This window comes from Ambystoma mexicanum, chromosome 7p (assembly GCF_040938575.1).
Source record: "Ambystoma mexicanum isolate Mex_15411 chromosome 7p, UKY_AmexF1_1, whole genome shotgun sequence".
Lineage (NCBI taxonomy): Eukaryota > Metazoa > Chordata > Amphibia > Caudata > Ambystomatidae > Ambystoma > Ambystoma mexicanum.
In genome coordinates this window covers 317,214,351-317,358,529 of record NC_090939.1, presented here as the reverse complement: position 1 = coordinate 317,358,529, position 144,179 = coordinate 317,214,351, and the positions used below count along the sequence as shown (strand labels likewise).

The 144,179-nt window shown below is 43.8% G+C and overlaps 1 protein-coding gene across 1 annotated transcript; it reads right to left on the bottom strand.

The window, feature by feature from the left end:
- Positions 1-47,718: 47,718 nt before the first annotated feature.
- ADAMTS5 (ADAM metallopeptidase with thrombospondin type 1 motif 5) lies at positions 47,719-138,377 on the bottom strand. The gene is made up of 8 exons (XM_069636372.1): positions 136,472-138,377; positions 101,394-101,526; positions 81,457-81,624; positions 72,066-72,349; positions 65,698-65,881; positions 62,893-63,068; positions 56,376-56,551; positions 47,719-53,366 (listed from the first exon to the last, which is right to left on the bottom strand). The coding sequence occupies exons 1-8, from the start codon at positions 137,399-137,401 to the stop codon at positions 52,811-52,813; spliced, it is 2,607 nt and encodes an 868-aa protein (XP_069492473.1). The 5' UTR covers positions 137,402-138,377; the 3' UTR covers positions 47,719-52,810.
- Positions 138,378-144,179: the final 5,802 nt, after the last annotated feature.

Below are 144,179 nucleotides of genomic sequence, written 5' to 3'. Positions count from 1 at the left end.
ATATATAACTAATAGTCACGTGTACCAAACAGTAACATAAAGTGGTAACATGAGGTAATAATGTTACATTTTACCAGAGCCACAATTTAACATTAAGTGTGCCAATATTACAATTCTTATCTTCAAATCGCTTAAAATACTACCACATAGAATATAAAATGATTCAAATCTTCTGCAAATTAAAAACATAAAAAGACTGATTGAGCACAAGTTCAAGCCCTCAGAAGTCGGACTGTGGGCGGTGCTGGACCAGAGCAGGCAACTGATTCTATCTTATTATCCCCAACTGTGAAATCAGAGGCTCAAGAACAGTCCTGTGACCCCCAGAAAAATACATCAGCACCCGAGCCTCTGCGACTTAACTGTTAGCACTTCAGAATCAAGAGGTGAAGTGACACCTGTGGTGCTGATAAATCCCTGTGCCTAGCAAGGAAATAAAAAGATTGCAACTATCAATCCAACAAGGCAGTCAGGAGAGTCAACTATGGCTTCAGAGTGAGGCACGCTCGACTGCTGAGAGGGCCGCCATAGTCCGTATTCCTCCCCTCACTCCGAGCCATTTTGTGTGGCCCACTGTGTACGTCTTTCATTCACTGCTTTTCCTGAAATTACGTGTCCTTCACTGTAGAGGACTCCAGTTCGAACAGCGTATCCAGACCTCGGTTGGTTTCACGAGATTGCTTCCTAATAATTTGGAGCATAGCGGGGGCCCATGCGACCAGCAGTCAACACTTGGACACCAAACACCTTGCAGCGCACAACACCGTGCCCTTGGCCAGCACATGCTTCACCTGCTCGGCTTCCTGGGCTACATTTTATGAGCAGGGCCATGTAACCAGCACTCTGCAGCGTCCGCAGGTCCTGTGGCACAATACACCTTGTGCGCACAACACTGCAACCTTGGCCAGCACGGGCTAAATCTGTTGGGCTTCCTGGGCTATGTTTTATCAGAAGCGGGCCACCAATCCAGCACTCCACAGCGTCCTCAGGTCCTGGGGCACAGTAACCCTTGCGGCGCACACCACTATGACCTTGGACAGCACTGGTTTCTAAATCCTGTTTGTATGAATAACAATATCACTACAATAACTGAAAATGTAATGGACTCATTTATGTAACCTTCAACACTATTATGTGATATATTTCTATGTGCATTTTATGCAGCGAACAAAACAAGAAACGTGTCATGGGAATGTATGAGGTAATTCCTCTTAACTTTTGGTAATAATTGGTGCTTGAATAGTGTGGTGTGTGCAGATTGATTGGAGTAGAGCCAATGTTGTGAACAGTATGTGGGTAGGTTGCCAGTGAGAAAATACTTTGTGAATAGAAGTGAGTACGGCCATAGTATGTGAATGAAAGTGCGTAGGGGTGCAGGAGACCATGCTTTATTTGTACATTATGGTAATTGTTGCACTTTTTTCCTGCATAGCTCCATGGTGGTGCGCAGGTTGGCTAGGAGGGCTGGTGGCAGTGCTGTGCATGGGGATTGTCGTAGTTGGTGATATGGTGACATGTACGGTGGTATTACATTGCTGTGGGTTTGTGCAAGGCCTAGACTATTGGGTGGATGGCCGAAGGCCGTAGGCCGGAAGCCATGCACTCAAGAGACTAGGCATTCAGCTTACCCACTGCAGCAATGAATGTCTGACTCTGCATTCGTAGGCCATGCACTCAAGAGCCTAGGTCTTGAGCACAACCAAAGCAGTAATGCATTGTTGACTCTGCATCCATTAGAGGGTGGTGACTTTTACAGAATGGGTGTGGAGCATATTTCAGACGCAATGGAGCAGCAGAAGAGAGCTATCATGCATGTATGTTTGGTTTGCAGGTCAAGTGACTGTTAGAACGTGGTAAAGTTTTTGATGTGTGGTTGGAGATGCTGCAGTGAAAAGTCACGCAGTGTGGTGCGTATGTGCATAGTGCTACTTGGTGAAATGCTGGCATGAATGGTTGCATTTTGGTGCAGGAATGTGTGCATGGAGCACAGCCACTGCAGCAATGCAGGTTTGACAGTGCATTAGGCACAGGTTGCTGATGTTTGGAGAATGGGTGTGGAGCACATTGTAGATGTGCTACAGCAGCACAAGTGAGTTGCAAAGGGTGTATTGTGCATTCCATGGTTGTGGTGATAGTTGCAACATGCTACAGTATTTGGTGTACGCAGGAGATGAAGCAGTCAGAAGTTGTGTAGTGTGACCACAGGGTGCAATGTTTATGTAATGTGAGTATGGAAGGGGGTATGGTTGAAGAGCAGCTTATATGTCCTTGGTTACTGTGCAGTGTGCTGATTTTTTGCGGTGGGTGTTTTGAAGGGTTGCACTATTGGGTGCATATACGACAGGAGATGGTGCAGTGAGAAGTTGTGTACTGTGGCCACAAGGTGCAGTGTTTATGTAATGTGAGTATCGAAGAGGATATGGTTGAAGTGCAGCTTATATGTGCTTGATTATTGTGCTGTGTGCAGATTTATTTGTGGTCGGTGTGTTGAAGGATTAGACTATTGGGTGCATGACTGAAGGCCGAAGGCTGGAGCCCAAGCACTCAAGAGCCTAGGGCTTCAGCTCACCGACCGCAGCAATGCATGTCTGACTTTGCATGTGGTAGAGGGGGGTGCTTGCATAGTGTGGTGTGTGCAGATTGGTTAGAGTAGGGCCAATGTTGCAAACAGTATGTGGGTAGGTTGCCAGTGAGACAATACTTTGTGAATGGAAGTGAGTACGTCCGTAGTATGCAAATGAAAGAGCACAGGGATGCAGGAGACAGTGCTTTATTTGTACATTATGGTAATTGTTGCACTTTTTGCGTGCATAGCTCCATGGCAGTGTGCAGGTTGGGTAGGAGTGCTGGTTGCAGTGCTGTGTATGTGGATTGTCATAGTTGGTGACATGTATGGTGGTATTACATTGTGGTGGGTGTGTGCAAGGCCTAGGCTATTGGGTTCATGGGTGAAGGCCGTAGGCAATATGCCATGAACTCAAGAGCCTGGGCCTTGGGCTTACTCACTGCAACAATGCATGTCTGACTCTGCATTTGTAGGCCATGCACTCAAGAGCCTAGGTCTTGAACACAACCACAGCAGTAATGCATTGTTGACTCTGCATCCATTAGAGGGTAGTGACTTGTACAGAATGGGTGTGGAGCATGTTTCAGATGCAATTGAGCAGCAGAAGAGAGTTGCCATGCGTGTTTGTTTGGTTTGCAGGTGAGGTGACTGTTAGAACGTGGTAAAGTGGTTGATGTGTGGTTGGAGATGCTGCAGTGAAAAGTCACACATTGTGGTCAACGGGTGCAGTGTTTGCATATTGTTAGTATGGTAGAGGGTAAGGTTGAATGGCAGATTATATGTGCTTGGATAGTGTGCTGTGTGCAGATTGTTTGTAGTATGGCCAATGTTGTGAGGATTTTGTGGTTAGGTTGGCAGTGATACAAAACCTTCTGAGTGGAAGTGGGTAAGACAATAGTATGTGAATGAAAAGGAATAGGGGTGCCAGAGACAGTGTAATGTGTGTACATTATGGTAACTGTTGCATTTAATGCTGTGTATATACATTGCGGTATGGAGGTTGGGTAGGAGTGCTGGTGCCAGTGGTTACATTACAGTGCGGTAAATGTGTGCAAGGAGCACACCCGCTGCAGCAATGCAGGTTTGACAGTGCATTAAGCACAGGGTGGTGATGTTTGGTGAGTGGGTGTGGAGTACATTGTAGACATGCTAGAGCAGCACAAGTGAGTTGCAAAGCGTGTATTGTGGGTTCCATGGTTGTGGTGATAGTTGGAACATTCTACAGTATTTGGTGTACGGTAGATGTTGCAGTGAGAAGATGTGTAGTTTGGACACAGGATGCAGTGTTTATGTAATATGAGTATGGAAGAGGGGATGGTTGAAGTGCAGCTTATATGTGCCTTGTTACAGTGCTGTGTGCAGATTTATTGAAGTTGGCCCAATGTTGTGAAGCTGTTGTGCATAGGTTGCCAGTGACACAATAATTTGTGAACGGCAGTGAGTAGAGTTGGTGCAGGCTGTGGTATGTTTGTGGATTCTGCTAATTGTGACACTTTTTGGTGAATGGGTGTTTTATGGTGTGGGGGAGTTGGGTAGAAGTGGCGTTTGTTCATAATGTTAGGTGCCCACATGGTTGCATGCATGGATCCATAGTGTTGTGGTGGGTGTGGAAAGGGCTACACTGTTGTGTGCATGGTGAAAGGTGTGCTGGGTGCGCCTCAGGATCTTTGTGGATAGTGTAATCATGCATTTTTTTGCAGAAGTTTCTGGTGGAGGGGATTTGGAATCAAACGGAACATGTAATAAGAGTGTGTAACAGTAAATATGGAGTGGTGTACAGAAATTATAGTGTGCAATGCAGAGGTGTTGTATGTGCTTGCTGCATGCGTGTTTGAAAATATGACAACACCCAATGGGGGAGTGCTGCAAAAATGCTTGGGCAAAGGGAAGAAGTATTGTGTGTGCGTTACTGGGCTGTGGCCCTCAGTGCAGATGGGAAAGCGCACGTTCCATATTCTGCCATCATGACCATGGTGCACATGGGAATTGAATTGTGGCCAACAGGCAATTAGGTGTTTAGGGTGTGGTTGACAGGAAGGGGTGGTAACAATTCATCCCAATACTGTGTCGTGAGGTTTGTCAGATTGAGAGATGCACAGTGCTTATTGTCGGTGATACCTTTGTGCGCCATCTGCACAGGTGTTGTGTGCAAAGAGGAGTTTCTGGTAATGTCGTCTTGGAAGGAGTGAATGCTTTCTGGGGCTGTCAAGGTGACTGAACTTTTTGCAGGATGGTTAGCCTTTGCAGATATATGGCTTCCATCATGAACATTGACTTTGTTGTCGTGCACTATGGAAGTGTACATGTGGGTTACATGTCGTGTGGATGTTTAATAAGTCACCTGAAGAGGTTGCTGAATGCAGTGATGCAGATTTTTGCTACTGCCAAGGTCGTTTTCTCATGCATAACACGAAGAGGGGTATGGGCCCATGACAGTGTAATTTGTTCCCAGCCAGAAGTCGGAAGGCGTGTTATAAACAAAATTATGCGTGAATTTATGGAGACTGCTGACATGTTCTCCATCCACTATGAGATCATGAGGTTGCAACATATGCAGTGGTTCCATAGAAATTGCATTTATTTGAGCGCCATTGACAATGCCATTTTATTTTACACTGTGCAAAAAGCATTGACTAGAATGTGGTAAAAATCTGAGGAGAGCCAAACAGAAACGCATATAAAAAAAAACAATCAAAAACCTTTCTACATCTACAATGGAAGCCCCAATCCCTACCCAGCTTTTTATTGCTTACCCCGACCTCCCTCCCACCCTCACTATGAGGAAAAGGTTGCAGATTGTGCAGTAGTTTCAGGATTACACGTGCCACATCCTGGGTGGCGATGCGGCTGTATGTGGATGTCAAAATCGTGCATACATTTACTAAACTTTGTAGTGGAGGTGCTTTTGAATGGCACAACACTTTTATTGTAAATGTTAAATGGTACATTTGAAGTGTTGTACAGGAGTGCCAGTGTTGGATGATGGTGGTTTCAATTTAATTGGTAGATGTGTGTGTGCCTACTTATGCATAAGCCAATGAGCTAGTGCTGCAGAGAAGATAGTGCAAAGGGAAGAAGGACTGCTCCAGCTTGGGATGGGTGCGGCTCTTGGGGAACTTGGGGAAAGGCACGTGCCACATTCTGCGCTTCTTACCATACTGGCCAATGGGAATGGGACTATGGCCTTTGGCCAATCAGGTGCTCTGGGTGTGCGTCACAGGAAAGGGCGGCATTCACTTTTTCTATTACTTTGTGTACTGCGGCTGGCAAAAATGGCAAGACACAGTTTTCGTCGTGGGTGTAGCCTTTGTGGAAGATCTGTGCATCTATGCCCTCAAAGAAGACTTGTCTGGCAGTTTCAGTTTGGAGGGAGTGGAAGTTTTGTGGTGTAGTGTCGAAGCGTGCTGTTTCGGCGGACTGCTTGTAGAATGTCGACGCGTGGCATCTTTGGCAACTGTACATGTTGTGATCGTGCACTTTGGAGCCTTCTTTTTTAGGTTAAATGCCTTGTTCCTGTGTGTACCGTCAACTGAAGATTATGATGAAAGCAGTGTAGCGCATTTTTCCTACTACCAAGGTGGTTTTCTCATGAATACCCACAGAATAGTGTGGAAGTATTCCAATGATTCCAGTCGCCAGCCAGAGGTCTGAAGGGGTCTCATCAACAGAAGCATGTGTGACTTCTTGAGTGCTGCTGGGATGTTCTCCTGTGAGAATGAGAACATTGGTTCGTGATACATACACCTTTTCAAGGCAAATGGCATGTCTTTGTCGACCAGTGGCAATGAAATGTTGTTTCACAATCCACACGCTGCACTGAAGACCCTATTGTAAGAACGCGCGCTGACGTTGAAAACACACATTTACATATGAAAACTGCAAAAAAAGTGCTTATAGGGAAGTACCATAAAAAAAAAACACAAAGGCTCTTTTAAGAGCCACCACAACTAACGACGTCCGCTCCCCTGGTTGAAAATTATTCCCCCACTACCGCGCGCGCACAGCACAAAAGGTTTACGAAAATCGCAATAGTTGCGGGGTGGCACGTGTTACATATGCCCCTTTTGCAGATGACGGCCATAGAAATGGGCCTGCAGAGGCTATTGGATTGGGCAATAAAGTTTGTGGGTGTGGTGTGCACTGACAGATTGTGCTACACAATGTATTTGTCAACAGAAATACAGAGGTTACGGTTATGGCTGAGTGTTTCACAAGGCACAGCTTGCAGGTTTTAAGGGATTCCGACATACATTGACTGAAAGTGAATGGAAAACACTGTGCAGTGGCTACTCATTTTGCAATCTATCATGTGCATGTGTAGTGCTATGGAGTAGCTACAATGAAGTGACTGATTTTGGTTTCTCTGTGTGACACTTTAGTGACACACAATCCTGCTGATATTACTGTTGTTCATTGTGCAGGGAAAATTGTACAGCATGTTACACGAGTTTCGGTGCCGTTTGCGATAAAGGAGGCACTTTCCCAGTTCATGCACTTGGTTCGGATCTCTTGCATAAGTTTCTATCACAATATTCAGCCACCGATGTGGCAGCGTCATTTTCTATTTGGTCCATGAATGCAGACAGCACGGTACATTGCAAAGAAGTGTATTTGTGCCTTTGTTCGACATGTGCCAATGGCATACTTTGTCCATGGGAATATGACGTTTCACAGCACGAATACTTTTCTCCAGCTATAACGTTCATCGTACTATGCCAGCCATCCTGATTTGTGCACACCCCATCTAAATTGGCTTGGTGCCCTGCCTGAAAGTAGTGAAAATGTTTTGTAGTAAGTGCTGCACACTAACACTCTTGAAAACGCTCTGCAACATGTAAAGAAACCTCTTTGTACAGTGACCCCCTTTCTAACCGATTAAACTATAGTGTTTAGCACACTGCCACTCCTCCTGCTCTGCATGTGTGCATTGGTAATTCCGTTGTTGATCTGTGAAAGGTGCTTTCTTTATTTACCTTTTTTCCTTTCCCAGTTCATTTTCATTTATTATCGTGTTCTCATACACGCCACAGAAGGAATGGCAGGAAAGGTCCGGTATGGAAGGGGCAGCACCTGCATCGATACTATAGGGGACGTGCCGGGAGACAGAATTATTGGGTGACCCTCAACTACATAGCCCCCAGTCATTGTAATGCTCCCGCCAGGACCATTCCCACGCACTTCCAAGTACCTTTCCTCTGGACAGTAGTGCGTTGCCGTACATGCACAATACAATGCCCTTTGCCGGGTAAGGGTCTGTAGTGAGGCATATGGTTTGCAAAGGTTGTTTTTGAATCTACGCTGTCCTAAGGGAGTCCCCCTCTTGTTGCCCGCAGCAGATGTGGCAAATGCTGTACATGAAAGTACCCTACATAATTGTTGGAAGGGCGGTAGCCTGCCCACTGGTCGGATGTGCTTTAATTTCAGTTGTTGTCACATGCAGTACGAACACTTTATGCTACGCCATTAGTGTTAGGGGTAGCATTCACAGATATACATACATTGTGCAATACAAGAATGTTTACAAGAAAACAAAACACAGCTTCATTACGTGCAGCAGGAAGCCATTTATTCTGTGCGACCTATGCAGCAACAGCGCTTTTCTAACCACCACTAGGATTGTTTGCGCTCTGCATATTCTGCTATTTCCTTACTTGCCTTTATACGCACTAGTATGTGCGTGACCAAGGTGCACCAGTTTTGACAGTTTGCAGACTTACTACAAACTGTCCTAACTGCAGTTACATGTTTTCTTCAACTGTACAACCAGCAAGCGACCTCTTGATACTTTCCGTCACACTCCTGAGTGCAGACAAAATGTATCTGTTTCATTGGTCATGGAAAGACAAGCAGCAGATAAATCAAAGTAATGCGACATTTAACATACCCATGTGACACTGCAGGTTGCTGTTCCTTGTTTACCAGTGGCCGTTATACAGTTAGGAGTGCTTTACCCACATATTGGTAGGTTTGCAGAGCCACCCAGGAAGTCAGTGGAAAAACATTGTTACAGGGATGGTATGGTTAAAGGTAAAACCGAAAAAAAATGAAATTCGACATTTATCGTAAGCTAAGCAACCATAACTGTCACCAGTGTGCACTGCAAGGACTAACACTGATGACATCAAAGATGCCATCACAAATATCATTAAATATCACCCTGCACTTAATAATGTGGTACTCTCAGGAAAAATAAATGATGAGCATAACTTTGACATTTTCGAGGATGAAAAGTACTTTATTTTCAATTGATGTAACACCAATTGTAAATCATCTACATTATCCAGCACCAAATTAGAGATAAACAAAAATGTTTACAACAGGATAAACTAATAAATGTAGTTTTCTGGAGGTGACAAATGTTCACAGGTACACATACAACACTCTAGAAGAAATGAAGCAAGTTCTGTGTATCCCATACAGATCTGAATATCTTCTGGTAGGCAGCTCCAGAGCAGCATATGCAAATGTATGTCAGACCTGATTGTGCATTCCTGCTAGAAGTACTGGACGTTACTAGCAAATCTTCTATTTCACTATAGTGACGGTAGGGGTCTTAGGGTAAGGATCTTAATTGCAAAGCTGCTGTTGCAGTCACAGTAATAGTACACAATGTTCATAAATAAATAACAACACATATCAAGTGTGTGCTAAATAATAAGCATGCCAGTAGATAAGGACTCATATTTTAGGTCTCTGATCCACTAAATGTAGCTTGCATCTGCAATTTTTATCTGCCCACTTTCATCACTGAATTATACATTAAGTACATCCACTCAAAGAAAGGCTTGCGTGGTATTTGCTGGCCAACATACATAGACATAAACATTGATTTGTAATGGTTTATTGAGAAGCCACCCTCAACACAGGCAGTTCCTTCCCTCCCCACTCAATGTGTGATGCAACAAACTGTTCAATAGATTCTTTTATTCAGCCCTACTTAAGACACATATCATGCCCCTTGGGTCCTTTGCCTCCTGAGCTAACAATGAGCCAAGAACAAGGCCAGTGTACAGGAAATATATTTGTATTTACTTAAATTAAAAATAATAGAAATCACACTGAACTACACACGTCACCTTCTTTCTGGCTCACCATTAATTTCTTGTAACACATATCAATTACACAAATTACTTTACTTTCTACAAATTTCACTTCAAGAAATAATTAAACTGATCAATAACCAAAACACATATAAATGTAGTGCTGTGCAATTTAGATTTTCCTGCGTGCTTAACAGGCTAGCAGTAGGATTTCAAGATTGGTACAAATACATATGGCAATTATGATTTCACCCACACTTTTGGTTTAAGATAAACACAGGGTGATTTAGCGGTTTGTTTTTCAGGCACCCCCTACTCTGGTCTGGTTTGGGGAAGTCAGACAGAAATATTGGAATGAGTTGGGGTATTTGGGATTTTGGACCCCCTCAACTGAAAGGCCTGTATTAAGTGAACGATGGACAAAAAGTTTGGACTGATTTAAGAACAAAGACACCCCTCTTCCTTAAAAAAGTCATGGTTAACGGGACAAAAAGGATTACCAAATTAAATTATAGGCTCTAATTTTTCATCCCACACTGGGAAGAGAGCTTTGTTAATTTCGAATTTTAACAAAAATCACTCTATAGTGTACCGCCAAATGGGGAAATAATTAAATTATTGTTTTTAGTTAAGTAGGCTAAGGATCTATACAGTTCCCCCCGCAGCCCCACCCACTATAAAGGGGAAAGAAATTAAGGCAAGCATACTACCCATCTTTTGGTTTTTCGTGGCCTCAGTTCTACTTACATAGAAATCCTGTTTAAAGTTCAGGACAGCCAGCTGCATGTTAGGACCCTCTGGAAAGATAGGGCAGGGGTCCGGCCACTCCACTCTCAAGGGTGGCCTCCCGCTCTCCACCATACTACCTAGTCAGCTCTTATGCCTTCCTAGAAATTGAAATCTCCACCCAGATGTGCTCTCAGCAATCTCCTCTGGTGTTTCCTTGCAGCTGTCAGATATTACGTTTTATCAGTGCTCTTTGATGGTAAATTTCAGCAGCTCTGTCTCTTCCTCCAAGTGCAGTCCCCTGTATATAGCAGCAATGACACCACCAATTTTACAATCTTGGGGAAGTACCCTGCCAGAGTTCTCACAACTAGGATTGGACAGTTACCATTCTCTCTCCTCCCCACTCTAGCCCCTCTCTACGGATTTGTTTAAGAGTCTGGAGCGGACATATGGCAGCTTAATTTACAAGCCCCATTTGTTCTCATGTCAAATCTTTGACAAAAACTATGTGGCAATAGATCATAATTGTACTAATAACTGCCATATATACATATCTTCTCATTCAGATAATCATGTGGAATTAAATAAGATGACAGCCAGGTCTGCACCATGTTGCATGGCCATGTGGCCATTTTCTGCTGTTTCTGCAAAAAGCATAACAGTTATGAATATGTAATTTATTACCCATATTCCTAATTTTATCCTCCGCCTGTTCACCAACTCTCACATTTGGAGCATTTGCAGATCAGTTAGAAACCTATTTTAACTGGCCATTACAGTCCCCTAACTCGTAGGTGCTTTTATATCCCCGAAATCACCTGGAAATTACCTTATAAATTGTACATAAATGAAGAAAATCTGCCTTATGTTTGCTGGGAAAAAAAGCCTAAATGATAATTGTCCTTTTAAATTAATAGCAAATCTTCATGTGGGACAAATGGAAATTCTTCTGCCTTCAGGCCATATGGTCTCTCTGGGCTCACCTGTAACCAGAGTTTTTGGGCCTCATTACAGGGTAGGCGGTGGACCAAGGTGCTAATAGCACTTTGGTCCATGCCGGTAAAATACCGGCACCTCCTTGGGGGAAAGGGGAATTACTGCCCTATTCCAAGGTTGGCGGGGCAGTAATTCCCCCTTCCACCATTGCCCTTCCCCATTCCCATTTTTGCCTCATAGGGCATAATGGGAATGGGGAATGTGCTAATTACGGTACCGCAAATTTGCGGTGCCGTAATTAGCACCAAGGTCCCTTAGCGGGTTGGTCTTTGACGCCTGCTAAAAGCAGGCGTTAAAGTACCAACCCGCTAAGGGACCTCGTAGTAAGGCAGTAAGGGTTAACGGTCACCGGTACCATTGCTGGTGACCGTTAACCCTTGCCGCCTTCCGTGTAATGAGGCCCTTTGTCTTTATCAGTCTATTTGTGTTTGCAGCTTGCTCTTTAAAGTTGGTTGCCTGTTTGAAGTTGTAGCCCCAGCCTTCACACATTTTGGTCATGCTCCAACAAAGAGGAACTGTTCTGCTATCACTGCCTTCAGAGCCAGCAAGTCTAGTCTAGGAAAAACTAGGGTTTCCACACCTTTAGCAGGACACACTGTATTGCAGTTGCAATTAGATGGGAGATGTCATCCTTCTAGTGGGGATGTTTGTGGTGACATGTGGCCAACAGCCAGCAAAAGGGTTTGCCTCTGGTCTAGAGACACTTCTTCATGAAAACAAAAAGTGGCTTTTCCTTTCAAATGTTTACTTGTATTTTGCATGTGAAAGATACTGTACGTTTCTTTTTGTCAACACACACCATGTCTTTTCCCTGACATTTGTCTGTTAGCAGTGGTACATTTTCACATTTAAACTGCAAAGCTGTTTTTGTGTCAATGTTGAAAAATCCTGCTTTTGATGTGAAAGGGACTTTCAATTTGGGGCCTTTGTATGCACCTCACAGATTCATGTACTAAAATGTGTTCTCTCTTCATCACGTATCATCGTAAATCAATCTTGTCTGAGTCTCCCAAGACAGCAAATAATCAGTAATCTAGAACTTTATTACTTCATTTCTTGACTAATGATTGATTGACTAATTTGAGTGAAATAGCTATTGATTGTTGCCTAGTTTTCTAGTTTTCTTGAGCACATTTAATGTGCTATACATTCTCTGTGGATCAATGCTCAGTTCTGCAATGTTTGGTGCATGTGGTTATTTGCCTACATCACTGCTGTTTCTGAGTGAACATGCTGTTGCTGGATCAAGTACCCATGGATTGTTTCAGAATCTTATGGAAGCTGTGGCTGCAGCATGTATGAGCATTATACCATTGATCCATAAAATGCTTATGAGATAATGGGTGATGCAATAGAATCATTTCAAATGTGACAAGGAAAAGGTCACCAAATCTGTCACAAACAGCTTAGAAGTTTGATGTTTTTTAATGGTTTTTCCCACTGGGAAAGGGGGACAATTGGATGAACACCCTACAGCTATTTCTAAATCAGAGTATTGCTGTGCAGGAATGTATTCTGGCTACCCACAATTCAAGACTGTTATAGAGTACATTTTCTATCTTTGGTGAAAGAGGGATTTCTCCACTGTTTGCTAGTCTGTGGCACACAGACACTGAAGACTGGCACCCATTTTCAGAATGTGACTGCAAGCAAGGTGTTATATAAGGTGAAAGAAAAGGTTGAGATTGGCTTGTGTGAAACTAAGGAATACTCATGTAGGTGGCTTTTGCTAAGCTTGAGCCCTCAGGCTTAGTGTTTACTCTGATCTGCACAGAGTATGGTTGGGTTGATCTAGAACATGTTGTGTATGAAAGCAGACACTCAACCCACTGACCTAACGTATTGGTATCTATTTAATATTCTGTGTATTATTCAATGCGATGGAGTTTATCTAAAAAAAAAGGAATTTGACAGTGATTACTTATAGAGCAGTGGTTGCTAGATTTGCACATGGGAATGGAAAACGATCTACCAAATCAGCTCTGTGTTTAAGATGAAGGTGCTAGGGATTTTATAGCAAAAGGGAGGCCTAAGATAATGTATAGTTTTCAACGCCTTCTTCACAGAGTAAGGGAAATGATATGCACAGACTCTGTTATTTTATTAAAGATTTTGGCATCTTACTTGGTGTCATAAATTTAAAGGATGACCGTCAAACTGCATATTTATATTGCTTGTTGCCATATCTAGGAAGAGAGCCATTACAAAGGACTAAGAAAACTGTGCACACTTGAATTTTGTGAATGTGGTGAAAGTGGTTTTTGGACTGCCTTTATTTTTGACGCCGGACTTTACATGAATGCCACTGTGTAGATATATGTTTTCTTTGGGCCTTTTGACAATCCCAGGGAATGAACCATGTTACATTTGATGGATAGGTCCAGAACTGAAGGAATAATTCATCAAGGACTATAGCAGGCCAGAATATATTGAAGATATCATAATTAATGTGAAAAAATATATGTAGTTGCTTTGTAACTATATTGTAAACTTCTCAATAAATCAGGTAAAGATTTCGTTTTCAAAATTACAACTTTCTATTATGAATTATTTTGTAATTCATATCTTCATCATCAGAAGAAGTGCATAGAGATTTCTTAAACAGAATTCTGACCACTGCCTCGGTGAGTCCTTTTAATGGATCACAATGGTCCTTGACTGTCTTTAAGTGCAGCAACATCTTTCTTTTGGCCTTTCTGTATATGTATGGACATGTATACCCTGTTATTATGTTTCAGTGTATTTAATTGTGGCATTTTATTGTTATTATAATTATAATCATTTGAATGTAATACAATTTTAATTTGCAAGTGGTTGTAATACCACGCTGACCGCCATTCACCACGAGGAGGATCGTCAAAATGGCAGCCGTTATTTTATTTACCTCATTGCTAGGCAATGAACAACAATGCCGATAGGCTGCTCTGTTGCTCTTCCGTGACGCTGGGTCACCGGAAGGTGAGAACGGGCCTATCCTCTAAGGGCGAAAATCAAGGGTGCTGTATGTCTGCGTCCTCACAGTTCGTGTTCTATCAGGAGGGAAGGAGCCCCCTGCATCTGCTGCCGGAGTCTTGCCGAAGTCCTGAGCAATCTAATCGCCGACTGACATGCCCCCTGCTTGCCCTGTATTCCTGGGTAAGCGTGTGCTGGCATACCCCCTGCACCCACCTTTGCTGCCTCAGTGCCCATCCACCTATATTTTGTTTATATCACTGAATAAGTGGTTGTAATACCACTCTGTCGCCATTCCCCACAAGGAGAATCATCAAAATGGTAGCTGTGATTTTGTTCACCTCGTTGCTAGGCAACGGACAATGACACCGATAGGCTGCTCTGCTGCTCTTCCATGACGCAGGGTCACCCGAAAGTGAGAGCCGGCCAGTCCACTAAGGGCGACCACCAAGGGTGCTGCCTGTCTGCACCCTCACAGTTCATGTGCCATCAGGAGGGCAGGAGCCCCCTGCATCTGCTGCTGGAGTCTTGCCAAAGTCCTGAGCAATCTCATCGCCGACCGACGTGCCCCTTGCTTTCCCTGTATTCCTGGTTAAGCATGTGCTGGCATACCCCCTGGGCCCTCATTTGCTGCCTCAGTGCCCATCCACCTCTATTTTGTTTATTTCACTCAACAAGTGGTTGTGATACCACGCTGACCACCATTCCCCACGAGGAGACGACGATAGGTTGCTCTGCTGCTCTTCCATGACGCAGGGTCACCGGAAGGCGGGAGCCGGCTGATCCACTAAGGCTCCTGCCTGTCTGCACCTGTTGTGTGCCGGAGAGGGCCGAGGTCCCCTTTTTCATCGCTAGGATGTATGAAGCCATAACTGTCATGAAACCGGAACCTTAACTCGCTAATGGTGGCCATCGCTCATATATATACAGATGCTAAGTGAATACCTTGAGGAACGTGTCCCCTATTATTACCACATGGAACGTGACGTGCTGTCTACTGCTAAGAACCAAAAGGCTTCAGAAAGCAGCTGAACCACAGTCCTTGAACTTGATAATCGTATTGCCTAATGAACTGCAGTTGTCTAATTTGTATTGCATTGTCATTTCCGACTCTATTGCCTTGCCTTACTTAATCCCTGCTAATGAGACTGCGTCAGCCCACGCTATTATTTACCTGTAATGCGTGTACATCATGGCACTCCTTTTGTGAACTGTACTATTGACAACCTAACACGTTAATGCCAGTCATATATATATCTCTATCAATACGTAGGTGTTCAATACCATAATGCCACCATACTAATGTTAGTCTGCCCTGAGGGTGCAACTCTTTGTTTCCTAATTTACACATGTCTCTCATTGCCGACAGATGTTTCCAAAAGAAGCCCCACTACATTATGGCCTCATTCTAGCGCTACCTGTACACTGTTTACATGATGCTGACTATCTTAAGTATGTCAACCTTATATGTCTAAAAACGTATGATTTTACAGCCCTACTGATATATGCTTGCATGATTGATGTACAGATACGCTTGTACTGATAGAGGTACATTTATGTAAGATAGCCTTATTAGTGTTTGACCTATGCCGATTCACTGTCTAAACTCTACAACTCATGTTTAGCCAGTTTATTTTGCGTAACCTCTTTTTAGATGAAAAGCTGTAACAATTGTTCAAAGCTATCACAACTACCACTTGTACTAACTTTGGTCCTGTACCCTACCTATAATCCTTGATCTTATCTTACCAAATAGATTTTCTCCTCCTATAGGGACTGAGATATCCCTAAATATCATGTACGCCTTTGTACTAGCATTGGTAGGCGTATCCATTGCGCTTAACAAATACATCACCAATACTTATGTTACTTGGCCTGTGCATCACGGGTGCCTAACCTTGTTCCACTATACTAAGGAAATAAAGGCTACACCGTTCCTACCAGCGCTTAATTATAAATCTTTGGACTCAACTATCAGGTAAACATATTTTCTACCTAAGTTAAGCCTGGACTTTAACTATCACTCACGTACTGTGAATGGTGAGAACTTTCACATACCACTTCCACCTAATCTGCGTCTAAATGACTCAAATTTTAAACTCATGTCCACAAGTCACCCTTGCCAGCTGAGAGATAGAAATCTCAGACTCAGCACTAGACTCCAGATATCTCCAAACTCATATATTGGCAAGGGAGACCTAACTAAAATACTGCCATCCATTTACCCATGCCAGACCAGACACAGAAATCTAAAACTCGGCACTAGACTACCTAGCGCACATCATGCCTCTATGTTGCCAAACATTCCTTCAAATTATACCATACCTAGGAAAGCTTCAACAAATTACATAACAAATCAGAACAAATCTTCAAAACAGAACACTTATCTAGCTAAAGTCAATACAAAGACGTTTCAGGGTGCGCTAATCAATGCCAGATCGTTGGTAGCACATGCAACGGACGTGGCCGTCCTAATCACTGTGGATAACTTAGACTTCCTGGCCATTACAGAATCTTGGCTGCATGCAGCAGCAGGACCATCACTCTTACTTGCGGTTTCAGACAATTACAAAATAGTAAGAGTTGATAGAGCAGATGCTAGAGGTGGTGGTATCGCCATCATAGTTAAAACTAACCTACACATCAGATTAACTACTATGACCAAACTTTCATCCTGTGAATCACTCACAGCTAAAATACCTATCAACGCCTCTAGTACTTTAATCATCCAACTAATATACAGACCTCCGGGGCCCATAGGCACCTTCGAGGAAGACTTGTTACTACTTCTGATGGATAATATTTAAATATCCTCCCAAATGTTAGTATTGGGTGATTCTAATCTAGGTCTAAATGACCCGAATTATCATCAAGCAGGAGCTACTGCCAACATTGTCACATAACAAGGCTTCACCCTAAATTCACCCAACCTACCCACAACAAAGGCAGGACACTTGACTGGGTAGCCAACCTCAATTGCGACACTTAAATTACCGATATCATCCCCCAATCATGGACAGATCATCACTTACTGTCATTTACCCTCTCAGTAAATACCCAAAAAACTAAACAAAACCTCTTAGCACCAGCATGTCTCACTAGAAACAAACAAAATATCACAGTGGATGCCATCTTGCCACTTGTGCTCCCTACGTTGAACTCATTAGACGAAACCACTGACCCAAACAAGTTAGTCTAGAGCTATAATTCCTCCATTACTAAAGCACTAAAGCATTACTGGACATCATAGCTCCCCTAAAAATGCTCCCTTCCATTGAGAACAAAACCAACCTAATGAACCTATCTTCAAAATATAAGGACAAACTACTCTGCACCAAATGTGAATCAAATAATAACAGAATATACCAACCTAGCTCGAGTACAAAGGAGTTATTCGTGATCCTCAAAGAGATGGAGACGCCTATTACCCCAACCGACTTGTGCAACAAGTATAAACTTTGGTGCACAAATATTCAAAATGCTCTCAATAACAAAAGAGCCACACTGCAAACTAAAATTGCTGAAAAACTCCTAAACCTCCAAAATTCTGGGAACAACCACCACAATACCAAGCCTACTGTTAAACCCACCCCCCCACCCTTACAAGACTTTACATTTTCTAAAGTCTCAGCCCAGGAGGTACAGAAAATGATTGCGTCCTTTAAACCATCTAGGTGTCAAGGAGACAGCTGTCCAGCGCAAATAATAAAAGACGCTGCAAGAGACCTGGCACCATTCATATCTAAATTAATCAATGTGTCATTCACCTCACGCAAAGTACCCAATAACTTAAAAGAATCATGGGTGCTACCACACCTTTAAAAACAATCCTTGGACCCTAACATCCCCACTAATTATAGGCCGATTTCCACAGTCCCATTTCTACTGAAGATACTGAATAGGGTAGCCTACCTACAGATCCAGGAATACCTGGAGACTAACCACCTCCTAGAGATTCGCGAATCTGGATTTCGACCTCAACATGGGACAGAAACAGCGCTGATTGATCTAACAGCACAAATAGACGTACTTAAGGACAATGGTAAAATTGCCTTACTACTACTTTTGGATCTTTCAGCAGCGTTCGATCTAGTCGACCATAAAATACTATGGGCCTCATTACACGGAGGGCGGTAAGGGTTTACCGGTACCGTTAAGGTCACCGGTACCGGTAAACCCTTACCGCCTTACTACGAGGTCCCTTTGCGGGTAGGTACTTTAACGCCTGCTGTTTAGCAGGTGTTAAAAACCAACCTGCAAAAGGACCAGGGTGCTAATTACGGTACCGCAATTTGCGGCACCGTAATTAGCGCCTTCCCCATTCCCATAGAACCCTATGGGGCAAAAATGGGAATGGGGAAGGGCAATGGGGGAAGGGGGAATTACCGCCCCACCAAACTTGGAATAGGGCAGTAATTCCCCTTTCCACCAAGGCGGTGCTGGTATTTTACCGGCATGGACCAAGGTGCTAATAGCACCTTGGTCCTCCACCTACCGTGTAATGAGGCCCTATGTAACCAGACTTGAATCAGCAGCTAGTTTATCTCAAACTGCCGTCACCTTGATACAATCTTTCCTAAATAACAGGACTATGAGAGTCTTCTCTCCATCAGCAGCAGCTGAGCCTATCCTGATCACATATGGAGTACCCCAAGTCTGCCGTGTAGCTCCTACTATGTAAAACATTTTACGAAGCCTCTATTCAACAAATTGGGCTGTCTGGGTGTCACCTACACCAACTATGTGGATGACACCCAGATCCTCCTTCCTCAAATATGTATTTATGACAATGATGTACTACTGGTGAACAAAATGTATCTTATAATTCAGGCATGGATGGCCACTCATGACCTTTGCCTGAATGACCATAAAATGGAGCTACTAATTGTGGGCTCTACAGCTAGCCTGAACAAACTGACCACAGGTTATGCCTCCTTTAACATCGACGAGAATAAGATCCCAGTGACCAAAAAAGTAAAAACACTAGGATTTTACCTTGACGCCACACTGAACAGTGAACATGACGGCTTCTGCTACCGGGCCCACGGGTAAACTGATCAGGGCACGCAAACACCTGCTTTCCAAGGAGAGCTGCATCACACTCGCTAGAGCATTAATATTATCCAAGCTGGATTATTGTAATGGACTTTACCTGGGAGCAAGTAAATATGTCCTCAATAAAGTACAAATCTTGCAAAATAACGCCTTTAGGTCTGCGCTTAGTATCTCAAGGAGAGATCATATATCTGAAATCAGAAGACAACATAAATGGCTTCCAATTAAGGATAGGAACCAACTCAAAACTATGACTCTCACGCATAAAGCTTTGAACCAGGCTGCTCCACTGTACTTAACAGAAAGGTTTAAACACGGTTCTTCTACTACAGTCAATTGGTCATCCAACTTTAATAGCTTAATAGCCCCTAGGTACAAACTTCAAAAGTCAGGAGGATCAAGTTTCCCAGTCATGGCTGCGCAGCTATGGAACTCACTCCCTCTTTCCTTGAAAATGACAAAATCATTCTCTATTTTCAGAAGTAACGCTATCAAATGGATAACTAAGAAGGACTAGCTATCAAATATCAACTGCACTTGTCGTTTTGTTCTACTGTCCAGCTCATATTTGTATATGATCATCTGACCTGCATCCTCCATAGTGAACTATCAAGGGTACATAGGACTGTACACAGCCTGTATTATAACTTGATGTAACTTGTTGCTGGCATCACTATCTAACTGTATAAACTGTAAGTACTGTATTCATTGACAACTGCATGCCTGAAACATTTGTAACTTGTAAATGTGCCCACATACCTACGGGTTAAATAATATAAAACAAACAAACAAACAACCAAAGCATGTTGAGATTTTAAAGATTGACATTTTCAACCAAACCAAATTTAAAAAAATACAATTAATAAATAAATTAGTGATGTTCATAAAGAAGTTGTCAAAGCAGAAATGTTAGACGGCCTAGTGTCTTTTAGATCGCCATAACAATTAGAGGAAGACTGCATGATTGAAGGTGGATGCCTTTTTTGGACTTATAATAGGGGGATTCATACAGGTAGGTAATTTCATTTAATGTTGTTGATTATTGGCTTGATTTTCCTATTGCTTTCTATTGGCTATGGTAAAACTGGAGACCAAGTTGTTATTCTTTTAAATACATTTTGATTTTTGACTACCTCACTGTTTCTTCTGTTTGCTGAATTGTGAGAGTGGGTCTATGTAAAGGGGAGCATGAATTTGACATGTCATATCAGTGTGAGTCAATATCCAAAGATATAAATATCCCAACATAGGCAAGACAAGCCTCCTTGGATAGAGGTGAACTATGAAGACTCAGAAATACTTCTAGTGTTACTGTTTCAGAAAATAAGTTCCTAAAGGGCCTACTAGGCCTATGATCTACACACACAAGAGCTTTGAATTCTGAACGAGGATGGCCAGAATTTGTATTCAAACCAGTCCATCACTGGATTAAATAATGGTAATGACCCAATCAAAATACGTATCTGCAATTCACAATGAACCGGGGATCGATGGACGGGGGCGGGTGGGTTAGATGACCTTGGTTCAAATTTGTAAAAGAAATTCTGAATAAAGGAGGTCATCAAGAGGTCTGGTTAAAACCAGGAATCATAACAAAAACACTCACCAGCAAGAGCAACTAGCTTTGAGTACTATCTCAATGAATACATCCCACACATGTATGAATTATATTTATTACATTTAGGTTCAGTACCATGGACTGCTCCATACTCAGATAGGTGTCCTGCAAGCAGAAATGCTACAGAGTTAATTCAGTATTTTATGTTCCTGTGCCCTTTGTATAAAAGTGTATGTATATAGAATTTGAAAACATGCCTACATAACCATCACATGAGGACTTTAGCAGAGGCTGAAGCCATCTGTAAAAATATAATGAATCCGAGATGGTTTATGCTAAATCAAGCTACCTAAAAATAGCTTGGTGACGTAGGAATTAATTGGTTAAGATAGGGAATGCTCACTGTTATTTTAGATAACTAAAAATATACCAAATGTATGCTAGATTAAGTATTATTTATGTGATATGAGATTGTAATGATTATATTTAAATTATTCTTGTGTAGAAGGCATTCAGTGGTATCATTTGTTTTTGATTGTTAACCTACATGTAGGCTCAAGGCTGGACATGTATTTATGCAAACAGAATCACCATGAACACATTGGGCCTCATTATGGGTCGGGCCGTCTGGAATTAACAGTGGCGGTAAACCCGCCGCAACTGTTAAATCTCGGACCACCCGATCCCGAGTCCTGCAGGCGGGAAGTGATCTTCCCACCAGGTCTGACCTGGCGGGTTGAACACCTCCCGCCTGCAGGCGGACGTGGAAAAACCAGCACCATCACGAGATGCTGCCGGTGTTTCCACTTCCCCATTCCCATTGAGTCCTATGGGACTCAATGGGAATGGGAATTAACAACATTCCGCCTCCCTGACTCCCGGGACACCGGGGCTGTAAAGCCCTGGTAATTCTGGGAGTCACGGAGGTGGAAGGGTAATACGAGTCCAGCGGTAACCAGGCGGTTTTACTGCTGCTGTTACCGCCGGACTCATAATGAGGCCCATTGTATTACATTTGACATATTATACAATTAAAATGAAGTTGAATATTACAAAAGGGGCACATTTGTACATTCATGTAGTACTCTCCATTAAGTTGTTTTGTACTCTGATTTCCTATGATTACATCAAGCAACCATGGGTGGTTGTGTACAAAAAACGTGCATGTTTGTTTCAGTACTGATATGATGGGCAAAGACCAAATGCAAAAGTATTTTTACATTGTTTAGAATGACCTACTAACATTTGGGCATGCATTCATGATATATGAATGAGGAGTGTGGAGTGCGGAGTGCGGCGTGTGTCAAGTGTGTGGGGAATGCACAGGGACTCCTCATGTGTGTTATACAGACCTCGGCACAGCTGCTGTCATTATTTGATCTAGCAAGTCTTTCCTTCACTTGCAGAAGCATCCCCCCAGCATGTCTTTCTTCAGTGTTGCTTGCCTGCATATAAAACCTCCCCCTAAGGAGCGGACCGATGCATAGTGTGTCAAGTGTCTGGTTCACATTGGGCAGTGTAGTCGCTACGCATGGATGAGGGAAGAGACCCAGTCCTCATCCCTTATCTCACTGCCCACATCGAACAATGTGCCTCTTCTTCCCTTTTACTATTGTTTTCCACTGGCTTGTTAAATATGCTACAAGCTTGTGAGGGGAGCCATAGCCGTGAACTGCTAGGTGGGCTGTACTTTTCTTATAATGTAGCCCACCTTTTCGACAGACTGGATCGTATTGTCACATAATAGCTATGGTGGCGGTTCGGCCATTACATGGCTTGTGCATTTGAGTGGGGGTAGTAACATTAAGACAGGCGCACATCATGAGACCAAAACCCATGAAGAAAATGGGGTTTAAGGAGTGAAGTATGCTTGGAAGGCAAACTGCCTCGCAGCCCCTAGCAAACTACTAAATTTAAACGAGATGGCCCAAAAAGAAAAAAGGGCAAGAAAGAAGGGGGAATTGGAGGATTGGCTTCCACATATGCCCAACCTAGCATAATGGGGCTGTTTATGGGTGAAGGTACTAGGAAATTAGCCCCGGATTGGATGGCAATGGTGGATAATGACGTTTCAGAAATATGCACGACACTGAAATTGACGCAGAGCGGGGTTGCTAACGGAGAGGTTGAATCTGAAGGACATCACTCAGCCGCGGGCTTTTCATTAGACAATAATAGTTCCTTACTGGCCCTGTGTAATACTTCGAAAATAAACCCCACAGGGCTATGGCAGCAACATACAGATCAGACTATGCACTTTAGCAACCTATCCGAGTGCCTGAATTTGTAAGCCTTGGTTTTGCCAAGGGGGCCCATTGGACACTCAGGAGTTATAATGAGTGTGGAGAATCAACTAGTTGATCCAAGGCCCACTGTGGGGAACCTGTGCTTCTGGATCTATTGACTGCATTGGTGGACAAGGTGGACGCACAGTTTGAGCTATGCTCAGTGTTGGCAGCTGACCAGCAAATGCTACATCCCCTGGTTTCAACTTTTCTCAACCATAAAGCTGGTGCAACCAGAAATAAGGTGCAGGGGCCCCCGACCATAGTGCCATTGCTGCAAGAGGGGGAGCCAAGCCCAGACACCACTTGTTACTCTAAGTCTCAGAGTCCCCAGAGACTTAGCCGAGAGAGGTCCTGAAGATATAATAGCTCTTGAAGACACTGACACCTTGCAGAGATCTCAAGACTCCGTTAACATTGCAGCGGTATCTGAAGAAGAGGCAATCAACGCCTTGTGTGCTGAGATTTCTTTGATGGAGGCAGAGACCTTGGGATGCACACTTGGACATTTGCAAAGGGAGCAAAGACATTGGGTGTCTGAGGGGGATGAAGGCTTAGATAAGGGCCCCCCATCCGGTCCATCAAAACAGTGTGGGGGCTTTAATAAAGGCCAGAGGGCCAAGGCGCCCATTGTTGTAACTCGGACATTGAAGGATGGGGTAAGATGAACAGTGAGTTTGCAGGGCCCCCTGGACAAGAGGGTACATGCCCACCCATTCAATCCAGCAAAGCCCCTCACCACACAAGTAACCAGGGTGGCCTGCCCAGAGGGGTGTTCCCTATGAATACAGCAATCCATCAAAAACTGATTAGGCAAGCAGGCATACGATCCAAGAATTGGGTCGGCAATGCATTTTAGTAAACCTGGGGAAGATCCTTTGCCTAGTAATGTTCATAAGGCTCCCGGGTTGAAGTGTCAGTATCTGACTTTGAATATAGATTCATACCCTAAGAGGTCTGGGGCCGAGGCTCCTATAGGGCACCATAGGGCAATAACTGATATCCAGGCCCACTCAAGTACCTTAACACAGAATCAAGGAAACTATTTTCAGGCCCCCCTAAAACTTGGCCTGTCTGTGAAACTCGAGGAGCTACATACCTCGGATGCGAGTCCCTTTTTAAATCAATCTGCCCTCCTTAGGATATGGGCTACTATACCATTGCTGTCTACTATTACATCAGCTGATATAGTTCAGATCAAACTACCTAAATGGGGAACTGAGTCCAATTGGGCTCTAATACGATTTGCTTCACCAGTTGTGGTATCACTGATGTGGGAAATGCACATTTGTTGTATAATATATGGCTTAATCTTACAGTTTATAAAGCACAGCTGGTATACTATGGCCAGGATAGCTTTACAAGGGTGGAAGTTGATGACCAACCACTGGAGGCACTAAGCCATACTATCACCAGTGGAACAAAGAGATTAGGAGTAGGCAACATGGTTTATGAAGACATGCCTTTGTTTATGCCACAGGTGATGGAGGTAGGATCAGAGATCATATGGAAATCCTATTGACCTATCCGAATTGCAAGTTGGTATACCTGGAGCAATAGCCATTTACTATAGTCACATGCCGCGATGGAGCTCCTTAGGGATTTTGATATATTTATGCTACACGAGACAGGGTTAGACTGCCCAATGTATGTAGATGGTTACATATATACCAGTTTAGTGCCAATATGGGTAAAAGGGGGAGACCCTATTCTGGGTTGGGCATAGGTGTTAGTCAGAAGACGCTGTCACGACAGGTGAGTGATATGTCTGCTGAACCCAATGTGATTGCTGTAGAAGTCCAACAGAAAGATAGCACACAAAGTTGGAAGATATTGTTTATCATTGTGTATGTAACACCTAGTAAAGATGGGTGTGAATCAATATTCAACTGTATAGATGACACTTTGTTGGCAGCAGAATGAACCATGGGGCCATACCCCATATTGTTGGGAGGCGACCAAAATGCCTGATGCGTCAATGTGAAGTTATGAGTACCGTAGGGTAACTTGGAAAAGTGTCATGACGCAAAGGTGGGTAAAATAAGGGAGTTCAGTGGGTATTATATTTGGATCAATGGGACCTACGTATGTTGAATGGCAGGACAATGGGTGACATACCTGGCCAGTATACCTGGGAAGGTAATAAGAGCGTAGCCACCCTGGATTACCTGTTCTGCAATAACAAAGGTTTACTATTCGTGGAAGAACTAAAGGTGCTATCAACAAAATTTAGTGATCATAAGATCTTGGCACTGGTCGTCAATGCACAAGCCAAAGGGATAAAAAAGAGTGGTTGTATTGGTATTAAAGTTAATCATGCTGGTAACATTGTGAGATGGACAGCTAAACACCTATTAAAGATTAATAGGAAAATAATGCAAATCCAAGAATTTGACCTGGCCTCTATGAGTAACAAAAAAGGGGATGAGATTGAGGCCTGGATCAGGAACTAGCTTTTGACACTGGCTCTACTAAAGTGGGGCAGCAAGTTATATATGGTAAACCCATGCATCGGATTGATGTAAATATACGAGATGCAAAGCGGGCCATGAGGAAAGAGATTTGTTTGATACGAACACAGGGTCTTCCCATGGGGATGGTAGCCTTCCATATCAGGGCGATAATTAAATCTTATGCAGGCTGGCTTAAGTGAGGGAGTTGCTCCATCCAGAACATGAGTTGGCAACAGATGCTCATTGATTTGCAGAGCAACTGCCCCAAGATGATTTGGGGAAATGTGTCCAAAACCAAAGGGGATGTTGAAAATGTGACCCTGAACCCTATACAGGAATCAGAGTGGGTTAGGTATTTGGAAGAAAGGGGGAGTGTTAACATTCCCAGAATTATCCTGAGTTATTTGGTTGGGGAATGGCCTCTGGTAATACGGAAAGAGGAAATTGCGGACACTATTCGTAAATTAAAGAGCTCTAGGGCTCCCGGTCCTTATGGACTAGCAAATGTAGTGTTAAAACAGATGCTGGCCCAGTGGGCCAGGATATTGAAGGTACAATTTACTCAGGTATGCATGACCCAGACTATCCGCGAGTCGTGGCAACAGTCGATCCTGTTGCCGGTTTACAAGAAAGGCAACCAAATGAGCCCAGAGAACTATTGGCTATTGTCACTCTTAGATGTAAGTTGTACGTAATTTTCTAACCTGGTTCTGAAGGCATTGCAGGAATGGGTTAATTAAAAAGAGATCCTGCCATTTATGCAGACAGGTTTTCTGCCTGGAAGTAGCACAACACATAATTTGAGGGTACTCGGCTCCTTGATTAAAAGGACGCATGGGGAGGGTGGGCAGTCCCTGTATGTAGTATTTGTAGATTTTACTGCTGTATTTGATGGAGTGAACCGCTCAAGATTGTGGGGTAAATTACTGACATTGGGATGTCCTGTATGGATTATTAACATACTGAAAGGCCTACACCAGAACACCCAGGCACGGGTTTGCCTGACCAATGATGGGTTGATACTGCCCCCGTTAGGATCGGCAAAGGGTTTAAGCAGGGGTGTACACATGCACCCCTTCTGTACAACCTATAAATGGCCGACTTGCCAGGTCGACTAAAGACAAATATTGGGTGTTCCCAAAGAAGGGTGGGCGTACCATTCCCTGCATGTTATATGAAGATGATCTTGTTATGTTTAATTTTACATACTGTGGTGTTAAAGCCATGTTATCGGAACTATGTATCTATGCAACTGAAAACGATCTTAAAATGAATACGGGTAAAAGAAAATCATGGTTGTTACTAATAAAAAAGTGAAGTGCCCTAGCTTCCAAACTGCGGTGGGCAAGGTGGACTATGTTGAGTCATACCCATATTTGGGCTTAGACATGAGTTCCAAGAAATCATACAAAAATATAGTAGACATAAAGAGATGTAAAGAGAATGAGGGCCTTAAGGTTGATGCAGCTGATTTCTAACTTTGCAAGGAAGACTGTGTGTTTTTCCTTTGAGGAGATTATCATCTTATATAAACAGTGTTACTGCCCTATGGTGTTGTATGGGCTGGATGCCTTGGCCATGAGAGACCTGACATGGCTTGATGGTATTGATGGTGCCTTCTGGAAACAGATTTTGAGATTGGGTCCCTTTACATCAATTCAATACATCCGCTTAGAGTTGGGTCTGGTTTCCCTTAAAGGTGAATTGTTGATACAGCGAGGTTTGGTGCACATGAAAAACAAACTCCAACCCAAAATGTCAACTGTTAGGCACACTGGCCGAATGTAATAACCTGAGCCAATGTGGCAGGGGGGGGGGTGAGTTTATTAAGTTAGTGGCCTCACTGTATAGGGATATTGATTGAAGTCCTGATTATCATAGGGGAACCAGATATGATGTATTAAAACGTATCTTTATACGTAAAGTAAAAGAATAGGATTGGATACATAATTACACTTACCTTGTGACCTTGCCTAGTTCCAGTCAAGTGTCAGGAGTTGCATACCTACAACAGCAGAAATATCTACGACAGTGCCCCAACCCAGCAGTCATATATTTTAGATTAAGATTGCGTACTAATCATTTACCCGTATTGGCCCGTACAGGCATCCAGTTGGGGATATCATATAGGGACAGATGTTGTCAGATTTGTAAAGGCATCGGAATAGTGGAAACAGCTAAACATCTCCGTTGGAATGTGCCGCCCTGGGGGTACAATATATGACCATTTTGGGCAACTGTTTCCATTCTTATGCTAACATAAAGGATGATGCTTTTTGGACCTACTCTTTGAATACAGAGACCCATAGTTTGCATATAGCCATGTATCGACTGTGGTGTGCCATTAAAAAGCGATGAATATAGGGGAGTAGGAGGAATAGGGAACTTTTTATAGACTATTAATCCCTTTTAATAGAGGAGGAAGGCTTGTTGGCCACTAGAAACTTTAGTGTGTAGATCTCTGTATTCCTTGTATTGTATTTAGTGCAGAATGTGTATTTGAGTATTTGAGTATTGAGCATATTAACTCAGATTTTTTGAGTAATGTATAATTGTCTGTCTTCTAGCTGTCCGTTTGTTTGTAGACATGGTTTTTAAATATAGGTGTAGTAAAAATGTCAAATGTGAAATGTTAAATGTGTTTTTATATTCTGTAAACAGATGAACGTGGTTTTAGGATGTTTTAAGAATATTTCTTTTAGAACTAAACAATTAATAAAAAAAAAAAATAATATAATATATATTGCCTTTTGTTTTTGATTTAAAAATATTAAGGGCATACTAACGGTTAATATCATCCGTACATGCTACTATGTGAAGAGGTTCAGTAAGGAACTACTTAATGTAATGTGTTGCTTGCTACTCTGTGAAGAGGTTTAGAAAGGAACTACTTTATGTAATGCGTTATGTTTTCCCTCATTGATGAAACAATAAATCAGTTTGTAATGTTTAGATTCCAAACATGTTGAATGTTTTCTGATGTCACTGGGCCCCAAATATGAACTTCTTTTTTTTTTATTGGTTATGTATGGTTATACAAATTGACAACCTTTAACCACAGTCTTATTTCATTGAGAGTTAATGGATAGTAAAACATCAAAGCAATATCAAACAAAAAAAAAGATAAAAGGCCAATACTAAAAAAAAAACATAACTAAAACAGAGGACAGAAAGCTAACCCAGGGCAGAGATAATTTCCATACTTCAATCTGTTTTTTTTGCTATAGATGTCTTTTGAAAAATAATAATAAAAAGTTTGACCAAAGCCAATGTTATTGTCACTTGTTTGCCTGACAGCAAGATTTTTCAACACTGCTCTTTTGGTCTGTGACCAAATTTAGTGATCACTTCAGTGATTTACATTTTTCTTTGATGCTCTACTGCTGGGCAGTCCATTACCAGATGAAATGATTCCGTGGCTCCATTTCCATGGCACAATCTGCAGGCCTTCGAATCTTCATCTGATTTTTTCCACTTGAAAGTTTCTTTAGTGCAATATAAGTTCATATGGAATTTCAAAAAATGGTCTCTTTAAAACCAATTTGGGAAAGCCTGGAGATATTTTGGTATAGTATTTAACCTGCAACTTTCTTCTATTGGTCTCCCGTAATACTTAGACTTGAGTCTTTCGTCCTAGTGCAAATCCAACCTTGGATGTACAATTTTCTTTTGATTTTATCAGGGTTACTAATAAGGGTTTGTTGACATTCGCCCACGTTCCTCAGGACTGCTTTGTAATTTCTTTCCCATCTGTCAAGGCCGGCTCCATTTGATCCATTAGAGCTTTTTTCAGATACATGAAGCCACCTTTTGGGACCTCTTCAATAGATTTCCTCAAGAGTGATAAGGACTTCCATTTCACTATTGCCTTGAGGGAAGTAAGGCCCAATTCCATGCGCACCGCTTGTATAGGAGTTCTTTTTGGTATCCTCAATAATTTCTTCTGAAAGACACCCTCAATTACAGCCCAATTTTCAGTTTAGAAGTTAAGGGAGGTTTCTGCACTGCCAGCAATATCTCTTAATTAGTATTCTCCCCTCTCCAGCTAAATTACGTGCGTTCCTGATGAGAGAATCATAACTGGGTCTGTCGATAGAGCTAGTATTCAAACAGACTATGTAAGGGATTTTATTACTGGTATTTCTATGCCCAAGAGATGCCTTTTCATCAATTTTTTTCCATGTGCTCCTTTTGATGACCTAGTAGTAGTATACTTGATTTTTTTGCATTTATTTGTAAACCATTCACCTCAATGTAGGCTCGCAGGGCCTCCAGTTGCCTCTGAAGACCCACCAGAGTCTGGTCTATAAGGACCACATCATCATCATCTTCCGATGTTAACCATAACTTATACAGGGGGAAAGGATCTTATATCCATAAACGTCTGGTGCACGTCAGAGATAAAAAGATGGAAAAGTTCTGAAGCCAACGGGCAGCCTTGTTTTAAGCCCTTGTTTGCACACACTGCTTTAGTTAAGAGACCTGCTGTATTCAGTCTAACTTTCACTGATGTGTCTGCGTCTATATCTTGGATGGGAGCTAACAAGCTGTTTGGACAACCACACTGCTGTAACTTCTTCCACAACTTTGGGTGGGAAACCGTATTGAACGCCTGTGTCATATCAATAAACATAATATAAATCTTCTTATCCTTATTTCTTTTTTATATTATGTTGTGTTTATGAGAGTGCAAAGATATAAGTCTCTTCCTAACTGAAAACATTGTCTTAAAAGCATTGTAAGGTACAGGATAAAAATAAGAACTTGAAATCCAGGGAAAATAAACAGTTAAGAAGGTGTTACGTTGAATAGGTTCAGTGCAACAAACGCCTTGAAATTCAGTGAAAAAAACTTTAGTAGAACGGCTTTTAAGGTTCCAGTTGAACAGAATCCCCCTCCACCTGCCGTAATTTTCCAGTCACCAAAAGATATGCCAACTTCACTTTGAGATCCCTGCTGTGCATCCCATAAGCACATAGACGACTTCACAAATTATATCACTTATGACATCATCAGTGATGTGACTGGAAAGTTGAGCACACTGAGTGTTATGTTCCGCCCTGCGTCCCGCTACGCGGTGACGCAGGGCGTGCCTAATAAAAGCCCCGCCCCCGCGCTCGGGAGGCAGTTCCGGGGCAGACCATCCACACGTGTGCGTGTGATTCATTGAAGCTCCCGCTGGACTGCGCCACAGGCCGTGCGGCCTAGCCTAACCCCGCCAGCCCTCGCACGTGCACGCCGAGGGCTGGAACATAACAATGGCGACGAGGTGGAACGAGGACCAACACGCGGTCGGCGTTCACGGCGCCTAGATGGCCCGCAGCCATTGCGGCGAAATTTTTGGACACCCGGTGGGGGGGGGGGAACGCACACGTGACCCACCCCACTCCAAAAAAAAAAAAACATTTTTTTTTTCCTTCTCTCTTCTCATCATCACTCGCCCTCTAAGTGCCGGCCGGGCAGTGTGGAGCCATCTGACATCTGGCCTCCCACACTAGGGGCACCAACAAGAAGTGGCATCGGGACCACATTGAAAAACCAGCACCTGAATTTTCCGCCACAGCGGTTGGATACCACAGCAACTCCAGGGAAGGCCCAACTTCACCGCGCTAGTGGTTGCCCGCAGAGCTCACGCCAGCACTGACCAGGTACACGTCGACATGGCGGCCGGTACGTCCACCCCTGGGCCCACCACGCCACCCAGAATTGCGGCGAACCTATCGCTGACGTCCCCACAGCCTCGCACACAAGGAGGCTCATCGACACTGGTCCAGCCTTTTGACCCCTTTACCGACCCATCTTCGAGTGGACCCAGATGGCAGCTGTGGATCCAGAAATTCGAGATGGCGATGGAGTGCAAAGATGTGACGTCGGCCAGGAAGATGAAGGAGCACCTACTACTCAGTGTGGGTGACGAGGTACTGCGCATTTTCAACTCCTTGAATGTTGCCGATGGCCAGGATGCGTACCAAAGCGCAAAAGATGCCCTCACGGCTCACTTTCTCCCCCAACTGAACCCGGACTATGAGACTTTCATTTTCTGCACCACCATACAGGCAGCGGACGAGACCCTGAATGCCTACCACACTCGGTTAAGAAAATTGGCCATGTCCTGCGAGTTCACAAATGTTGAGAGGGAGATCAGGAGGCAGATCATTAACGGCATACAATCAGAAAAACTAAGGCGCCTAATACTCAGCGAGAGAGGCATCCCCCTGCAACGGATCCTTGAACTAGGACGACAAAGGGAACTAGCCCACACCAGAGCGGCCAACATGCAGGCCACACTGCACAGATTGCAACCTGCTCTCAACACAGCCATGGTGGCCCAGATCACCAACAAACAATCCTCGGGGGATGAATACAGTGGGGGCTATGGCCAGAACAGGTGGCAACCGCGCATTCCTGGGCCCACAGAGTGTGGCTGGTGTGGTGGCCCACGACATGGCCGCCGCAACTGTCCTGCACAAGGCACCACCTGCTGCGCTTGCGGCAGGAAGGATCATTATGCAAAGGTGTGCAGATCATCGGGCGCCTCCACGCAGCCCCCACAGAACCTTCCAGAAAAAAACGCGACCAAGAAAAAGAAGCAAGCCAGTGCAAGGAGGGTCGCAGTGGCCAACTCTTCCACGGAGGAAGAAGGGGATGATGTCTCAATAGGGCAGCAGGATCCCGGCAAGGACAACGAGAGGAAAGGAAGAAAGATATACCTGGTGTCCGCATTAAGCCAAGGTCAAGAAACACAAAGAAAATCTGTCCGAAGGCGCAAGTGCATGGTCACCGTCTAAGACCAGCGCATTCTCATGACCATTGACACCGGCGCTTCGGTGAATGTTATGCCCACAAGCATATTCCAGACTCTAAAGCCTCAACCAGTCCTGAAAAGCACAGACACGCTGTTGTATGCATACGGCAGCCGGAAGCCCCTACCAGTCATGGGCAGGTTCCGCACCACGCTGGAGCACGGCGAAAACAGACTATGGTCAAAAGTCTATGTCGTGAAGGCAGGAATTGAAAGCCTCCTGAGTGGGGACGCAGCAGAAGATCTGGGGGTGGTCAAATTCATCTGCCATATCGATGAGGCCGAAGAGGTGGAGAAAATGCTGAATCAATACCCCAAGCTGCAAGATGGAATAGGCTGCTTGAAGGGCAAAACCATCAGGCTGCACATTGACGAAACAGTACAGCCGAAAGCCGTACGGCATCGGAGTTCACCTTTCCACATGAGAGAACAAGTGGAGCAGGAATTCAAGGCTCTGGAGGAAGCTGGGATCATAGAGGTGGTTACAGGGCCCACACCATGGGTCTCCCTGGTGGTCGTCACGCGTAAGCCTAAACAGCCCGGAAAGGTCCGGATTTGCATTGATATGCGTCTACCTAACACTGCCATCAAACGAGAACGCCACATCACCCCAACGATCGACGAAATCGTGGCGGACCTCACAGGGTCTTGTGTATTCTCGAAAGTTGACTTGAAGGCGGGGTATCATCAACTCAAACTCCACAGAGACTCGCGCTACATCCCAACATTCTCGACGCATTTGGGGTTAAGGAGATACAAACGCCTGAGCTTCGGGATCTCGTCCGCTGCTGAGGTATTCCAGCAAACTATCCAGGAGGTCATCAGGGGCATCCATGGCGTCCTCAACGAGAGCGATGACATTCTGATTCACGCCCCCGACAAGAAGGAGCACCTCAAGAGGCTTCATACCCTACTGGGCAGACTACAAGAGGCTGGACTGACCATACACAGGGAGAAGTGCGAGTTCCTCAGATCGGAAATCACCTTCTTTGGTTACAAGTTTGGCAGCCCGGGCATCTCCCCTGATCCCCAGAAGGTCGCAGACATCCAGGCCGCAAGCCCACCGATGACCCCCACAGAAGTACGCAGTTTCCTAGGGATGGCAACCTACTGCGGGAGGTTCATTCGAAACCTGGCCACCCTATCTGAGCCACTACGGGAACTGACGAAAGCAAACGTCAAGTGGGACTGGGGGCAGAAGTGCCAAGACTCGTTTGAAAGTATTAACGAATCCCTGTCCGTCGACACCAAGATGGCGTATTACAACGCCGAGCTGCCCACAGAACTGTTCGTGGATGCAAGCCCCGTTGGGCTCGGTGCCATCCTAATGCAGGTGATGAGAGAAGGGGAGAAAAGACCGATAGCCTACGCCTCGAGAGCCCTCACGGAAACCGAACAGAGGTACTCCCACATTGAGAAAGAGGCCATCGCTGTGCTGTGGGGGTGGAGGCATTTTCATCTTTACCTATATGGGCGGCGGTTCACAGCAGTCACCGACCACAAACCCCTACTACCCATCTTCATGGGAACGTCGTCACACCCTCCGGCACGGATCACCAAATGGCTACTACATCTCCAGCAATACGACTTTGATCTCATCTACCAACCAGGCAGTGGAAACCCCGCGGACTTCCTCTCGAGGCATCCGCGAGCGGCAACACAACAAGAGATCCAAGTGGCCGAAGAGACAGAGGAACATATATGCCAAGTGGTTCGCTCAATGAGACCAAAGGCGGTGAGCATCGAAGACATCGAGGCAGAAACTAACAAGGATCCCTGTTGCAATCTAGTGAAAGATGCCATAATCTCAGGGGACTGGAAAACCTTCATGAGACACACACACAACAGAACAGCGGAAGCAAAAGGGTGTCTGTCCGGCATGTTTACCGTCCGGCAAGACTTGTCAATCACAGAAGGCGGATTGATACTAAGGGGTAACCGCATCGTAATCCCTCTCAGAATACAAGACAGGATAGTGGCCCTAGCGCATGAAGGACACCAAGGCCTGGCAAGGACAAAAGCCCGCATACGGCACAGGGTATGGTTTCCCCAGATCGAGGAACGGGTCGAGACACTCATCAGTACCTGCCTAGCCTGTCAGATAACGGGGGCCCCGCCAGAACTGGAACCAATTCTATCGGCGGCACGCGGCCGCTCTCAGTGGGAGGCCATCAGCATTGACTTCTACAAGCTACGGGAAGGCCTCCACCTTTTGGTAGCCGTTGATGACCACTCCCGATATCCGGAAGTTGAAATAGTCGAATCCACAGCAGCGGAAGTGGTCATTCCAGCCATAGAAAAAATGTTTGCAACTCACGGACTACCAACCTCCATCAAAAGTGACAATGGGCCACCGTTCACCGGGGAGGAATTCAAAAACTATCTGCAGGACCTTAATATAAAGTATCACCACATCATGCCGAGGTGGCCCCAGGCCAACGGGGACGCCAAACGCTTCATGAGAACCATTAACAAGGTGCTAAGGGTATCCAAGGCGAACGCCAGCCCATGGAAAGTCGACCTCTACCGGTTCCTCAGGAACTATCGGGTTACCCCACACAGCACATCCGGCATACCACCGGCGGATCTCATGTTCGGCACCGTCATCCGATCCTCGATTCCGCACCATCCAAGCAGGACCCCGGACGAGGTCAATGAAGGACGCACGTAAATGAGGAGAAGGAGTGCCAACGCCCATATGAGTGGCAAGAGGAGAGCGAGGCAGTCCGATCATCAGGTGGGGGACCAAGTCGTCATGCTACGAAACCCCACCAAATCAAAACTCGACACCAGATACGAGGAACTGCCATGGACCGTCAGCGATCGGCACGGAACCATGGTGACTGTGACCCAAGGACCCCGTCAAGGGACGAGGAACTCGTCGTGGTTCAAGGCGGTGCCTCGCAACCTGTGGACTGACAGTGAGTGCCACCTGGAAGACGAGGACGCTCAGCCCAGTGAAGACGAGCCTAGGTCCATCCCGGATGAGACAGGAGTGGTGGATGGAACCTGGGAACCGCTGGAGGCCCCCGGCCTCGAGGACCTGACCAGTGAAGGTGAGCCAGATCAGGAGCCGGGGGGGTACAGGCCCCGAGAAGGGCGGTACGGTCTGAGATCTGCCACGAGACCGCCGGCCAAGTTAAATGACTATGTGTGGTAGTGTAAGGTACCTGGACCACGGACACTAATGGCCGGGCAGTTATTGGTTAAGAGCGTGAACCGATGTTTGAACTCACAGTTGATGCAAGTTAGTGTTATGTTTGTTTGTTTTATAATAAAGGAGGAATGTTATGTTCCGCCCTGCGTCCCGCTACGCGGTGACGCAGGGCGTGCCTAATAAAAGCCCCGCCCCCGCACTCGGGAGGCAGTTCCGGGGCAGACCATCCACACGTGTGCGTGTGATTCATTGAAGCTCCCGCTGGAGCTGCGCCACAGGCCGTGCGGCCTAGCCTAACCCCGCCAGCCCTCGCACGCACGCCGAGGGCTGGAACATAACACTGAGTGTACCACTTATGATCTCATATATGGTGTAATCAGTTAGTGTCACTGGTGAAACATACTCATGCCTTATTTCAAGACATACCAACACAGATTCAATCTACCCTGCCATGTTCTTCGTTCGCACTTAATTTAAAGTAAAAACATCATTTCCAGCATTGTAAATAATGACTGAATAATTTCAGGAAATAGTTCATGCGTATCTGCACTTTCAGGTACATTAGAACAGCTAGCTGCAACTGTTGTCTCACATGAATCTTTGGACTAGAAGTTCCAATAGCACTAGCCAACATAATCAATGGTGAGGCACCATGGTCCCAAACATCCAGAGAGTGACATGCCTTAGTCCCCTGCACTCGAAATATTACAACAGTGTACAAAACAGTACTATTCACTCTTTACCTGATAGCCCTGTGCCCTCTAACTAGGTAACTGGAACTGTATTTCTGGTTGACTGACTTTTACAGGCACGTGCTATTATTGTTATCTTTTCACATGGTTAGTTTCTACACATTGCTTGGTTGAACTGGCAGTTTGTTGTGCTACGAAAAAGAAAGGGATTTAAGGGATGTTTACTCTTTTCCTTCTCATTTATGTTAGTTACCTTTCCCAGACTGCAGCAAAGTCATAGTTATACTACTCACAATGTATACTTTGTTGTTTACAATGCTCTAAAACCCCTTAATCCACTTTGTACGTGTGACAGCATTCATACAGAGCAACTTTCACCATATCCTAAAACCTCGAATTGCTACTTTAAGGAGACACAATACTAGATTGGGTGTCAAAGGGTATCGATTTAAGGAACAGCAGCGACTAAAGAAATGTACACACACCAACTGGTACCTGATTCCTTTTAAGCAGTCAATCCTTAAAAGACGCCATGCTGTTAAGCTGCACCTATAGTTCTGTGCCTGGCAATTATGTGATACATCAATGTGCAGAGTTTCCTTGTGCCAGTAAGGTAATGACAAACAGTATCTGGTGAGTTGTGGAATGATGTTCAGCAGTACAGGTGGTCACTTCACTGGTGGGCAGGCCTAACGGTGTCACTGGTACATATTCCAGTGTCCTGTCAGCTTCTTTGCCTCCGGTATGGTGTGTGCCCTCATATCTCTGAGCAAATATGTGGCAGTTGTTATTGTGTCTCTGCTATTGTCATTTGGTCCACTGGTGTACATGCATCTACCGGTGTGGCATTTGTCGTCTATATGCCACTCTGGTGCTACGCACATAAGCCACCATGCAACTGGAGAAGATTGTCGGTCAACACCTTGGTTAGTGGTCATCTGTTGGAAATCAGCCAAAATGACTGATACAAAATGACCAAATGAGTGATTTGGCAAAATTTCGGCCGTTCGAAAATTCCAAATGGCTGAAAAGTTCAACCAGATCACGCATTCGGTGCTGGGGGCTGCAGGGGTGTCGCCCGCACCCTTGCTCACTAAATTGTGAGCAGGGGTTGTGGGGGTGTCCTCTGTAAAAAATAAAAAGGAAAGGACCCTGCAGGGCTGGTTCCTGATCACGGAAGTGAAAGGGAACAGGTGTTGCAGGGACGCAGTGAGTCAGAAGCAAGGTAAGTAGGGGTGTGGGGGTGGGACTGTGTTGGGGGTATGTTGGGTGTGTGGGTGGGGGTGTGGGTCAAGTCAGAAATGTTCAGGGAAGAAAAGACCAAAAGTTATTTTGGAAAAATGTCTGGTCTGCAAGCTATCTCTCCTGGACTCTCCTGGGCTCTCTCTGACTGTGGCCACCATCTACAGGCCACCTGTCCAGGTTGCCCTCTTGCTCACAGAGTTGGCTGATCTCTCCTCTTCTCTTTGCCTCTACCTCCCAAATGTTCCTCCTCAGAGACCTCAACATCCACCTGAATGCTTCTAATCCCTCCTCTGGGCTCTTCCGCAACCTCTGCAACACTTTGTCTCTCTTCATTCTACCCCCTGGTCCAATACACTCTGCCAGACACACCATGGATGTTCTCATCTCCTCAGAAATCCCACATCTCTAACCCTCTCACCACTCCTCTCTCTTGGATTGGACTGACCATTTTGTTTCCCTCTCACCTGAAACTCTCTGTCCCCCAGGCAAAGCCCACCTCAGCACTGTCACCTACCTTCTTGGTCATTCAGCCCATGAGGCATGTGTCAGTGGATGCCTGTATCTCTGTGGTCTCTGCTCCTCCTACCCCTGAGGCATACTCACACTCTGACACAGCCCTCTCTAACCTGCATCTTTCTATCTCCAACACTCTGGACATCCTTGCCCCTGTCATGAGAATCCGTCTGAATGCTACCTCCAAGTGCAACTATTCGTATAACTATGACCTAAACGCAAGTGCAGGGTGGCTGATAGCAAGTAGAGGGCTTCATGTGCATCCTTTGACAAACTGGCCTGCCGCCTGCTCCAAAAGCAATACAGACTCTTTGTCCTGTCCAAGAAGAGAGTCCACATCCAAGCCTGTGTCTATGCGGCCTATAACAACACGGCCAAACTCTTTAAAATCTGCAAGGAGCTGGCCTGTACTCTTGCAGTCTCCCATGCCCTCTGTACGGCTCTGGCTTCTCACTTCACCATTAAAACTCAGGACATCCTGTCCTCCCCTTCCTCACCCTCTACCTCTCTTGGCCCCCCTCTGGCCGCCTCTCCCTCTCCTCCACCTTTCTCCTCTTTCTCTCTGACAACACCTGGCAATGTTTCTAGACAAGTTGTATATATGAAAGTGTTGTCCAAACAGGTGCTCTCCTGTTCCTCAAGAACCATCAAGGACAACATTGACACCCTCACTCCAGATGTGGCCAATTTCTGCAATTACTCTTTCACCACTGGATCTTTCCCCTCTCTCAAGCACTCCCTTGTGCACCCCTCCTTTAAAAGCCTTCTGCCGATCCTGCCTGTCCGGGAAACTATCACCCTTCCTCTATCACCCCTTTCCTGAGAAAACTCCAGGAAAAGCTGTCCATCGCCCAGCTTACTCTCCACACTGAATCTGTTGATTGCCTCCATGACAATCAGCCTGCTTCAGAGCAGTCAGAGGCACAGAAACTGCTCTCCTGAACACCCGTGAAGATCTGCTCTCTAATCTTGACTCTAGCCTTCCTTCTGTCCTCATCCTCCTTGACCCTTCCTCTGCTTTTGACATGGTCAATCACACCATCCTGACCCACCTGCAAGGCTAAGAACCTCAGGGTCATCTTTGACTCCACCCTTTCCTTCTCCGCCCACATCTCTGAGGTTTCTAAAAAGTCAAACTTCCTACTGCACCTCCTCAGAGGTACCCTGCCTTTCCTCTCCTTACCCCAGAAGCTCATGGTATCCCAAGCTCTGGTTTTCTCTAGGTTGGACTATTGTAACAGCCTCTTTCTAAATCTACCTGCCTCTACTCTCCGCCCTCTGCAACTAATCCAGAACAGGACTGCGAGACTTGTCCTTGACCTCAAGCCTTGGGATCGTATCTCTCAAGCTCTGAAATCTCTCCATTGGCTCCCAGTGGATGCAAGGATTAAATTCAAAACCCTCTGCATTGTCCACAAGGCTTTCTGGGGCCTGGATCCAACATACCTTCAGCTATCCCTCTGCAAATACCTCCCCTCTCAAGCTCTTTGCTTCTCTACTTCTAACTCCCTCAGGGTCAGTCGTTTTTCAAAGAAACGAGCTGCGGTTAAATCTCTGTCTTCGGCTGGGGCCTCCCTCTGGAACAGCCTCTCTGCCACTCTAAAACTTGAGGAGAACCATCTCTGGTTCCGGAAGCACCTCAAGACCTTCCTCTTTTCTTCTGCCTTCACTCCCCCTCTCCCCTGCTGATCTGTTCTCTTTTGGCACTGTGCACCTGGCCACCCTCTATCCTCCGGGCTCAGGTACCTGCTCACCCTGCCACCCTCCCGCACTGCCTCTGGGCCACCCCTTGCATTGGGGTTTGTATCTGTACCCATACAGCCCCACCTTTTTCTTCCTGCACTTATCAGACCTACCCTGTCTGCTGCCTTAAACCTAGCACTTGCAAATTGCTGGCTGCACTGCCACTGTTTGTTGCCTTTATTATTTATGTATTTATTATTATTCATCTGTTTCTCCTCTGCTTCACACTTTCCACTTCTCCCGCCTTCCATGCACTTTTCCCCTCCCACTCTCCCATGCGCTTGCACATTCTCAATGCCACTGGGCCTAGTAAGATCGCTGTTTTTTCTCCCCAGTTCTCCTCCCTTGCCTTGTCACGCTCTGAAACACTTGTGTACAAGCGCGATAGAAATAAAATATCAATAACAATATCAATCAACTCTGTGGGAACCTGGGTATCACAGATCAGGCCCTGGAGTGGCTGCACTCCATTCTCCTTCACCAACCCTGCCAGGTCCAACTTGTGTCCTTTCGCTCCACCACCTCTCTCTACATATGTGGTGCTACCCAGGGCTCTATCCTCTCACCATCAATGTCTACTTGGCCCCTTTGGCCCACCTAATCTCTACCTTCTCCTCTAACTTTCAGTGTTATGCAGATGTTACCCAGTTCTCTTTCAGGCTCTCATCATCCTCCTCTCCTCTCTCGCTCATTCATGATTGTCTATCTAGGATTCAAGAAAGTGCATCTTCTGCCTTAATGCCAGTAGAATGAAGATCCTTCTTATTGGGACCCGTTTTCCCACTTTTCCTCTCTCACTCTAGCCACCCTCCTTGGGCCCTCTTCCTTCGCCTTCCTGTGAGACAAAAAACCTTGGTGTCAGCTTCCACTCCACTCTCCTCTTTTCTCCTCACATCACAGACCTTGCCAAGAAGGCCCACTACCATCTGCACCTCCTCAGAGGAATTCTTCCTTTCCACACTTTCCCCCAGAAGCTTTCCTTCTCTGGAGCCCAGGTTCTTCTAAGCTGGACTATTACAACAGCCTCTTTCTCAATCTGCCTTCCTCTACTTTCTGCTCTCTGCAACTAATCCAGAACAGGACTCTTAGACTTATCCTTGGCCTCAAGCCCATGGACCATATCTCTTCAGCCCTGAAATCTCTGGTTGCAAGGATCAAGTTCAAGACCCTCTGCATCGTCCACAAAGTTTTCTGAGGCCGGGGTCCAGCATTAGATCCAACTCTCTCTTCCAAAATACCTTTCTTCTCGAGCCCTTCGCTGGGCTACGTCCAACGCTCTGAGGTTCAGACGCTTCTCCAGACAGAGAGTAGAGGGTGGATCTCTCTCTTCTCCAGGTGCCTCCCTCTGGAATGGCATCTCAAACTTGAGCCAGGACACCTAAAGTTCTGGAAGCAGCTCAAGACCTTCCCTTTTTCCTCTGCATTCTCTCTCCCTCCCCTGCTGACCTACCTGTCTGCTGTGCTGACTGGTTTCTTGGATACCCTCAGCGTCTCACTGGGTACCAGATTCCTCCATAATCATTCTCCCCTGTACTGCCTCTGGTCCACCACGCCCTTAGGGTATGTACTGTTCCCTCTACAGTCCCCTGCTTCCTTGCACTTACAAGAGCTGCGCTACCTTGACTGCACATACTCAGAGCAATGCTGCCCTGATTGCACTTGCCCCTTCCCTCTCCCTGGCACTTCCCCCTCTCCCTCACCCCTACACTTTGTGTTGTTGCACTTGCTTGCACAACCTGAATGACACATGGCCTACTAAGATCGTTTTTCTTGTCCTCCCTCTGTCTGCCCTCTCTTGTCTTGTTGCACCAAGGAACACTTGGGTACAGGCACGTTATACATTACATATATCATATCATATCACATGGCCACCCACTTTGTTTGACCTTTTGAGGACAACTGTGTTGTAATGATATTCAGCTCGCAAGGAGGAGATGATCTTTGGACTGTTGAACAGATTGCAGCTGGATCCCAGAGTTGTGCCCCTTCCAACCCTCGTTTTGCTTGCACATGTAACTGGAGACTGGGGGTCCAGAGGCTCAGCATGTGGGCTACACATGCCTGACTTCAGAGTGCCACACTGTTGGCAACTCTCCCAGTAAGCCACTCCTCTGAGGGCTAAAATAGAAATTTTGGGGAGAGTTGCATCTTGGCTGACTCTACACTAGAGATACAGGAATTATAGCCTAGTACTTACCCGAGGGATTCAACCCTGCACACATGAATCCAATCAGCCTCCCTGATGATTACTGAGGCATGAAAGCACACTAAGGAGAGAAGGCTTTAGACTGTTGAGCAGACTGCAGCTGGGACTCAGATTTGAGCCCCTGAAACTCCTCGTTTTGCTTGCATATGGCACTAGAATACTTGCTTGCATATGGCAGTAGCCACTAGAATACCCAACCGATTTAACCCTAGTAAACTTCCGCAACCAGACAGCCAAAACTAGAAAACTAGAGACAGTGACTGAACTACCCTAGGGATATCACCTGAATAGACCACCCCAACAGACATAGCCCAAGCGTGTATCGGACAATCCTCCACACCCAGTCCAACACCACAAGACAGCCGAACCATAAGCACAAAGATGAGGTCTGAAACAACAAACCGAAAAAAACCGACCAACAAATGCTCAAAACTCAAAATGCAGTGAAACGGGCTGGACCAAAGGAAAGACAAAGAGCAGGAAGAACAAACCCAACTGAACATAACCGAAGACTCACAACTGCAGAACACACTCCCACAAACAAGAACGATAACAGAACCAGCACCGAGAGAAGAGAGAAATCCCTATACCTAACTCCATACCTATCAAATAACCACCCATCGGAACAAACCAACCCAATGTGCAAATCAACAACAAACAACAACCGAACACAACCACGCAGAAGAAGAACGGACAAAGCTAGGGAAAACAAGAACATAATCAACGCCCTAACCCCTTACATCACCAAAATAAGAGGACCCTCCACTCGACAGCCACAAACCTTAGAAGAGGAGCCAGATGAAAACAAAAACTCAAGACTGAACTTAGAAGAGCTGTTTGGCGACACAGACACAACTGTACCAACACCTCAACTAGACACAGACTTGGAAGGAAACCTTAACACCAATCAGAAGACAAGGCCGATAATAAAGAACAAACTAAACTATACCTTTAAAATCCACTGCAACCTAATAAATGCAAGATCCATGTCAAAACACTCAACAGAGATCTTCGACCTCCTCTGTGACAACAGCATCGACATCCTATTCATTACAGAAACATGGCTGGGTGACAACTACAAAATCACACTCCAAAGCTGCCTCCCCACCAACTTCAAATGCCTTCAGTTAAACAGGAAAAACAAAAAAGGAGGAGGCCTCGCAATACCATTCAAGGAACACCTGAAAGACAAAAACAGATGAACCCCTTCACATCATGAAGAGCAAATCCATGGTGCTACAACGATCAGTGAATCAGAAAACAAACATTACATTCATGTAGGTATACAGACCTCCGACATACCATGCAACCTTCGTCGACAACTTAATAGAAGCCATCACCAATTTAGCCATTGATCACAAACACCTAATAATCCTGGGGGACTTCAACATTTGGTTTGAAGAAAAACAGGCTAACCCTCAAAACTCACTAATTGGACAGCTAACACCATGAAACTACAACAATTGGTCAAAGGGACAACATACTCGGCAGGACACACCCTTGACGCGATCTTCGCCAAGAAAAACCTTATAACCTCAGCACCACCGATACAAATGCTCTGGAGCGACCAAGTCATAATTCCATTTCTGATCACGCTACCAACTCAAGTCAGCGTACAGCCCCTCAAGATCCCAAACACCACAAAAAGAAACTGGAAAACTATCAAAATAAGCAACCCAATAGAACAACTGGAAACCACCAGACCTTCAACAGCAGAACTGGAGAAGGCAGGCCTAGACAGGAAAGCAGAGCTGCTCCACAAATGGATTGCTGAGACAATCGAAAACATCACCCCGGAAAAACCATTCACTCCCTCAAGAAAAGGAGCAATGGCAAAATGGTTCACCGTACTACCAAGCACCATGAAAAAGTACAACAAGAAGCTGGAATTGGAATGGAAGAAAGAATACAACCAAGATAAGAAAACCCAGTTCCAGAAATAAAATCTGATCATATAAGAAGGTAATTCAAAAGGCAAAGAGAAGGCATTATGATGACAGAATCACCAATGCCACCAACACACAAAAATAAATGTTCAACTTCCTAAAAGAAATAAGAAACACACTGGGTTGTGAAAACACTCCAATACCCTCACAGAAACCATGCAATGACTTGGCGGACCATTTCAAAAACAAAATCAACGACATCTGACAAATCATACAAAACAGACCACCAACCCTAACACTCAACCAACCAGACCTGACGAGGAGCCACAACACAAACACCAAAACTTCCCGAAATATCAGTAGAGAAATTCATCAAGCTGGTAAAACACAGCAAGAAAGCAGGATCACCCATGGATTGCTGTCCCCCTGACATCTACAAATAAATCCTTGCACAAGGAACGCCATCAGAATATTACAGAAACTTCTTAAATCTGTCGCTAACAACAGAGACAGTACCACGATCCTTCAAATCAGCATATATCAAATCACTTTTAAAAAACACAACTGAGATGTGGACAATCTCTCGAACTACTGACCGATTTCAAACATTTCCTACCCAGCAAAACTCCTAGAAACATACGTATACATATTAACCCAAGAAAATGTAGAAAAAACCCACTTGTTAGACCAAGCACAAGTCGGCTTCAGACCCGCGAGAGGAACAGAATCGGCACTACTATCCATGTGGGACGACCTAAAAACAAACGCAGACTCCAACACAACCTTGGCTCTAATTCTGCTCGACCTCTCCACAGCCTTCGACACAGTAAGCCATGACACCCTGATCAAAATATTGGAAGATATAGGTATAACTACTGGATTAAATCATTCCTAGCAGACAAAACAGAAACCGTATGGATAAAACATTTCAAATATACTCCTTGAGTTAACGACTGTGGAGTACCACAAGGATCCTCATTATCACCACTTTACTTCAACCTCTACCAGACTCCAGTAATCAGGATCATAGAAAATACAACATTACATGCTACAACTACGCAAATGACACTCAAATCATCTACAAAATTGAAAATTCTCAAGCTGATCACTCAACCCTGATAGAATGTCTAAAATAAAATCTTTGACTGGATGAATGCCAGCAACTTGAAAATCAACCCAGGAAAGACAGAAATCATGATTATATCCAAAAACCAAGAGAACAACTACATTCCCTGACCTACAGAAATGGGAACCGCGCCCAGACCAGCTAAGGTAGTAAAACACCTCTGAGTCCTAATGGACAATGCCCTAACCTTAGAACCACAATTAAATGCAATAACTAAGAAATGTTTCGTCCTTCTTCACACAAGACAAATCTTACCTTTCTTCTCCTTCACCTACAAAACACTGACAATCATCGCCCTCATCATGTAAAGAATCGACTACGCAAACAGCCTCTACCTCGGGATGCCGGAATACTTCCTGAAATAATTACAATGCATCCAAAATGCAGCAGCCAGACTCCTCCTCAAACCATCCAGAGGAGACCACATTACCCCAGCACTAAAAATACTACACTGGCTCCCAATTAAGCATCTTATCACATTCAAAACAATGTGCATAACACAGAGCGCAATCAGTGGACAGGCAGCAGAATTCCTACTAAAGAAAATAACAATCTAATAGCCAACGAGACTCCTCAGATCAAGCAATTAAATTGCCTGGAATCAAAACCATACGTCAAGAAAAGACTTGGGGGATCCTCTTTCTCACATCTAGCCACAAAATCCTGGAACATCCTCCCAAAAGAAATAAGAAACACCAAAGACCACCTAAAATTTTGAAAACTTCTAAAAAGCTGGCTCTTCAAAACTACGGAACAAAATTGAAACAACCAAAAACAATTAAACAGGAAACACAAAGAACAGACTAACAGAATATAAGATAGCACAAACTACACCCAGGACTGACTAAGGGAAATGCCTACAAGAACGAGAGATAACGCTAGGTGGAATAGAACACAAGCGACTACCCCATGAGGATAAAAATTAGCGTACATGTCCAACACTACCAACAACCTTACCCACTCAGAAAGGGCCTAGGGTATGGACGTAGCTCACAGGTAATAAATCCAAAACCAAGTTACAGGAAAGACAAACTGGGATAAAATTGCTGGCCTATCACAAAGATGGAAACACGAATGTAGCTAGCTTAGCATAACGACTGAGAGATGAGACAGCGTTACAATGCTGAAACTTAATTTCTGAAAGGAAACAACCTTCTTTAAATCATGAAGGAGACACAATAGAAATACGCATCTGTCCTAACAACAAGGATACTAACCAACACCAAAAAACTACTAAAAAGCTCACCAGTCCTCAAACACCTCTCACACTCCAACCAAACACAAACACACCTCTTAAAGCCGCAGCAAACCACACACACTTCACCACACCGCAACAACAACCACACCACACAGACCCCCAAACAACAGCACACGACGGACTCAGAACCGAATAACACAACAAAATGCTCGGTGAACAGTGTTAACCGAACTGAAGCTGCCAACAGTACTTCACAGCTCCCTTGCTCTTCTCCAAACGTTGTCCTGCTAACAAGCCTAACACCCGCCCCCTTTGTTTTCAGATCCGCCAGAGCGCCAGGGGACCACTCCGGCAGTGATAGTACATGGTACAAATATCCTTTAACATTAACATTAACATATATTCTGGTATGCTGAAATACATATGTATGGACATTCATTTTTCTTAAAATTAATAGACGATTTTAGATTATTATTTTTACAGGTGAAACATGTGGGATTACTCCTGAAGAAGGATCTATGATCCAAAATGCATAGAGGCCAAGGTTCTGATTTACAAAGCATTTTTCAATGGGATCGCACCACTGTAAAATAATTTTGTAAATCATGCCCTAAGTCTTAGGATTTTACATCTGATTAAAATTAGTTTTCCCAGGACAGCTGGATAGCTCTGTGGCAACGCGTGGGTCTTGGAAGCAAGACCACACTGAGCAAACTTCCCAGATCTGCTCTTGGAAAAAAAAGAATGAGCACATTATAAATAACCTGCCCTTCCTGAATGAAACTAGCACCTAGAGACCTATGGGTTATGATCGCTGCAAATAAATGCAAATACAAACATCATTCATTTTATAGGATACATTCCTTCATCTAATTGTATGTAACTAGGCATGATTTGTATGTAAACATGAAATATTATGTTATTTTTTAGATGTTACTTATGAATAAATGATTTACTTTGTATTACTGCTATGTTATGTTACTATCTGGTGAACAATAAATATGTACTGTCTTTTATGATCTATATGTGCTTAAAAATGTTTTCATAACTTTTTGTAAAATAATGTTTTTTTTGTTAATATACATTTTTGAGTAGTCCTACATATAAACACCACACCATAAGAGAGTGCAGAGGATATGGCATTGAAGACGTTTTTCCAAGGGGAGGCAACATGTACTGCACAATACAATTTATTCTACAATATTTAGGTATACACCATCAATGCAGAATCACTTTCACAGATAATCAATTCTGGGTTGTTTCAAAGACATACTTCTAGCGATTAAATTCTACATTTCTGAAATGGACTTTAGTAGCCTTGGTCTTGTAGTGTCTTTCAGACGGGGTGGAAAGGTGTTCGACTTTGCTCAATGCCATTCTTTTGCCATTACAGACCATGCATACCTTTGTCTCTGCAAGTATTAAACCAATCAATCTTGAACTCAAGATGCATGACAGTCTTAGCTGCCATTGGAACACCTTGACAAAAAAGCCCAAAACATATAAACCACAAGACTTTAATAAGGATATAATTTTTTTTTATTTCTTTCACTGAAACCACATAATCAAGTGCTTATGAATACAATTTGTAAATTATACATATGTGATAGATTTATGAAACAAAATATTGCTTTTAATGACTTCTGTTACAGTGATGTTACAGTACAGTTCTCCCTCAACTTCATTTCTAGTAGATCCAGTCCTGGTAACAGAATATTTAATTGCCTAAATTCTTGCATACATAAATACATTGGTAGGCATGTCAGTGCTCTAAGGTCGCCAGACCAAATCATTTATCTAAAACAGACATAACAAAAAAAAGTTTTGACTTCAATGTACATTGTACTCATTGGATTGTTTTTGCTGCAAAGTAGGCTGTCAACAATTTACAGACCTGTTTTGGAGTTAAGGGAAGGGTACAGGTAAATAGTGTTGAATGCATTTTTTACTAGTTAAATGGGGAACAATATTATCCATGTTTATATTTTCAGGTTATACACACATACATAAACAGCCTACATCCTCCCGCCCCCCCCGCACACACACACACCTTCTCTGCGTATAGCATTACTTTTCTGTTTCACATAGTTTTTTTTTAATTCTGGTAAATTCACCTAATGGAAGTAACAAGAGATGTCTCGTCATATCTCTGATGAGACTGACACTATATTTCAAAGATCATTGAACATTCCGGCTGCGTCATTTTTAACAAACGTTTATTGAACTCACAAACTCCTTTTGCTGTTACATTCAGCTATTGTACAGTATGTACACATTGTGATTAGGATGGTAACATTTAAAACGTTAATAATAATAAAATATATTGCTATACAGACAAAAACCATACAAGCTGCATTTGTATAGTATGAACAATAACAAGAGACAAGATTTTGTCCATAAAATTGTCAAATGAAGTGTAATATTGAGCAGCTGTGCCATATGGAACATTAAATGATCAGTAATGACAGCCCTTTCCTTAGTTTCCCATTCGGCTTTCTATTTTATCAATGTTGATTGGTCTCACGTATAATCCTGTTTAAATTTAGCTTCAGCTTGTGACAGTGGGCTGCAACAATAGACATTAATGGGCAGCGAAAGCAGAGTAGCCATACATGTAATACAAATGTTCGGCATTAAAATTAGAAGTACGTCATATCAGTCCTACTTACCAAGCTCTACAGGTAACATCACCACCTTCGCAATGTCTATTATTCATTTGCTCACAAAATGATTTACAAATGACAAGGTTATGTAAGAATTTAGACAAACTCACATTACACCGAATGCTTTGCTAGGTCTTATTCTTCTTGCAGCCTTTCTTCATCATTAGCCACTGTTACTTTAGTAATCAAGTTTAAGGTTTAGGGTGAAATCCATTCCCACCGTGAACTTTCATTGGAAATTGAACCAAATAATAACACGTTAAGATCATGACTGAATGCTGAAATCTCCCAGTGCTACAAATGAATGCAAGTAAATTAATATGCTATCACTTGCTCAGCCAAGTGTAATAACATTAGTAACAAACCGAATCTTGCATGGTATGGTACATTTGACAGAAGTGCCACCCATACACATGCATGTTGAATTTATTTGCCATCTGTACAACATTGCTATTTCTTTTTCCTTGTACAGTCCAGGTACCCTATCCCATAGTTTGTTAAATGGAGCAACATATCCATCTACAAAAAAAGAACTAAAGGAAATGCTTCAATTAATAATTTAGACTTGTATGCCAACAGTGCTTAATGTTGTTCATGCTTTAATAATGCTCCTGAAACATTTCATTATAGCCTCTTATACTATATTGAGCTATTATAAGCGCCATTATCAGAGCCAAATGCTAGTTAACTAAAGGTGTTTCACATTTGGCAGCCGGATGCAATGTGTAGTGCCCTAAATGGTCCAATGAAGGTAACAAAAAATAACTTCGACAATCGGGTGAGAATTGGCCCCTAGGACACATAAAGTATCTCATTCAGTTGCAGTGTTCTAGTCAATTCCGTTGTGCAGTTCACAACTAAACCTTTAGTATTGAACATTCTTAATGTGTTGGTGACAGGATTCCCTTGAGTATGTATGACAGAACAAATTCCATCCTTATCCCCGGTTTGATACAATACAATGCCCTTTTTATGTTCTATTTTACTGTCATGCATGCTGTGGGTTCTCTGATTGTGTGGCTTTCAATGACACATTTGAAGTGCGGTAAATGTGGCAAACGACCTAGAGCACGACATGCAGTACATGTCTAAAATAAATGTACAACGTCCTTGGGAATGAGAGAAATGCAAGAACCATAACACGCATATATACAGGATGTATTTACACAAACATAGATATCTATCTATTTCAAACAGAAAGCGTTCTGTAAAAAATATACAAAGGCAGCCAGTGCTGTACAATTTGTAAACTCACAAGGTGTTTTTTCCACATAAACAAGAAGCATAAATTAAAAAACATGATGATAGCAAAATATTTTAAATATAGATACATTTGCCCAACTGGTGTTTTTGATAAATAAGAATAAATAAATGTATTACATCTGTTCAAATGCCAGTTGTACAAAAATAAATTATTTTCTTCAGTGCTGACTTGCTTATCTTACTTTTGTGATTAACTCACAACTTTTATTTTTTACTCTGAATGGGCTACGACTGGTTCCACTTGAAGGCAGACAACTTCAGTATATTGAATGCAATCAGGCAAAAAGCTGAAGACACTATTTGTGAGCTTACTGCACTTTCTGTGATTTGCATCGGAATGTGCCATACCCTGTTGGTACCAAAGGGTTTATTAGTGGTTTCGTCTGCTAGTATTCAATTACAAAGCAGGTTAATCTCCCTCCCCCTTTATCTCCAACAATATGTTGATTTCATTCTTCTCTGCTGTTCATCTAACTAACATAATATGATGCACATTATATATGTAAGTACTTCCCCTGAATCTATTATTCTACCATTCTGGAATCTGTAGACTGGATGTGCTCCGCTCTGAGACTCACATGGAACTTGATGATGGTTCCACCTCAGTCATGGGATAGGTTACCTTCATCAGTTATAAAAACTTAATTATTAGCTGGCATTTCTTTCAGTAATATTAACATTAACTCTTTCCCAGACAAATGTGCAATCAAGAGCACACAGGTATCACTATTAGTATGCACTGGCTGCCACTTCTGGTCTCAGGGAACACTACAGTCTACGTGGGTATGTTTCATTATTTGCAAATGAGATGAATTTATGAATCAGCCCGTTAACAACTTATCAAAGAAGGAGCTGACTGAATGCTACATTTTGAAAACAGGTCAAAAATGTAAGTAATCTCAGTATTAAAAATATGAATGGCCAGAGATGAGATCGTGTGTAGGGAAACACGTATCTGCATTGGAGTAATTTTAAATTCAATAGGCCATCTTCTGATTGTCAAAGATCCATTTTATTAAACATAATCTAGCTACTGTTTGATATTATAATGAAACCTCTTTATATGGCTGGGGATAACTACATTTAGTCAAAGTTGAATACATATTTGACAGAATGGGAATACATAATATAAATCATTATTATTTGAATAAAATGATTAATATCAATCAATGAAGTATTTTAAAGACAACCCAACTGTTTTTCATACTAGTCAACATTAGTATGGAGCACCAAGGGGAATTAAGAACCATTGAGGGTTCTGTAGTGACAATGTATACAAAATGCTTGCACAGTAGCTAATAAGGGCACTTTTTCTGTGCTTATAAACAGTACCAATGTCTATAACCTCCTGAGAATCATGCAGTTTTTATCTGCATGGAACTACTAAGAAAAGCTTTTCAATTATTTACAAACAGTTTATGAACATTTTGATCTAAATGTGTAATTTCAATCTATTTACTTTGCCAAAAAGGTAACTTTTTGGGGAGTAGTAGGTTACTGTAAACCAGTAGCACTTGGGTGAGTTGCTTAAAACAAAAAAAGAATGTTGTCTATGTGGAAACACTCTTATGATGTTGTTTCTAAGTACCACACCCTGGTGTAATTTTCCTTTCTGATAAACAATCCTTCTATTTGGAAAAGGGACAATAAAAATAACAGCTTTGGCAGCTTTACAGCAAACACAAATAACATATAAAATTACAAAACTGTCTCTGGTAAAACTGATACCAGGGTTACGCATTCTAGACAAAAACCTGTACACAGCTTGCTGTTGTCTATGACACTTTAGGAGGTGCTTGATATCTATAAGCAAAGGGTTGAAAACGTCTAAGCCTGAAGCCAGTGAGATGAGAAACCAGGGATAAAAGCTGAGAAATGTCTTAATCGGATGATAGGTGGTCATTTTAAACATGACCATCTGGCTCAAAATATTGACTACTAAAATCTATGACTCTTAAAAAACACAGTCTCTTTACTACACTATATGCTCAAGGTAGATGTTTTCTTCTCTGAGATATTTTTGGCAGAAAGGCATCTATTTTTATTTTTTAAAATGTAATTACTCCACAAGTATGTTCCAAGGAGGAAAAGATGTCTCCTGTTGTCAGAAAATAAAGGATTACAAAATGTAAAAATCGCAGCAAGCTCTTTGTTTTCCAGTAAGCATCTACAGCCATTCCTGGAAAAAAAGTCTACTGAGAGTATTAATGGCTGTAGAGATACTTTGGTCAATACATTGCTTATATAAATGTGATGCTCTAAACAGAAGTGAGGGGTATAAAGTGACATACCAAAGGGCAAGTATTTACAAAATGTAAAAATACATGCTACTGCGTTTGACGGGTCCATAGGATTTTTGAGAAAGCCATCTCGCCGCATTGGAGGTAGGTGATAATGGGGAGATGCAACTCAAGATCTTCAGATTTCACATCATTCTTCCTCTGTTAACACATTCTGTTCTGTAGCAGTTTCTTCTGCTCTCAGACATACCAGAATCGACCCACGTGTGATGTCTAGTAGTGCGCACATAGTCATTTGGCCCAGATTGGCAGCATCTGCCCTTAGTTAGCTTCTGTGGATTGCTACAACGTAGCCGTAGTCCTGGCGATATGGATATGCCCATTAACCATATGTCAATCATGACCTAAGCGGACATTTCTGTTGAAAATCTGCAGCCACAATTTAGCATTTCTTTAGCGAACACTGTTTGAATGCTGATGGCCTCTGAGAAAGAAGGCATCCTTTAGCTATCTTACCGAGTCCATCTTGGCATTGAACAGTCCGAGTGTGCCAGCCTGTGTCACAGGTTCTAGAACAGGACAGCCATGGCCCCGTCACCCATGCCGGTTGAGTGATCTGAGGCACTAGTTTGTTGCTGATGCTGTTTGATGATGGAAGTTGTTTCTTTGGAATGAAATAACTGTAATGTACTTCTACAGGTTTACTTGCATCGGTGGCCAGAATCTGTACTATCAGAATCTCCTTTGTGGCAGCATGGCCCATCGTGTGAAATGAGTCGTCCCTGTGGCTCCAGCCACTATAGTTCATGACACTTCCATTAAGATCAATGATAGCCTCTGACGTGCTAATCAGGTATTTTCCATTGATTAAGTACTCTCCAGATTTCTTCTTTAGGGCTAGGTAAGCTGTGAATGTTTTCTGGTCTTTCGCCTTCATCTGTCTGACTTTGATATGAGTTGCCCCTTCCGGTATCTTCACTATGTCCGTGTAGCCCTTGCTGCAAACGAAACACAGACACATATACATGTCAGCACTGTTCTATTTACTCTTCATGCACAGACACTGCAGTAATCATAACAACGGAAGAGCTACATTGTGTGCAAAAGCATTGAATATGCCTTAATGTTTATTAGGCACAATCTCTGATGGTTGGTGCACTATATATATTTGGGACCAGAAACTCAACATTTTACAAGGATCATACCAGCAGAAATGGCTTATAGAACGTTAAAATGCATTTAAATGCTTCACAAGGCAGGTGTGTTTATCAGACTGAAAGCTGCATACAACTTATTCTAGAGACTAGCAACCCTTCATCACTCTTTGTGTGTTTGTAACTATTACCTTGGGCTAACAGCTGGACAGTGAGCAACAGTATTGGCAGTGTGGGGCAAAGGAGTGTTGACACCCTTTACTGAAAGAGCCAAAGTTTTTTTTTTTTTTTAATAAAAGAAAATTGTGCCACGATTACATAGAATAGCACACATTTCAGGTGCCACCCGGGATACTTGCCTAGAACCCTTAAGCAAGTGACATGCTCACTCAGCTTATGATACAGTGTTTCTGGGCAGACATCCCATAGTAGAACCCGGAATATAAGATTTTAGGAATTCTGCACGTAAAATATTCTTTCAGAAAAGAGGTAGTAACACAGCCAAATGTCAGGATTAAGGTCAGGATTAAGGTTCAAAAATGTACTCTACTTTTAGACTAGTACAACAATTGACCCATGATCAATATAATATACAACTCGACAATCAACAAACCTTCCAAAGTAAGAACATAGGATAATGAACGGCAATGTTGTTATAGATGGCCGTGGTGTTACATTTCACTATCTGTTAAATCATCGCTTCAGTAAGATTATATGTAGAAATGATAGTGTCAAATTCACTAATTGTTGATTTTTGTGAATTGTAAGGCCACGTTTCTTCATGGTGAAGGAGGCGAAGTGAGAAGGAGCACCGTCTCAACTCTCTGCCCTGTCTGCACTTGAGTCCAAGTGATGGCTTGTAGCCACCTCCACAAAATGAAAAACCATGGCAAGGTTTACTCTACCTTTGGCATGCTATCAGCCGCATGCACTTCTCTACCTGTACTTTGATCCAGTGGTGGAATAAGGCATGGCCAGGGAATATCTGCAGGGAACATGTAAAATACGCAGTATCCACGTGGCAAGACTGCCACTCCACCCTTCTGCTCCCTGACACGGTTTGTGAGAATCCACGGAGCACAGACAGCATGGTGCTGATTTGCGAAGACCAACCTAAGAAATACCACATGAATAATAACCCTTCCTTAACCTAAATACGTAATAGGAATCGCCCTACTTTTATCGCAATATAATACACACATTGGGCCTCATTACGACCCAGGCGGACTTCGCGGTGCTAAATGCACCGCGAAGCATGGCGGAAAGCCGCCGATAGCGCCATGGGGGTTGGCGGATTTACCGCCCCATTCCGACCTCGGCGGAGCGGTAAATCCCCAATCCCCATTCTGCCCTTCCCCATTCCCATTTTTGCCCCATAGGGTATAATGGGAGTGGGGAAGGAGTTAATTACGCCACCGTAAAATACGGTGGCGTAATTAACAACGAGGTCCCGTAGCGCCATGGTTTTCTCCGGCTGGTAAAACCAGGCGGAGAAAACCTCCATGGCGCTACGGGAACTCGTAGTATGGCGGAGAGGTACGCCATGCACTACGCTGGCGTAATACCCTCTCCGCCAGGGTCCTAATGAGGCCCATTGTGTCATTTTGATCACAATTGCTCTCTTTTTGTTCTATATGATGTCTGTGCACCTTGGCAACTGCTGCTGCAGGGGAACTTCTAAGGGGATTCATTTTGCCTGTGTTAACTTTATTATATCCAGGCCATTTCAATCACATCTTTCAAGAGAAATCTAACTTCCACTGAGAGGCTCTAAATGTATATTTATAGAAGGGTGTAGATGAGCGATAGGCCTGACTGCAATGTGAATCAGTAATGTGTAAATTGCAGCTGCTTCACACAGCCTGGGAGATGATTAAAAATGTGATTGAGTGATCTAACGCACGTTAATCTGGCTCTAATGGCATTTATAAACCAAAGTAATCATCAGGTTTAGCGTCTGTTTACCTGATGTTCAGGAAAGAGATCACGGGTGAATATATGTCCCTACGACTTACTGCCAAACTGCAATGTCGTAAAAGAGCAATGGCGTTGCCACTTAGCAATCATTAATGAGTGGCTATCCTATCAAGGTTAAGCAGAGATAAAAAAAGGTTGCAGAGTTTCCCATCAAGGTAAAAAGAATGCGCTCACTGATCCTCAGTGGGTGGTGAGCAAGTCAGAGCTGGTCATTGTGACAAGCACTGTGCTATGCATGTATTAAGACAGGACCTGCCTGGAAGCAGGTACCGTACACCTTGAAGATATGGCCTCATTTATGTTACTTTCTCTTAAAAAGGGGCAACTGCTGGAAGAAAGTCAAATTAACTGGGTAAAGAGGCACATATAAAACATTGGGCCTCATTATAAGTATGGCGGTTAGGCAACAACGGCGCTGGTAGTGCTACCGGCACTGTTTCTACCGTACCGCCATACTACGAGCTGTGCTCACGGGTGCCTGTCAGCCTGCCAGGTCTGACCTGGCGGGCAGTGCAGCACCCGTGAGCACAGCATGTCGGATGCACCGGTGCATCCAACGTCCCCATTCCCATTGAGCCCTATGGGGCTTAAATGGGAATGGGGATGTACCGGGCCTGGCACCCGTGAAAGGGCAATTACTGGGTCCAGCTGTGCCGGAATAGCCGGGTAATGAGGCCCATTGTGTGCAATGTGAGCAAGCATGTGGTGGATCGGAGACTCAGTGCCAGGGAAATCTTATGTTTGGCAGTCATATCTAAAACCCTGGGTTTGAGGCAAATATGAAAATGACCATATGCAAAAAAGCCGTATTCAAATAGAATCGCCTAATAGCACAGACTGCTTGAAGCAGGGTCTCGTCTTGCGTGGATTGCTTACCACTTCTTATTGAAGGTTCCAATGACTTTGGTGCAGCTAGAGTTGTCTCCTCCACACACTCCGCATTTGTCGAACTGAAGCTTTGAGCCGATGATGCCATCACAGCCAGTCCGAATGCACTTTCCCCGGACGCAGACTGAATTGCTGTAGGGTTTGCATTCGGTACCGTCAGTCACCTGCAGAATGAGAAAGTCGATGTTATCAGCGGCAAATTATAGGGACCATTATTGAGATGCAGAATGGGGTCATGTGGGAGTGGCACAGCCGATTTACTGACGAGATATCACAACGGTGGGATATGACGTTGTAATCCGCTATGCGTAACATCTCAGAAGGGGAATAGGGCATTTTACAATATCTGGTGGATTACAGTAGAAGTCATACACAATACTGCCATGTGTTTAAACATTGCCTGAACTTTTTGAAATTAAGAAATATACAGATATAAGTATCGGCAGCAATACCTTTTGAAGCAAAGTAGACCAATCAAATATATTTTGTTGTCTCTGGAGTCATTTGAAAAACATGTTTCAGTTGATTTTCCATAGCCAATGAATTTAGTTACCTGCTCCCTACTTATTCAATCAAGCACAGAACCAGGGGATCATTTGTGAATTTCTTCCTTTAGTGTTGTGTCATTGATAAAACAGGTGAAACCACCCAGCAGAACCTTGAAATTCATCTGCACTACCATATGCCACCCAATTGTTTTTTTTTAATTAATGTTTCAATAGTCACTATCACACTTTGTAATTTCTGTTTTAAATGGCACTGTGTCCTTAAATAAACAAATACAGATTGAGAACAATGTGTTCTCTAAATCAGGAGACATATATCCACCAGATGGTGTGGGTGCAGTAAAAAAGTCATTATATACAAAGGGAGCAAGCCAAGCACAACATGTACATGCAATTTGAGAGAGCAGCTATAAACTCAGCAGTGATGGAGTTCTACCAGTACTACCAGTGCCAACACCAGTCTCTGCACTGCAGCCTATGCAACCTGGGCAGCATAGCAAATTCAATGCATGTTGGCTTGTAATGTCTCAGAGCCCTACAGAAAATGGGAAATTATCATTCGTTATCAGTAATGTCGTTCAATTAGTTGACTGGCACACAGATTAGGGTCCATTTTAGTTGGCACCTGACATACAGGAGCTGCAAGCTTGGCTCTTTATCCAAGATGAATTATACTTTTTGGTACAGCTCAAATTGCCACAAAAGGGGACTGTAATGAAATCCTGTAACTAACGTGGGCACACCTGTCCCTGGTCCCTCTTTGATGTACTCTCATTTGGTTAAGTTTCTCAAAGTAAGTCAAGACGACAGCTGCGAAGAAGATATGGTAGTACCACTGTCCCAGCCAATCCCCACTGGCTACCACTTATATAAGAATAGATGCGTAATGTCTACTGTTTAGGGAACATTTAAGAGCCAAAAGCGACCAGTATATGAGAGCATGTGTGTCATGAATGGCAAGCCATCACACGTGTCGGATGGTGATCTGCTGTCTTATTACCTTGTCAAAATAAAGCATTTCTGTGACCTGATGGCTGATGGTTAACCGTGGCAGATTCCTTGTCTGAGCTGTTTAATCGGAATGGTAGTGGTCACCTTGTGCAATCGAGTGATCCATGTACAGATGTGTAATTGACACCTGACATGCCCACATGTACATGAGTGATTATGGTACTGACTAAACTAACTACAGAATCAGCCACATAATCACAAATCATGGGCAAAAATAGCAGAAGAGAACTTCGAGGAACGAAGATGCTGTACTGGTTAAGCTGCACTATGTGAAATCACAGTTTGCCACCAGACGCTACTTTTAAAGAGGTCCAGTTTGAACTGACAATTTCTCAAATGCTGTATCTGCCATCTACTTACAGTTGACCAGCTGCTACACTAGAGTACGTAACTTTGGGCTCTCCAGATGTAATGGACTACAACTACCTTCAGCCCAAGTCAGCATAGTCAATAGGGAGTGATCATGGGCTTTGCAGTTTAAAATATCGGGAAAGCTGGAGGCTGCAGATCTATGCCTTAGAGTGTCCACAGTGCTAAGAGTCAAGTTGTGATGTGCATGGGCCTGCTCAATCTTCTGCATGTCAAACTATACGGATGAGAATTACAAGGTAGTTGTTTAAGCATATACCACCAATGCAGAGGACAGTTCTTCCTTTCTACATTTACACTGGAATCTGGTGGCTGCCATGTATAGCCTCCTTTTGAAATGTGTTGAAATGTCTTTGTTGGTCAGTGACAGGATTCTGCCCTTGCACTCTTCTCTACCTGGGCTCTGTCCACCTGGCCTCGCTGGGATTAACCCTCTGACACTCCCCCCTTTCCTCCTCCCCTGCACTTCTATTACTGTACTTGCACAATCCAAATCTCACAATATCTCGAAGGACTATTTTTTTTGTCATACCTGTTCCCCACCCCTTGTCTTATCGCACCTTGAAACACATTGTGTATAGGCGCATTATAAAGACCCAATAAATAAAATAAATCTAGAGACGTAGGTAAAGGTTGCAGAATACCCAGACAGGGTTATACAAATAGTATAGACATAGGCAGGTAGGGAGAGTTTACAGCATACACGGGCAGGGACTAATGAATGTCTGCCTGCAAGACACGAAGAACACTAATATGGTGGAGCAAGAACAGAAGTTTCACCATTACCAAGACCAAATCCTGCAAGGTCTACAATCTGAAATACTGCATCCTGCTATAAAATTACTTAACACAAAATTCCAGGTCTCACGATGCACAGACAGTAGCCCAAACACCAAAGTCAGTGTGCAAAAGTTGAAACCACAACAGATAACATTTCACAGGATACAGCACTCAATTATTAGGTTAATTAGTTTTTATTGGTAGCAGCAAGACAAATGATATATCCTTGAATGCCAGGTGCAAATAGCTACCATGCCAGTTGATTGTATAATGAATAAACACACAGCGTCCCAGGTTGCAGTGAAGGAAAGCGCACAAATGTAGGGACAGTAGGAAATGCAATAAATGATCAAAATTTGTTTGAGCACAGCAGCCCCATATCATGTGGTCATTAACAGTGACCATGTATTCCATGCCCAATTAGATAGCACACCTGGTAGGCTTATTGTGTTTCAAGGGAGTGGACCGACATGCCAAGGACAAAAGCATGTCTGGAAAAGAGAACCTCAGCATGGGAACAATATGGGAGGAACTTGCAAAGCCGGCTCACAGCGGTTCACCTCTCTTTCCTTCCCCACCATGTGCCTTGTCACCCTATAACAAGCACAAGGCTGGATGAACAAATAATTACCCAATAAGAACCTTCTCCACCTTATTGACTAGTGTAGTAGAATGGCAACCGATTAAATGTATCATTGTTTTAAAAATGAACCTATGAGAAGTTATTAGTTATGAAAGAACCAACAGTAGATGTTTTACTTATAGATAACTATTTGTCATATGCTCTACTAACCACCTGAACAAGCAAATAGAAGTTTTATGATAATTACTAACCATGACATTAGCTGTGACATTTTTCTAACTTAAAACCATGCTGATCCTAACGCCATTTCGAGATTGTCTTTTGTACGCTCTCCCAGTTTGTATCACAATAAAGCTTGGTTTTCTCATACACTTGGAGTTACTCCGTCATTGAGTTTTCTACTTATAGGTATACTTAACACACACAACTGTTAAATGAGCTTAAACTAGGACTTGAGTGTCTGCTCCTAGTGGCAATCCCCTCCTCTGCACTTCAGGAAAAAGCGGACAATTCTGCTCTTCAAAAAACACCTTATTGCACACTAGCCACCATTGTGCTCCCTCCAACTCCCTGCTGTTTCCTAAACCTCTCTGTACATACTACCCCCTAAATTAGAATTGAACCCCACACCTATATAGTGTCCAATTGCTTGCCACTCATGTTTTCTGTGCTATATAGCTCAATTTACATAGATACATAGTGGGAGCAGAGACAAAACAGCTTTTGTGTACTAAACCTTCATGTTGCAGAAAGAGCAAGACACAGAAAGATCAGATTCAACGTTTTCTTCTGTGGAACACCAATGTTACCTTTAGGCAGACACTTTTGTGATGGGCACTTAAATTTCCTAATGCAGGGGACTAAATATCCTGTGTACTAAGGCAGACCTTGGCATATTGTGTATTTAAGGAGCTCTACCCCTGCATCGCACCCTTCAGAACTATTTTTAAAAGCAATTACTTTATTTACCTATGTACTTGAAGAGAATTTGACTAAGCTTTCATCCTCCTTTTCATCGCCTTCTGGAGGGACCTACAAATGACACCTGGGAAATGTTAACATTTGGCATGAATTTAATGTCAGCACCAAATGATTTGCAGTCTGCCTTTCTTAAAATAAATGAAAAGTGCCCGTGAAGTCACACAGTGTGAGGGCTTTTTATATCTCCCAAAAAGAAAAAAAGACACAATCAGTCATTGTATTTCGTTATAAATGATTTCCTTCCCATCAGCGGAGACTCAATAATTCCTTAAATGAAAAGGTGACTCTGCACTTTGTATATAGGCGCATTATAAAGACCCAATACATAAAATACATCTAGGGAAGTAGTTAAAGGTTGCAGAATATCCAGACAGGGTTATACAAATAGTATAGACATGGGCAGGTAGGGAGAGTTTACAGCATACACGGGCAGGGAATAATGAATGTCGGCCTGCAAGACACGAAGAACACTAATATGGTGGAGCAAGAACAGAAGTTTCACCATTACCAAGACCAAATCCTGCAAGGCCTACATTCTGAAATACTGCATCCTGCTATAAAATTACTTAACACAAAATTCCAGGTCTCACGATGCACAGACAAAAGCCCAAACACCAAAGTCAGTGTGCAAAAGTTGAAACCACACCAGATAACATTTCACAGGCTACAGCACTCAATTATTAGGTTAATTAGTTTCTAATGGTAGCAGCAAGAAAAATGATATATCCTTGAATGCCAGGTGCAAATAGTTACCATGTCGGTTGATTGTATAATGAATATACACACAGCATCCCAGGTTGCACTGAAGGAAAGCGCACAAATGTTGCGACAGGAGGAAATGCAATAAATGATCGAAATTTGTTTGAGCACAGCAGCCCCATATCACGTGGTCGTTAAAAGTGACCATTTATTCCATGCCCAATTTGATAGCATACCTGGTATGCTTATTGTGTTTCAAGGGAGAGGGCCGACATGCCAAGGACAAAAGCATGTCTGGAAAAGAGAACGTCGCCCTGGGAACGAGATAGGAGGAACTTGCAAAGCCGGCTCACAGCGGTTCACCTCTCTTTCCTTCCTCACCATGTGCCTTGTCACCCTATAACAAGCCCAAGACTGGATGAACAAATAATTAACCAATAAGAACCTTCTCCACCTTATCGACTAGTGTAGTAGAATGCCAACCGATTAAATGTATCATTGTTTTAAAAATGAACCTATGAGAAGTTATTAGTTATGAAAGAACCAACAGTAGATGTTTTACTTATAGATAACTAGTTGTCATATGCTCTACTAACCACCTGAACAAGCAAATAGAATTTTTATGATAATTATTAACCACGGCATTAGCTATGACATTTTTCTAACTTAAAACCATGCTGATCCTAACGCCATTTTGAGATTGTCTTTTGTACGCTCTCCCAGTTTGTATCTCAATAAAGCTTGGTTTTCTCATACACTTGGAGTTACTCTGTCATTGAGTTTTCTACTTACTGGTATACTTAGCACACACAACTGTTAAATGAGCACCTTATTGCGCACTAGCCACCATTGTGTTCGCTCCAACTCCCTGCTGTTTCCTAAACCTCTCTGTACATTCTACCCCCTAAATTAGAATTGAACCCCACACCTATATAGTGTCCAATTGCTTGCCACTCATGTTTTCTGTGCTATATAACTCAATTTACATAGATACATAGTGGGAGCAGAAACAGAACAGCTTTTGTGTACTAAACCTTCATGTAGCAGAAAGAGCAAGACACAGAACAATCAGATGCAACGTTTTCTTCTGTGGAACACCAATGTTACCTTTAGGCAGACACTTTTGTGATGGGCACTTATATTTCCTAATGCAGGGGACTAAATATCATGTGTACTAAGGAAGACCTTGGCGTATTGTATATTTAAGGAGCTCTACCCCTGCATCGCACCCTTCGGGACTATTTTTAAAAGCGATTACTTTATTTACCTATGTACTTGAAGAGGATTTGACTAAGCTTTCATCCTCCTTTTCATCGCCCTCTGGAGGGACCTACAAATGACACCTGGGAAATGTTTACATTTGGCATGAATTTAATGTCATCCCCGAATGATTTGCAGTCTGCCTTTCTTAAAATAAATGAAAAGTGCCCGTGAAGTCACACAGTGTGAGGGCTTTTCATATCTCCCAAAAAGAAAAAAAAGACACAATCAGTCATTGTATTTCGTTATAAATGATTTCCATCCCATCAGCGGAGACTCAACCATGCCTTAAATGAAAAGGTGACTCTGCACTTACCTTGCTAGAAAAGACGACAAAGTATCCCGTTCCTTTGGCCCGACAGGTGAGCTTGCAGACATCCGCAGGCTGCACCCCTGCATATTTGGGCACCCACTCGACAAAGGTCTTGACCCCCTTGGTATCGGACTGGTAGCCATTTCTCGCCTCACACTGTTCTTGTCTGAAGGGCTTAGCTGAAGAATAAGATTAAGGAGGTTTACTGGTTAGGGGCAAGTGAACAGGTGTATGATTCCTACAGTATAACCTCTTTTGTTTTACAGTATTGTGATCACGACATTTTTATTGAGGATTCATGTTTGAAACTCCAATGGCGATATCGATATTTAATGCTTAGGACGATATAACAATCTTCGCAAAAAAATAAAAAAATAAACTTCACATCCATTAGTTGTGCTCCCCAAATAATAGCCTTCACATGGCATCTTTTTCTTGGACTTGTGGTTCCTTTGTAGTTGACCTAATATAGAATGTTATCATGGTCTAAAAGGCCAGGGCCAATATATATTTTTTTTTATAGTTGTATGTGGCCTATGTATTTGCAGATACATTCATTTAATACTTTCTGACATCTTTCTACAGATAGAGACACGTGTTAATAGTAACTAACAATCAAACATCACAATAAATGACTATGGTCCACTACCAGTGGCATGTGAGACAATGCAAGTGGCAGAGGTGCGCAATATAAAAGGCAAACACATTACATAACCCTGCAGTGAAGATCTTCAGAAAGACCATTCCAACAGGAAGCAGAAAGTTATATTACAATGAGCAGATTTCTTTTCATGGCATTTGTAAAGCGCTAACAGCCTAATGGATATCTACGCGCTGAGAATTAGAATACGGAAAAGGCATTATTGTCTGAAAGAGGACTTGTGAGCCTTGCATGAAAGGCCAAATACTCATGAATACCACACGCATTCTCCCTAAGCGCTCTCCTGAGCCTGGCAGCCTGAACCTGACTTCACCATTCTATAGCTTTTGCACGCTTCCACTGTGGAATGCAGACCCATCCTGTGCACTTGCAGGAAAGATCTCTTAAAGGGGGCTGTTCCACACAGAGCGTTGTGAACCCAAAACAGGGACCTGAGAGAGACCTTGGACTTTATTGCAAACTGGTACAGATTCCTTGGTAGACAGTCTACTCCTAAATCAATTTCAATTCAGGACAGGCTGATTCAGGACAGGCCGCGATGCTTACGGGCTGCTGTGCACTATATAAATTTGAATAAAACAAACAAACAAACAAACAAACAGGCTATATCTGATGGCTGCCTCTACAACTGCTTACAAACACTACAAGTCGCTTAAGTAGTTATATGGCATATGCATGTTGAATGTTGAATGTGATTTCACACTTCTAGCTGGTTAAAGCCTTACACTGTATATATTCTAAAGAGATGTCTGTGCATATGGCACCAGCCCTTCCTCTTCCAGTTATGAAAAAGAAGCAGGTCCGCCCAAGCAGTGACGGGTGGCATCCCTATTTTATCCTGAAACTGCATGAATGAGTATGTATGGTTCATGGTTACAACCTCCTTAATAATTGGGTGAGTGTTGTGTTGTGAAAAAAACAAAACTCAAAATACCTGCTGTCTCAAAGATAGAACCCTTTTATCACAGAACAATCTGTCAAATATCAAGGTCTGTGAACATTCTTAGTAAGTGATCATTCTTAGTTCCCAAAATGTTCTTTAATTAATTAAATGCAAAGCCACTAAAAGCCCTCATTGGTGCTATTTTCCAACTTCCCCTTTCGCACAGTGGTATTTTGAAGGACTACAATAGGAGAGTATCATTCTGTCCACAAGCTTAGATTTCAACAAATTATCTGTTTCTTCTGTGACCAACAAGACAACATTTAAGTGTTCATGCTGGCCATTCATTCACTGGTATTGCTGTTGAAACATTTTACTTGTTGCAGTATGCACACACACTATTAATATCCGGCGGGAGCATGGCATAGGCCTCCCAGCCAATGTGGAGGTTCAGAACGGGGGCCATACCGAACGTTACAGCCCCCGCTCCAAGCCTCCACATAGCGGGAGGCCACAATCTTCCCCCACCAGATCACAGGTGAGTGCTGCCCATGTCCCCTTCCCATTTCCCCCAAACCTCTTTTCGACTTCTCTTCTATCCCAACCCTACTTACCTTGCGCATCCTGGTCCCTCTCCGATGCCGGGAACACTATTGTTCCTGGCGTGCCACCTACCCGGCAATGACCACAATGTAAAGGAAGAAGGGACTACGAGTAGTTCCCTTCTCCCCGATCCATGGTGACCAGCTTGTTTTTTTTTTAAGTTGCAAAATGGCAAAGATTTTGTTTCACAACTAAAAGAACACTGTTAGTACTGCGGTACAAAATCTCAGGGTACTAACACCAATATTTCCTGAGTGGGGGCGGGGTATTACCGGGCCTGGTAATACCCTGGGGATTATGTTAAACTGCCCTGTGGCATTACCCGGTCCGTAATGCCCCCCCTCCCTCCTGCTTGGGTGATATTGCTTGAATAATCATCAAACAGTAAATAGAAAAATAACAAATGCAGGCGTAGACCCTGCAGCCGGGCCCTCTGATCTCTTGCAAGGACAGTCGAAAGCCCCTCCCCTAAGCATGTCTGCACCCCCCCCGTATCCACAAGGAGCCATCGGGCTGATGGCAACATTCCTGCTGGACACACAAGATGCCAATGTATGTCACCAAATACCAGGCTGGGAGAGCGGTATGGGAGAGAGAGAGAGAGAGAGGGTGAGAGACCGAGAGAGAGAGAAATACCACACATTGTCAATGGTTTACCTACCATTTTCTGGGCATGGAATGGCATTGCAGGAGCGATGGATCGCTCGTTTTCCTGTACAGTATCGGCCGCTGTTGCGAGGAGCTGGGTTGTTGCAATGTCTGTGGGCAAACTGAACGCCTCCTCCGCATGTGCGGGAGCACTGTCCCCAAGAACCCCAGGGCCCCCAGCTGCCGTGGTTCGACGCCTGGAACATATAAAATTCGGTTATTTGGAAAAAAGAGCACCACGTGGAAGGAATAGCACTTCGTACTTGCAATATATCATCGAGAATTTGTTTCATATTTTTCATATTTTATTGATGGTAGCAGAAGGTATTTTGGCAGCACATTGATCAGCGTCCCAGCTTCCAGACTGGAAGGCATAGTCATTGCATATTAATTTCATGATTGATCTGGGGAGCGAAAGCCTTCTCGCTTGGCACATTCCATGCACAACTAGACAGTGCCTCCGCCAGAACTCTAAGATTGGGCAGGTCGGTGTCGCAAATCCCCCTCGGGGGTCTCGGAGAACCCAACCAATTCCCCATGGTCAGGCATACAAGCACAGCTGGATACGGTTATTCCTTTGTGTCCCAGGAAGTCAGGAATGGGACCAAGGCTTCCACCAGCAACAAGCATGTAGTGGTGGTCGTAATGCTACACCCACCTACCAGCTTCCACCAGCCACCATTAAATTAAGCAAGAGGACACATGGTAGTGATAGAGAAGGGCAGGGTCGAGGGGCAGGGGTAGAAAAAACAAATAGACCACCAGAACAGAATTTTAGGTCAAATAGTTTCCAAAAGATTGAGTAGTAACGGGGTCGATTTGAGTACCAAATCCCATGCTAAGAATTACATAAAGTATACACCACACCTTATAAGGTACCAATATAAATATAGGCACAATTCAGATCCAAATGAAGGCTTTTCAACTTAAAACCACCACTGATGGTTCCAGAATAAATACCGGGGCACACGTTCTTTTAAAGTGCTTAAGTGCCGAAAAGTGCAATTTATTGGACAAATAGCTAAAAGTCCAGCATCTTAATTACAGTATAACCATGGACAAGGACCACATTTACAAACAGCTTTTTAAATGTTTGCCACATGTTGCATCGTTAACAGGACGGCATCAGGATATAATGAAGCCTGATGAAGTCCTGTTAAGGACAGACCATGCACTACCCAAGTTTGGGGAAATAGAGATAAGCTATAAGATTGTCAAGCTTCAATGGTTGAAATAATAATACGCCACAATCTAGGTGGGGGAGATGCTGATATGTGATCCTTCCTCAATCTCAATTTGCCCACGCAATGGTGAACTAACAACGCCAGGCTGGCACCCATCCCTGTGTCATGCTTAGGAGAGATATTCAACCACTCTCGGTCCTGCTCCAAGTACATCCCAGCGATAGCTAAGAGCTGCCGCATTGCACTGAATCTCTTATGCAAGGTTTTGACAGCCCGGGAAGACACGCAAAACAATCCAAATGGTCCTATCTCTAATTCTCTCAAATCCCCACCACAGCATTGGTGTCGTGTTGGATATTCCAAAATAAGAGACTAGCACACTAAAGACCATAGCAAGCAAGGCAGGCTGCATAGTGTTCGTCCTGAAGAAAGAAGACATGTCTCAGGAACACTGAAATCTCCCCACTGGCTACCCATCCCAGATGTATGACCCTCTGTGTACCAGGTGAGCAGCAGGACATCTTGGTCTTAAATACCCTGTGAATGGGTTTACCGAGTTAATCCTTTGAACGCCCTGCAGTCCCCGACCAACCCCAAAATGGCCACCGTCCAACTCAAATGAACACATTTTGGAACAAAAAATGTACAGTGCATGGTACATCCAATACGGACCCCCTCCCACAAGAATTCCAACCGGCACTAGACCATCTTCAATGAAGATCACTGAATACCAGGCCATTCAAGAAAGCATTCCTGGACCTGTAAAGTCAATAATCATTTTTAAAGTCCACAAAGCTACTCTGCACTTGTAATCATATATATATAATGCATGTCTGGAATGTCTGCCCTGCACAGCATTTGTAAATCATTGAATGTATGGCCTTGAATGTGACTTTTTCTCGAATGAGACATCCTTGCTGGTGCCCAGTTGACCCTCCCTTCAATCTATGCGTTCAGACTTCTCATGTGTGTTGTAGTTGAGTGCTACAAAACTTGTCACAATTTAAATATATACAAATCAGACCTGCTAATACATTTAAGGAAAAAACAAATGAGGGTCTCCTTTAACAAGTTGTATGTTTAAGGTGGTATGTAGTAGGCCTTATGTGTATTACCTCTACAGAATGGTATTCCTTTTCTGACATGTCTCTTTCCTAATCGCTTTTTTGTGGAGTATAAGAAAAAAAAATAATACAACTGTTTGGATTAAACCTGTTTTAACAAGAATTAATTGATGAAAGTATATAAGTGTTCTGTTAAAGATACTTCCGTTTTGTTTTAATATGACCCCATGAAGCCAATTTTCTTTACCCTACAGGTACATTCATTTTAAGTGAATGTAAAAGCAATTATAACGTCAATGGCTACTTCCTATTAAGTATTTGTGCCTTCTGCTGTGATTGAGATCAGCATTTCCGTTCTCATTGGCCCATCCTGTCGCAACACTTGACACGTGTTGAGGGTTCAGGCTACAGCTAAATCTGGCTAAAGGACCCCATCTGCTGGGTTATTCACGTTACATTTCAGAAAAGAGGCCACCTCGTCTGGGACCTCAAAGAAACACACATGTCACTGATGGAGTGCAATCAACTAAACATAGTTAAACCAAGAAGGTCATTTTGAAGCTAATGTGGCAAATGTATAACTTTGTTTTGAGTGATATGATATGATATGATATGGCATTTATAATGCGCCTATACACAAGTATTTCAATGCACCGCCAAAACTATGTAACTATGTGTCGCGCCTAGAAACACTTGTGTACAGGCGCATTATAATTGCCGTATATCATATCATGTATCATAACTCTACGAATGTAGTACATCTATTGCATTGTTTCAAAAATACTGCAATGGCTTTTGCAAACTCAATGTCACGATGAGGGTAGATGATTAATTGGCAATCTTCAAATGTTGCTGGTGACGGAGGAAGTCAGCGAGTAGGGTACTATTAATACAGAGGGCAGACTGAACCTAGCCACCTCTCAGGTCAATGCATGAATTGGGTCTCCTCCAGACAAGACTGTAAACAACATTTGTTATAAGAACATAAGCCTCTCTATTTACAATATGTGCTACCTCTACTTTCTGAAGTTGCCATTGAGGGATAAATATTCACCCAACTACTCACTAAACCCCAGTCCTTCTCTGTCAGTAGGTCATTTGTGCACAGAGCGGGACGGGGACACGGCTAAGCAAGGGCACCAATGAAAAAGTGGAGCACAACTGCAAATGGCAGTTTGTTACTTTTCATGGCAAAATGAGTGTGCATTTTTGGTAAGATATGCTGCATTGTCATGCTCATTTGGTCAGTAACACTGGTCAAAACTATTGCCTGCTGCAGAGTGCATGCAGTTGACTGGCTCTCTTTGGCCCAATAATAGGCCAACATTAGCATGTCTTGACGGACTTTCAGCCAACGTCCTATTTCTCTATGGGTTCATTTCCTACCACCTTCCCATAAGGGCCTGAATGCCAGAGTCAAATTGCCACCAGGTATTGACATCCCAACTGGCATGAAGAGGGATACAGTGGTGAAAGTGTGGTTGGCCAGTGGGACATCCGAGATCTCATTAGTCTAGAATGTCAGGAGTTCTGTGATTTGACAGATTCCAGATGTTAACATATTCTTTTTAAGAGTCAGTATCTAAATTGGAAGCATGTTTTCGAAAGGAGTACTTTATGAGATCGTTGAGATAGCATCCTCCTAAAGAAGCACATTAAAATAATGTCCAGTCGAATTTTGGTCCATAATGAGTTACCGCAGGGAATGCTATGGCTGGTTTACGTTAAAAAAAGATTGCAATCTAATAAAGGGAATCCTGCCAAAACTGCAGCACTTATAGGAAACTCTGTGCCATTCGCCTAATGTGCTGAAAGGCTTAAGGGTCACTGGCAGAGCAGAAAGCTTGTTAGACATTAATTCAATTTGAGTTTGCCAGTGCACTGTGCAATGCTGCCTAACAAAGATTCATGCAGAAAAGATAAACATGAGACAATTCAGACTCAGCTGGAATGCACTTTGAGGGTTATTTCCTGTTAGCTTGGATTCAGGGAATAACCATGTGGTGTGCGCTCGTCCTAAGGATTAAAGTTACGTGGTCTACTTGCTGCAAGATTCAGCACGTGTGGTCCCCCTGAGGCAACACCCTGAAAATATACAAAACACATATATTGCTGTCTTGCGCCGAGACCTAATCAGAAACTCAAAATACAAATGCTGATTCATCAATATTAATGTCCACGAATTATGGTTGTGTCCAATGAATCCATTTACTGTGTTGCAGCCGACGCGTGTTTCGACCTATCGGTCCTTCTCAAGACCAATCTGTACAGTTCTATGTAAAATATTAAAAAGGAGTGGTTCATCAATTTGGTGTTGACAAAATATATATGAATGCTATTATTGGCGCTCCCAAATACCCTATTGCGTGTTATTCGGGAAAATCCATGCATCGTATAGTAACCATACTTTTTATTTCTTATTCGGCCACAGTTATTAGATTTTTTTAATGAAGGGGTGTGTGACAGAGTTAAACTATTTTGTTATTTCATATGTATAAAACACTTCACAGGTATGCAGGGCTGCTTTTTGAACAATAAATACAGCACTATGGTAGTACATCACAGAATACATGTTTTGCACAACAATTATGTCAGCCGTCTTATACGGCCCACGTATATAGTACAATGGAAGCTACGAGTATCTCCAAACTTTCTAGTGTCACTGCAAGTGCAAATTGCTATATAGTGCTTGAAATGCCAGCTGGCTGCTAGGGACAGTAAGAGTCGGAATAGGGGGAGTTTACGCAGGAAAGGGATTTTCAATTGTTAGGGGATGAAGCTTCTGAAGAAGAGATGGGGATTGGCATGTAAAGTACGGGTTGACATTGAAGAGGAGTCACCTACTGTGAGTGATGGGGTTCATGCTCCCTCCCTTCTCTGTGTCGCTCTGGCATATTTCTGGGAAATATTTACACCCCTCTAAATAAAAAATTCATCAGTCAACACTTAATAACTCATAATGAATGCCCACGTTGACTAAAATCTATTAATCCAGTGGTGCGTTTCAGATTTTCTTTTTTTTTACACAATTTGTTACTTTTACATCCGCTTTACTCAATGGTTGCTTGGCCAAGACTCAGATATTCCCCACAAAATTTCGATGAAAGAACACTACCTATTGATTTATACTTAGCCAGGGCAAAGTAGGCCAAGCCAGGTTGGGCAAAGCATAATTTCTGTCCCACATGACAATGGCCTCATTACGGGTCCGGCAGTAACCCTGCCGGGAAGTCAGGCACTGGCAAATTGTAAGTCGACTCTATGGGAGTGGGGACACGGAAGCACCAGCACGTTAGCTTCCGTGACCAGTCTGCCTACCGTGGCCGCTGTGTCCAGCAAGGTCAGACCTGTAGGGCACAGCAGCCACGTCAGGCAGACTCGGAGTGTTAGTATTACATCTCCTGTCACTTGGAGTGTGCATTCTTGCAAATTAAAGAACACATTTAGCATTTTTGAAGCCTTGATGCAAAATGTTTTGACTAAAAATGGAATACAAGCTGATCTTGAAGACAGGACAGTTTCACATGTCAGTATCCAGGTAGAGGGGGGTGCACTATACAGACTCCTTTACTGTGCATGAATGTTTCTATTTTATTACGTACTTTCATACATCAAGCAATGGAAATATACAAATGGAATTGACAATGATGTGTGTAAGTTCAGTCCTCCACCCACGTGGGCGCATTCGACCTATAAATACGAGTGTTGGGTGGTGCTTGTGTGGCAGTCTCAGATTCACGGAGCAGCTGGGTGCAGACTCTGTGCACCTGCTGCCACACTCTCCTCGCTCATGCAGGTTCACTTAGGGATTCAATTCAACTGTGTGGAGAAGATGTGGCAGGAGAATACACGGGAGCGACGGCAAATGCTGGGGAGCACGGCATTTCCCATCATACTCTGCGTCAGTGAATTAGGCCCAGCATTTTTCCATTAGTGGAACATGGATATTTTTATCTCTTAAAATCAATCATGCACTTCACCAAACTACACACTTCAAACCAACAGTGCTTTGACAGAAAATTGAATGATGTAAGAATCTATGCTGAATTCGATCGTTAAAGAAGAGAATCGTTTTAAAATATGCTAGAGTGCAGAGCCCCAGAACCCGCTGTACAATACTGTGCAAAACATACCGTGTAATACTTCTTCTTTGTTTTATCGACACATTTTCCATGCAGACATATCCTTCCTTTTCCACACGGCGTCCCCTCTACAGCAGGCAACCTCTTGGTCAGACACAGCATCTGACCCTGGCGGACAACAGCACACCACAAGTGGGCGCATACATCCATGGCAGGGCACACAGTATATTCCGGTCCAAAGGCAAGCTTGCATTGGCGTACGGCGTCATAGCTCTGTCCTGGAAGTTCCTCTGGACCCATGATCGGATTCCTGGGCTGGTCAAGCAAGCAGTGGCCTGGAAGAGTAGTCAAATGTTTGGTGAGAGCTCTGGTTATATATTCTCGGTACCATGTGCAGCGAATCCTGCTCATTAGACACTACGCTAAAGTGCATTGTGCGACTTTGTCAGCAATCAGGAAAGGCCTTCTTTTATTTCAGGCTTAAAACTGTTACTCAGTAAAGACAATAGTGGTCTACAGATGGTGCTTCAAAAGCCCTTGCTGAAAAGCAATCCCTTATGCAGTTTCTTAATATCCCTTCTGAGGCGGTAAGTCTTCCTGTTCTGAATTATAGACTTCTCGCCGCCACCTGGCGTATCCTAACCTTTGCATAATGGCCGCCCCCAGTCAGCTGTTATTAAGCAGCTGAGTCTGTCCTTCCTCTGGACCCCAGCAGCTCCCCCATAGTCATTTGAAACTCATGACAATTCACATGCATGTTAATCCCGCCATACCATCTTACATTCACCAGCTTGTTTTAACCATCATTCAAGAGGAATGAACATCTTTACCCTGAGTTGATGGATACCAAGATCTATGCCACGGGCAGCCAGCATTCCATTGATTTTCCTACAGAGCACAACCCCCCGCCCCCTTGCCCCTCACTGCTCCAAACATCTCTACCCATGTGCCTTACTCTGCTGGGGGGAGGAAGGGAAAGCTGCACACTGGGTTTTTACTGAGGGCGTTCATACAGGCGCAGAATGGCCTAACATGCGAATACCACAAAACTGTTCCACAAAAGTAATGTCCAGGCATCGTAAACCTAAGAATATGGAAAGAAAGTGGAGACTGCAAATCACCTAGTTGTAGATTTTTCGCCGGTTATGTTTTTTAATGTATCAAAGTGTGTATGTAACAGAATGCTGGAACATGCCAACTTCCAAGCCTTTGTGTCCCCAGGCAAAACAATGAGAAACAGAAATAGGGCACAGTAGAACGCTGAACCGCAAAGGGGTTTCCTATCATTGAACAGTTGATGAAACTCCAACACTGCCCCTCCTGTTCACTGTCAACAGTACTTCTGGTGAAAGGACCTTCCCTATTCTTATACTGGAAGCATGCACTACTGTACTCCACTCTGCGCATTGCCCAGACTTATCAAAGCCTTCCCTGCCCCCCCCCCAGCCCCCCCACACAAAGCCGGCAAACACAAGCGTCATACACATGCACCAACTGAATGCTTTGATGTGCTTTATCAATGCCTCTTTGTCTGGACACACGGGTGGAAAGAGGCACTGAGCAGTGCTCGCATGCAAATGAGCTAATTAGACACAAAAGGCACCCCAACTATGTATGACCCGCACAATATCTTCCAGATAAGGGCCATCAGGACCGTGCTTGCTATTCAAGCCAAAACATCCAATATGCTGCCCATTAATGCTACTTTTCAGTCTCACGTAGTCTTTATAACAATGAAAGTGAAATGAGGGTCGGACAAGGTCGGCACCAACAGAAGGCCCATTCTTGCCCCATCTTTCCAGTAATCTTACCAAAGGAAACCTTCTCCTTATATCGAACTTTACTCATATCTTCTCCTATCATGACTTACAAGTTCAATCCAAAGCATTAACACACATGAATCCGTTTTGGAAGTGAGTTAAACGCGTTTGTTTGTATGCACAATGTTACTTTGTCTTATATGGCAGACGTCCACAGCAAAATAATGCCCATTGCTCCTCGCATGCCAGGTTTCTGTTCTAAGAGGCCTTCCTCGAGCGCAGAGGCGGAGTTAAGATAATACCTGTATTTTCTGCACATCATCTGTCCTTGCCAATGGGAAGTAATGCAGGTGATAGCCCTTGGTCTGCATTTCTGGCACTACCATGCTGTTCATAGGCATTAGATGAGGAGCCAGACTAGGGGTGCCACAGATACATCAGGAAGCCTGGTTAATCTTTCATCCTCCACGAGATTCTTTGCGATTCATAATGGTGTGTTGCTTGCATAGGTGCTGCCCAGGCAAAACGATGTTGTACACGACCTCCTTTACTAGAAACCGAAACCAGACGGGTTGCTTGCAGGGTCAAAGTCGAGCCAATTGGGGCTGCTAAGATTTCATGGTGCAACTGTCCATATTGGATTTCATGTAGAGAGTGTTGATGCATTAGAAAAGTGAGGGAGATTGCAGAGGTGTCTTTCACTGCGTCTCAGACCACATTTCTCCCACAAAGAAGTAACGTTTACAGTTCATTTCTAGACAGTCAATTTCAAATGTCTACATCTTAATAACACCACGTGCATGAAATGCAATCATTGCATGCAGTAATCATTAATCTTGTGTTGTGTATGCATTGTGTCCTGGCTATCCCTACATACAGAGATGTACATGTATGCTGCTTGGGTCACGGAACCTTGTCAGGGGACTCGATGAAATGTAAATCCAGATGTTGAGGGTGAGAACTCACTTAATGAGCATTCCGTGACATCTATCACAACAACAGCACCAGTGCACAGATTGTTTCAAAGTGTTCCCATGCTGGCAGGCATCATTATTCCTAGATCGTGGAGTTTGCGGTTTAGAAATCGACACAGGATCTTACAGGGCACACACGCTTATTAGGCTCACCTCATTTCCGCCACTACTTATTCTGGAATAAGTACACAAGGCAGAAATTCAACATGTTTTAGAGTGTGCTTGACATTGTGTTCTGATGATGTGTGTACTGCGCTTCATGCCGTACTCTAGCCTCTCAGCGAGAACAGGGGTTTGAACCTGTGCTGCTCTGTGTTGTCCTATTCCCAAGACAGGTGAGTTGCCCCCGAGCTGTCCTCCCAGGCAGAATGTGAATGTGTCCTACAAGTGTAGCTCCAGCATTGAACACTATCACCTATGCTCATTGCAATCTTTAACAATCATTGGTAAGGGCAACAGTTTGGGCTTTTGTGTAGCCATGGGAAGGCACTTGCCAGGCACGACCGTCGCGGTATTAACTGGCTACTGATGGGAGCAGATGCAAACTTGTGCTAGTACATGGGCATCTAAAAGCAGAGCCTGGCAAATGCCTAATAATTATACTCAAGCCAAAAGTTGTTTTTAAGAGAACTTCAGTGAAGTGAATGTATAGTGCTTATAAAGCGAGTAGCTGAAGGCAAACATGGCAAGGCATTTTTATTACACCAGTAGCGCTTTACTGCTCCAATTAAGTCATTAACTCTCAGAAGACTGCTTTGAAAAAAAACACTGCCAGTCTCTTTGAGTGCCAAGGGTGATGGTAAGGCTTGATTAAAGAAAGCTCAAAGAGTTCCTATGAGGAGGTGTTTCGGACGGGGAGGGGCATGAACTGGGTAGGAATGACCATAGGGATTAGCATGGTCCCGGGCAATCAGTGGTTGGCCACATAATCAGACACCACCTACAAGCTTTGTGTCCCTCTGCATAAGCCATTTCTCCCTAGCTGCATTATAATGGAAAACTTTACGCATGGTGTGTCACCAGTTCACCGTGGACATAATACAAATGAGATCCACATTCTCAACGATCATGGAGAGGTCGAAGAATTACATTAATTCGTGTCTGGAGGTCAATTTGTCTTGGGAGGATAGATTAGCTGTCTCGGGAGGATAGCTTAGCGGCAACATGCTCACCTTGGAAGCAAGACAAAACGGAGCACCACAGGTTCGATACCCGGGTCCGCGCTTAGAAACCTCTGGGTATTAAGCGCATTATAAATAACATATCATATCATGACAGAATGGCCTTTTGGTGCAGGGTCATGGCGATCACCTTTCACATAAACAATCACTGTATTGTCAAATATCGTGATCGCAGCTGATAGAAATCTGTCAGCAATACATGTATAATTCGATGTACTTGATGCAGGTTTCAGAGATGCTGATTAGTTTGCTCTACATATTGTTTCAATAGAAAATTAATGTTTGACATCTTCAGAGTTGATATCCATGGATTTGCAAAGAGCGGGATCTCCACCTGTAAAGATCAATCGGTGGAATGTTCAGTCTTACCCTCAAAATTCAGGACCCAATTAAAAACTCACTCTAATGTATTTATCCATAGAAAATGAATGATCATAGAACAGATGTGTACCTTAATAGTTAGCACTTGCTCTGTTGAAAAGCAGAGATGGCTGGTAGCTTAGACATTTTCCTTGTGTTTAGTAAGTTCTTCTTTCTTTACAGTCAAGCACATTGTTGTGTATCGTTTATGATGTACTTCCTGCATTTCTGCCTGTTAACAAGCAGAGCTAATTTACCAACATAACAAATGGACAGTGGCGGGAAAGAGTGCAGTAACACCCCAGCAGCCTACGTATTAGAAGAGTGTTGCTAGGTCTGGAAAAGATCCGGGGCTACGCTAATTTTGGTACTGTCGGGACTGGGGGCTAGCTAGCCTTTTTGGTTGTAACCCCTGAGCTTCTATCCGGGGCTACAACCAAATGACCCAGGGTTATAGCCCCTCAGCCCCCTGCCCCTTCCCCCTAGCAACGCCTAATGACCACGCCTGTGCCTCGGACTCCAAGGAAGCAGTCAGGCTTTCCTTGTGCTCATCGCATTTCTGGCAGAATGAGTGCATGGCGGCCGCATGACATAAGCTGTAGAGATGACAGCAGGGCTCCTTGAAGTTATGTGTACCAGTAGTGTGTGCAACACATATCTTAACTGTTAATGAGCTAATTGCAAAATGGAGCTCGCTGGTTCATTAACCGTGTGCTGCAAAATGAAGGAAACATACCAGGAGTACCTTGAAATGATTAAACGTCTCTTGCTTTGGAAGGGAACATGACCGGGGACGTTCATCTAACGAGTGACTTGATGAATGCCTTTCTCCGTGTGGTGCTTAAATACAATGACAGCAGCCTGTCACCACCCTGGAGGTCCTGTACGGTATGAACTGCAGTGCGCATGTTTCCAGTAAAATGCAATGCATATGGATTCAATGTTTTAATATAAAAGACATGCAAACGGAGAACATTGCTCTCACTGGTTAATTAAAGGTTGAAGCGAGAAACAGCGGAGAATGCCATGCTCCTTTCCCAAATGGTTCTCAGGAATGTGCCCAGCTGGGGATCCTAAAGTCTGAAGCCAGGTGGACCTCAGGCGGATCTGTGCGCCAGCGGATGCAGTGAGCACCGGGGTTGCTAAATCTTTCGCTTGCTTCTTAGTTAAAGAGTTTAAAGCAAGGCTGCTCAATGAAGCCTAAAAATGGCCAGCTGCCCCAATCCAGTCCACGTACCAAATGGCACACATACAATTACATTCTTGTGCACCACTGCCTTGTGCGCTGAATGGCGGTGTTTTTTTGCTGGCTTGCAAAATTTAGTGTGCAGAGAATCAAGCGTTTTATAATGACACAATCCCATTGGGAAAAGAACTGTGTGAATCAGCCCCTTAGTGTCTTCCTATAAGTGAGGCCAAGGATTAGTAAGTTTTAAATGTCTGGGGTAATTCGGTGTCCAATCATTTCGAATTCTGCCTGACCTCCTATCTAACATTACACCTTCCACCAAATCATTTTCCTGTGCACGTTCACACTGGTGGACTGCTTGCATATGAGTGATCCCTGTGGAGCCTGATGTCTGTCCCATCACTGCCCTCTTTCCATCACACAGTCCCAGGTCACAACCTACTCATGCCCCATCCATGCCCAGTGCTAAAATGCCACTGTTCATGGTCATGCTGCTAGTTGCCTTCGCTTCCAGTCCCATACTGCAGTGCGGCAAAGATTCCTCACCCTGACCACTCTCCTTCCCCCTGCCTCTGGTGCACCATCGCCTACCTGATTAATAGCATCCGCCTCCAAGCATACTTACTATCATGGTGTCCCTCTACACCTGCCACTGCTATACTCCTATCATGGTCACATTCCTGTCATTTCCACACTGTCCACCCACCCAACACCAGTGCCTCGCCCCACGTTGCAACACCATCTTGCTGGGTATGTTTCCTCTCATGATGCCCCTTCATGACTGGTCATTATGTGGTGGCCATCAGCATCCCCACTCGCTATCATCACATGCTGGACATTCCATGTCAATGTGACATCCCTTGATGATTTTCGTTGCAGGGTGTCCTCCCCTTTTGCCAGATCTCCAACAGCCCCATAGCAATCATGCTTGTATGTGTGTATTCTTGACTGCCTTCTATGTGACACTATGAATGCTAGTGTACTTAAAGTCAAAAAGAGCTCTCAAGTGGCAGAGAGGTGTGATAACAGACCCCCATACAAAACAAATAGATAAAAACCTAAATAAATAACATTGATTTAAACTTAGCAGGCCTATTTACCCAATGCATCACGATAGTAAGGCATATATTACATCCAACAAATGGGAAATATGAGATTTGTAACCAATTTGACATTATTTAGTTTTGCCTTTTCCCATAATCAATTCTCACCCTACTTTTATCAACATAGGAAAGGTTGTTGTTCATCTGATGACTATGTTTTCTAACGGACAGGCCCTTTTACAATGATGGGCGATAAACCTAGTGACACTTTTAATTATCCTGTTTTTTATATATCACACCATTCTGGATGTCTCATTCTTCTAAGCACTGTAATACTATGTGTTATTATTACCCAATCTAATGGTACCCAGCTTATGCCAGACACCATTGATGCAACTGGATCCCAGCCCGTGGATTATGAGTCTGCACATTCATATGAGGTACACAGAAGTGAATAGGATACTTTGAAGGTGCTTTAATCTTTCACTAATCATTCTTATATCTCCAGTATTGTATGTACATAGGCATTCACTGTGGTTTACATTTTGGAATACAAAATGGCACCTCATAAAATGTATTATTCACCATGAACCCCCTTTACCCCCAGGAAAGACATGCTTAGTAACTTTCTTCTAACAAACTGAAAAAGCATACAATTGGTAGAACTATTGAGAGGCCAGGAAGGAACTCTATCTAACCTTTGCCCCAGGTATATCTGGGCTCAACATGGTCTCAATCATGCTTTTTAGTAATTGTTAATGTTAATGTTAAAGGATATTTGTACCGCACACTATCACCACCGGAGTGGTCCCCTGGCGCTCAATTGTGGTTTGCATGGTGGCATGTACATTTATTACAATGTGTGGTCTTAATAAACATTGATTAGGGTGATGTGTATCACCCTTATCCTAATTGGTGGAGGCAGCAATTTATCAGAGGACATCAGGCAAGGCAGACACGGCCGTAATTCGGCCCATCCCTGATTTATAGGCCTTCAGCACGTGTGCAGGTACCTGGATCCCATAGGACCAAATTCTGCTGACAAGCTGTACTGTAGAGAGAGATATCTAGTGAAACTGGCCCAATTATGATCTGTGACCATGTCTGGGTTTTGGGAAAGTCACACGGTAGCTCAGGTAGAAATTGAAAAGAAGGCTCTTTTTGGGTCTGCATGTCCATTGGTTATTATAACTGCCTTCAAAGATGTATCTGTTGCAATCAAAAAGATAATGGGAATTGTTTTGGACATATATAAAATTACCATTTGAGTAAGACTCCATGGTAGAGTGGCTCAACAAATGTGTTCTTATATTAGGATTTATAAATAAAATTAGCATCACAATGATGGAGTTTGGACTTGTTCATACTAAGTGGAAGCATCAGCATTGCATCGGGTTGGTCCCAAGCCTACACGTTCCATGGCAATGGCTATATTCATTATGTTTATTAATCACAGAACATTGTGGTCATCTCATGCAAAGAACTACAGAGAACACGGTTTCATAGTTGTAGTTGGATCATTTCAATCCTTAGATCATTACTTTTTGGAATCTTGGTGTGTCTGATGGGGCAGATTAGCAGCTTGACATGTAAGGAAGTTTATGAGTTTGGCTTGGGGAAGCTAATACGAGGCATTCGATTCTACAGCTTTCTTAAATATTTTTTCTAAGAGTGCCATGATGTTTATATATTTCAAAACATCAACCTGCATCAACTGTTGTTCTTTTCGTGTAGTGACAGATCACCACACTGACCCACGAGCCATTCAAGATGAACTAAGCCAGAATCTGAAAAAATAATCTCAAATCATGTATCAGACTGAGGCACAACGGGATATGCAAAAGTGCCAGAGAGGGATGCTTGAGAGGACAACACACAGTTTAAAAATGGGTGTTGCAGGCACAGGAGCAGGTTCCTTTGGGCAGACAAATATGCTGTACATCTATCTAGCATCTAGACACCGCAACGCTGTCGACTTGCCACTAAGAACAATTACACCCTTGCAAGATAATTGACCATGATTTACACTATTTTCTCTAAGCTGTCAAAAGTTGTCTTCTACACTGATTAAACAATTGAATTTAATGTGTAATTAACTAAAAACTACATTACAAGGATTGTGTGGTGAAGACGAATTTTATGGGAATAAAGTATGCCCTGCAAACCAAGTACTGATGGTGGAAACACATGTTCACATGATGTGTGTGTGTGCATGTCATTGGGTGTACAATATGCATATGGATTTAAATTTGTGAAACAGTAGTGAATCAATACAGCACATATCTATTACGTAGATATATGGATTTATATTTAAAGAGTAGCAAGAAAATGAGAACCATTGTAATCTGTACTGAAATAATAATTATCATGATTAATTGGATCTGGTGGTCTCATTGATTAAGTGAAATTAATTGGGTGATACATGCATCAGGATTACTTTGTGTATTAGTATGGTGGGAACAACCTTGCCCATTTAGTTGGAAAACCATATTGTATGCTCTTCAAAGGCCAGTACGGCGGCCTTCGTTATTGATGGTCTGGTTTGTTTCAAATCGCTGTGCAATGTTATAATGCATCATTGCCTTTAACCTAAAACAGACATACATATCAAATATATGTTATTAGATTTTGATGAATACTTGTCAGAGATACTGTGACTCAGAAGGGATTCTATCAGACAACTCACATTTCAGATGCACATGCCCTTCCATGTAATTCACATACTTAAAGAAAGGTTCTACTTTTTGTGTATGGTAATAGAACTATGTCTAACCAAAAGGCAGCAAATTATGTGTGTCTTAAATTATTCAGTGAATCAGCAAGTACTTCCCATTGTCCAAAAGACACATTGTATCAGTTTCAGCAAATTGTGGGATCATTTATTTCTGGGTGATATAACACATGCTCCTGTGAAACACAAAATGATCATGCTTACCGTGGCCGTCATCCATGAATTCAGTTATTGTTGTCGTAGTACATTTTGACCAGGGTTTCGAAGCATCGATGCTTGTGAGGACCGAAGACATCAAACGCTTGTCTTTCATGGTACCAAAGTTATCCTTGCAGAAGTCAGAGTCGTCATGGGACAGCCCTAGCAAATGTCCTAAGAGCATCAAAGGAAGGTGAAATAATAAATCACAGCTTGCAAGAACCACATTCTCCTAAAACAGATCATGTTATCTTCTTATTGACTACACTGACTGTTTAGTCTTCATTATAGCTAGCATTACACAGGTAGCAAATTATTTTAAACTTACCAAATAAAATTAACAATCAGCCCATCTCACTTTTCAATGTTTTGACTTTGTTACATCACAGTCAATGATACATTTGTTGTCCCACAATCACCTTTAGCTCAACTTTACTTGTAAACACAGGGCCCTACAATAGGTCTCTCATGATCCGATCTGGTGCATTAGAAGACCCAATCCAGATCAAGACCTTCTTTTTTACCTGGGCGACTTGCCACACTTTGGGGCATATCACATATGCAAATACGTTGGTCCTCAGCTGGTCTTAAAACAAACTGGCAATCCTTCTAACAATTGTATACACAACTCGTAGAGATACCACCTCACTCGGGTGCTGACATATGGTCTTCCATCGTCCCCACACGCACTCCAATGATCACAAACATACCTCTTCCTAGATACATCACACCCCACTGGTGTCTGGCCAAATGTTTACCCACTTCCAATCCCATTTTCTTATCCCCACTCCTCTTCTCTCTTCAGACTAAGTCCCAGTCCCGGGAGGATAGCTCAGCGACAACGTGAGCGCCTTGGAAGAAAGACGGCACGAAGCAACACAGATTCGATCCCCGGGTCCGCGCTTTGAAACCTCTGGGTGTTTAAGCGCATTATAAATATGCAACTAAGACAACAAAAAAAACAATGACGCAACTAAATAAACAAAAAAACTATTCCTGTAACAGCGCCTCGATGCCCGCGGGCTGTGTGAGCACTTTAAAAATGTAAAATAATAAAAAGAAAAAACTAAGATCTGGTCATAGCCAGTGGAGCCATAGTAAGCCTACTTCCCGGACAAGCCAGGTGCTCTGATACCATTGATCTGGTGATTTGGCATAAAAGATTCATAACATAACATATTATATCAATGGACACTCTCAAGCTTAATTGGATTTGCATCACCCTCTTCCCCTTGTCTGTACCCAAAAGACTTTTTAACTTGATTTTTTTTTCCAAGTTCGGAGAAACATACCTTTAAGGATGGAGTTGACTAAGATCGGTAGCCAATCACATCAATTCCTGTCTTTCTGCAGCCCCTTATATATTTGGAGCCTTAGGAGAATGGCCCAAAGCAATATCACACCATATCGCTCGCCGTAATATCATCAAAGCAAACACCAGAGTGATATTTGTGAATGATACTGTAGGTCAGCCACAATTTAGGATGTGCACAATAGCCTTGGAAGGTATCAGGAATATATACGAGATATACTAAAATATGAAGGTCTGAATAACTTCCCCACTCGTTAATATGTGAGTGTCCAAAGCCCAGAGGCTAACACAAGATTATGGCAACAGAAACCACTTGGTTTGACCTTCAATTTATTTTAAGATTTTATGGTTTGCAAAACTATGTTCCCCAGTTTTATTTGCCATTAAAATCACTATACAAATTCCAAGACACACACCATTTGAACAATTCATTCTCGGGTTTCAAACAGTGAACTAACCTAAAAGAGAGCAAGGTTTCTCTCGCATGCTCATAGAGGGCGCACTGCTGTCAGTTATTCAACGGTTTATAAGTGATAACATGTGACATTCACTCGTCAAAATGTTTGTTAATCAAATGCAGTGCCCCTGTTTTTGATCAACAACCATGATGACTAGTGAATGTCAAATTGCGAAAACCTGCACAACTGCACCACTTTTTGTGCTATGCAGGATGGCATTGGGAATGCCCTGATTTCCAAAGAACCTTGCGAGCGACTGCAGGGGCTGAATGCAGTTCCATTATGTCCGCGGCAAGTACCATTCTGACCACATTAATTAGGGGTGCAGGCCATTCGCTAATGTACTAATTGGGTTACAACCCCCAACACATCAACACTCATGGCCCTTAACTGTAAATGCACTTGGTACATTCTGAGCTCCTTATTGGAGCACGAAATGGAAAAATGAAGAGAAACTGTCATATGCGTCTAATCATTGAGAGGTAGAAACCCCAGACAGCATTGCGCCGTCCACAGCGCTTCAGATCTCACAAGGGATTCCCTGTGTGGGGGGGAAGTGGCACATGCCAGGTGCCCACTGTGGGCACGGACGTCATTTGGGGGTCGCCAGAGGTCGCAACTGCGACCTCTGAGGTCTCCCTTGCGACCTCTGTGGTCTCCCTTGCGACCTCTGTTAAAAAAAAAGAAATAAAAAAAAAACATTTCGGTTTTTTTTTTTTTTTTTTCGTTTTTTGTAATGCAAGGTCCTGGAGTGGATGGCTCTCATGTTCAGGCCCTTTAAAAAAAAAATAATAAGACAAACAAGAACAGGAGTGCCACAAGTCTAACACTTTCAGCACTGACCCTAAATAAGAAATAATAGGAAACCAAATAATGTGTCTTTCTGGAATTCTGTACAATAATTGCTAAACTCATTAAAGGTTTATTTCAGGCACACTTCAGGGGGTGAGTCACTGATTTAGTCTGTTCTTAAACGCCTCAACTCAGCCTTTAATCCTTCTGAGGTCGATAAATGAGTACCAAGACAGGTTGGGTGATATTGGGTGCATATTTTTTCTATATAAAGCGCTTAAGTGTAAGTGCTATATAGTAACACATCATTATCATTTGGTCATGGACGTCTGCTTGCATTCATAGTAATTTGGTAATATGGGCCTATACACACTGACCTTAATGCTACATATGGCAATCCATTCTTGCATGAAATATACATCACATTATAGTGATATCGTAACCATATTTTTCGTACTGTACAATGCTGTGATGTCACTTCCTGTTTTGGCAACGGGTGAAAGGTTTGTGTTCCATCGCTTCCCGCGATATCACTTCGGGGTGGGGTCAAATGATATCAGTTCCTGTGATGTCATCAGGGGGTCAAGGGTTGTGTGATGTCACTTCCGCTACCCCTGGCATTTTGGTGAAATGACGTCCACAGCAGCACTTCCACCTCGTTGAGAATCAGGATGCACTCTCAAGTGAGCCTGTCACTGCCTTCTCCTCACAGAGGCTGGAACTGCATAGCCTTGATTCTCAAAATTTAATTTTGTGACACTGGTGTCATTTTTGAGAATCAGGGCCTTGCAATTTGCGTGTTTTGTATGCATCTGCAAACACAACTTAGAATCCGGGCCTCAGTCCGCAAAGGGTAGTAGACCCATACACAAAGAGCTATAGTAGTCCTTTGTATGTTATAAAGCATGGTGGCACCGGCTATGCAGCTAAATGAAATAGAAGTGCGCCCAGATAGCCATGTAGATGTATTTATTTTTCCGGGTGTCCAGTATGTGGGACCAGACGTTATTTAACGCCAGTGTACTAGAATAGGAGTTTCCTTTTGGTATTTTCACCACTAGGCAGCAAACATCCGGAAATCCCTTATTGCACAGTTTTGGAATGCGTACATTGACTATCAGTTCTTTAATGGGCTGATACATATTTGATTTGTGGTTGTTCTGGCACTTTTAGCAAACAGGTACAGAAGGTGCAGAAAGCTACAGGCGATGTGCATTTGAACACTATTGCTAACATTTAAGGTATGTGAACTGCATGCCCTTTGCATGCAATCGTGTTTAAAAGAGGTTACATGGGACTTAGATGTATGCATGGATGGCACTATTAGAGCTCGAACCTTGCTGGGAAGCGGCAGAGGACTTTACATAGGGGACACCTCTAGGGGTTACAGGATGGGTGCATGGGTAGCAGAAGGAACTCTAAAAGGTAGCGGTAGCAAGGGTATTAAGATGTCAACTTCTGCGCTTATAGAGAATGCATCAAATTGTTCAAAAAATTGATTATCTGAAATGATCTCTCCATGAGATGATGTGATTTATGCTCTACATATTTGCTTGCATAGTTTCTGGAACACGGCTTTGCTTGTCAGGTGTTCCCTTGAGGTATCTTCAAGCATTCATTTGTTCCGTATTTCTTAGACGATGTTCACCGTGCACTTTAATTGCACTTAGATAGCTACTGCTGCAATTTTCTTCCGGATAGAAATACAATATCAGAACCCTATGCGAAATTGTGTCTGTGCTTGTTCACCTTCAGTGAGTGCTCATTTGTAGGTAGGTAGATTGTGGCAATTGCATAGTATTTAAATAATTCTTCCTTAATTTGAAATCCATATTTGTGAGTATTATACCTTAAAAGTAGATTTTTCTAGAATCCCTGGTCGTCAAAGCGCACATTTTCGACACTTTACTCAGCTGCTTCATGACACATTCCGTAACAGTCAACTCAGTTTGGTATTGGTCCAGGAGACACATTTAGATGGTTGCTATTTGGGAACCCCCAGCAGTTACCAGACTTTTTGGTAAAGCCACGCTTCCCAGGGCCTGTACAATGCACACACATTGCCACAGCTTCAACACGAGGTGAGTTTGCTTGTCGAGATATGGATTTGTACCCCTGCTGAATGCTTTCAGGTTCTCTTTTATTGTACGTTTTTGTGCTTAAAATATGACTTTTGAGGAGTAATTGTCTTTAATACTTATTAAATACTACAATTGTTTTGTATTCCATTAGTTTTTGTGTAGCTTTCCTTTCACTGTACCTTATTTTAACTCACTTCCAAAGGGGTTTTTTAGGATTCAGGGTTTCCCCTTCCTTTGGCAATATTTCAAATACTGCCTGTTTTTACAATGTGTCTTATTATAGGTCATGAGGTACTTACATCATGCAGAATATGAGCAAATACTACCTTAAGAATTTGGAAGTGCTAGAAAAAGTCCTGGAACTTTTTGCTGCCAACATTTTGCTGACCCCTGCCTACCCAGGAATAAGAACCTATAACCCTGCAACGGAGGCACAGAAGTAACTATGCTTGGCTAGACTCGCCAGAGAATCATGCAATAGCCCAGGAAACACTGAGCAACCCAGCTTAAAATTCCACCAGGGACCCGGAAAATGGGCCCTCTGAGTCCCACTACAGAGCGTCTGGAAAAGGACTGCCCAGCCGAGATATCACAATATACCCTCACCGGCCAGTTCACCTCTCTCTGAAACCCACTACCACGAACCACCAGGACAGACAGGACTTGTGTATTGAGCTCCGAAAGCATCCCAAGAAGGAGGGCCACCCACCAACAACCACAGACACTCATTCCTACCAATATGCTCACTCTCCACTATACATCAACAAACAATAGAATGCAGCTACACCACTCGATCAATTCGACCTAGATGCACACATAACTACATCGCTCATAGAACACCTCAACAGCCTGGTAGAACGTAGCTATACTCCACAAAATATCCAGGCTTGGCGGTACACAGAAGCATTTACACAGGTCCCACGGCAGGCAGAATGCAAACTCAGAGACCACCCTCCTTGCTGTGCACATTCCACTGATCTCACACATTCACCGCACCACACATATCTTTAGAATGCAGCCAACCCACGCAAACCATTCCGGCTGCACACATACCATGCGCACCCAAGCACTATATGCTCCACTACTCTCTCCACTGATACGGACCACGGTCTTCGAGGGTGTTCAACCCACAGCGCTTTGAGATCATACCAATGGTACATAAGGCGGTATCCAAATGCACCATAACATAAATGAATAGGCACAGTCAATACACGTGTGCAGCACATGACCTGTGAAAGAGACTGCTGCACTTCAAAGCATATTCTGACTCCCAAAGGTATGCACTTTGAATGGAGGAATTACCACCTGTGTAGTTATTACACCTGCTTTATCCTCTTCATGAGAAGCCAGACACAAAGGAAAGCCCAATGCTTACAAGTGTTCTACACAGATGCCTGGCAGCATGCCGTGCTCTAAACAATAATGCTCATGCTTAGCATTTCTCATTGTTTTTTTTACAATCCCACCTGGAAATAGGTGGACAAGTGAAACTTATTTTCAAAATGATAGACATTCATGGCCCATCACTGCAAATGATCTTATTGGACACACAAGGGTGCGGGCTGAACTCACCCACATGTGTTCTGTTATCCTATGCACATGTAGGTATGTGGACCAAATGCAACACATATACATTCATCAAGGTTCTGCATGTAGATTCCTTACGCCCGAAGCGAGTCCCTTCTCCTGCGTACACATCTGTGATGTGAGTCAGGAATCACCTGCAGGGAAATGCAAGTGCAGAATACAAGGGGCTCCTCCTGTCAATTTGTCCCCATATTATTTTGTGACTTGGGATCCAAGTATCAATAAGTCAGTGTGGTTGTGCACTGCCCTTACCTGCACAACATTCTTAACAATTGTGTCATCCAGCTCAACATTTTCTGCATTTGCAGTAGTCAGTCACCCAAGTCTGTGCTAAAGACTGAACGAGCACATATTCAGGCGTAACAACATCTGATTAAATGTTCACTGCCATATTAGACCATAACTCATCTTTGGTACACTGTCATTTAAAAGAAGGTAATATGTCGCTGGAAAAGACACAACTGCAATTGATCACAGTGAATGATGTTGAATTGCATTTCTCCAGCAGGGGGTTTGAAGAATGCTATTGCGTGAGGAGTGCTGAAGGTTTAATCCCAAGTTTGAACAACATACAACACCATATTTGAAAAACGTATCATGTAGTCTGTACGGGAGAAGCATCTTAAATGTTCTAAAGGTTCCATGTAATTACAACGAAAATAGGAATAACACAAACTTTTTCCATGACCCTAAAATAACGAAAAATAACAAATTATTCATTATGTTTTCATTTGGGCGGTCCACCCCCAAGCCTGCGATTTCCCTGGGTCCATAACACCACCCCGAACCCATCCCGACCCGCTTTATTCCCTTAGACCGCCCTACATATATTTTAAATAAAAAATCTATTTTTCGTTATTTTATTATCGTTTCAAAAGATTTTTGTTATTCCTAATTCGTTATTACCACTGTATACCTGTCCGACCCCTTAGCATGCTTGGTATTGGCTTTAATGTAAAGAACTGCAAATGGTGCAGCTTTCGAAGACATGAGAGCAAGTGGGTAGTACTCATTACCCTGACTATGTAACACAGGTTACCCTTTCAGAATGTCTACCACTGCACTGTTCTACCAGTTAGAGGATTGCATATTTGAAGACGTCTATGGGCCGGATTCACAAGGTTTTGCGCATGGGCACATCTGGAGAGGCCCGGAACATCTCTGACATGCTTGTGTCCAGATTTACTCAATGGTCGCTCTTGAATCACTTGAATGAAGGATTACTTCTTAAATCACCCTGCAGAGTGTGTCCTCACGTTTGTTCAAATTAGTTTGATGACAATGTTTGTGTTGGTGATGGTGTTTGTCTGTGTATGTGTGTGGGCATGACTCATCAACCACTCTACTGACTGTGTTTTCATTCATTTGTTTCTTACAGTTTGAGGTTGGTGTGTGTTTTGGCATGTCACACCCACAAAGTGTCTTTTGGAGACTTTAGCCCATTACGTGGAGTGTGAATTTGTTCTCTATTGACTGATGTTGATCTTTTGTGTCTGTGTGTGTGTGCATGTATGGGTGTGCCTCGTGCCCAATGCACAGGTTGGTGACTCTGGGCTGACCTGCAGAGTCTGTCTATGTGTTCATACCAGAGTTGTTCTCACAGTGCATTATTTACCAGTTTGTGTGGGCATGCCCCAATTTCAATGCACACATGGTAACTCTAGTCTGAGCATGTACACATGTTTGGATACGTGTTTTTTCATGGACAAGGTATACACTGCCTCGAGTAACTATTCCATTCATCACCATCAAGTCTGGATGTTACATCATTACACATTGAAACAATTGATTTGCTACACTGCCTGCTCGGAAATTATATGATATGATATCATAGTTTATTTATATAGCGCCTATACACAATGTGTTTCAAAGTGCTTCAAGGCAAGGGAGGGAACAAGGGAAAATACAATGACATTCTTGCAGGCCATGAACAGTAAGGATGTGAAATTAACTATCGTACTTGGCCTGACGACAGATAGTGCAAGAGCTAAGTCATAGATAAGGAAGAGAGGGGGAGAGTGGAAAGGAAATGGAAACAGACAGGCGAGTACCGTACTAGGCCTGACGATATTTCTGGTAGAGCCGGAGAAAAACAAGAGGTGAGGGAGAGGGGTGCAGAAAGGTAGGGGAGGAACAAAACAAGCGACTATCATACTAGGCCCGAGGACATTTCAGATAGTGCAGGAGGGGGGAAGTGCAGGAGGGGGAAGGGACGGTGAAAGTGTGCTAGGCATGATTAGTCTGAGCATGCAATATGCAGCCAATTCATATCTAGAATTTCTTCATTCAATAGTTAAACATCCCAGTGAATTATTCACAGGTTAGGTTGGCCCTATCACATGGGGCCAACATGTGCTTCAAATGTTCGGATCCTTGCAGAACTGTCTCTGCTCTTCATTGTTCAGAGGTCAGACAATTGAGAACTATTCAGATGGGTCACTTTCCCAACTTATATTACAGCATTTTGAAGATGGAAATAATATACAGCATGATGCACCCTATATAGACCTGATATTATCATCAAAGGCTGTTCATCCACTACGTACTCGTTCTGAGAGGTGAAGTACCCAACACTTAAACCCCTGATTTAGAGAGTGGACACATACATGTAAACTGCTAAAAGTGCATTCCTGTCAAGGATTCGACCTATCAATTCATAGTGGTGGCTGCAACTGGCAACACAACTGCAGAAAGGTCTCGCCCTATCACTTCTACCAATAGAGGGTACATCCCTGTTCTGAAAAAAATCAAATATCTATCTCTTCTTGCCTTTGAAAGCTCACATCCTCTCATTCTCATAAATACATGTGTCGCTCTCTGTTTCATTCTGTCATGAATGGGCCGCATTGCGGTAGATGTTTCTCTCTGAAGTTAAATCAAATACAGAATCAAAATCAAAATGGGCGATAATACCCTGTATTTGGCTACAAACGGACAGGATATAAACATAAAGGACAGCCTAGCACATTGGAAACTTGATTGTTGGTGGGAAGCAAGAGCAAATTAGACAGCTACCTTGGCTAAACACCTGTCATTTGTTGTTAGCAGTCAAGAGACTCACTGCCATATTTTCAGGACCATTACTTTTTGTAGGTTTTGCCTCTGTTGAAATGGGATTGTCTTTTTACTCTACTCTGATAGTGTCTGATATCTTCATACTGCAAAACACAACTGCAGCTCAACTGGATCAAAGGTTTGGCGATTATTTGGGAAAGTGCATATATTACAGTTGGGTGCTGATAATGGCTCATGCCCTATATGGCATAGAATGCTTACCGGACTGCCTACACATTCGGTATTATAAGGGGGTGATCTAAAGGCCTCCTCCACATGCCCCACCTTGAAGAGGTTCCTAGAAACAACTGCACTTGAGCGATGCACACTGGTTTCCCTGAGAGTAAATTTAGCGGACAGGCCCACTTCACAAATCAGACACATGTACTGACCTGTCGACTGCGCTTGACATGGATGACCATCACACATTACTCACCCTCCTTGCAGGGATTCTTTGACAATATCCTAAAATGGGCCACATTCTGCCTATAGTGCAGACAGCAGGTTGTTCATATGGGCTCTTTTAGATCCAAATGCCGTCCCATTACCTGTCGAGTCCCTCAGAGTTCTGTTCTCTGCCTGGTCATCTTTAACCTCTCCAGGGAACTGTTGGGCTCACTCTTGGACAACCCAAACATTGCAATACAGCAATATGCAGATAATACACCTTTCTACCTAACGGTCAAGGGACAACAAGATATTGCTCACCTTTGCTCATAGTTTGAAACCATTCAAATATGGATGACCGGTGGCTACATGAGGCTTAACACGACCAAGATCTCATTCTTACTTCTGTGTACCCATCCAAGCAGGAATCCGCTGAAAGGTGGCTGGGTAAAGCATGCGAGGATGGATTCTACCCTCGGCTCACCCACTCAGCAAAATCGCTAAGCTTCATTGGCCCTCATAAGGAGGTTGGAGGTAACCATGCCGCTTTTAGCGGCATGGTTGCCTCCTTACCGCAATCCGGGCCCGCATCCCTCGAATGACGACTTACCGGGCCATCGCAACCTTGGCGGACCCGGTAATTCCCCGTCCGAGGAACCCGGACCCGGTCAATCCCCATTCCCATTCGAGCCCCCATAGGGCTCAATGGGAATGGGGATGTAGCTAACAACGGGCCCGTTAATAACGGGCCCGTTGTTAGCTCTCTGGTGTCCTCACGGGACCCGGTATGGACGCCTGGTTTTTCCAGGCACCCATTGCGGCTCCCGCGAGGAGACCTTGTGGTAGGACGGAATGGGTTTACCGGCACCGGCACCTTTACTGGTGCCAGTAAACCCATTCCGCCAACCTTATGATGAGGGCCATTGTGAATAGCACATTATCCTTCCAACAACACATCGCGTAAAAGGTCTCTAATGGCTTGGTATCATATGTTTCTACTCCATGAAATGAAGCCTCTTCTCTGCCCCAAGACTTGCAAACAATGCAGCAGGCTCCGATGATCTCACATATTGACAGGGTTAACTGCCTCCTCACACAATACCCTGCTGCTCACATGACCCCCCTCAATGTCTGCAAAAAAAACAAAAAGGGAACACACGGGACACACATTTTGAAGGATAAACACTGTGGTATTAGAAACGCTATTTAGAAAGCAACAGGGTTAGGAAATCAAGGCAACTATAACGTGGCAAGAACTACAAGTCCCATCATGCTGCGCTCACCCCATTACCTGCTCTAGAAAATGTGAGCACATCATCCCACCTTGTGCAAATTACAATGGCTCCTGATCCCAGCTAGGATCTGGTGCAAACCGCTTACCTCCCCTGCAAGGTAACCACGACTTGTATGCTGCACTACCTGATGACAAAACTAAAAACATAGTACGACAGTCAGTCATCACACAGTAAGACCGTCAACAGACTGGAACTTCATCCCTGTAACAATCCGGACTGAATAAAGTCTCCTTTTCATTTAAGAGAGTACTGAAGGCCTGGCTTTTCCACAACACCTTGGTGAAACCTAGATTGATTCCAGCTATCTTGTGCACTCCCAGACGGATTTTATACTGTCATAATTATTACTAATGTTTACCTGATGGCATATTATTGCTACAAGTGTTTTGGTCTATGACCTGGAGAGCACTTCATTGATCCCAAGCTAGGTTTGCACAATATTAATAACAATAATCAAATACTATTCATAATTCCTTTCTGCAAACATTCCTATTGGGGCAGAAAAACCTTGAGGAAAATGGGCCCCATTATAAGCTTGCCGGTCCGGTAACAAAGGTACCGCTAAGCTTGCCGGTACCGGACTGACTATGAGTTCTGCTCGTGGGTGCCTTCCCGCCCACCTTGTCTGATGCACCAACACCATTCCTGAATGGTGCCGGTGCATCTGGCCTCCCCATTCCCATTGAGCCCTCTGGTGCTCAAATGGGAATGAGGAGTAATTATAACCGGCACCCCGCAAAGGGGAATTACCGGGTCAGCCGGGGCTGGAATGCCCCAGTAGATCCCCATTGCCGGGTGCCGGTAATTTCATGATTCCAGCATGGCTACCGCTGGAGTCATAATGAGGCCCAATGTGTCATCATATTTGGTGCATTATGTAATAATATTCCAAATATTGTCTGGAACATTTCTGCTGAAAATGGTTTCACGTAAACAAGTATACTTTTGGACTGTCCATTTTCCGAAGGGCCCATTTGTATGCATTTTAGCAGATAATATACAGACTCTCTATACAGATCTGCTATCAATTCTTACCTTTTCTTCCCAAAACAATTGTAACTTCTGTTTCACCTCCCACCTTTGGCACTTTTGAAACTTCAAAGGCGGTCCGAGACAATATGGGTAGTACCAGCAGTGAAAGAAATAAAACAAATAACTGTTGTCTCTGACACAAGTGGTCTTACTTTTTGACTTTTTAATTTTGGGAAGAACTCTAACTGTGCCTGTGCTGTCTTTGTACAGTATTGAGGAATGGAGTATTCACTAAATCATCATGAAAGACAAAAATGAATTAGTAAAGTTACTTTGGACTTGCTTAAAATTCACATCAGTGGAAAGAGTTGAATACATTTGTAAACAAGCAATGACAATGCCAATAGTTTGGGGTTTTATGTAGGCATAGGAAAAGCACTTGCCAGGCCCAGAAATATTCTTATTAACTGGCCATTGATGGTAACAGGTGTAAAATGGTACCTGGGCATCTAATAGCAGTACCTGGCAAATGCCTAATCCTTATACACAAGCTCTAACTGATGGCTTTGCCAATGCTTGTTTTCAACAGGTCTTTAGTGAAGGATACACAGAGTGCTTATAAATTGAGTGGCTGAAGGCAGACCAGGTAAAATGTTTTTATTACAGAAGTAGCGGGTCTACAACTCCAATTAAGTCCTTAACTTTCAGAAGACTGCATTTGACAAAACATTGGCGGGAACTTTGAGTGTGAAGTTTGATGGTAAGGCTTCAATAAAGAGAGCATAAAGAGTTCCCGCGAGAAGGTGTTTTTGGGTTGGAACGGGCAAGAACTGGGGTGTTTATGTGCAGGAATGGGCAAGAACTGGGTGCTGAATGGCCATAGGGAGTCAGTGGCTGGGCACATAACCAAACAACACCTGCAGGCTGTGCGTCCCTCCTCATATGCCATTCCTCCCTATTAATACTCTAACGCAAGCAACGCCTAATTGCCAAAACTAGAAAAATGGTCACGTAGCCGTTCACAGTATATTATGTATGCTACTGACACATGCACAAAATATAGATGCAAAGGCCAATAATATTTGGGCGTTTTTCCTAACATTAGAATTCAATGTTTTTATTGATATTAATTGTTATTTTATAGTATTGGATTTCTAATTAGTTCATAAAAGATATGTTTGTTGTTGTTGGAGTTGCCAGTGAAACCAGGGTTTCAGGATGCTACCTATTGGCACACTGGTGGAAAGAAAGCACCATGACACTGTCACAATCAGCCACATTTGTCACTTTCATTTTTAGTAGAAAGGGGGCAAGGACCAGGCACATCTCATACGTTCAATTGGCAGAGGTTGTGCTTGACAGTCACTCAAGGGTAAATTTACAAAGAAATATGGGCTTCGTATTGCCGTGCTAAGTGAAACAGCAGGACGGCAAGAAAGATCCGTGCAGCAACCACGGTGTGCGGAAGGAAGCCAGAAGTAGAGAAGGCTTCCTAAAGCAAACAGATCACTCAGGGTTCATTTGGCAAGCCCAGGTCTGACCCACACCGCTCCCAGGTGAAACTGTACAGATGGCATCCTGCTTGTGATGACAATCTCATCCAAAAGGTCAACTCTCAGGCTGTTCATTCCCCACGGACTAGCAATGACCCTGAACTTTGACACCCCGGTTGGCTGAGGTTATAGAGCGGAAAGGTCACAGGATGCAGTGCTGCTTCCCAAAATAAGGCGTTGTTTTATCCCACCGTCCAGGGTGGCACAATTGCACATGGGTCAGCACAAATAGAGAAAAACCTCAAACCTCAGCAACATCTCAAGTCAAGTTTCTTGTTGTGTCTGGGCCACTTCCTAGGCCGTTTTGGCTGTACATTTTGCTTTGATTTCAGGTCACCTCGCTTCTGCTTGATAATCATTCTTCCAGCTGCCGGCGAGGAAAAACGTAGGCTTTCTGTTGCAACATGCAGACATGGGAATTAGGGAAATGAAAACTTTCAGTCTTTTGAGGGAAAGTTAAATTATTCTTCATCAAGTTTATTTTTTTATGTTTTGTATTGACATTATACCCTTGCAGAATACAGCTTCGATTACAAATTGGCCTTGCTCCAGAAGAGAAGTTATTTTTGTAAGCATGTGTGCAGCAGGTGGAACAGTTTACATCCCAAAAACTTAATAAAAATATTTCCGAGCTGGTCAGGAATGTTCAGTAAAAGATTTAGCTGGCATTAGCGAGCAGTTTTCGTGCAGCTAGTGTTTACTTTGAGCGTGCGGATCCTGGTCCCACTGTCCTACTTCTCACCCTCACCGGCGTCCACGTGCTAAGCACTCCTCTTTGCTCTTTGCTAGAGGTATCTATTAACCTTGGATCCGGATGTCTGCGGGTTTAGGAGTGCATTTCATAAAAACATATTAAGAGAACTTTTAATATTGCTTTACTGGTTTTTACAGGTGTCCCACGTGCAAATTGACAATTTGCCTGCTTTACTAAAACGTCATTGGGACATTAATCTGCTTCTAATTGCTATGTTTGGTTAGCAGTTCGATCCGAGCATACAGCGCAATTATCTTCCCCTAATGAAGGGGGCCAAAGAAGGAGTTAAAATAGGACACATGCTCCAAAATGAACAACTTTCTTCATATTGCTGTGATCTGGAATCGTATTGATGCTTTGAGAAACGACTGATGAAAACTAAATGCAAATGATTCTAAGAAGAAGCTAAACTCACTCCCAGCCCTTGCCCACACTAATATTGCTTATACAAACCTAAACTCCACCACTATGCACAAGCCACGCCATTCCTAAAATAGCAATCGCACATCCCTTCTACAGTGCCCACAAGATCTCTTGAGGGAAAAATCAGCTAAGTGATGTTTGTTTGTTTGTTTATTATTTATATGGCGCACCAAAACCAGAGGTATCAGGGCGCAAATATACATGTTACATAAATAGGTTGCAAAATGGCAAGGAGATAGATGTACATGATACATGCATAGGTCACAACACGGCAAGGAGAGTTGATGATATCCGTTGCAGTTGACAAGGATTACAGCTAGTTTGTGTTAAGTAATTGCACATCTTGATATTGCAGATAAGGCGAGTTATAGTAAGATTGACATATTCTAGAGTTTCATAAAGTTAATAGGACATATGCATGTGCAGTCGGTGGCAGGGAGCTAAGTCAAAAACATATCATGCTGTAGTACATATCAGCTGATGTGCTTGTCACCTATCTATACATGTATGCAAAATAGCCAAATCTCATTTCTGTCTACTGCGCTCAAAGGAAAACCATTTGCTATATTAAATTGGTGGCTCCTATGTGCCTATTCGCTAATCCTCCAATATTCTTTTCATGCAATTGCCGAGAATTGAATAACATACTCTAAATATAGACCTGCTAGACATTTGTCCAGGATTATCTGCATGCCAGTATTAGCTTTTTATGCATGGGGCTTAATACTGAAGGCTGGCACAATCATTGTTGCTTTCGTAGGCAAAGTAACTCTTTGTTCCCACATGCTTAGGGGGAATATCCCCTATTTGAGGAGCAATTTAGAGTCCAATGCAGGTAGAACATTAGGGGGCTACCTAGTCATGCTAGAGAACCATCCCTGCATCCAGCGAATAGCCCTTGTTTGCAAACAGTAGCATGACTGTGTACAATCATTTATCTCGATGTCCACAAAGCACCCCTGATCCATTCCCTGATGTGTGTTATCAATGAGCACCCAACCCGAAAATAAGGACCTAATTGAATTCGAACAGCACACACAGTTCTCAACAAAGCTAGACACGCATTTAACATAGTGGTTACCAGAAATGTTGAAAGCATTGACCTTAAAGGCATCCTTTTATTGTGGTCAGGCCCTATAATGTGGCCAGATCACCTCATAGACTTGGCCTCGTTAAGGTTTGGAAAAACATCACTTATACGAGAGCCTCCTCTCCCATTCCCCCCAGCTGAGTCGGAAAAAGAGACTTAAGAGGCACAGACCTTCCATATACAATAAAATATCATCCAGATCAGATATAGCACCCAAGCATGAGAAGAGAAAGCTGTTTTGTGCAAAGACAGCAACACAATGATATCCGCAAAACTTGGAAGTGAATGTCAGAATCTAGAGATGTTCTAGCAGAAATCCAAGTTAGAGAGTTTTGAACCTGCGACAAGGTGTGCTGCAAAGGTTACCAAGTTGCTAGCAGGATAGGAAAACCACTAAATAGGCATAATCCTGGAGGCAGCAAATCCAACATCTGAGCTGTTGAGAACCATCCAGGAAATTATAAACCCTTATTGTCTAACGAGCATCCTTCGGGTTTAAGATCAACAGTGGGAAAACGCAATATCCTTTCATTTCCAAATTGTAGAAGGGCCTCACAAAGATAGGCAACATCACAGAAGATTCACCATTCTCCTGCACATCAAGCAACATTTGAAAACTTCAAACCACTTCACATACCGCAGGTTGCAAACATATTGCCGAAATAAAGTATGCAACCAAGCATTGGAACTATGCGATACGATATGATATGATATGATAGGTTATTTATAACGCGCTTAATACCCAGAGGTTTCTAAGCGCGGACCCGGGGGTCGAACCAGTGGTGCTCTGTGTCGACTTGCTTCCAAGGCGAGCACCTTGCCCTGAGCTATCCTCCCGAGACTCATCCATAATGTAAGGATGAAGGAGTTCATCTAGACCCATGCATCAAACACCTTCTCACTGATTAATTCTTCTCTATCTCAGGGAACAGTCTCATTCAGGCTAAAACAAAGAAAGCACTATCTAAACTTCGTGGTGTGTTTTGCAATTTTTGCAATGATCGTGGCCTGATGATTAACTCAGCCAAATCTAACATCAAGCGTGGAGGACAAAGGAATAGCCCCAATTTGAATCATCCCATTAATGTTATGCCTTTGGAAATAATTGGTTTTCAACAATTTGTCATGGCGTACTCATGTAACTTGTGCTCAGATTAAAATGAGACAATGGCTTGGGGGAGTAATGTCCTCATACAAGACTTTGGGTCATAGCTCTTTCAATATGAGGAGGATGGTGTACATTTCTAAGACATTAAGCCAATTGTTGTAGGGGCTGTGGTATGGGGAATGACTATGGGAATATTTTTCAAGGTAATCAGGAAAGGAATTATTTTCTAAAATACATCTTTATAAAGTCCCTACTTCTGATGTTATCTTAATTGTGCACAAATAAAGGTATTGGATCTCAGACAAGATACTGCTGAGCGGTAAAGTGTCGGGGATGTCAGGGCAGTCTTTATTCAGATGTTATGCTGATGATCTGTTTTACATTTTCAACTATGAGATTATTCCATGGTTTATAGACTTGAGAAAGGTGTTGAGCACGATGGGAAAGGAACGTTGGTATTCTAGCCCTGCCACCATGCCTATGGAAGCAAAGCAAATATTGAAAACAACCTAGCCCGTAGAGATCCTGAAAGCCAGGTGGACAGGGGCAGTGCACAAGACTACAGTTTTCAAGTAAGGAGACCTCATAGCAGTGGGAATGATTCCCTTACCTGAACAGGTTTGGAACAATAGACCCGGGAACTTGAGCACTAGATTGCGCTTTAACACGCTAAAGCTTATACGATATTTGTTGATAGTAAGGCCATGCATATCAGTTGGTAAACTATTTCTCTGCATCTGGGGTGGCAGAGGACTCAATCCACTTTCTTGTTGTTCCTGTTATATTGCCATATATAACAGAATAAGAGCAGATTTGATTCTTCTGGTCAATTTTAATAACAAATCACAGGTATGCTGATTAGCGATTTCCTGAAAAAGCCGGCTGCTTGTGGAAATTGGATAATGAAAGGGTCTGGGTGGTTAAAAAATGGCTGGGCCCTTTGACTTGCCAATATTAGAACATGCATTTTTAATTATGTGGTAACGTCTAGAATCATGTTTATGGTTTTATAAGCATGCCATGTATTCTTTTCAGTAGGCATGTTTTTATGATTTATTCTGAAACAACAATGAAATGAAATACATGAATCTACTGAGAAGAACTTTCCACTGTGACATCTTATTCTAAAGCCAGCAATGATCATATGTGTTATAGCAGTGGCGATTTGGCACAGCATAAAAGCCTATTAACATAACATTTACAACAGTTACACTATGCACTGAACACTTCAATGAATCCTTGTTTACATGGGACAGTGGCACACATATTATTCAACGAGACACGCTGGCATGCCATTCTTCTGCCGAATCGCAGAGCTAATGCGTAGAATGCAGGGGTTTCTCCGACATGAATTTATAGCACTCTGTAATGATTTAAAATGTTGAAGTTCTCCCTTTTGAAGACCTCATTTGCACTTATATATCATGAGCAGGAGCACATCTCAGGGGACATGTGGACATCAACTTACATGCTAAGAAGCAGGTTCCTGTAACATGTGGTATGGTACTGCCTAGTTATTTATAGGATTCTTCATGGAAAGCCGTGTGGAGGCCATTCAGGTTTGTGCATTTTAAATTGGCGGTCAGTGAACACTTATTGTTATAGTCTAGATATCAGCTTTAGGTGGAAAGGGAGGATCAAAATTATAACCTGATTCTAAAGGCCCCAACCCCAGGTTAGGTTGCCCAAGAGCAACTAATGGATCACCTAACACGTGTTGAGAGTTTGTAACAGTTGCTTAAAACTAGTAGCACCAGAGCCTACTGCAAGAAACATGCGTCAGCAGTCTCGGAGTGCATGGATGCATTCTGGACGGCCACTAGGGAATGCCTAGGGAGCCAATGGGGAGCGATACATTTCTAGTCCAAGAGCAGTGGAAGACCTGGGTGATGGAGGAGCAAGACAGGGCAGGCCAGTGGAGCCACAGAGTGAAGCTTGGCTGGAAATTGAAGGACAGACCTAGGAGAGAACTAGGAGCACCAGTAAGGGGTGTGAAACAGCACAGAGCCATCAGAGAGTAGTGCCCAGTTATGGGTATGGGGCACACGTATGTACGGACGAGAGTGGTGCCTAGCCCCTCAGTTTGCTAGAAAAAGGTTGCAGTGGTACCAGCAGTTAAACCTGCTGTAGAAGCATGCTAGTTTGCTAAAATGCACCCTGGGTTCCAGCCGAAGTTCTAATTAAAGGTACATGCTTTTCTATCATTGTGACCAGCACCACATAAAACGGGGACCACCTTCCAAACAACCGAAGAGACCATCAATACAGAGAAATGGGGTTGGCATAATGGTTTCATGGTCTCCATAGTCCAATACAAAAGGGGCAGGACCCAGCTTAAAACCACTTTGATCCTCGCACCCAGGTAAGCAACTGACAAAAAGTGAAACTAATAATTGTGGGTGGAAGTTTTCATGCCCTCTACATCTCCCTTTAAGTTACTTCCATGCAGATCGGTTGTTGCCTGACGCAGTATCATGTTAGAATTGTACAATTATGAGTGACGGAAGCGATCTGACAATCCATCCTCACTGTGAAGTCAAAAGTACAGGACATCAGCCCTTGGTGCTCCTTCTGCTCATTAGTAAGGAGGGTGGTGCAGGTTTCAGTCACGGTCATCAATTACTGTAAATTCACTGCATCTTTGTATAATGTATTGGACATTGGATTGTGCACAGTGGCAGCTGTCTTCAGGGGCTAATGCAGGGACACAAATATTCATCCCAAGTACATTTCACTACTCTTGGTTACTATAAAATCGATGCTTTGGAACAAAATAGTGCAGTGAATGTATAGCTCCATCCTTTCTTTTAACAGATGCACTGCCCAATGCTGGACAGTAGCAGTCACTCTGAAACCAGCTGCTTCTAGAGCAGAGAAACCCCTGCTGTATCTTCTGATGCCGCTGCCTGTTCTTACTGTGCAACGCCTAAAGTGCAGTGCACACACGGAGTGTGGTTGTGATCCCAAGTGCATTCCTGCAACCAGCAGGTCTGGAATTAATTAAGTTGTATTTGTGTTACTAATGCAGCTGTTACAAGTGTTTGATTTGGCAAAGAGACAGAAAAGATGGAGCATACCAATTTCGTGAGCGACTGTAAAGGCTGCGTGGAGGCCGTCATCTTCAATCACCGCACAGCTGCGTTCTGGGGAGCATATGGTTCCAATGTCGGCCATTCCCAGGGTATCGCAGGAATTGTGCCCACACAAATCCTGTGCGAGAAGGAGAAGGAAAAAAAACATTAACATCGAATTCTGCATTTGCAGGGAGCAGAAAAGTACTGTCACCTACGTCCTGCAAAGTGAGCAGTGTAAGGCGCGTGGCTACTGAGAGCGCGTGGGCAAGACAGGACCTGCTTAGTGTTTACAAGGTGGCTTTCCCATTCACGGGCATCAATTGTAGTTCATTTGGCTGTGTCAACGTGTATTAACCTTTGTATGACAGGCAAAGAGCAGAGATTTAGCCTGAAACGAGGAAGCCAATATAGTTACTGGATGCATTGCACGCTAAGAGTGTTTATGAGGTCGTCCGCCGCCCTTGCCCTATGTGCCGGTATCCTTCGATTAATATAAGTGTTACAGCTCCACTACACTCTCCATGTGTGTTCCCAGAGAAGATGTCCCTACAGAAACACACACAGATCGGAACTCAAGGGGGAAGTAGGAATGCTAGTTTGGTCTTTCCAGGGCATTCAAAATTAACGTCACATTCTGTGCAGAAAAAAGCCCTGCATGCAAGACTCAGGCGAACATTAACAGCATAGAAAATCTTACATAATTTCAAATGAACATTGTATGTGTCATATTATAATGCCTCCAATATATTTAATCAATACCGGAAATATGATTAGGAACCGTTGTTGATGTGTATGGTGCCCTTTGTTGATAAAACTGCTGTATCCAGTGGACACAGGAGTGGGTTCGCGCACTGACTGACACACATCATGCCCCGTGAAATCAATCAAATCGGTTCTTTCGAACAATGCAGATGCTCACATCAGCTGGCCAAAGGGCCTTTGATTGATGAACAGCTCTAAACATGGAGGGTTCTATTAATTAAGATGTGCACAGCTCAACTGAAATAGGAATAGGAACAATCTATAGGTGCAGCACATGTCGGTCGCAAAGCACATCCATGAAATGTTCTTGCCACTATGGGTGGGAGGTGTGCCACCACTTTGCCTAAATTGCAGGCAGTACAGCATCAGGTGTCGTATATTTTCACAGGGGACTGTGTTGCCTGCCTCTGAGCAGGGGCATATCACCTGCAACACATTTGTTTCTGTTTGTTGCTGAGCTCTTTTTGCTCCACAACAAATGTGGCACATAATAATGGGGACTGGCGGTAGAGTGGCCAGCTGCCTCTCATTATTGCGCTATCAGCGTAGACATGCTGACTGACAGAAGTCCTCTCCTGTCATTCCCCATGTTCATGTTGCAGAGCGGAGGGCCATCCGGTACTACCACAGTGGCATGAGCAAGTGTGGATGGTGCATGCAGGATAGTGTTTTTATTGTAATATGTAGGTATGAATGTATGGATTGTATGCATCTATGTATGTATGTATGTATGTATGTATGTATGTATGTATGTATGTATGTTGAGGTTTGTTTTTATGAATGTGTGCATGAAAGAAGGTGTATGCATGATGTGTGACAGTGTGGGGGAAAGCATTTGTGTTTTTTAGTCCATGTCAGCCCCCACCCATCATGGGGTGGGGGCTGCACGGGGCATGACATTCTTTTTTGCTTCACCCTCAATGGTAAAGCACACATGGTAAGTGAAGTGCTATGACGTGGCTAGACTGCCTACAGAGAATGTAGGAAGTCTAGCCACATAATAACGCTTCTGTTTGATGTGCCCTTGATGCACAGTCAAGGGTAAAGCAAGCATGATAAGTGTGTTTACGTGGCTAGACTGGCATATATTAAATGTACGGCAGTATGGTCAGGTAATAACACCTGTCTTTGCTTTACCATTGTATCAGGAACACTATATGTGCCAATCAAAATGATTTGTAGAAACGCCAGAAGCCCATCAGGAAAATGCTGGTCTCACAGAAGGGAACAGTGACCCACTGATACATCTAAAGACATACCCACCCTTCAAACACAACATCATCAACTGGATTAAATAAAATAACCGCTAAACACTGGGCTCCTCCCGCCAGCTCCACTCCACTAGCCCACACTTCATATCAGTTCTTGTACATATTGTCTAGGTGTGCTGCAACACTCCACTACTTGTGGCAGCCCTATCTCTGTTTGTATATATTATCTAAATACCTCTTTCTCCTATTTTTGACCTGTGACTGTATTAACTTATTGACTTTATCCCTACTGTGTATACCTGTATAACCACTGTATATACCTGTACAGCACTGTAACCTAAGCTGAAAATATTCTTGTTTCTTTCTGCACCCTTATACCCTCGAGTCTGGTGCGCATTATAAATAATAAAACAAACAAACAAACAAACATCAACTATTTGCTACTTTCCATGCAACAGGGACAGATCAACCAAAGTGTTAATTCCCTTGTCACTCCTTTTAAAGGTGCAGCATCTCAAGGGTTGCACATGCAGGCACAGTAGTTGCTAGGGAGAGCAAAGAGGTTGTAATTGTAGGGCAAATGGAGACTATTACAACATCTATGATTGCCTGTTTGAATGGGTATCCATTAATCAGATGGCAGATAAGACGTTCATTATACGTCCTCTTTTGCCTCTGAAGCAACACAAAAAAAACAATGAAGAGGAGCACCCTGTATGAAAATATGGAGCTTGCTAAATGGCCGCTCTAGTCAACGATCTCATGGGCAGCTCCAGGCAAGGATGTTGATGTTATGTGGCAAAGTCCCAATTATAATGAGCATGCGGTAGATTTTCCAATGCTCAAGAAATGTAAATCAGTGATCTTGCATGTCTTGTGGAAGTCAAAGCACAAGACCGCTTAACCATACTGCAGCGAAGTATGCAAAGTCCCACACAACTCATCCATGCTAATAATTAATCAAAGACAAAACCTTCAAAGACATATTGACAAATATGAACAACAAGAATCTGGACTTTATCCCTCTCTAACTCCAGTATAAAAGTGTTGTAGGATGAATTATAAAAGTGATCCCTTTTTCTTGCATTGCCATCTACAGTCTTTCAGCACAATCACACTCTTTGGCAATTTAAAATAATCACCAACTAATAAGTCTAAAAGCAACTTTCCTCAGGAAGCTATGCTTGTTCTGCTAATTGGCCTCTTTACAGCTAGCCCGGCCTCAACCCAGGCCTTTCACTTTTTACATCCATTAAGGGATTTATAATTTTCTGAACATTTCTATAAATGATTTTGCTACCATCTGCTGACCTTTTAGTTTTGTGGATTGTCACTGCCTCCATTTTGCTCTTAAATTAGGATTGTGCCATGATTTTTGATAGAATTCTGAGGTTTTTACTTTAAATGGTAACACCTCCCGTACATTCTGTGCCACACTGGTCACCTGGGTGTGTGGCCACAAGTTCTGATATAGGACCCACATGTTGAAACTCTGACGTAAGTAAAAATCATGATGTTTAACTTGGAGGTTTGATTGATCAGCATATTTATGAAACAGTAAATATTCCTAACAGATTGTCTCAAAACTCCATTGATTTTTATGGTACAGTTACAATTACTTCAAATGTAGGGTCCTCTTTTATGATACACGTTATGATATCATGACTTTAATTCAATGGTAGTCATTTAAGTGAATATGTGTTGTTGACATTGGAATTTAGTCACCTAGGTGTTATGTTAGATGGCTCTTGACTGTTTTGAATTACATATCATAGGATGGCACTTTAGCAAAGTTGTGCCTCAGTTTAGCCAATCCACTAAGCAGTACGTCAAGAGAACAACCGTGAATAGTTCATCTTTTTCAGTGACTAAATGCTTCCTGGAATAGCACACATCTTTTGTTAATGGAGATCCTGACATTTACCAGTTTTAACTCTGTTTGCCACATCAGGGAAAGTATACATTTTGAATCCCTGAGGTGTTACAGGGCAGTCCCAGCTTAAAGAAAAGAAATTCAAGTAGGAATGCAGGACTACACAAAATGTAATCCACTGACGAGGCGCCCTGCCTGGCTCATCAATAAACTATAAACTCGGAAATTCGATTTTTTAATGAAAAGTGGATAGTATGCCACACTCAGTTTGACTTGACTGGCTCTACCTGCAGAATGTTCACAATCATTTTTCTTCTTCCACCCTAAACCTGCTGTTCTTGCCTGTCCACAGCACATATGTAATTACAGTCTGAGGTGATGCATAGTGTTGTCACTTGCTGCTTCCACAATGTTCCCTGTCTGTTCCACAGTTAAACTCTTCGGGTTGAGGTATTTCCTCCCAGTGATCTGCCAAATTCCTGTTGAATACATACTAAAACACTTTCTTATGCAAGAAGACCCTGGAAACTTAAGGTTTTTCATCAGCAATAGATGTCAAAAAATGATGGAAACATTCGTTTAAAAAATGACATTGGCTCTCATTACGAGGTTGGAGGTAACCATGCCGCAATTAGTGGCATGGTTTCCTCCTTACCGCATACCGGGCCCGGGTTCCTCAAATGAAGACTTACCGGGCCATCCCAACCTTGGAGGTCCCGGTAATTCCTCGTCCGAGGAACCCGGATCCGGTCGGTCCCCATTCCCATTCGAGCCCCCATAGGGCTCAATGGGAATGGGGAAGGAGCTAACAACAGGCCCTTTAATAACAGGCCCGTTGTTAGCTCCCTGGTCTCCTCGCGGGACCCAGTAAGGACGCCTGGTTTTACCAGGCGCCCTTTGAGGGTCCCGCGAGGAGACCTCGTAATAGGGCGGAATGGGTTTACCGGCACCATTACCGGTGCCGGTAAACCCAATCCGCCAACCTCGAAATGAGGGCCATTATCTTGACTAGATTTGGCTATAAAATTCACATTATTTTTTAATTATTAATAAATGAAAGTGGTATGTAGCTTCTCCTTACATGGTATTGTTGCTAATGTCCTTTGGTGGTAGAGAGAGCTTTCTGAACACAATGACACACAATACATTTGTAATGTTCAATGCTGCAACTCTTTGTCAGCTATGCTATTAACAAAATGTTTGATATACTAGCTATGCGGGAGCGATAATTTATCCTATTTATTTTCAGTTTCTATGTGTTTTTAAGGTTTTGGTAGACTTTTGGGTGCTTACTTTGCATGATCAGCCTGCAACAATCTTACTGTTTCATGTTTTTGTATTGTATGTTGTACTGCCATTAATTATGGTATGATTGCATTTTACTCTGCAAGGTTTATGATTCTTTGAATTAGTTTAGTTCAGTTTATTACTTGTATTGCGCACCAAACCCACAGGTAGTCGGGCGCATCACACACGTTTACTCACAGCTTAGTTGTACATGGAAAGATATTACAGTAACAAAGTTGTTATATGCAGTCAAAAGCATAATTATAGTTAACACTTTTACAGTTTTTTACAATTTACATGATAATAGCGCAGGGAAAATATATGTACAGTATATACAAAATGAATTTATGCAAAATCTTTACGAGCGGCATACCGAGTGAGTTCCGAAGTAGAGGAGGGTAAGTTCAGGTGAAGAGGGCAATCGCCAGAATCACACTTAGCCATCAGAATCTTTGAACATTTTTATAAGGCTGTGGCGAAATTTTGTGTAGGATGGTTCTAGTCTGAGTGGGGTAGGGAGTGAATTCCATAGTTGGGTAGCCTTGACCTGGAAGCTGTTACCTCCCACTCTGGCCAGTTTGAATCTAGGGGTGAGGAGGCAGATGGTTTCATTTAAACATCATTTGTGAATAGGTGTGTTTTATTTCTGCAAATGACACCAACAAATGTTCAGCATTTCTCAAATGAATAGCTTTGGTGCTTACCAAAGCGGAAGGAATTGAAAACATTGTTATTATCTCACAAGTATATTACCGCCTTCCTGACAGGAAGTACAACACCCATTTTTGATGGTTTGTACATGTTATGTATGTACATAATCTATTTATTGAACTGAGGAGAGAGAACATAATTGAGCAACTAAACAGACTAGAGACAGTTATGAATTCACAATGGGATCTATTTTGCTGAAATCTATACGTGTGTTGCCAAGAAATAAGTCACCTGGTGCAACATCTTCAGTAGTTTCATATCTGTATCTTCCACTGCCAACTAAATTGGAGGGCATCTGAGTTCGATAGATAGTGACATCTATCACCCTAGCCCAGCTCTGATTCATGCTGCACATTATTTCTTCACTATGTAACCATGATTCTTCGCTTGTCATGAGACAATGGTGCAAAATAAATATAGCAACAAGGAAAGTAGCTCATATTTAAGAGGAAGACACCATTGTGAGTCCGGGGATAGGTCACATGTCTACCTTTCTGAAACCATGAATACCCATAAATCCGTATGCAACTAGGACACCGTTGGGAAGTATACATCCGTGGTCACACATCCATGAGAAAAACTTGGTAACTGACAAAATAATTGCCATCAGGGCATGTGTTCCTATTCTCTCCTTGGTAAAAACAGTGAAATACATCTTTGGGTTTAAGTAATCAATGATATAAATAAAGGGCAGTAGTGACATCATAGTAGGTGTGAATAGTAGCAGACATTTCTTATTCATGTTCTACAATGAGGTCACTGTGGGGCCAGGAAACACAATACATTTGTAGGAGGTTGATAATCTTGGGTGTCTCTGGATGTGTCCCTTTCATAGATCGCTTGTTTGTTTGTTTGTTTATTTATGTATAGCGCGCGCCAGACCCAGAGGTATCCGGGCGCGTGTTCAAGAATACTTTAAGCTTACAGGTTACAGTTACATATTACAAGTAGTTACAGGATGCATTGACAGCAAAGGATGACAATATACATGGTTATGTACACAGGTATTTGTACACAGAGGTGTATACATGGTATACATTGACAGTCAAGAGCAGGTGGAGTAAGCGGTGGAGATGAGCATGTAAGTATGCGTTCAGCTGCAGATTAACAGATTGGTAAGACATGAGTAGTCCTAGTGTCGGTCAGTTATAGGTCATTTTCTTTGCACCATTTAATACAGCTGAGTCTGAAGTGTGGATAGGATTGGTCAGATCTTAAGGAAGATGGGAGGGAGTTCCACAATTGCACCGCTTTGACAGGGAAGCTGATGCCTCCGGCTGTGCTCAGTTTAAATGGGGGCACAACTAGTTGGTTGGTATATGCTTCTCTGGTAGGTTTATTAGAGGTTCTTCTTTTGAATCTTTCTGTTAGGTATTTGGGGGCTAAGTCATTGATACATTTGAAAGTTGGTGATACTGTTTTAAGTTTAATTTTGTCAGCTGTAGAGAGCCAGTTAGATTGTCTTCTGATATCTGATATATGCTCTCTTCTTGGGATTCCTAGGGTGGCTCTGAGGGCATTGTTCTGCAAGGTTTGGAATTTTTGCAGCGTGTGTTTATTAGACCCTATGTATAGTGCGTTACAATAGTCCAAATTGTATAGTACCAGAGCTCTTGATAGGGTGAGGCAGCTGGTAGTGGACAAGTATGGTTTAGCTGCTCTAATCAGCTTGCATGTGTATGCGATGCTAGAGGCCATCAGACTCACCTGCTTTGTTAGGGAGAGCCAAGAGTCGAGGTAAAAACCTAATGTTTTTACCTCTTTTGCTACTTTAATGGTGTTGCCATCTATAACAAATGATGAATAGTCATTGTTCTGTCTTTTGATATTGTGTGTGTTCCCCAGTATGATGAGTTCCGTTTTATCATCATTCAGGCATAGACCATGACGGCCCATCCATGCCTGGATGATGAGGTATATCTTGTTCACCAAGGCCAAGTCATGTTCGTAATCCCCGAAAGTGGGATGAGAACCTCACTCACAATCGCATCATACACTCCCAGGATCCTGGCGACGAGAAGAGTATCACACCAATGTGGGTCCTCCTGAGTAACTGGAAATGGATGGAAGTAGAATACGAATGGCAACACTGTCGCTGGTTATTTTTATAAGAAAAAGAACAAGGATGAATGGTGAAAGCAAGATTTGAATGGTTGGCTAAACATGAGGCTTTATTTTCAAGTTCAGAACAGATTAGATTTAATGCAAGTTTTGCTAGCGAAAAAAGCTAGTAAACAATTTGAGAAGCAAAGCAGTTCCATTTTTTAGTTTTTTTTTATTGGCTTTATGTGGTTAAACAGTACAGTTAACCTTTTGTCATTTCCAGTCAAACAATAAAAATGTACATTTCGTTACAATGCAATGCTATTAAGTATAAAATGTCCTTCATTTCAGTTCTTCGTTTGCTGCGTTGATGTTCGCAAACATTTACAAAAGTAGTTGTACCAGTGCCAATGTTTGTGAAATTTGGTTCCCCCCTTAAGAGTTCTCTCCACCAGTCTTCCATGGATTGTGAGCCATGTTTCGTGGTAAATTCTGTCAATAGACTTAATCTGGTGTTCTTCATAGCTGGACAGAATAATACTAGATGTTTCAATGATTCGTAAGAATCCTCCTTCTGACACAGCCTACAAGTTGCCCCATCTTTGCTACTCTTTCTTCGACTCAATATCTCCCTCATCGGTAGTAAGTTCAGTTGAAATCTTATGAACTGGTCTCTAAAATACCAGTTTGGAAATAGCACAAGGTATTTGGGCAACGAGTTTAGCTTTCTTGCTTCTTGAAAAGACTTTCTATAGAGTTTTAGCGGCCGACGTTCTTCCTGGGTTTTAATCTAATCTTGAATGTATAGTTTTTTTAAACCTTGGCTGAGTTCTCCCACAAGCTTAGGCCAGATTCACCCAGTACTGACATTATGGCTTGGCAAATTGGTCTCCATTCTGACAGAGTTATGTCGTTGTTATTTGCCAGAGCTTCTCTTAGGACCGCAAAACCTCCTGTCTTTGAAGCATCCAGACATTTTCTGTACAAGGAGATGGATTTCCAAATGACTATGGTTTTCATTGCTGTAAGGCCTAATTCCATTTGAATTGGAGTGCCCTTTGGCAAACGGAGCACTATTTTCCAGAATATCCCCTCAATCTTTGCCCAATTCTCAGCATAAAATGTAAAAGACGCTTCTGCTCCATACATTAGAATGGGGAGGGCCTTCATACGGTAGAACGCGATCAATGGGGACATTGAAAATCTGCAGAATCTTTTCAGCAATATCCTTCCTTGACTCTTATTTTTAGCTTTTGCTCTCAGGAGTTCTAGTCTTGGGCCATTCCTTTTATAAGTGTTCAAACACATTCCCAGATATGTCAATAGTTTCACCTCCGGGATGTTCTGTGCCAACAGGTACAACACGTGGATTTTTTTCGACGCCTGCTCCCTCCCTGCTCAAAAAGTCATAATCCTTGATTTAGCTGGATTAATCTTCAAGTCGTTTCCCTCCACATATTTTTGGAATGCCTCCAGTTGTCTCTGTAGTCCCACTGGCGTTTGGTCCACCAGAACTACATTGTCTGCATATAGTATTTGTCCTATCTTGGATGTACAATTCTTGGGTGGAAAACATCTAATGTCATGAAAAGCATCTTCTATTTCTGAGATAAACAAGTTGAACAGTTTGGGCGCCAATGGGCATCGCTGTTTGAGCACTTTGTTGGTCACAATTTCCCTTGTCAGCATTCCCAATATTTCCAGTCTTACTTGGAAGGATGTCTCAGAGTAAAGGTCTTAAATTACTTCCAGTGTGTTGTTAGGACATACCCAGTGTTGTAGATTTTTTAATAGTTTAGGTCGACTGACGGTATTGAAGGCCTATGTGAGGTCTATAAAGGCCATAAAGATGTTCTTTTCTTTACTTCTCTCAACTTGTGACTTTTGAATGTTGATAATAAAGATATTCAGAGAGGTTCCCACACCCTTGACAAAGCCAGCTTGCCACTCATCCCTAACGCTTGATTTGATGCTCCACTTCACCAAGGTCTTCAATGTGAGTGAGGCAAATACTTTCCCTGCCACGTCCAACAACGCAATTGGGCGGTAGTTGCCAGGATCGGATTTAGGTCCTTTTTTATCAATTGGAACAATCACAGCCATTTTCCACGTTTCCGGAATTGATTGAGTTTCCATAATGTGGTCAAATAACACCATCAAGAAAATAGACCATTGCAGTTCCTTTAAAAGAAACAAGCGCTGTATCTTTTCCAAAGTGCATCTAAGCACCTTATAGTCTTTTTTAATGATTACAAGTTACAAAGCGCTATCTTTCCAAGATGGTTTTCCAGGATGCAACCCTATTTCTTTACCTTACTTCCATTCTCTTTAACAACTTCACATGGTGGTAGAATGATGCAGTTTAATGTCTGTATCCTGTATCCTAAACATATGTACAGCTTGCAACATATTAAGTGCTTTGCGTGCTCATGGAGATTCCTCACTAATCTAATCAGGCTTTAATTTACCTCAATGTCCTCCCCTCACCTATAGTAGCAGTGGCCAAACAGCCAAAACACAACGCTTACAAATTAATGTGAAGAAGAACTCATGAAATTATGGACTGAGTTGCTTACGTCAAACTCACAGGGCCTTTGTTTCCCAGAGGTACCTGGGAAACAGTTATCTGTTGGCCAATATTTCAAATGTATAAGAGTGTTTTGAATACAAACATAACTCTTTAAAAGTGCCTTTTTTTAATTACTTAGATTTGGGAGAATGTATTGTGTGTAATTGCCATTTGGAAAGCAGAAGCCCTGAGAGTTTTGGTTTTTACATTTTAAATATAAGCCATACCCGAGTTGGAGGTAGGGTGGCTAGCATCTCTTATAATTATCCAAGCCACATCAATGTGTGTCAGTCCTGTGAGCTTAGCTCAGCTGTGGGAGGGTTATGTATTTTCCCCCATCCAGGATGTCTCTGCTGCTCCCAGCAAGACTGTAGATGTTTTCCTCACTTTAATCCTTTGTGATCAATCTAATAAGTGGGAACCATTACGAAAAATACATTGATGCTGTTGTATTGTAAAAATCAAAGACACACTTTTTGAAAAACACACGTTGTTTCACACCTACCCCACATAGTCTCAAGTTGTTGGCAGTTGTTAAAATGGCTTAAAATGCAATTGCTTCAACCAGCATCCAGTTTGCGCAAATATTATGTTTGTCTGCAGCTCCCTGGTATTCACACTCACACAATTACCTCCAGGGATTGCAATGCCCACATTGGCCTTAGACTGTCATACTGCACACATGTGTTGAAACTAAACAGTATTAGAGGCAAGTAAGTACTTTTTGCAGCCTCCATGCTGTGCTAGGGCCATACAGTAGGTCAAACACAGTTACTTATGCTTAATGGCCTTCATATGATAGAACCACTACAGAAACATGTCCACCGCTTACACTGTGCAATGGCCAATGTTATCCCAGTGTGTTTTAGAATCCACAGTGCCTCAGTGGCTTGCATACAAAGTAGCAAATACAAACATATGCTGCCACTGTTAGGATAGTGCTATGTATACCACTAGCTGAGCGGGCCTCTTGCTCGATAATGGCTACAAACTATTTGAGTTAAGACATCCAACGTTGCCATTTTGGTGCACTTTTCCTTGCTCATTCAGCGTTAATACAACATTGTGTCAAACATCTGTATGTGAGAGGTTGTAATAGCAGGCTGGTCAATGTATTTGTCTTGACCATCGCACGCTAAAGTTGGCCATTGTGTGTCATAAATCCTACATATGGGTAAACAATGCCATTTTTAGGTTGAGCATCTTTGTGTTCTTGAGCTCTTGTGTTCTTCTTTGTGTTGTACTCCAGAGTCCACCTTTCAATATCATTATGGAAAGGTCCTGCATTGTGTGCCCGCTCCAAGTAAAGTGTGGAGCAACAGGTGTTTCTAGGTTGTGCTTCAGGATGGTATGTTTATGTAGGTTTATTCTTTCACATAGTCCTTGGCAGATTTCCCACACATACTTTCCTTGTGAGCCATACTTGCACTGGATGAGGGATACAACATTGGACGATTTGCAGTTATGTGTCCTTTGTATCGCAGTTTAAATGTGTTACTTTTTTTTACGTAAAAGATATGTCCTGCCCTGTGTTTTTTCTGTTGCTTTTTTTATTGTGTGACCAGACTCTGGAAGAAGACATCCCTGGGACTTTGAAAGCTTGCGCATTTTACCATTTTATGCAAATTTGAATTCCAATTATATCCGTATAAGTGGGTGTTGCAAGGGATGTGTCAGCGAGCTCCAGGTTCATACACATGAAATTAGGGAAACTTGTTCAGAGTCATGAAATGGTGGGTTTTCATGAAATGTCAGTAATGCATTTCTTACACATGTTTGCAGATCTAAATTACACCTGCCTAGGCTATGAGCAAGTAGTGCTGTAATTTTGGAAAAATGCATCAAAGCATTCTCTGTTCCATGGTGTGTGGGAAGAGAAACCATTAATTACAAATGTTAGCACCACAAGAAAATATTCCTAAATGCAAAACATATCCAAGCCCTATGCATGTGTAAGCTAAGTATTAGGCGCCTTAAACAAACATTGGATTGTATAAATAGGCTTACGTCATCAATATATATATACATGATGATCATACAAGTACACGCTACACTAGTATGTGCACATACGTCCGAAATGTGTTCATTTTTGTAGATTACTAGCATGTGTGCCATAGATTGTACATATTGTTGCTGCCATCTGAACATGCATGTATTTGTGAATCGGCATTTTTGCATGACTTTCACTTGTATGTGCTGCCTGGATCATTATGTACATGACGCTGAGTCGAGTCTGGCAGCTTTTAGTGACTTTAAATAATTTTCTCTGGTTAGTTATGCAGCTCTAGGCAAACATTTTGACTAAAAGTATAATGCACCTGTATCTAACTTGTGAAAGTGTCATTTGCAAATAAAGCAACATGTCAGCATCGTAGACTATGATTTACTTTGCAGGCATGCCTTCCCGCTGTGTGAAATAAAATATTCTTTTACTGGGTATCTATTTTTTCAACAATCTTTTGGCATTTTCTAAAGTCCTTAGGAAGTAAATAGGGCTTTACCTACTAAGAGTCAAAAAGCAGTCTCCAATTGCAACATTGGTTGACAGACGTCTGGAGAATCTATACAAATGTACTCAATACAAATATTTTTACATTCCTATCAAAGCTGTTTACAGAGCTTCAGAATTTCTCCTGGCAATTGCAGTGTATAGTAACTGCACAGTTTACCTTACTTTAGCAAAACACAATTAGCCGCATAATAATACATTTGCGGTCATCATGGCAGAACTTAGCTACCTAAAAAAACATCTATGGGGCAGGATTGGACAATTGCATATTTCACAACACACTAGATATTTGCAATCAAAGTTAGCAATTCAAATATTTAGTCTTGACTAGGTTCAAAAGAACATAATGATAGAGCAACTGTGTTCAATTTCCCCTATTGAATTGAAATTGTGTAGTATTTCTGTTGCTTGTCAACAGCAGAAAACATCATAAAAGAACTGTATTTTTATTTCTATAATGTTGCTTGGAATCTGATTGCCAGACTCATACAGGCAATTCAGTTTGCATGAGCAAAGCACACACTCAACTATGACTGAGGAATGTTCTTTTATATTCATCCAGATTTACAAAATGAATCACTGCATGCGCAGATGACTTTGTGTTCAGAATATGTGGCAGTGGGTAAGCCTCAGGGGGGGTGAGGGGGGCAGTGCATCCCTGACCCAAGGTATTCTCATGGGAGAAGCCCGCTGTGCTGGTGTGGTCTGCTGAAGCCAGATACAGGGATTTCTGGCCTTCATAGAATGAATTTGTCACCCTCTGGCAGCAATATTTTCACTGGTTGCCGGTAATATGCTGAGTTATGATTAAGATCTGATGCCTTGCAGGGTCTTGCTGCGACATATCTACAAAATAAATGTCAACAATCATCGTTACAACTTTTGTGTCACCCCCTACATCTATGTTAAATCTAGAGGGTATCACAAATCTGCAATATCTTGAACGAAACTTTGGAATTTACAATATTCAGAATTTAGACTTTATTTTACTATTTGGTAAAGCCTTTAAGACGTGGCTCTTTTTTGTTGCTAATTTGTTATCTTCTGATGGCTCTGTGCAAACAACTGTTGTACCTTGCTCCTTGACCTAGCTCAGTCTGCATGTGGCGCTTAATAAATCCCTCAGATCAAATCAAATGCAAAGCCCATATTTATCTTTTGACAACCTCTAGCCCTACATTGGACAACATTTGAACAACCAAGTGGAGCATGATCATTCATATTCCGTTTCTACATTTCCAGCTAAGACTTATAGGTGGAAATGAAAAAGTGATATCAAATAATGATCATTCTAAGTGGTATGTATGTAGATGGGATTTTTCTCATGGAAACGAGGTTGCACAACAACCACACATGGTCAGTTGCACTACTGGATAAAAAATCTCACTTCAAATCAAAACATGTTTTCGTCTGCATGTTCTGACCACCATAAAAGACTGCATTTCATGCTTTTCCTTTTTTTGCTCTGTCTGTTTCCAGCTTTCCAGTCAATCAGCAAGCTTGTAATGGGACACTCAAACTGTTTGTAAAGGCTGTATGCCAAGCTTTCCTTTGTAATGTGCACACACTGGTGGACATATTAGTTAATAGGCAATGTGGGGTTTGATCACAGCTCCAACAAACATAACAGAAAGGCCAGGTTAGGCCTTACTGCGAAATGCATGTTGTTATGGCTAGGCCCACTGGTGAATGAAAAGCCTGCCTTAAAACTTCAATACTGCTAAATGTACATAGCAAATCTAAATTCAGGTATTTCTGCAGTTGACACAAGGAACATTGTAACATAGAAAATGCACATCACTATGTTGGCTTAAAAACAACAGCAGCATTTAACTTGTACCTGCCACAGATAAATGAAAGGCACATTCTCCATGGGAAACGTGGCCTTCACCAGCCCAGAAATTGACTCCATGTAAAGGGCCTTAAATGTGCATGTGCAGTTAAATGAAGACATTCAGAAAAATGTTCCCATGCTAAACTAAAAATATCAGGGAAAAGACTTGGTGTGTGATGGCGAGACGCAGTGTATTAAAATTAATAAGAGGCTTCTCATGCAAAATCAATGTCGCAGAATGAACCGCCTATTTTATTTCAGGTTAAATGAGAAAGGCTTTTGTGGGCACGGGAAATTGATGGCTTTGAGTTTTGATTCCTGAGCCTGTTGCTATGCAGAACCCTTAAGAAAAGATCCAAGGATCTGAAGGGCTTGGTCTCTGGCAAGAGCAATAAAAATGACCATTAGCCCTGGACAGAAGAGAGCTAATGGATTAATTGCAGACTATTTCAACATTGCAGCTCAACAGACTCCAAACCACTTGGTTTCAAGGAAGTGAAAACAAGAAATTCAAACTGTGATGTGAAACTAAATATTCTATATGTTAATCATGTGGCCATAGACTTACATTGGAAATATTATCTTATTTCGTAATTGGAGAATGGTTATACTTACATACTTGCGACTGGTGTCATTTTAAATCTAATTTCAATGCAGTCTGTGGGGGTAATTCACATAAAAATCTGAACCAAGCTAAAAAGTGATCAGAGCTTCTCAGAAAGTGGGAAAAAGCTGAAACTTGTGACAAGTATCACATAAATGGTGGTAAAATGTGATGATAATCATTGGTATCATTCTCATGTAATTGAGGAAAAACCACCAATTGCACATGCAACATGGTGCAAACACAGGAGTCATTACATCCGTTCTGCCATGATTTGCTGAATGTGTTCTTACATCATGGTGTGCAATTACTTGAAACAATCCTCTGTAACAAGGCTTTATCAGTCTGTCACCACGCCTCTTCAAACATGGCTGCCGCCACCTTTGTTCTACCAGGCATCTGAGGGCCTCATCTCACTTTCCGCACTCCGGCCGCTGAGATTGGCCAATTTGCTGATTCTAGGACTAACGGTGTCCCAGAAGGCACAGAGCCGGTCCATCGACACATGGCCCTCACTTAAGGCCCCTGTCTGGCTGACTTTGCCTCGCATTAACATTTCCTCACTGCCTGCCTGCACTTGCAGGCTCACTTCATTGCTCCTGAACCCATGAGGCAGCCTGACTGAGCTAATCACCTTGAGACTGGCAGGTAAGCGCATTGGGGCTACACATTGCATATTGCAGATGCTCACACATGCATGAGATGCAAGTCTACCAATGAGCCTAATTTAACATCAGAGCTTTTCTGTGCATTCTGAATGTGTTCTTACATTGTGGTGTGCAATTATTTAGAAAAATCATCTGCTACCAGACTTTCTCAGTTGGCCACGTCTCTTCAAACATGGCCGCCGCCACCTTTGTTCTACCAGGCATCTGAGGGTCTCATCTCCCTTTCAGCACCCAGCCGCTGTGATTGGCCCATCTGCTGCCTCAAGGGCCAATCAGTGAGCTGGACGGTGGAGAGCCGGCCCATCAACCCAAAGCCCTCACCTAAGCTCCCTGTCTGTCCCTGTCCTGCACTGGATGGAACACCTCTCCCTACAGATATTTCTGAATGATTTTCCTACTATTTTGCGACTCAAACTCTCTGACCACGAATGTAATCTTGAGCATAATTGCCTTGGTAAGCAATTATGGAGCGCTCTGGTCCACCCACCTTCAATGGACAGTATATCTGCTCACATTACTACCTGCTCCTAATCCCACATGCCTAATCTGTAACCTCTAACTCTTTGCACCAATTGTACTATGCCTCCTGATGTGCAACATACTGTCTGCAACATCCCTCTTAATGCCCTACCTCAATGAGAAAAATTGTTGACAACACATAACTTAATGACTTATATCTTTCTATTCTCTGCTTCCAACTGTGCATCCAACACCCTTTTGCACTGCTTTTTGAATGATTGTGCCAAACCTAAATTCAGGGGTGCTTCCAACTGTGCACCCACTACCATTTTGTAGTGATCTGGCTAAAATCTAATTTAGGCGTGCCACCAATTTCTTACTTATCTGTAGACCTGGACTTTTCCAGCATGGTCACTGATCTGTCTGCTTGGTCTCCTGGTGTGATTCTACTGTTGCATAATGCTTGACCCTCTCTTCTTCTATCATCCACCTCCCACCCCCACCTCCCTCTCTTGTCTCTGCCCCTATGGTGCCCTCTGTCTCCACTATCTTTTCTAAATGCTTTTCGATCTTCTATCCTCCCTCTCTCACAAACTCGTCGGAGGAAACTAAAAAGGGGACTCCTGAGTTCCAACCCCGTTCTACCCATCGCAGACATCTACAATGTTTCTTCGAGACAGACAACCACTGACATTGTTCCTTCCTCTAACCTATGGACCCCCCATATGGTCTCTGTCCTCTCCCCTTTCTCCTGCTCACCCATTAATGGTGGCACCAGATGGGAAGTGCTCCTGGCCCCCTTTGAAACTTCCAAATGCACTGTTAATGTCTATCATAATGTCACTATCATGGCCCAGGCTCTCAGCCCAAGCTCTGCCTTCTTGACAGGAATCTTCCGTCTCTTTTCAACTTCCCTCCCTCTCCTTCCTCCCCACCCCTGTGCTCCCCCTCCCCCATGAAAATCTCTTAACGGAGGCAACCATCTTCACTTCAATTCTCGCTCTGCTATCAAACACTCCTCTGACATCAGTCACCTCCTTGAAGACCTTGACCTTGATGTCCTTGCTCTAACTGAGACGTGATTCAAGGCCAGCTCCGTCACTGCTTTTGACAATCTTCTCCCTGAGGGCTACAAGATTCTTTTCAATCCCAGGCCCTCTCACACTAGTTGAGGAGTGGCTCTCATCTTCCCTGAGTGGGTTCCTGCCTCCATCAACCCCACCCAAACCTACTCATCCTTTGAAAGCCTAGCCTGCAGGTTATCTGTCTCTCCTACCATCTCTCTTACTCTCGCTACCATCTATAGACCCCCTGGACTGTCCTCCCTCTTCCTCTCAGAATGGGAAGACCTGTCCTCCTCTCTTCTTGCCTCCTCCCCCAAACTTATCTTCCTTGGGGACTTCAACATCCATCTCGACTCACTCGATGGGGTCACCTTTCTCTTCCACAATCTCTGTGATTTCCTTCTCTATCCTTCCGTCTGGCCCAACCCACTTTGCTGGGCACAACTTGGATGCTCTCATCTCAACAGACATCGCTCTCTCTAAACCCCTCACTACCCCTCTCTGCTGGTCTGACCACTCTCTCCTCTCTTCCCACCTTGATCTCCCCTGTCCCCTAACACCTCTGCCTGCACTTCCATTCTTCTTCTCCATCATTCGACTGATGAAGTATGTGTCAGTCACTGCATTCACTTCTTCCCTCTTCCCTCCTCCTGCCCCTTAATTAAACTCTCCCTCTGACTCTGTTCTAGCTAACCTCCATCTCTCTATCTCCAACACCCTGGACATCCTTGCCCCAGTCATGAGGATCTGCATGAAGCCTGCCTCCAAGTGCAACTCTTGGCATGACTCCGACTTGGCTGGTTTGAAACGCAAGTGCAAAGCTGCAGAGCGGAGGTGGCAGGCATCTAGCTCATCCCCTGACAAACTGGACTGCCGCTCACTCCAAAGACAATACTTTCTCTCCATCTGCTCCAAGAAGAGGGCTCATGTCCAAGCCTGCATCTCTGGAGCCACCAATAACATGGCTGAACTCTTTAGAATCTGCAAGGAACATGACAAACCTACCACAGTCTCCCCCCACCCACACCCTCCAGGTCCCCTGCTCTGCACTGGCCACCTACTTTTCCTCCAAAACTCTGGACGTCCTGTCCTCTCTGTCATCTGTGCCCCCCACAAGCATCCCCTTCTCTCGCCTTCCTTGGCCCCTCTGGCCCCATACTATCCTCTTTCTCTCCCATTGCACCTGATGAGTAATCTACAGTTTTCAGCTCTATGAAATCTCCTCTAAACAGGTGCTCCACTGCCCCTCGAGAACCATCAAGGACAACATCGCCTCTCTCACTGAAGTCTTGGCAGACCTCTGCAACCACTCATTTGCCACTGGCTCCTTCCCTCAACCGCTCAAGCACTCGCTTTTGCACCCTCTCGAATAAAAGCTGTTTGCTGACCACTCTTGCCCGGCTAACAATCGCCCTATCTCTATCACCCCTTTCTTGGATAAACTCATGCAGAAGCTGGTCACCCCCCCAACTTGTCCACACCGAAAAAAAGGCTTTCTGCCTCCACGACCACCAGTCTGGTTTTAGGACTACCAGAGGTACGGAAACTGCTCTCCTGAACACCCTTGAAGACCTCCTCTACAACCTAGACTCAAACACTCCCTCTGTCCTGATCCTCCTCGATCTCTCTTCTGCTTTTGACACAGTCAACCACTCTATCCTCATAAACCGTCTCCATGATACCCTAGGCATCACGGATTGGGCACTGGTGTGGTTGACCTCCTTCCTTTCAAACAGACCTTCCGAAGTACAAATGGGCCCTTTTCTCTCCTCCGCCTCACTCTCTACCTGTGGCGTCCCTCAGGGCTCTATCCTATAACCATGGCTCTTTGACATCTATCTGGCCCCTCTGGCCCACCTGATATCCACTTTCTTTCCTCATTTCCAGTGTCCCTACGTCCTCCTCAGCCTCCCTCATACCTGACTGCCTGACTGCTATTCAGGCATGGTGCTCTGTGAATGATCCCTGCCTTAATGCCAGTAAAACATAGATCCTTCTCATTGGGACAGCTGCTCCTTGCTTACCCCCAGCTTTCTAGCCAGACTCCCTGGTCCTCTCCCATCACCCACTTGTGAGGCAAAAAATCATGAGATTATCTTTGACTCCTCTCTCTCTTTCTCTCCGCACATCTTGGACCTTGCCAAGAAGTCCAACTTTCAGTTGCATCTCCTCAGGGGCATCCTTCCGTTCCTCACCTTCCCCTAAAAGTTCAACGTCTACAGTGCCCTGGTGCCCTGGTTCTCTCAAGGCTTGACTACTGCAACAGACTCTTCCTCAACCTGCCTCTTACCCCCCTTCGCCCCATTCAGCTAATCCATAATAGGACTGCTAGACGTTTCCTTGGCCTCAACCTCAGGGACTGCATCTCTCCAGCCCTAGAATCTCTCCACTGGCTCCCGGTGACTGCAAGGATCAAATTCAAGACCCTTTGCATCATCCACAAGGCTGTCTGGAGCCTGCAACCTCTTTGCATCTAGTTTTCCCACCCTAAATACCTCCCACCCAGAGTTCTCCGGTCTTCTGGTGCCAACTCTCTGCAGGTCAAATGCTTCTCCAAGCAGAGAGTGGGAGGTAGATCCCTTTCCTCGGCTGGCTCTTCCCTCTGGAACAGCCTCTCTCCCCCCTTATACTTGTGCCAAACCTTAAGTTCCGGAAACTTATCAAGACTTCCCTTTTCTGCCTCCCTTGTTAACTCCCCATCTGCTGCTATGACTGGGGCCTGGTCCCTTCAGAGTCACAAAGGGGCCAGACCACCCCCGCCCCCACTTGTCCCCCCAGCATCCTTTGCCAGCATTTGCCCTCTGTCTCCCTTCCCTGGACGAGTCCAAGGTGGTCCTCCCTGTCCACCTCACTCATCCTGCCCTCTCCCCTTTTATCCCTTTAGCACCTTCCACCTTGGCCCTCCCAGCAATTGCCCACCTCCACCCTGCACTTCTCCTCCCCCGCCCCCACAATTGTCTACTTTTTTGATTCTTATGTCCCCACCCCAATTTGTCTTGCGGTGTCTGGCACCATACAAATTTATAATCATTTCCATGTTGGGACTTTTTGGGTGAGAAATCTGAAAAGCTTAAATGACAACTTTGGTGGGTGGCTTCACCCTTGGTATCAATTCCACTTTAGAACTCCAAGGGCCTATCAGGGCAGAGGGGGTTTACACCTTGGGGAAGAGAAGAGAATTAATGTCCAATGAAAATTCAGTAAGTTAACACCTCCTGATCTCCTGATCTCATGATTTTGTGGGAGTGGCTTACTGAGTAAATGGCCCTTACAGAAGAGGAGTGGGGACAGAACTCGGGCAATCCTGTCTAAGAACCATCTTAGAAGGTGAGCTGTCAAACAACTTGAAAGAGAACTGGCCCTGGGGGTATCCTGAGACAGCTGCCTAAAACCATCTTCGGTGGAGAGGCCTTAAACTTTTCCTGGGAGAGAGAAATTGGGGAAGCCAGCAGCTGACTGAAGTAACCAGACCCTGTGGGTTCACAGAAAAGTCTGGCTGTCCTTCTTGAGTGCCCCAAAACAGAGGTCCAATGTAAGTAGAATGGATCCATTTGGGGGCAAACTGTGTGAAAACTTAGCATATTTGATGGAATATTATTTTAATTAATTCCCAAATAGAATGACGCGGAGGGGGGCTTGGAAGAGTTCGGAACTGCAAACCTTTTTCCTAGCGGGAATAAAGTTATAGTCGTATAAAGTAATTCTGTTCCCCTGGCCAAAAAAAATAAATTGATAATTGCCACCATTCCCAACCTTTGCCTTTAAAACAGAAAGATGTCCTTGCCACAAACACGAAATTCCCAATTGTCAACACTCTTTCAAGATTGTATTCAACAAAGAGGTGCCCTCGGCCCAAAAATGAAATTTCTATACATTGTTACAGCCAAAAGGCATGGACTATCTCCGTCACGGAAAGTCCAAGGTGAGACTTCCCTGTACCTCCTGCATATGCCATAATAGCCTTAGAGTGGTTAGCAGTGTCTTCTATTGTGTGGCAGACAACCTCTTCCCCTGACAGAGTTCCTTATACTTGGCTTGCACAACTAACTTGGCTAGATGTCATCTACCCCACAGTATATCTATATGGTCCGCACTCTAATACTTGATTCAGAGATCATAAATTGTTCGACTGTTTGAAATGGCACAAAGCAGGGGTGCCATTGACCCCGATAGCCCTTCCGAGTGCACGACTGCATAGACTTGAAATGGCAGTCATTGGAGAAGTTTATGTTTCATTGCTAGTTTGGATTGTTTGCAGAAGGGATGATTTTCTCAGCATTGCAATGAAGCAACAGTTGAATGTGTGTGTTACATTTTAAGGCCATGCCCTGGCGTGGAGGGGAGTTTGTCCCCATGCCAGTTAGTACTCATCCTTGGTAGAAGATATTTGAGAAGATGAAGGAATTGTATGTCCGTTTTTAGGATGCTAAAACATTAGAATGTGCTTTTAACCAACGGCACGACAAGTGTGGCTAACCTTGATTTTGTGCATGCCTTTGATTATCCTCCCACTAGAAGGACATTGAACACATTCACTGGGGAGAACTTGACTGAACACAGGTTGATAGGTCCATAGTATTCCTTGTTGAGGGCAGAGGTTTAGGTCTGTGGTTTGAGTTGAACACATATTGTCCTATATGGCAAATTAAACCATACATCTATGTTTCTGATTATGATGCCTACACATGTTCCATTTCAATGCTATGTTTAGTGTATGGCCATAATATAAACATTTACATGTGTGGAAGTGATTCGACATCAGCCTTGAATAGGTTGAGGTTCTAAGTAGTATATGTTTCCCCTAGAGACAGAAGCCATGAAGCACTGACATAAAATAGACACGGTTACATGGTTGGATGCCTATCTAGTGAAGGCAAGTCAAGGTTTTGAATCCTCGAAGGCCAGGATTAGGTTTTCATCTTTTCAAGGTGGAGAGAAGGAGTCCCAGTGAAATGGCTATGGATGCACATTACTATTTCCCCAGGAAGCATCTCCGTGAATGCTAGGTGATGTTGTCAGCTTGTCTAGCTACATTTGAAGACACGCATGGTGGCTTCATCAACCCCACAGGCTGTTGCACTCTCACAAGGACAGCATAGGTAACATTAATTATCAAATGACATAACGTCCTTCCTAAAGGCTCTACAAAACAGCTAGCTTTCCTCTACTTCCTCAATTTCTGGTGGTTTGCCTCTATTCTGCAGGCGTCCAGGAAGTTGTTGCAGGCTGTTGAGCCCATACCTTTCGCACCAAAGGGTGCACTTTCTATTGATACATAACTGAAAAGTCATTTTATCTAAATCAGTGGGATTTATTGCATTGATATTGGGATGATGAAAATACGACTTAACCTGCTGGGCTGGAGGCAAGTTCAAGGCAGACGTCTGCACCAGGATTTCAACCTAACGAGCTAAATCATTGAGTCCATCTCTCACTACCAGATGCACCATTAAAAACTTCATGCCGAGAAAATGTTCCTTATTTTATATATCACTCATTTTATAAAACATACTATGTGAATATTATTTCAATTTTAGGAACAAATTCCCAACTTCCCAGCAGTCTATTGGCAGGAGTGGGGCACAGAAACAAGTTATTTCCATCCCCATACACAAGCAGCATGAGCATTTTCATATTTTATAAACGTTTTTTCCTAAGAAAGGAAGTTGTACGAGTGCTTCAGGAGGACATGATGGCCTCCAAATGTGCCGGAATGAGATCCTGCTGGCAAGTGGCAAAGGGTATGAGCATTTCAGCATCACTGCCATTCCAGGACGAAAACACTTCCCTCCTGCCAGCCCTCCATGCGGCCATGTGTTTGTATAATGAAGAATTTGATGACAAGTAAAGGGTTACTGAAGCTCTGAGAAATGCACTAGCCTGACAGAAGAAACGCAAATATTATTCTATGAACACATAGACACAAAGTTCAAGGTGGCATTACCTAGTAAACAGGAATGGAAAAAAGTACCTCACACATTTTGCTCGGTGGAAGGAAAACAGGGCAGTTAGGAGAAGACATCTGGATGGGCAACAAAAAAAAGAGGTCGACCAGCAACACTCAGAGCCCATCAAAACATGGAGCTGGTGGCTTGGCGTCTAGTTGCCAAGCAACTGACTTCATACATTAAAAACACAGTTGTAAAAGTTGCAGTTACCTGCCAAGTTCTCTTACTTTTCATTGAAGAAGAAAAAACAGCAGCAAGGTCTTTATTTTGGGCCTTCGCACTCTGTTTTTCTGCTTGAAAGGTTGGCTGTCCCTCTGGAAATGTTTTCATAGTTTGCATTTTTTTAGGATGCCTCAGCACGTGAAATGGATGAGTCCTAAAAACGCAGGAATATCTGCAACAAATTCAGTTTTGCATACCGGTTTCCAGCGTAACGCTCTTGCTATAGCGAGCCGTGCCCTGCTGGGTTGCAAGACTGTAAAGAAAATGGCCGTCCTCCACGCAGAACAGGCATCACCACCCAAACCATGGTTTCCCTGTTTATCCTCGGAAAATGCCCGGGGCTCAGAATTATTGTGTTTCCAATGTGTGGCCTAACTGGCCAAATGCATGTTTGTACTGTGACTTTGGAAACCTGAAATTACAGAATTAAAATGCCAGCATCTTATCCGAAATATTGCAGCCTCTGTCAAGCTTTCCTCCAAAAGAAACGATGTGCGGCTGATGATAGTTGTGGCTGGCCACCCCACAATCTTGGCTACTGCATGCTGAAAGACTTCAAACTTAGCCGCAGAGAGTATGATTGCTTCAATAAGCAAATTCTAGACCATGCCCCAATCCGGAGCAGTGGTCTGTAATCATCAGCCTCTCCTTTTTGATTCAGGAATGACAGTTGGGCTGCAGTTTATCCGCATGGAATGCCCGTGTGCTGCAAGACGGAGCTGCCCAGCACTCAATAACATTTCACACATGGGGATGCTTGGACAAGAGAACATCTCTTTACATTCCCCTAATGTGGAGATCTGCATCCTTTGGCTCTTCAGATGTTATGAAGTACAATGCACATCAGCTCGATTCGGCATGCCAATGTTGAAGGATTGTGGAAGTTGCAGTCCAAAACACCTGGAGAGCCACAGCTTGCAAACCCTTCCCTAATGAAACAGATTTCTAAAGGATGATTTTCCTGCATGGTGTTACACATCAATCATCCCAATCATTCAAGTCCATTTCCTAAAAACACTCATTATTCTGCATTTTGTTGTTGCTTATTAATGTGCAAAAAGCAATTTTGGAATGCTCTTGAATATACAAATGTAGATAGATGAGTATTCCTTTGCTGCATGTTCTTATGCAGTACAATAACCCAACCCTTCTTACAAGCACGATATGAATGTAAGGTTCAGGGTGTACTTAATGAGGATATTGACAGTTGTATTCAAGCACTGAAGGAAAATTTGTTTTTTGGCTTGTACTTTATAAATGGTCATTAACATATGTTTGACTCTGCATTGGTAGTAGTAAAGTAGAAGGTATATGTCCATTCCGTGTACAATTCAGAGACATTAGAGCAAAGTAAAATCGGATTGTGCACAAATTTAGTGGCAGGGAGGAACTTCAGCTCTTAGTCTTCAGGTGGAGATGTTATGCAGAAGCATTTTGTAGAAAATAATCAAATGAAACTTTGAAGTACACCATTAAACCCTTGCTATTTTGTAACTATAAGGCAATGGGTTCCGTCGAAAGTTGATCTGTATTTGGTACGCTGTGAATTGATCTAATGATCAATGAGCCCAGAGGGAAAAGGGAAGGCAGGTCAGACTAGAACACTGCGTAAGGACCTCATTCTTTGTTTGGAGCCCCTCACTCTCTCCTCTTCACCGCTCCGTGGGGGATATTCACCTTCTCTGCCAGCCGTAGCTGTTCAATGGACTTTGTCAATAAGCTTAATAGAAGGAGGAAACAGACTGATTTTCTATAGAGAAGATTGTTGTATTTTGTATGTGGTGTGGAATGACAGGTGATTTTCAAAGGATTTGGTGGAATTTTGCTTTATATTTTGGATAACATCCTATTTGGATGACACAATGGAAATGAATTGCAATTTGACAATGATACTTTCACTGGGTGTACACATTGGGTGAAATAATATGTTCCTTATGGAATGATATGCATTACCTATGATCTGTATTTATGCAACAATGATCAGCCTTGATAAAGAACCATGTAGGTTGAAACATGTGTTGGCAGGAGTTGACACAATCATGAATTCCAATATTGAAACAAAAAGGGAATATTTAAGACAATACATAGTTTACGAGTATATAATTAGTCCTGTAACATAAATATCTCAATTTTGTGGACCCCGTCAGTGTCATGATCTAGGCTAAGACAGGCTGAGTGCAAGAGTGACATAGGTAATTCGGCTTTCAACATTTCAAATCCAGGTGGCGTTAGGACACCACTACCCACCACCTACGCACCCGCAGCCCGGCCAAAAACCATTACTCCCACTCTACTAGATGCAGTGTGAGATATGTTCTTGTGTCCTTATGCATTACTGCTTGAATAAGAGTTTCATGAACCTCTTGGGCCTGGGTATGGACCCAGGTGTATCAGAGACGGAAAGCAGAGAATGATATGTTCAGTGGTTTGCTTGACTATTATGTGGTAAAAGATATTAGTGTATCTATGATGTAGGTCCCTTAAACCTTTATTTCTCTTCAGTCTCTCGCTTATGCTGCCCCTGAAAATACTCTCTTTTCCATGCAGCAACAGAGATCACAAAATTGAAGGAGCTAATGGTCCAACAGATGAAACCACAAAACAGGATGAAAAATGCATGCCTTCCAAAGCTTGCACATCTTTCTTTCGACTCTCGCTGTTCATTGGGGCAAACGCAGGCTCCGCAGAGTTCCACTTTTACTGCTCTTAGCTATTACATGTTCATGCACCATCTTGCTCGGTTCATACTGCAATGCTGTACCTATAAATTCTGCATCTGCGTCATAAGTAGAAGAATGGACATAGAGATGCCTGACATCTAAACCTTAAACTGGTCTGAAATCAGACAATTTGGTTAAGACTTTAAAACTGTTCATCCCTCACGAACATATCTAATTGGCTGGATTCCTCTGATGCGGCCCTGCCTTTGCATGGGGCCAATTGGCTTCCAAAAGGTGAATGTGGCCATTCAAGGTAGTGCTGTGCCTTATACTGTACCAAAACCAAGCGGGCCTCTTCTAAAGCTGTCAAATATTCTGCGAAGTTAATTGGCGGGTTGGATGAAGGGTTCCACCTTTGCTTCTGAGCGAACTCCTTGCAGGTACATAATGGGCCTCATTACCTGCGCTTGACTAGCCGGCACCATTGGGTATTCCATGTCTGGCAGCTGGGAAGTCAGGCGCTGGCAATTTCGTTACTCCCCATTCCCAGAGAGTCCGACAGGACTCTATTGGAGTGGGTACACGGAAGCACCGCCGGTGCTTCCGTGACGGCTCTGCCTGCCATGACCGCTGTGCTTGGCAGGGTCAGACTTGTCGAACGCAGCGGCTACGGCAGGCAAACCCGTAGTTTGCCGGTCTGGCAACAACGGTGCCAGTAAGCTTACCGGCACCATTATTTCTGAACTAGCAAACTTGGAATGAGGCCCAATATCAGTCTGGGGTGAAGCAGCATATGTGTAAGAGATGTGCCCTGTGCGGTGGTGGTAACAGAAAGTGTGAAGAGGGACAACAGAGTGGATGGGGTAGGATGGTATGCTGTCTCCGCTATAAAGATATCCAACGTAGAGGGAAAAGCTTTCAGGGATGTGAACTGTGGGGACAAAGGGACGATCACTTTCAAAACTGGGAACACAGGAACAGTGTCATTACAGAACAAATGTTGCCAGGGGAGAGTCAGTGTTTTAATCTTTGCAGAAATTAGCGAGGCGTTTTGTTGAAGACTATAGTATGAGAAATGCTTTCACAGAGAACCGTTTTAGATAGATATGTTCATTGTCTATTTGAACATTCAATAATAACATTTCAAAATGGGCAATATTGTGTACTCTTGGATTGCACTTGTCTTTTATATGGCGCCTTTTACCATTATTATAGTCTTAAAGCTCTGGCCCGCAACTCTGATCATAACATCAGACTGGCACCTTCTACTGATCAAGCAACCATTTTATGAACACCCAATTCCCAAAGTAAGAAGTGTCATGCTTCTTAATAAAATATTTTAGATGCATGGCATATTCGGTGGCAGTCGTATAATTCTGGTCTTATTTGACACGTGTGTGATTTGAGTTTTCCCTGTAAGGGATGAAAGGTGACTGTGAGGGCAGTAAGCAAACACGTGGCCAGTGTTTCACGTTAGCAGTGAGCTCCATTCCGCGTCTGTGTACACAGGACAACATTCTTTAAAGTTCAGAGCCAATAAAGACGTGGGCAGATCTGCCAAGTTCTTTGCAAATGACCCAGTCTGCTGTAAAAATAAAAAAATATATAATACACGTGATTGACCCTCCCTCCCCATCCAGCGCCACCTTTTATGGGCATGTGGTTTATATTGGGGTCCCCTCCAGGAGTCTGCAGACTTGCATGCTGCTTGCCTTCTTTCTGGGCCACGGAGGTATTTGCAAAGGCAGTAGAAACCGCCCGAATTCTCCAGAGTACTGTGTAAAGTATGTGGTTGTGAGGCTACCTATCATCTTGACTTTTCATTTGTATGTTTTGGTCATCAGCTAGACAAGCACACGTGTGGGTAGTCAAGAAAGGAAAGGTGTGCGCTTTGAACAATGCTAGAAAGGCATTTGTGTGCTTTCAGAGAAAATACCTCAGCCAGGGGACGGGCTCGGGTTTCCAGGGCTACTGCCATGTTTCTGCCCACACCTACTGTCTAGTTAAATGGCCGAGTCCGGTCTCTGCCACCTGTCTTACCTCAAGGGTCTGCAGTTGAGCTGCCAAGGGAGGACTGAAGCACTAAGCTCGGTGCAGATGTATTTTACAGAATTTACGGGCTCATGGTTTTCTCATCACTGAAGCTAACAGTGTTCCTCAGCGCCACTATAGTCACCCCACTCTTACACACTGAATGACTGGGAGATGGAAACTTCTCATATCATTTATGGGGGCTGTCCTGGTACCCCCCTCCCCGCCCCCACACACCCATCCCCTTTATCGTAGAATTGCAATGGGTCATTGGCAATGCTCCAGATAAGATGTTTAAGATGGAGTATTTTACTCCCTATTTTTTAAAGTTAGGAGTAAAATGAATTTTTTGGGAGTAAAAAGTAAGGCCCATTTCCAATGGGAGTATTTTTCATAAGCGAGTAAAAATGTTTTAACTATAAAACAAATGTATTTGTCATAAATATATCTCTGCACCTAGTTATTCATACACAAAGATACATTTTTACAGCTTAGTATTAGGCAGCAATACTAAAAGTGTGTTGCTTTGGCAATACTTGTACTGCTGCTCTAGAAATGTCCATGGAGGTGTGTGGGTGAAAGCTAAGAGACCATCTCCTATGTGCCAGTTTTAGATTTTGTTGGGAGTATTTTCTAATTTTTGGCAGTATTTGCCCATTTTTAAGGAGTAAAAGTGGCCGATACAAGCCTTATCTGTAGGGCTGATCATAGGTTTGTGGTGGAGTATGCATGAATCCAACTACCTAAGGAATTTATAACAAAATAAAAACATGATAGGGTACAGAATGCTGGATTCCCCCCACTTCTAGGAGCGGACCCATTTTAATAATATGCATCATTTTTAACCAATCTTAATAGTCCTCAGGGTGGGCCCTGTCGAGATTAGGTCCAGTGTCCAATTAGTGGCACACCGATGTCTGAAGTGAACACGCAACTCATTGAGCTATCTTGCCGGGCCCTCGCTTCACGTCAGAGGATAGGATATTGCGCTAAACTGAAGCACTGTAGCATAACATATGAGGTTGTGCTAGAGAATGGGGCAAGAGATTTAAGCAGATAAGCATGAGGGGGGAAACAAGAAACACCACATCCAGAATGCATGCTGCGTCGCTCTACAACTGTAACAGCTGCGAGCTGCCGCGCAAGACAGAACAATAGGCCTCAGGCTTTGCCATCTCAGGGTTGCCCACCACGGCCAGCCGGATTTTCTTTTCTCCGCTCTACTATGTCCAGAACACTCTAGTGGACAACTTTGAAATTGGGGTTGGTTGTCAAACCATATGGCCGTGCCTAGCTAGGGAAATAAGTTTACAATGGTGCTGCTAGCTGTGGGTGTGAATAACACAGAACCATGTAACTAATTGTATTGTTAAAGGAGGTTCACCCCCAGGCAGGTGCTCTAAATGATAATAGTGAAAAAAGGGGTATTTTGTTTAGTTTATAGGCAACATAAACTAAAATACTTGTTTCAATGTACACAGCCACTCATATTTACTTCTGGGTGACAGTGTTAGTAAGTGACTTGCGGCACTTTCTATTCGAGTTACATAATATAAAATATCATGGTTAACAGTTGACTCCTGCTAATGGTAAACAAAAGAACTGCCACTGTGTGGCCAATAGTTTCATCCATCTGGGATTTCTCAAGGCAAAGAAACTTAAGTGGAGTCATAGGGCCTCTTTCCGAGTTCCGAGGTAACCACGCCGCTCCAAACTCGTCCAAACTCCGGCCTGGTGAATGGAGTAATTACCGGTCCATTCCGAGGTCGGAGGGACCGGTAATTCCCCATTCACCAGGGCCATTGCCCATTCCCATTTGAGCCCCCATAGGGCTCAATGGGAAGGCGGCAATAACGGTACCGTAAATTACGGTACCGTTATTGACCCCGGAGTCCCTTTGCGGGTCCCGTCCTTAATGCCTTCTAAAAGCAGACGTTAAGGAAGGACCCGCAAAGGGAACTCGTAGTAGGGCGGTAAGGGTGTAACAGCACCGGTCTCGTTACCGGTGACCGTTAACCCTTACCGTCCTACTCGGAATGAGGCCCATAGAGTCAAATGAAACATGTTCAGCTAGTAGGCAATGAGACTTGAATAGTAATTGGTTGCTGTGTGCATACGTTGTAGGTGAATGCCCTTATTCGCGCAATTTCTGGGAGGTTGGGTTGCACGCACGTTTGTGGTACATTTTGTGAGACACTTCGATCTGCGGCATATGTGCAGGACAGGTTCCCATAAGAGTTGGTCCATTTACTGACTATATGGTCACTGTGGCGCGTCCCCGTTTAGTGTAGGAAGACCACTCTAGTGGACAAGTTGCTGGCATTAGACAGCGGATCCACAAGTGGCAATTTCAAGAACAGCTCCACTGGCAGCTTATAACATCAAATTCGCATTCCAAATTATTGTGCATAGTCCAGAAAGAGACCCACTCAATTAAGTCTACTCCTTTATCCACTGAACTGATCGACAGCCAAAAGCATCTACTCAGTGGCTGCTCAACGCAACTACCACCAATCCACAAATGCAAATGAACCGCCTCTAAAGAAAGATCAGTCCGTCCCAGTGGACAACTCCAATCTATGGAAGACTACTCTGCACCTATCAGTGGCACTGCCAACCTACTGTTTGGAAAACAGACAAAAAAAATATCCCTTATCAATGTAGCAGTGTTACCAACCTTCCTTCCACTCACTCCATTCCTCCTACTCTCCCAACCCACCACCACTTGGCGTGCTACATCCCAAACCACCAACTTCAGAGTCATTGTACAACTCCTCCTAAACCCACCACTGTGACCCGAACTGCACAGAGTCGCACCAATGGCAGAACGCTCCCTTTGATTCCCACAAAATTGCCTGAGGCTCTGCCCTTTGGTCTACAGGTGTCAGGGTGCCCAAAACTGGACTTCCTCTAAAAACTGCCCTGCCAGGACTGCTTCCTTTGAAGCCTGAGCGAAACTCCTACTCTGGCAAAAGGTGCTTATAGCTCCTTGTGTTATGTCCTTCCCTTTGCTGCTGGGCCTTCATGGCGCCTGAAACTGGATCTGCCTGGCAGAGGATAGGATGCACTTTTTTGGGAGTCTTAGCATAAATGGGCTATCCCCTCAGCCTGTGTGAGTTTCACTATATTTTGGACTCGCAGATCAGAAACACAGGCACACACAAACACATATAGACGCACAAGAAACAACTCACTCAGCAGCAGATACATGCAACAGTCATACCCATGTAGCACTCACATGCAGATATTCTAATTGCATAGAGATAATACCCACAAGCAAAAATAAAACACACCTACCGAATCTATATACACAGGAACTATTTTCTAAATACCACAAGGAACCGGTGAACGCAAACAGACCATGGACGCGCCATGCGGGAAAGTAGACGATTGAGGCACACAGGGAGGGAGGAGAGAGGTTTTGGGAGAGAGGGGGAAACATGAGGGATGGAGAGAGAGAAAGCAAGCACGAAAGACAAATATGCGACTGACAAAGAGAACACCCGAGAAAGAGCGTCAGAGTCAGACCTGGAGCAAGAGCCAGAGCCTGGGAGAAACACACCCACAGAGCTGCTGTGTAGTCACGAGGACACATACAAACATGGTGCCAGGTGCAGGGAAGGGCTTTACGTGGACTGAGGCCGAGCATCGACAGTCTTCAAAAACTGGGGCTCAGTCAGGGCCCACCCCCCAACGCAACTCTATAGCTCTTCGTTTTTTTATTTTTTCATAATGGCATGATATATTAGTACAAGCTATGAAGTGAATCAGAATCACTTACAGAGCTGCAGATACGACACAGTGCAATTACATGATTTGCCCAGCATCACACACTTTGGTTGTACCAAGCAGATGGTGTTGCAATATGCACTTAGTTAGGTAGGCCTGATCACCCCTGTGCAATTTTACATGTTCTTCTGAAGGCCACGCCCATCACGCGTTAGGCCACGCCCACCAGGAAAGCCACACCCCCAAATGAGGGCCCCCTCAATGTCTTACTCCACTTAAAGCACTGACTAAATGTGTCTCTGTGTGAGCCGGCAGCAGTGAGCAGAAAGTGTGTACAATTTACCCACCACCCACCTGCACTGATTTTCACATGGCAATCCCTCACTATCAGCAACAGCTCATTTCTCTGAACTGAGCATCTTTTGCGTGTTCGGCCCTAGCTTGCGTGATTAAGTGCATTTTCTTTGTGAATGTTCTTGCTTTGTCCTCATACAAGTCTCACAAATCTCCAAACAAGTTTTAAAACTTGTTCTTCTGCAAACAGAAAATGGCCCTTATTTGAACTTTGTTAACTATTCAAAACATCCCTATTTACCTGGCCAAGCAATTTTAAGTGGGATCTTATCCGCCCTGTCGACTGGGTTTGTTAATAAATGCAATACTAGGGGAAAAACAGACATATTTTTCAGATTTTTCTTAAAAACGAGCATTTGAAAGTTTGCACTTCTCTGGCACAGTGTCTTGCATTTTGGCAGCATGCCCAATGTTATTCTTGAATGGAATATTATGTGCCCTGCCACAGGAAGCATCATCATTCGTATGTCTGTGTTGAATTTACGCTGTCTCCCAGAGCCCCCTGCCCCCCTAATCTCTAATACAACTCAACAACCCTGCACGGATGGTCCAGTCCTACAAAAAGAGTCACAGCGTTCAGGCACATGGAACGCAAGCACATCTCTACTTGAATGGCACACCAAAGCTGTCCACGACTTCAGCAGGCAGAAGGGCCCGACATGTGTATATCATGTGACTCTGTTATGCTGTTTAACATGCAATAAATCTCTGGTGCTTAGTTGTGGGCCGCTCTCTCGGGCCATGAAGAAAGCAGAAGCCAGCACAGGCTGTGTTTTATGCCAGACTATCTCAGGTCACGGGATATGCTCAAACCTGCTTTCATGTGCACTATGTCATGTCAGAAGCAGAACTCTTCCTCTCTAATATGTTTCCTCACATTTAAGCTTGGGTCAGGTAACAGCTTTACTCTACCACAGTTGTGGTGGCTGTCAACCACTGGAATCACTGATCAAATACACTATAGAACCCTTTTGTGTTTCATGTCACACTACGTCGGGTTGCACAACATGAAGACACCCACCCAAAAAAGGTCTCATGCAACACACAAGAAACCACTGTGCGTTGTGTGTCATCTTGATACTATACCAAGTTATCCAGCTTGTGCCGTTGCAGCCTTCTCAGTTCATCTTCATGGCATACTGTTGCAATGCATAACATCCTGTGGAAACCATCTGTTGCACTGTGCCATGCCAAACTCTAGCTAAGGTCATGGAAGTGGCAGCACTCTCCCAAAGTAGAGGGCAGTCTGGGAATTCTACAGGCCTGTTAAGATGCAGAGAAGCTTTGCCAATTTGGCTTTCATGCACTGCTGCAGTGGTCTGGCTCTCCAGGTGCTTTGGACTACAAATCGCAATAGCCCAGCACATCATACTCAATGGTGGTGGATAATGGCAATCAAATGTCAACATATCTGGAGACCCCTTCCCGACTGTGTCAAAGCATAAGTCATGCAGACAACTTGTGATGGAATGTGTCATGCTCTATGGCAGGTCCTGCAACATACAGATTTCTCCCAAAGCAGAGTGTCGCCTTGGGGACATTTCCTGCCTGCTACACTGCCACAGCCTCGGACACATGTCCTGTTAAAACTTGCAGTGTCATTTCAAAGGAAACTCCCTCTGAAAGTAGGCTGCATAGTAAACCTCAGGCCACGTGCATTGAGCATGTTTTCCAAGTAGCTCAAATGACACAACATGGAACTGAACACTCCCAATAAGCATAAATAATGACACAGTACTCTCCCCGAGGTCAAGGGACATCCAGACCAGGAAAAATCACCATGCCAGAGACCATGGTGTGCCCCCTGTCCCTCAATTAATTTAAAGCAGTGTTCCTCCCCATGTTACTGTCCTGACATGCAACTCTAGGAAACTCGTGTAAAGAGAGTGTCATTCTGCACCCCCTCAAGTCATGGTACCTGCAGTAGTTACTCATGAAATGTATTTTCCACAACATCTCCAGAACATCAAACATATGGGCCTCTACAGAAGAGTGTGCCATGTCACAGTATGCCAGAATAACCAACACACGGGAGGGTCTTCAGATAAGTACGCCCAACTTCTTCTTCCCATGACCTTCATGTTTTAGTACCCTCTTGCCAATGCACCTGTAGGTTAACCTCAAACCCCTCACACACTCCACGTGTACAGTGGGATGTTCCGGCAGGAAATATATAGTGGACCTCCAGAATCCCCAATCGTATAGGACAGGGAGGCATGACATACATGGGTATTTCAGTGGAATCTCAGGCATACTTATTATGATGCAGTAACATACATAGAACATTGTGCTGTGGTTTCGACAGCCAGCACGTGTGCAGTGGGGTTGTCACTCGGATAACATGAATTGGGATGTGATGTGAGATGCCACGGGTAACCTCCTGCAATGGGGAGTGTGTGGAGCATATCCAGGACGCATGCCCGTGTGGTGTAGCATTCGGGGTTTCGTGGTTGGACTACCAGTTAGGGGGCTTCGTGTGGACTCTTGGTCAGTCGTGTGGTGGCACCGCCTGAGAGGCCTGGGTTTTAGGCTCCCACACCTACCTCTCGGGTGAAGAGGATGGCGGCATCGTAGTGCTCCTCGTGCTCGTCGTCCAGCTGGTTGTGCTGGTGTTGCCACTTGCAGAAGTTCTTGAGGGTGGTGGCCGCGTGCTTGCTCACCTCGGGCCCCTTGTCTTTGTCGGACAGCATCACCACCTTGACCACGGCCAGGCGCACCAGGTTCTCGATGCTGGCGTGCCCGTAGAGGGAGGAGGCGATGGAGGCCAGGGTGAGCAGGTAGTGTCGCAGCTCCTTGCCGTACTTCTTGGCCATAGACTCGTCGGCCACCAGCAGCAGTTCCACGTGCCGTGCCCTGGACACCGACCGGCGTCTGCGCCCCCTGCTGGCGGGTCCAGTGGTAGGGACGGATGCCGTGGCGTTGGGTTGCCGGCTCGGGGTTCCGCAGCTCTCCTGCGGGGGCGGCACAGTCTGGAAGCTGAAGCGCTCTTTGCTGAAGACGTGCAGCACCGGCCCCGAGCGGTCCCCGTAGAGACCCGGGCCCGCCGCCCGGCCGAGGGGCCGCACGGTGTAGTGGGCGTGCTTCACGGCGAAGAAGCCGTCCAGCCCTCCACACAAGCTGAACACGGCCAGCGACTGCGGGCTGCCGTCCACCGAGCCCCGGTACAGGCAGCGCCTTCGCCGGCCGCCCGCCAAGCGCTGCCCGAGGCCGGCGGTGCTGAAGTGCGGGGAGGCCAGCGACTCGTCCCGCTCGAGTTCCAGGTTGAAGCGCCGCCCGTCGGCGTAGAGCAGGTAGCCGGCCCGTCCTCCGCCCGCGTACAGCTTGTCGATGCGCTGCACAATGCCACCGCGCCGTGGGGCGGGGGCCTCCGCCGCCCCATCACTGGCAGGTGCAGTCCAGGGCTCCAAGTCGGCGCGGGGCGGGCGAGCGGCCAAGTTCAGGGACAGCAGCCCCAGGACAAGAAACGCCAGCATGCTGCCGACCGCTGGAGTGGACAGGAGGGGGCAAGAACTGAAGAGCTGGAGGGAAGGAAGCGACAGGCCGTGGGACGAGAGGCAGGAGGTGGCAGGGAAGTCTTGGTCAAGGGCAGGAATGCACAAGAGGAAGGGTCAGTCGGGTGCAGCGAGGGACAAAGGGCAGCAGGAGAGTGGCATACGGGGCCAGAGAAGCAGCAGGACAGGTGCTCCTAGTGGGGAACCGCTTGATGCAAGCAAAGAAATTGGGTGGCAGGCGGGATCAGGTGAAAGCAGGAAGAGACAGGTGGGAGCTGAAGAAATCAGAGATGTGACAGGATGGCGTATATGCTCAGGTGGGATCAGGATGGGCGAGGGGGAGGGGAGTGGGTCACCAGAGTGCAGGTGATGGTAGCAGAACGCAGACCGAGCTAGAGGCTGACAGGCTTCTCCCGAGCACACCAGGACAGTGCCAGGACACAGGAGTCGCCGCCGAGGCCGTGCATGAACTTTCCCCGATCGCTCTGGGAGAGCTCACTTCCCTCCGTGTGATGCAAAGTCAACGGCAGTCCCTGCTAGCGGCCACCGGGGCAGCGCGGCGAGCCCGGCAGGTGGGGCGCCCAGCTCCACATCCGGCAACTTTTGCAGGAAGCACCGATCGCGCCTGACAGCTGCCCTCACTCCTCACAGCATCCCCGCTGCCCTGGGTGCATTCTTTGCCGCTCGCTTTATTGGAGAGAAAAATACAGCGATCCTCTGTCAGGGTGGGAAGTAGGAGCGGAGAAAAGAGCGGCGGCCAATCCTGGCTTCCAGCGGCTATCCCCAGTCTGGCGATGCGGTGCAGAACAGAACAGAGAGAAATATGAAGATGAGGGGAGGTGAACAATGCATTTATACTGGAATGCCATCCTGGAATGGCAGTTTCAGCCAGTTCGTCACTGCAGGCTGCCTCTTAAAGGGAGAGCCTCGAAACCACCACTCCCACACTTCCTCCTTATTTAATCAGACAGAGGAGAGGGAGTGAGGGAGAATGTTTGGGCAGGAAAAATGCGATTTCCTTTGAGTGACTTAAAGCCGCAGCGCCCGCGTCTCCTGGCGATTTCACAAGCCACCCGTTGGCTCGCCCTGCTTACCTCACCTCCTGCCGAGCTTTTTATTATTTGCACGTTGGGTTTTTTTCAGCACTCGGGGCAGATTTATTTAATGGATGGGAAGTTGGTGCAGCTGACGCAGCCGTTCCTCGACTCGCTTAACCTGCCTGGATCCCTAGTCAGTAAGGGGGCGCCTATGATACGCTGCGCCCCAATTAACCCCACTCCCCCATTCTTCTTTATTGCTTCTCGTATGTATTGGACCCCAACAACACGTTGAAATAAACGGCATTATGATTACTCTTTGTGCTGTATGAGTCCATGTTGGGTCTGTTTATTATTGCCATGCAAGGCTACATAGCGCTGTACATGCTGATACGGGACTATGGGCGCTTCAGGCAGAATTTATTGCTTTATATGCACGTATCTCGAGAAATATGCTCTTTAGAAAGAGCGCAAGGGGATAGGGTGGGGCTACGGTTCTTTCAGCAGCCAGAAGTCAATGTTTTCCAGTTAAACCTTCGTGCAATTGTGTTCACTTTCCGAAGAGTTTGGGCCATTGTGTCATCGCCCATCAGGACTTGGCTGGGCCGCTATTGCAAACAGCTGTTCGCTTTCTGGCATTACAATGAGGTCTCGGGATCATCGTATACTTTTTACTTAGCCACGAAAATATGTCCACATAATATCTTGGCACGGGTGGAGAGCCTGTTGAAACAATCAGACCGGCCAGTGGGATTGCAGGGCACTCGAAGTACCCCCACGCACCTCCCCCCTCTCCCCTGGGACCCAAAGGCGAGACACAACGCTCCATCGAATGATCGCAGCACGAGATACCCATTTGCCGGGCAGAGGTTGTACACCTGTCCCCCCACGCACCTGTAGCAGGCGACCCCCCGCCCCCGGAAGCAGACCTTCTTGAGTGGCATTCAGTCGCATGCTGTGCATTTAGCCAGTGAGGGCGCGGCGTCGCGACCCCTCACACGTGCGTGTCCCGCAGCGGGCACTCAGACGAGCTTATTATTTCAATGCACAGCAGAGTCCTCCGCCAGCACGAGGGCCAAGACCCCTTGCTTCCGTGGGGATATCCTTCCGTCGTCTGCTAGTGAGGGGGCCGCGGTTCAGCCGGCCCTCAAGCACCACTTTCAGTAGCCGATCGCTTTACAAGTCAGATATGGTTTCCTCAGCACCGGAACGGCGTTCTGCCTCCGTGACTGTGCGGCGCCGAGGACGGAACTGAGCACGTGCTGGCATGCATTGCCGCCGCTCTGTGCTGTTATCCTTCCATGCCCGCAGTCGTCTAACTAAATGCTTCTGATCTATTAGTAATCAGACTGTGGAGTTCTTAGACGCAGACCAAGAGGCTGCACTGCGTGTGGAATCACCCCCCCCCCCCCCCACCCACTGATCGCAAACTGAAAGGCCGTGCTTAATTTACATCCGACAGGCGTCACACGGCCCGTGCTGGTATGTGTCATGTCAGAGTGAAGACGCATGCCTGTGGGTTCCTACCCTCGCTTGCCTTCGTTTTTGATCCTCGCGTGCAAAAGGAGTGAAAAAGGAATGCTTACTGTTCATTTACGTAACCTGAACTATTTCTGCTATTTACTCACTATTGTAGGTAATGCAAGCTGCGTCTTAGCCACCAGAAATGCTAAACAAGAGCTGCGTAGGCTCCTCACCAGCAAGTGGCTACATGTCACATAGTGTTTCTTTATTGGTAGATCATTCAGCGGAAAACTTAACCGCTTCATACCACTCCAGCAGCAGTTATGGGTGACAGATATGACAGAAGAGGGCCTAAGCCCCCGGGATCCATAACCAGTGGAGCCAAGAGGCAATGCCTGTTCCCAAGATCAAGATGACCCAATGATGACTGTCTCATTGGGCCTCATTACAACCCTGCCAGTACGGTAACAACGGTGCCGTTAGGCTTACCGGCACCGTTGTTACCCGACCGGCAGAGTACAAGCTTGCGGGCCGGATGGCACCCGCTCGCAGACTTTGACGGTAGCACCGGCACCGGTATTAATGGTGCCGGTGCTACCGTCCTCCCCATTCCCATTGAGTCCAATGGGACTAGAATGGAAACGGGGAGTTACTTTTTCCGGCACCTGGCATCAGGGACCACCGGGGCTCTAATTCCCTGGTGATTCCCCATTGTCAGGCGCTGGAAAAAAAGCACAACTCCGGCGGCAGCCTGTCGTTTATACCAGCACGGCTACTGCGGAGTTATAATGAGGTCCATTGTGTAAGTGTTCGGCAATAAAAGGCCATGGTTTTTATTGCACATCACATCATTGTAAACAACATAATTACACATAATACACAATGTGCCTCATTACAACTTTGCTGGTCGAGAAACAACGGTGCCGGTAAGCTTACCAGCACTGTTGTTTTCCAGACCGGCAAAGTACAAGTCTGCCTGATGCAGCAGCTGTATCCAGTAGGTCTGTCCCTGCCGGGCACAGCGGCCATGGTAGGCAGACTTTCAAGGAAGCACCGACACCATCAATAACGGTGCCGGTGCTTCCGTGTTCCCCACTCCCATAGAACCCTATTGGAAACTATGGGAATGGGGAACAAATTTTACCGGTGCCTGACTTCCTGGACCGCCGGGATTGAAATTCCCCAGTGTTTCCGGCAAGCCAGGTGCCGGTAAAATTTACAAGTCCAGCGGCAACCTGCCGGTTTTACTGGCACGGTTACCGGCAAACTTCTAATGAGACCCAATGTACACTGGTCATGGTTGTGCCCCTGGCCCGTGCCACCTTCTCCTTCCCACGATGACGTAGGCCACGTTTGTTGCACTGTATTCCCTTTCTTCTCCCTTCTTTTTTTCTTGGGTGGGTGGGATTTGGGAAAAGAAAAGTTTTCTGCATGTGCAGAAATCCTTATGGTACTCCGTCCGGAGTAGCAGCGAACTGGCTTCTCTTTCCCCAGTGGCTCCTTTTATACCGGTAGTTTTGCCCTGGGCCACGCATGTGTTTGTGGGGGCTTTGTTGTTGTCACAGTTTATTACACAGCATACGCCAGCCAGGGTACTCCTTCCCCTACAGTGAATATGGCGCACAATAAAACGCTTTTTATTTTTAGTATACTATGGATTGTTTTGAGCAGGCCTCCAACCCGTCTCGCACCCAACCTCCACCAGCACCGCGTGTTACAATGAACTAGGAACCAGGCCGGTGTGTATTAATAAGATATTTTATCAATTTATTATTATTCAATGTGAATGAGGAAAATCAAAATACGGTGGGGGTGCATTTAAGGCCCAAGGCAGAACCCTCCTACAACAAAAACTGCATTTCAGCTGCTACCCAAAAATGGCTGTGCTTTGGTCTGCTGAGCACAATTGGGGCTTGAGTTGAACACAGCCACCCCAAGAATAGCTGCATTTGGTTGTCATTCACGTAAATCCAGAGAAAACAACTCAAAATCAGAATGGCCGTACATTGCTGTTCTGTCATTTAAATATTCAAGGCTGCACAGGAAAATGACTTGCAATTAAAATGACATTGCCCTGGTGCTACTTTCATTTTTAAAATCACACAGTTTGGTTCTATTAAAAACATAGCCCTGTCCGTGTATTTCATTTTGTACACCATCAAATAAGGCCATCCCTCCCAGAAGGGCATTTTTTCTTCAGTAAATCCATAAAAAGCAAATGATTACCGCTTCCAGTCTGCTCAGCTTGGATTTACTTTTTGAAATAAATCCAACACACGCAAAGTACTTCAAAGAAAAGATGCTCTCTCTTGCCTGTGTCAATTACCAAGAAACCATTTTCAAGCATACCTGTAAGTGATTTCAATCCGGCACCACCGAAGTCAATGCCTAGCATGTAATGCACAACTGAGATCCTTATTTATTTTTGTCTAAAAGTTCTTTATTCTGAAAGATGTACCACTCATATCACGCCCCTTTCCTGGAACCCCTCCTCCCCACCTGTCACACTAAACCAGGAATCAGGCTGGTTGCAAAGTTAAAGTATGTATTTATGTATTTATGTATTTACAATTTAATCACACTATGTTTTAATGGGTACACAATAATCACCAATGGGTGACGTAACACTGAATAATCTCTTTTATACACAAGGAGTAATAGTGAGCAAAATCATTCAGCACAGAAAATAATACTTATGTGTGTGGTTTCAGATAGGATAGCACTGTGGTTAATGGTTCCTCCTGCACAACCCTAAACCCCCAATAGGCAACGTAAAGAGATAGGAGGAGAGGGCAGGTATTCAGGAATGGTGGAATTCACACAAAATATGAATCCCACTTTCCCCGTTTCAAACACAAGAGAAAACCGGAATGGCTTTTAGAGTTATCTTAGAACGAACTGGATAAAACACTAAATATGGTCAAAAATGCTGAAATTACTATAAATTCTTATGGGAGCCACTTTGGATAGTTGCACACAAACACAAGCAGTGATTTAATACCCAGAAACAATTTGAAATCTTAAAATTCAAGTCTGAAGCAATCAAAAGCTGTTTCACACGTGTCAGAATTTCCCTAAAACGAAATTCGCGGCAAACTTTTCATTGCGCGATAATCGCAATAACGGGAGAACCGGTAACGGGAGAACCGGATGGATTTGGAATGCGGTTTTAGATGTGATTTAAAGCTGTGGTTGTTAGCTACAAGCAGAAGTTTGTTTCTAGCACAAAAACTGAGGAAGTTATGGACGTTTTAGTGGAGGTCATTTTTTAGAGATAGGCGCAAGAATGGAAGACGGGAATGCACTTTTAAAATGACAAAAGGATTTCTTACACTAGAGGATGACTATGAACAAAACGAATACCCCACAGGAACACAGCTACTTGATCAGGGTGACTGCCTGCAGAGGAAACTCGCCTTTTTCAGATGAGAAAAGATCAGCGCAGAGATAGTTTTAGCAATACTAGTACAGGAGGAAGATAGGATAGATAGGATAGAGGGTTCAAACAATTCAAAAATACTCCTAACAATACAGGTTCTGAATACAAGACAGGATGGGTTTAAGATAGGGATTGATTATGCACAGTACATATGCTAGTGACACGGTTCTATCGATAGATACTCACTAGATATTTTTTTAAATGGAACCATCAGGATTCTGGTCCATCAAGATTCTGGTCAGGGAATGGGATCTGGTTCTAGGACAGACACCTTGGCACATCGGATTGGGTCTGCAATCAGCAAGGCGCTCTGGTCACAGCACAGCACATGACTGGACTGGATCTGCAATGGCTCTGGTCACGGCTCAGAACTGGATTGGATCTGCCCTTCTTGGTTCTGATGATAATTTTTTTAGCAGGCAAGCAGTACAGCGCAGCCCGGCTGTATTTTGATGCTTCCCCTTAGGTTTGTGGGATTCTGTTTCTGGAATTTGAGGCCTAGCTGAAAATGGTTCAGCTATGCAATGGATTTATGCTTTGCCAAGTTTCTGGAGTCTGGAGCAAGGAAGATGTAAAGTTCATTAGCAGGGTGCTCCGCCAGTGAGTGATAGTGAGTGAATCTGTCTGTCTTTTTGAGTGGTGAGCTGACTCTATTTATGCTATGATAAAGTGGTGTGTGGGCTGGTTCATCCTAAGCTCTCCCCTTTGACATTTGATTGGGTCAGAGTCTCCTCTCTGCCTTGATAGGAGGAGAAAAACAGGGTGTCACCTTTGTGGTGTGATTTTATGAGGCTGAGGATCCACCCCTGGCCCGTTGAAC

Bases quoted from the DNA above. Each gene is read 5' to 3' on its own strand.
- ADAMTS5 (XM_069636372.1), bottom strand. From the start codon at position 137,401: ATGCTGGCGTTTCTTGTCCTGGGGCTGCTGTCCCTGAACTTGGCCGCT. The intron at 81,625-101,393 runs GTATGCTCCATC...TGATGCTCTTAG, and splicing joins TACAGTCGCTCACGAAATTG to GACATTTGCTAGGGCTGTCC. The intron at 65,882-72,065 runs GTATGTTTTGCA...TATATGTTCCAG, and splicing joins CAAAGAAGAAGTATTACACG to GCGTCGAACCACGGCAGCTG.